This window comes from Carcharhinus amblyrhynchos, chromosome 23, assembly GCF_965287045.1.
Source record: "Carcharhinus amblyrhynchos chromosome 23, sCarAmb.v2.hapA, whole genome shotgun sequence".
In the NCBI taxonomy this organism is placed as follows: Eukaryota; Metazoa; Chordata; class Chondrichthyes; order Carcharhiniformes; family Carcharhinidae; genus Carcharhinus; species Carcharhinus amblyrhynchos.
Genome location: NC_137346.1, coordinates 24,364,200 through 24,490,378, shown reverse-complemented (window position 1 = coordinate 24,490,378; position 126,179 = coordinate 24,364,200). Strand labels below are relative to the sequence as shown.

Here is a 126,179-nt window from a genome sequence, read left to right as displayed (position 1 = left end):
ATAGGGTTTGAATTTTTACTGGCATTGAACCATCTACCTACTCAGTTGTGCAATTAAAAATCAATTCTGCAAGCTTCCTTTCAATACTTCCAACAGGAAAATATTGTGCTTCTCAGGCTTCTTTCATAGAACCATTACTGTTGGACTCTGTATGGATATTCCCATGTGTCCTTTAAAATAAAGGTAAAAGAGGAAATGAGGGATGCACACACGATAGGATAGGAGATGTTGACTAGCAAGCGATTGTCTTTCAGCGAAGTCGATAAACAACACGACCCCCTTAGTGATGCTTAAGACAGCAACTGTTGAAAGAATTCTGCTTCCAAATGCAAACTGACCTCCAAACATGAAAAAACTGATACATATTGGACTTATTGCTAGTTTTACATGAATATAAATAATTATGGCAAGTGTCTATTATTTGTTCCTTTGAAACTTAACTCTAACCTGGTGCTGTATCGAGTTGATATCTCAGCTAGAGTGCTGTGGTATCAGCCTCTTGGCATTGTAATGATTTCTCCTGGTGCCTGCTTGCTTGTGAGTGCCTGGTCATCTAGGTTTTCAATTCTGACACCTCATGATGTGTGAAGGCATCTGATGGGATCATGAACTATCACCAGATGATGGCATCATAAGGTTAATGCTCAAAGCATCCACTGATCTGTAGGTCTCTGCTGGGGTGAGACTGATGTAGATGTCAGTCATGTGACTATTCTAGCTAGAATTTCCTGATATTTCAGATTTACTTGCAAATAAAAGTAACTGGAAATTAGAACTAGTATCTGAGGCCCAGATATCTTCAGCTGCTTTATCAATGACATTCCCTCTAAAATAAGACCAGAGGCAGAGACGTTTGCTAATGATTGCAGCGTTTAGTACAATTTGTGACTAGTCATATTGAAGCAGTCTATAAGTCCATATGCAGCAAGTCCTGGACAACATTCAGGCTTGGGATTATAAATGGCAAGTAGCATATATGCTACACTGTTGCCAGGTAATAGCTATCTCTAACGAGAATTTAAGCCTCTGTACGGTAGTGGCAATTAGTGAAACTCTCACTGTCAGTATTTTTGGTGTTGGGATTAATGAGACATTTAACTGATCTAGCCATGTAACTATTGTCAGAGCCTATGAATTCTATGGTGAGTAACTCACCTGACTCCTCAAAGTCTGTCCATCATCTATAAGTACAAACCTATGATATTATTCAATGTAAAATATCTGCTGCAGCTGGAGACTGCAGAAAAATAATGAACTTTGTTGAGCGAAGTGCTTATGACAGGTGTCAGATTGAGAAAACAGTTGAGAACCAAGAGAACTTCAGAAGGGAGGTGAAAACATTAGAGAAGCAAAGAGGGATAATGAGGTAGGACTGGCAACCAGCATCAAGGGGAATCCCAAAGTCTTCTATAGCCATGTAAATAATAAAAGGATGATAATAGGGCCTATTCGGGATCTAAAAAGGAATTCACATATGGAGACAAGTGGGGCACGGCAGAGGTATTAAATTAATACCTTGCATCTGTCTTTACCAAGGAGGTGGATTCTATTAATTAATAAAATTATGGAAAATTAATATTAAGGAAGTGTTGAATGGGCTGTTGATACTTGACAAATTAACATAGCACTGGGACTGGATGAGATTAACATGATGCTGAGAATGGATTGAAGAATGTGAGAGTGGAAATTTTGGAGGCCCTTGTCATAATTGGTAAGTTTTCATTGTATTTAAGGGAGGTAACAGAGGACTGGGGAATCGCAACTGTTGCATTGTTGATGCTGTGGCTTAGTTGGTTAAAGTGCCTCTCTAGAAAACAGGAGATCTTGAGTTCAAATCTCAGTGGTACCTTGACCCAATTTATTCTGTACACAGGATGAATTTCATCTGTTACCAAACACAAACTCCTGGTTGAATTAATTTCTAAGAGGGGAGAAAGCTTTCTGCTTCTTTGTTCTTTTCCCCAAAAGGGTAGGGGATTTTAGTTCAGCTGGGCAGCATGGTCGGTGCACGGTTGGAGGGCCAAAGGTCCTGTTCCTGTTCTGTAATTTTCTTTGTTCTTTACTACATCCTTCTTCAAAAGAAAGTTATAAGGATAAGATGAGCAATTACAGACCAGTCAGATTAACTTCAGTGGTGAGGGAACTTCTAGAAACAATTGTTTGGGACAGAATTCATAGTCACGTGGAAGATGTAGGTTGATTAGGAAGAGCCAGCATTGATATCTAAATGGGAAATTGACTTAAGTTGGAGTTATTTGAAGAGTTAACAGAAAAGATCGATGTAGGTAATACAGTTGGTGTGTACATGGACTTTCAAAGATATTTGATACAGCACCACACAACAGATGCGAGACAAGTTATAGCTCGTGGAATGAAAGGAACAGTAGCAGTGTGGATATAAAGTTGGTTGAATAATAGAAGCAGATAATATTGGTCAATAGATACTTCTTGGACCGGAGAAAGGTTTTTAGTGATTTTCCTCAGGTCGCTTTTGGGACCCGTGCTTTCCCGATGTACGTAAATGATCTAAATCCAGCTGGGCAGGGGGCAGTTTCAAAGTTTGCAGATGATATGAGTCTTGGAAGTATCAACAAACTGTAAGAAGGACAGTGTAGAACTTCAAAAGGATTTAGGTAAGTTGGTAGAATGAGCAGATAGGTGTCAGATGCAAAGAAATGTGAGGTGATGCATTTTGGTAAGAAGAACATGGACAAAAGAAAATAAGGGGTATGATTCTTAAGATGCTAGAGCGGAGGGACCTGGATATATATGTGCATCCATCATTGAGGGTGTCAGGACAGATGGAGAGAGCAGTTAAAGCTTATGGTATCCATTAATAGAGGCATAGTGTACAAAAACAAGGAGGTTATGCTGAACTTATATGAGACACTAGTTAGGCCTCAGCTGGAATATTGTGTACAGTGCTGTGTGCCAAAGTTTGGAGAGATTGTAGAAGGGGTTTACAAGAATGGTTCCAGGGATAAAAAAAATTTAGTTATGAAGATAGATTAGAGAGGTTGGGACTGTTCTCCTTGGCGAGAAGAAGGCTTAAGAGGAGATTTAATAGGAATGCTCAAAATCATGAGGGCTGGACAGAGTAGAAGAGAAAAACTTTCTATTCATAAAAGGATCAAGGAAGAGGCAGTACAGACTTAAAGTGATTTGCAGAAGAAGAAAATGTGATATAAGAAAAAACTTCAACAGTGCAAATAATTCAGATCTGAAATACATTGCCTGGAACTGTAGTGGAGGCAGGTTCAATTGGGGCATTCATGAGAGCGTTAATGATTATTTGAACAGAAACAACGTGCAGAGGTACGGGGAAAAGGCACTGGAATGACTAAGAAGTGGTGCAGATAAAATGGGCTGAATGGCCTTCTGCATTGTAATAACATGGGAAGCATTACCACTTTTTTTTCCACTTCATATTTTTAGCATTATATTCCTAAATTTCCTTCGGTGATAACACATCAAATTTTCCCCCTCATGTCCTAGTAAGCTCCAACCAATCCTCTTCTAAAACACTGCTTCAGACAACCAAATAGGTTCAACTATTCCACATGTATCTATTGTCCACACCTCCGCCACTGTCCCCCAGCAAATCTAATTCCAAGTTTGTCTTCTCAGTGAAAAATGCATCTGTTCACCTTATCTTTGCAGCCTTCTTCAGTTCTTCTTTCCAAATGGCATCCAATCATCCTCTCAGCCTAGAATCCATTCAGTTCCACAAACTCAACAATAAAACAGGGAGGTATGGGAGTAGTGTTTTGAAAAGAAAAGAGTGGAATAAGTTCAAGTCTTAACAATCTGCCTTTATCCCAGTCCCACAGCTGTTGAAACATGTCCTCATACGAGTATTTATTATTCTGAATCAATTTCACCAGTGCCCTTCTGGTATTCACCCTCCACAAACACCAAATCATTTGAAACATGAAGATCAAAGCAAATTACTCCAGATGCTGGGATCTGAAGCAAAGAACAAAATGCTGGAAAATCTCAGCAGGTCTGACTGCATCTGTGAAGAGGGAATAGAACTAATGACCCTTTGTTACAGCAGAAGACGATAGGAAATAGGATAAGATTTCTACTGTCAATCTTTCCCTTGTCCCCACCTATTGCTGGCCCTTTATCCTGCCCCCCACACCCCATCCCTCACCACAACTGTGTAAATCTCATCCTATTTCCAATTATCTTCAGCTCTGATGGAGAGTCATCCAGACTCGAAATGTTAGCTTTCTTCTATCTCCACAGATACTGTCTGACCTTTTTGTGTCATTTAAAATGTACTGCTTGTACCTTATCTTGCACTCACGTCTGCTGGCTCAGCATTCACAGGAGCAGAAGTAGGAGGAAATAACAACGGACACTCATCCTGTGTTGTAAATGTTTAGAAAGAGCTCTTTAAATGGAAGGCTGACCAATATAAAAACTATTTACTGGCAGTAAGTTGATCTTTTTTACTTTTTATGTATTTTAAGTAGTTTAATTCATTTGTTAATTTATAAAGCCTATGAGGGGTCAGTTGAACCTATCTGAAAAGAAAATCCACATACCTGCTACATGATAAAAACAGGAATAAGCAAACATAATGATATGGAGAGAAATATGAAACAACACAACTGAAAATATGAGACAGATAAATGGCGAAAACAACTCAATGCAAAACAATGTAGCCAATAGATAAATTAGCAAAAATATTGTAATATCAGAGGCACGATGCATTGCCCCATAATCGAGCTAATGGAATGTCGACCCTTATTTCAAGGGAGTTGGAGTATAAGAGTAGGGAAGTCTTGCTGCAATTGTACAAGGTACTGGGGAGACAACAATGGGAGTATTGTGAGCCGTTTTGGTCCCCTTATTTAAGGAAAGATTATTTCATTGAAGGCAGTTCAGAGAAGGCTCAACGAGATAATCCCTGGAATGGAGGGATTGTCTTATGAGAAAAGGTTAAACAGGTTGGACTCATTGGAATTTAGAAGAATGAGAGATGATTTCATTGAAACAGGCAGGAATCTTAAACTGCTTGACAGGGTAAATGCTGAGAGGCTGTTTCCCCTCATGGGAAGAGTCTAGGACTAGAGGCCATAGTCTCGGAATAAAGGGGCACCAATATAAGACTGAGATGAGGATCAATTTCTTCTCTCAGGAGTTGTGAGTTTTTGGAACTTCTTGGTACAGGAACCTATGTTACGGAGTCTTTGCGGATATTTAAGGTTGAGATTGAGTTTTGATAAGTAAGGGAATCAACAGTTATGGGGAAGGGCAGAAAAGTGGATGTGAGAAATCTTGGATCAACCATGATCCTATTGATGGAACAGCAGACTCAAGGAGCCGAATGACTTACTCCTGTTCTTATTCCTTATGGTTTTATGGATGAATGGAGGTATAAAGACTAAAACAGTAATGACAAATATAAGGTTTATAATAGTTGAGAAGTTGAATATAGAAGGTTACAAGGAAATCTAAGAGTGATTAAGTGGGACTAAGAAAGATTGAGAATAGATTGGCAGCTAACATAAAGCCACATAAATTCTAAAAACTTGTCAAAGGAAGGGTAGAGGCAGGTTTAAGGACTGTTAGGAAGAAAAAGGACCTAAACAGTCATTCAGTTCTTTGGCCCACTTGGGAGATCAGACAAAGCTTTCCGAAGTTATAAAACATCCTTTATTCAAGCTAAAGCAAGGGAACCAGCTTTCCACCATGTGGCCTGCCAATTCCCTGAACAAAGGATTATTGTGGCAATTATACCTTTAGGCTCAGTTACAAATGACATACATATACCAATCAAAAACCAACACTTAAATTTACTATTACCTATTACAATCAATATTCCCACTTATACACTTGGCATAGGTGATTTCAGTTAACCAATTACTGCATCAACATACTTGATTAATTACAATATATGAGTACTAACAAGGCATGCCTGCATTATATACTACCCAACTGCTAATGAAGGATATATTCAAAGTCCTTGATGGTCTGTAACTGTTAACTAGAGCACTGGCTTGAGACTCCCTTGTGGTTACCAAAGTTACCATGTTTGTCCATTATTCTGCTTTATGTGCGGTCACAGCTGCTTCACAGAAATTCTTGCAGCATGTATCCAATCAGGGACCAAAGGAAATACATTCATGGGGAAAAGAAACAGAAAATGCTGGAAGAACTCAAAATCTGGGAGAGAGAAACAAGACAAGATGATGCTGCCAATGTAGCAGTAGTGGGTAGGGCAAAATCAACAAAGATGTTTCTTTAGTTGCTTGATTACTATCTCTTTTTGTCTTTCACTATCATCGTTTTTTTATCATTTAAGCTCTCCTGCCTTTCAAACTGTCATAGGTCATCCAGTTTGTCCTTCCCTTCCCTTCCCTTCCCCCTTTCCCTACGTGGCTTAAAAACTGTCCATTTCTAAGCAGCCGGAGCTCTGGTGAAAGAGGGCCATTGACCTGAAATGTGAACATTATTTATTCCTCCATAGATGCTGCCAGACCTGCTGAGTATTTTCAGTCCTTTCTATTCTTTTAATGGCTGTATAAATCGAGGAGTAGAGCAAGAAAGCAAGGAGGTTGGGCTGAACATTATAATTCGCTGGTTAGGCTGCAGCTGGAGTATTATGTTTAATTCTGGACAGTGCACTTTAGGAATGATGTGAAGGCCTTGGAGAATGTGCAGAAAAGATTTATGAGGATGGTTCCAGGGATTTCAATTATGTGGCAATATTGGGGAAACTGAGCTTGTTCTCTTTAAAGCAGAGAAGATTAAACATAGAAACATAGAAAGTAGGAGCAGAAGTGGGCCATTCAGCCCACTGACCCTGCTCTACCATTCAATGTGATCATGGCTGATCAGAGAAATATATAAAATAAGAGCAGGAGTAGGCCATTCAGCCCTTCGAGCCTACTCCACCATTCATTTTGACCATGATTGATTATCCAACTCAATAGCCTGATCCCACCTTTCCCCTACATCCTTTGATTCCCCTTTGCCCCAAGAGCTATACCTAACTCCTTCTTGAAAACATTCACTGTTCTGGCTTCAACTGCTTTCTGTGATAGCAAATTCTACAGGTTTATCACTCTCTGGGTGAATAAATTTCTCCTCATCCCAGTCCTAAAAGGTTTACCCTGCATTCTTAGATTGTGACCCCTGGCCTGGACACCCATATCATCAGGAACATCTTTCCTGCATCTACCCTGTCTAGTCCTGTTAGAAGTTTATAGGCTTCTATGAGATCCTCCCTCATTCTTCTAAACTCCAGTGAATATAATCCTGACTGACTCAACCTCTTCTCATACATCAGTCCTACCATCCCAGGAATCAGTGTGGTAAACATTCACTGCACTCCCTCTACAGCAAGAACATCCTTCCTCAGATAAGGAGACCAAAACTGCACACAATTTTCCAGGTGTAGCCTGACCAAGGGCCTGTATAATCTATCTCAATGCCATACTCCCACCCTCTTCCCAAATCGCTTGATGCTTTCAGTATCTAGATATCTATTTATTAAGAGGAGATTTGATAGACACGTTCCAAATCATGAATGGCTCTGATGGTGTAAATAAGGCAATAGTTTCCAGAGGCAGAACGGTTGGAAACCAATGGGATTTAAGGTGACTGGCAAAAGAAAGAGAGGTTGCATGAGGAACACATGTTTTTAACAGAGCAAGTTGTTAAGATGTGCAATGTACTACGGTAAAGTTGGTGGGAGCAGATTTAGTAGTGACATTCAAAAGGGAATTGGGTAAATAATTGCAAGGAAGGTAAATTGAATAGATCCATCTATAAGCTTGCAAATACACTGCGTGCCAAACGGCCTCTTGTTAGGCTGTATCATCCTATGGATTCTAAGCATGCCACTGGGATTGAACTCCATTCCTGTTTTTATTTATTTCAAAAATATTCCTTGTTCATTAAAAAAAACTTACAAATAAACCATTGCAAAATGACATATCTAAAAATTACAAACGGTGCAAAAAAAGTCATTTTTACAGTACTATACGATGCTTATTTACATGGTATTACATTCATTACATTTCAGTACTTGAAACTATACATATACATCAGATTTTACTGTGTGCTGTTGTTTTTCAGATTAGCACACAGTTATGTAGGCTGAGGGTGTTCTACAGTTACAGGGCCCTCGGTCTGCCTCGGTTGAAAGGCTTTACAAGTAGCCTTTCACCATTATGCCTTTGGACCGATTGCCCCAAACTTGAACGCTTCCCTCAGCACATAGTTCTGAACCTTGGAATGTGCCAGTCTGCAACACTCGGTCAAGGACAAATCTTTCAACTGGAAGATCAGCAAGTTTCAGGCGGACCAAAGTGCATCCTTCACCTAGTTGATGACCCTCCAGCAGCAGTTGATATTTGTCCTGGTGTGCGACCTGGAAACAGCCTGTAGATCACAGAATCCTGTGTCACGGAGCTGCTCGGAATGAACCTCGACAAATACCACTGCATCTCACTCCAGACCTTCTTTGCAAAGGCACATTCCACAAGGAGGTGTGTGCCTGTCTCATCACCCCCGCAGCTGCTTGGAGGGCAGCCTGCGGTGATGTTGAGACCTCGAGCATACATAAAGCACCTGGCAGGGAGTGCCCTTCTCATTACCAGCCAAGCCACATCTTGGTGCTTGTTTGTGAATTCTGGTGATGAGGCATTCTTCGGCATTCTGCCAGATGACACTGACAGTCTACTTAGGAAATGATCCCACAGGAGCCGCCATCTCTTTTTCTCTCAGGCCTCCATTCCTGTTAATACAGACAAAGAGGCTGCATGCTTTTTAAATCACCTGTTCTGGCATCTTGAAAAGTTAGTGTACATACAGCTCCAGGTCGCTAGGTTTTGCACCCCTATCAAAATGGTGCCATTTATTTTACGCTGCATCTTCCAGATGCTGCCAGGAATGGATAATTTTAACTACGAATTGGATAGTTAGGGCTATTTTCCTTTGGAATGGAGGCAATTGAGATGAGATTTAATTGAGATGTATAAAATTATGAGGGAGGGGGGGTGGTCTGTGTTGCGTGGTTGGTAATGACCCAATTCAGTCAGTAGAAGGGCTGTAACCAGGGTGCATAGATTTAAAGTAATTGTCGGAAGGATCGAATGGAACTGAAGGAGACTTTTTCCCACTCAGGGGATAGTGTTGAGTCTGAAACTCGCCGCCTGATAGGGTAATACAGGCAGAAACCTTCGTCATTTGGAAATGTGTTTAAGGCGCTTCAGTGTGTGTTAATAGAGCTGTGATCCCAAGCTGGGAAATGGGATGATTCTTCATTGTTACTTTTTTGGGCGAATGGTTTCCGATCTCTGTATCAATATTCGGATAATTGAAGATTTCCACCATCGCTCAGTTTAGTTCTGGTACCTTTTCCTTGCAGTATTTGGTGAGCAGATTAACTCATTTATGAACAAAAAAAAGTCAAAATGTGTGAATATCGAATTTTATTTGTGGTGCAAGTCCTGAGTCAAAAGGACACATTTCTTCGAAAAATCCCAGACTTGAAAATGACAGAATCTTATTCATTATTGGATTATTTTAGGTGTGGTAGCAATTGGCGCCGTGGCTTAGTTGGTTAAAGCGCCTGTCTAGTAAACAGGAGATCCTGAGTTCGAATCTCAGCGGTGCCTTGGCCGGTAAGGTCTTTTAATGGAACTTACTTCCTTCTGCATGTAGGGTGATTTTCGAGTGTCGCCAAGCACAAAATCCCGGTGGAATTAATTTCTGAGAAGGGTGAATGCGTTCTCCTTCTTGCCGAACAATCAGAAGTAGGTTTATTGGTAATAATGCGTTACTGAGTTTCATGAACAGCACACTAATACAGTTCTTTTACTGAGAATCGCACTTGCTACCGATTCCTGTAAAGCACGTTTCTTCGCAGAAAAAGAATGTTACCAGATGCTTGTGTTATATTTTTTGGGACTTGCAGTGTGGGGGCGTGAGAGGTAGTGAAGGAATTGCATTAAAAGAGCAACTTCTAAGGCACCGCTGAGATTCGAACTCAGGATCTCCTGTTTACTAGACAGGCGCTTTAACCAACTAAGCCACGGCGCCAGATGCAGCGAAGTTTTTCTAATGGAGAATGAAATAAACCTATCAATTTTTCTTTTTGCGCTTGTATTCACTTTTACCGACTTCTTTAAAGTTTAAAATAGTGTCACAAGTAACATTCAATGAAGTACTGTGAAAAACTTTAATAGTTTCAAATATGTAGCTATTATTACATATATAAAGGTAGGAAATGTTGGGAAAACTCAATTAGGTCTTGCAGTATTTTGCTTTAGTTCCAAATATCACTGATTGCTGAAGAAGGAACAGAACATGTTTTTTTCTCAACAAGTTAATTCCACAAGAAGTTTATGACATTTTGGCAGAGTAAACATTGGCGACACAATAATTTTTGCTTCACAGGAAGCAACAGGGCACGGTGTCACGAACAAGAAAGATGTTATGCTTTATCCCATTAGTAATGTGGGGAATTAAATTAAAAAGGCCACTTTCGGGAAGGCACCGCTGAGATTCGAACTCAGGATCTCCTGTTTACTAGACAGGCGCTTTAACCAACTAAGCCACGGCGCCGACTGGTGCAAAGACAGCTTTGAGTGATCTTTAATAAGAAAGATACGCTGAGCTTTGCGCCTCTTATGAGAGGATTGAAAGATGAAGTTAAAATGAAGAAATGCAACAATCAAAGAGAGCTGGAAACTGACAGGGATTAATCTCCTCCTTTGCACTGGGTGGTCCGATGAACTTGCTTGACCTATCTGCAATTTTTGCTCGGGAGCATTTTGTTGGTGGATCTCAGGGATCCGCCAACAAAAAATGTTCTGAACTTCAGTCATTATGTTCCCAGCATTTTCGAACTTTCCCACAGCCAAAGGAGGAATATGTGTCTCACCACAATAAAGAACCTCCATACCGCACACTTTGGGAGAGGGTTAATTTGCAAGTCCCAAACAGTGCTTTGGTACAACTTCACTTTTCGAGGATCTTTCTACATATCAGGATGAGATAATGCGGGTGGCGGGGGGAGGATCAGAGAATGCTTCGCAATAACTTCATTGCAGTGTTAATGTAAGCCTATTTGTGACACTAATAAATAAACTTTAAGAATCACTAGAGTGCTGAAGGAGGTCATTCGGCCCATCGAATCTGCACCAACCGACGTGTCTTCAAGGTGCTTTCTATCAGTTTTACAATCAATACTATGAGCGGAATAAAATCCCGCTCGAGACCAACGGAGAATTCCGTTCTGCGAGCCTCCCCCGCTCCAATTCCAGGGTGGGTGAGGCAGTAAAATTCCGGCTAGGTGTTGGCATGGTTCTTTGAATAATGTCAGAGTTCAATAAACAGACACGTACATTAAAAAAAATTAATTGTTAGTGTGATTGTTGCAACCTCGAGAAGACTTGTGCTGTTGTGAAGCCCATTGCGTTCACCCTTTTGGCAAAGATCAAGTCCAGACTGAAGCCTTATCTTGTCAGCTTGGATCTTGTTTGATTTTGATTTGATTTGATTTATTATTGTCACATGTATTAACAAGCATACTGTTCATTGAGAAGGAAAGGAGAGAGCGCAGAATGTAGTGTTACAGTCATAGCTAGGGTGCAGATAAAGATCAACTTAATGTAAGGTAAATCCATTCAAAAGCTTGACAGCAGGAGAGAAGAAGCTATTCTTGAGTTTTGTGGGGAACCTGAATTGGCTTCAATTGGAATTTGAATTTGGTTTTTGGAGCAAGCTAGAAATGGATTTGGGTTTGCCCAGTCCATTCTGAGTATTGGCTTTGTAATGTTAAGGATGGAGTAAAATATATTTTTTAAAAAGCACATCGAGTTCGCAATAAAGAAGGAAATAAACTCTGGGATTTAACAAGAAACGCCTTTCCAGCCCTCCAGTTCAAAAGCGTTGTACAGTCGAAAAAGTACTTTTGAAATGTGATCACTGTTGCAAAGTGAGGAACGTAAGTAACAATATTAATACACCTTTTAAATATAGATCTCCTGTAGTTTAATCAGCAGACACCTGCATCTCGATCTACCTCTGCTGCTGGGCTAATCTATTTATTTTGTTAACTATCATAATACACATAGCAAGTCGGTTTTTTTCTTTTTTTTCTGCTTTCCTGACAAGAAAGATCCATTTTAATCACTCAGATGTTTTCTTGCTATTTTTATTTAACAATAATGTTATCAAAGTAAAACTTGTGGCAATTACTGATATGAGGGAACTGAATCAACACGCGTGTTTGTTAGTTGCGATATCAGTTTAACTTGCTTAGGCTTTCCTAACGCTCCAAATCAATATATACTCAAGACAATTCCCAGCGACGGAAATTTGGTGCGGTCGGGACCACCCAGGAAACCCAGGTAAGTACTTTACATGTCCCGTGAATGAATAAGTATAAAATGTTCAGGGAATGCATCTGAGCTTGCGCTGGGAAAAAAGGAGTAAGAGAGCTCGCTGTGAAGACCCAGATATATTTGTGCCAGTTTGAATTGGAATACATAGGAAGAAAAGAGCAACAGCCTGAAGAATGATGGCAGTTGTAATATGAAATGGAAAATAAGTGACAGCTTGAATTGGTTAGAGGAGTTGAATGCCAGGCTGAACTGAGGGGAGGAGGGCTGAACAGCTGAGGGTGGGGAGGGAAATGGAAGAACAGAATCAAGTTGAATTGAGGGGAAGGGGAAACAGCACCATAGAAAGCATACCTTCTGGTTGTATCACAGCTTGGTATGGCTCCTGCTCTGCCCAAGACTGCAAGAAACTACAAAGGATTGTGAATGCAGCCCAATCCATCATGCAAACCAGCCTTCCATCCACTGACGCTGTCTATACTTCTCAAAGCTTTGGCAAAGCAGCCAGCATAATTAAGCACCCCACGCGCCCTGGACATTCTCTCTTCCACCTTCTTCCTTCGGAAAAAAGATACAAAAGATTTTAAAAAAAGGTGGCATGGACAAGTTGGGCTGAAGGGCCTGTTTCCATGCTGTAAACCTTTATGACTATACGACTCTAAGTCTGAGGTCACCCAAGACTCAAGAACAGTTTCTTCCCTGCTGCCGTCAGATTTTTGAATGGACCTACCTTGCATTAAGTTGATCTTTTTCTACACCCGAGTTATGACTGTAACACTACATTCTGCGCTCTCTTGTTTCCTTCTCTATGAATGGTATGCTTTGTCTATATAGCACACAAGAAACAATACTTTTCATTGTACATTAATACGTGACAATAATAAATCAAATCAAAAATCAAAATCATTACACTGAATTAAAGTGAGAAGAGAAAGAAGGCTGCCAAAATAAAATTAAAGTGTTGGAGGGAAAAAGAGTGCAGTTATGAAGACTTGGAGAGATGGGTGAGATAAAGTGCTGTTGTGAACTGTGCCAGGAGTCTCTATGTGGACCAGTAGCTGTTGTTCCACCTTTAGTGAAGTGTGATTCTGGATGGTCTGTTAAAATTTCAAATGCCACTTTGCTATCACTTTATTAAGATTAAACATACATTAACAGTGAAATATGTAAGTGTGTTTAAAATTAAAGCCAAATGCCTCACCTTAAATATAAACATGGAAATGTTATGGAGCACAGTCTCATGTCTCTCCTAAAGGTTGTGTGTCTTCAACATATGTTTATCTTCTTTCAGATTTTAATCTGTTTCTGTTTTCCCCTCTTGAATACAAAGGAATGTTGGACAGATTATATTACAAAGTTCTTGCAAATTCTTGTTTTTGCATGTATTATGACTTCTTTCAGAGGGTTGTGAGTTTTTGGAACTCTGTTCCTGAAAAGGTGGTGGAAGCAGAGTCTTTGAATCTTTTTAAGATAGAGGTGGATAGATTCTTGGTAAGCAAGGGGGTGGGAGCAGTCATAGGTTATAGGTGATAGGGGTTATTAGGCAGGAGGCAGATTTGAGATTGTCATCAGATCAGTCATGATCTTATTAAATGGTGGAGCAGGCTCAAGGGGCTGAATGGCCTACTCCCACTCCTTGCTTCTATCTGATATTTAGGGTCATTCCTCAGCTGATAGTTTTGTTTGGAGCTTTGTGTGTTTCCAAGTTTTCTGGTTTGCCGTACATGAACCTTTTAATTTTCTCTCCCTTTAATTGTTGTTATTGTTGAAGCTTTTCAGGAGCTTCCTATGGGACACTCCTGCAGTTACCATCTGCAGGGGTAACAACAAATTGTATTTTTATGGCACTGTTAACAGAGTAAAAGTGTCCCAAGATGCTTCACATGGGTTATCACACAAAATGTTACAATGAATCTTAGAAAAAATGTAATAGGGCAAACCAACTAAAGCTAGATGAAGGTTGTAGGTTTTAAAAAATTACTTAAGTGAGTGAGGTGGAGAGGCGGAGGTGTTAAAGGAAGGGAATTCCAGAGACTAGAGCCTGATCTGCGTGTTTCTCTATGTGCTCCGGTTTCCTCCCACGGACTGAAAGACGTCCTGGTTAGGTGCATTGACCCAATCAGGTGCCAGAGTTGGCGACTAGGGGAAATTCACAGTAACTTCATTACAGTGTTAATGTAAACCTTACTTGTGACTAATAAATAAACTTTAAAACTTTGTTCAATTGCAGGAGATTCCAGGGCAATGGGTGGAGGAATTGACACATCTTTGACACACAAGAGGAAAGTTCCCAGTCCCGGAAACGCAATTGCACTATCGCCCTTTTCACTATCACTGCCTGCTGATTGGACCAGATCACCCCGACACGTGATTGTTTGAGGTGCACGTGACAATCAGACCCAGAGCAAGAAAAAGGGAAACAGCAGCGCCCTGTATAAAAGGCTGGCCGGGGGTGAGTGACTGGCTGCAGCGGGAAAACATCGTTCCTGCAAGTCCTTCCTTCCCAATGGGGGCTGGCCGTGCCGATTGATCCGTCCATTGACAGAACATCCATCCCATCTCCGGGCCACGTTCCATCCCAGGCTACATTCTATTACCGGGCTACGTTCTATTCCCAGGCTACATTCCATCCCCGATTCACGTTCCATTCATCTAATCTCCCACCCGCCAGCATGGACACTGAAAGCTCTCTCGCCTGCCTGGACAAAGCCGCCGTCAACCTCGGGGTGAACGACGTGTACGAGATCGCCAAGCTAATCGGCGCCGAGCTGGAGAAGCTGATTGACAGCCACGGCAAGAAAGTGGTGGAAGGCTTGATCCCCAAAATTGTCCGCGTCTTGGAAATGCTGGAAAGTTTCGTGACCAGGAACGGGAACACCGAGCAGGAGTTGATCCGAGCCTTCGTGATGTTACAGGACGGAGAGAAAAGCACGGGCCACTACAAGGTTCGTCCTCCGCACCGCCCCCACCCCATGACAGTGCTGGCTTTAGATTCTGTTTTTAAATATGACACTCCTACATAATAACTGCACGGCAGATAATCCTACACACCCTCATCAGATTGCTATAAACTGCGTGCTTGCTGTGTAATCATGGGTGCAAAGTGGTTTTAGGTCCATGGCAGTGGAAATGTGGCAGTATAACTGAGAGGAGATTACTGGTTACACTGTCAACACTCATACTTATGTCCTGTTTTGTTTGGGTTGCAGGAGAATGACGTTCCTCTGTTCCAAAGGGAACTGATTTTCTTAGACTAGCGTTGGAGACTGTGTTTACTCTGTCATCAGATTACAGCACTGTAAGGGTCATTGGACCCAAACTGGTCTATGCTGGTTTTAATGTCTCCATAAGCTTGTTTTGATCGATCTTTAACCATATCCGCAAATCCTGTCTACCCTGTATGTTTTTATAGCTTACTCTTAAATGCATAATGCAATCTGGAGTATTTTTGAATGGGATTTTCACAGTAACTTCATAGCAGTGCTAACGTAAGCCTACTAATAGATAAACTTAACCTTTAAACCAGGGCTGTGATCTTTACTGGCTGTTCCTGTCCTGCTACAGCCTACAAGTGAGGTCAGAGAATTTGGTGCTCAGCGAGATCTCCTTTCACAGCAATGGGACCAGAAAATCCTGCTGGTCGGAGAGCTGTTTGAACTATACAATTAAAAATGGGGAGACGGTAACTCCAACCCTAACAACAGTCTTCTGTCACCTGTCCCATAATCTTGAATGTTTGAGGATAGCCTCTGGAACCCATTTGGAATTGTATCTGTTGACAAAACCAACTTGGGTCACCCTTTAGACGAGTAAGAATTGACTTTGGTGCAATACTTCTGTCTGCCAGTTGATGGGTGCAAACTAAAATCAGGTAAAGCTGCAACAATAGAATTCCTTTTTGTTTTGTTTAATACACATTCCCTACCCCCAGTGGGATACATCATAATTACCAGCGAACTTGGTGCTGTTCATGTTCATGGCTCTGGCTGACCTGGGGATGATGCGAGAATGCCAGGCGGTGTACTCCACTGCGTCCTCCGCCAGGATCAACTGGGCCAAGTGTTCTGGACTTTTGGTCAGTCCTTGGGAGAACAGACCCCCTTCCGGAGAAGTGCAGGCCTTTCACCTGGAGCAGGACCAATCTCCTGTACTTGGGGCCCAACTCTGCCCAGCTGAGGAATCCTGGCCGGCGAACTGGCGGGAGCTGGAGGCCAGAGTCATGCCCACCTGGGTTGCTGGACAGGACTGCTGAGTGTTGTCCTACAGAGTGTGCGTTCTCGTCATAAACCAGCTGGTTGCCTCCATGTTTTGGTATTGGCTGGTCCCTTTGACCCCTCCCCCTGGCTTTGTCACCAATATCCAGAGAACCCGCCTACATTTCTTCTGGGACAACCGACTGCACTGGGTCCCTGCCGCGGTTCTGCATCTCCCACTTGAGGAGGACGGTCAAGGTCTGGTGTGTGTACGCACTCAGTTAGTGACCTTCCACCTCCAGACCCTGCAGAGATACTTTTACGTTGAGCCCCCTCCACGATGGTGTGCCCTGGTGATGTATTTTTTCCGCCAGCGGCGCAGCCTCAATTATGATGTGCTGCTCCTGTATATCAGTCTGGGGTGCGTTTTGACCTCCTTGCAGGAGTTTCCTGTCTTTTACCAGGATCTCCTCACTGTCTGGAGTAGCGGCTCTCATGCGAGAGCGGCTGCTCAGGAATCCATTCCTCCAGTCGTATAACTTCAGGTGGCTGATGGAGAGGGAGACTGCGGATGCCCGGGTGACCAGAATCAGGGACATGCTGGATGGCGGCAGAGCAGGCTGGATGAGCCCTCACGTGCTGGCTGAGCACCCGGGGGTGTCCGTCCGGCACGCAGCCAAAGCCATCCAAGACCTTAGGACGGTCATGCTTGGCCCTGAGTGCGCACGCGTGCAGTGGGTTCCTGTCCAAGTGTTCCCCTGTTCGGACGGAATTTCACATTGGCCCAAAGCCTCAGCCCCCACTCCTCGGGTCAGCTGCCCCACAGCATGAGCCGTCTTGTGGAAATGTCCTCTGCCTTTTTCCAGCACGCAGAGGTGTTTCCTGTACGGGCTGCTGCTGCACACCTTCTGCTACTGCATCCTTGCTTGTCGCCCGGATACACTTTGGCAGACCTTGTTGTCATCAGGCAGCGGAGGTCTCTTTATGGAGGGATCTCCCCCAGTTACATTGGGGACCTGGAATGGAGGGTGATGCATGCAGCGGTTCCGCACAATCATAGGGTTCACGGGTTCCGAAGCTTGCCCCTTCTGTGGCCTTGTGGAGTCTGTGGACCATGTCCATGTTTCGTGTCTTAGGTTGCACTCCCTTTTTGTTTTTCTGAAGAACCTTTTTATTGATGTTTTGTTTGCACTTTAGTCCCTCGCTCCTGATCTAAGGACGCCTGGTGCGGAGAGGGGAGGGTTGGGATGGCGACCTCCTCATTAACCTGCTCCTGGGCCTGGCAAAACGTTCCATTTACAGGTCCATCGGCCGGGGGGGGGAGGGGCTGTCCATCCAGACTGTCTGCCCCTCTACCGCAGCTATGTTCATGGCCAGGTGTCCCTGGAGATAGAGCATGTGGTGCCCGCGGGTGCAGTTGATGCCTTCTGCGCCTGTTGGGCACCGCAGGGGCTGGGGTGCATTATTGACCCTAATAATCACATTTTAATTTGACATTTTAAATTTCCTTTGTACTTTGTTTTTGGGCTGCTCTCCTTCCTTTTGGGGAGCTGCCCCTTATACTTTGTCCTAATTTAATTTGAGTTTGTTTACTTGATTTGACTTTAAGAGGACCAGAGAACTTGGGTGCAGGTTGGCAACAGCTAAAAGATTCACCAGTTTCCAAGTGTATATAGTGTTGTTGCTGGAATCTATCAACCTGGTGCTGTTTGCCCAGCTATGACCATACTATCCATAACTGCTTTGGTTTGAGCAAGGCTATCAAAAGTGCAAGCAGAGCAAAACACATCTCCGAATGACTGATCAGTCACCAACTGGATGTGCTCTGGTGTACTGAGGGAGTAGCTTTAAGTTTCTACACTCAGATAATCAGTTCCCTACACTAAGCTTCCCCTTCTGAGCTCACACAGTGGGGATTTATCTGTGATCTACAAGTGTCTGTTTTCATGTTTGTGGCTGGACAACAGCTTTCCCTGAGCAGACCTTGCTCCCAGCAACTTCCTCTTAAGACCAAGCTAACTTCTTTTCAGCAGCATCTTCTGCAATCTCCAGGCTCTCAATTAGTATTTTTGGGACTCAGCTCCCAATTGTACCTTCCTCATTGTAGACTGATAGAGCAAGCACTCAAAATGACGAATATATTCTTTCATACCTCACTTGGACAGATTTTAGATTCATTTTTGGTATCTTGAGATATAAGAAGTGGGTGGGGTAGAAGATAAACTATGATTATATTGAATAGCAGAGCAAGCTTGATAGGCCAAACAGTCTACTCCTTTCGCCTGATTCTTATGTTTGCATCAGTCATATCTTTTGCGATCCACTTGCCCCCGCTCCTGCCTCTCAGGTTCACAATTGTAGGACATAGCACATTACCAAGAGGCCTTTGTAGAAATCTAAGCCCTCTTCAGATGCTCATCTTGTTCAATGATTGCTTCACACATCCATGAGCTGGCTCCACTAAACCTCTGCTATGAGCAGTGCCTGTTTTTTCTCTTTCTTGTCACCACTACCCCCAACTTTCACTTTCTAGTGTAATTTGGGAAACTTGAGGTCAGTCATTGAGAGCTCTTTAACCACCTCCTGTTTATCCGTTCCTGCCACTTTGTCATGAGCTTCTGGAATTTCTTGAACATGTTGTGCAGTCACATTTTATCAGCATTGAATTCTCCTACGGTGGAGCTCAGAAGTAACTTCAGCCTTTCCTTTGCATTATCCAGGATGATAATCATCAAAGATGTGTGGTACTTCTGAGGATGGCAGTAAAGCTGTTAGTTATTGTCCACTTCTGACGAGGTCACTATGAGCATGCTCATAAAACACCAAGCTCTCAAATCACTTGAGACCAGATTAATTGACTTTTGTTAGGTCATTTTTTTCACTTGTTTCCTTTTCCTTGTACAATGGAGAAACATCAAACTCAAGATCCTTTCTCCAGCATTCCATTTCCTTCATAGAATCATTACAGCCCATTCAGCCCATCAAGCCTGCACTGACCATAACACCACACTTATCCTGCTAATCCCCCTGAAACTACAGTTAATTTACTATGGCCAATCAACCTAATCTGCATATCTTTAAAGTATGGGAGGAAACCCAAGCAGGCATGTGAAAAATGTGTAAACTCCGCACAGACAGTGACCCAATTCAGGTGCCTGGTACTGTGAAGCAGCAGTGCTAACCACTGTGCCATCACACTGCCCCAAAAAATATTCTCCCCACTTGGAAATTAATTCTACCAGGAGTTTGTGCTTGGTAACAGATGAAATTCACCCTGCACACAAGGAAATAAGTTCCATTAAAAAAACCTCTTGGGCCAAGGCACCACTGAGATTTGAACTCAGGTTCTCCTATTTACTAGGCAGCTGCTTTAACCAACTAAGCCACAATACCATCTCATTTTTCTGATAGTAGAAGGACTGGCTCATTGATTGGAATGTGTTCTTGTTACTAATCTAACAGTAAGTGTGCTGGGTTCACAGTTGTAGGAGATAGCTCATCACCAATAGGTCATGAAAATCTAAACCCTCTTTCTGCAGATGCCCATGAGACTGCGTCACAGCCCTCCACTCTGATTTTTGAAAAAAAGGTTTTTGGGCAGGGGGGGGGGGGGGGGTGCAGTAAGAGAGGAGTACGTACTGGATCACAAACCACTCAGAAAAAACTAATTTTCTGAATGTACAAACCTACAGCCTCTTTTCCTAAGTGTAATCCTGAGAAGTGCTTGACTTTAGCTCAGTGTAATATTTACAGAGTAGCCATTAATCTGCTTAATCCTGGAAGTTTCCTGTGAATGCTCTTTTTGTAGGGGCAAGTCAGATTATTTCACACGTGGGAAAGATTAGTGCTTTAAAAATGGACACACAACTCAAGTGCTTCTCTACAGTGGCTGTGTTTATTTGTAAAGACTGCTAATGCAAATCATGCATCCTTTATTCTAAGGCACACAGGTTAATGTGCCTCATCAAGGAGCTTCTTCAGCACAATGTTTATACTGTTTTAGGAAATGTTAGTTTTTGAGTGGTTCCAGTAGACTCCTTCAGTGGAAACAGCCCCAGTGTCTGCCTTGTTCAACCCCATCAGAATCTTGTATGTCCAATGCAGTCACCCCTTATTCTTAACTTCATTGACTTTAGACCCAATTTACTCAACCCCTCACAGCATAACCCTCTCATTCCAGGGACCAATCTAGTAACTTTCAATATGCTCCCTCCAAGGCAAATATATATCCTTCCTTAAATTAGAAACAAACATTGCACACAGTAATCCAGGTGTGGTCTATCCAAAGCTCCTGTATAATTTGTAACAAGCCTTCCTTACCCTTGTATTCACCTCTGAACTCTACACTCTTTGTTCTTATTAATGCACTGTATAATTGCATTCATATAAAACAGTAAGAGTAACTTTTTATGTGAGCAGGCAAAGAGTGTCTTTGGAGCATTGCTGAGACAGGTTCAGTCTGGAGTCTGTAGTATATTATGAAGTATACGAGAGTAAGAATAAGATTCTGATTTTTTTTTATATATAGGACACAAGGAAGGGACTAGCCTTAAAGTTTGGCATTGTGATGTATTATTCTGTCGTAAAATTCAATGTAAATGAGATGTATGATGATCTGACCACAAAAACATTTCGGTCTCCATTGGGCTGCATCCATTCAGGGGCTCCATCTATAGAGAGAACAATGAGTTCTAAAATGTAAAGAATTGTGTTTTAATTCATTTGTGGGAAATGAGCGTTGCTGGTTGGTCAGCATTTATTACCCATCCCTTGTTTAGAGGACAGTTGAGAGTCAACCACATTGCTATGGCTTTGGAGTCACATGTAGGCAAACCAGCTAAGGACAGCAAACTTCCTTCCCTAAAGAAAATTAGTGAACTTCCTCTGCTGAGTCTAGTTTTGACTTTCATTGGTAGCACATGGAGTGTTAAAACCACTGAACACTTCCCGATTAAAAATATATTTACCAAACATGCAGAGGGTCTGGTTAGTTTTCAGATTGGGGTGCACTGTAACTTTTAATGGAGGAAAACCTGGGCCATAGTTCAAATTTCATTTGATTATATCTGGTTACTGTGGTAAATGTTATTTCAATTGGGTCACTGCTTTTCTCCACTTCTTTTCACATTGGTACCAATGCTGAAAATCTAAATGCATACTGAAGGCAGCTTATACACAAACTCTAAACTTGCTGGAAGCTGGTTAAAACAACCCAGTACAGCAAGTTTCTGTACACAATGACAAAGTTCATTAATCATGTATTGATGCATTCATTGACTGGTTCCATCAGCCAATGTACTACTCAAGCATTACTGATTGGCCTGCCATGGGCTTTAACCAATGTTTATTTTGAATGTTGCAATCCTTTTATTGTCAGTTTTCCATCTTCGTCAGGTAGTTATTTCCACCTTTGGTTTGTGAGACAGCAATGCTAACCTCTGTGCCACCCTCTGACTGACTGGATTAAAATCCAGCCCCTATAGCTGAAAGGGCAGTCTGCTAAATCCATTACATCAAGTGGTGGACACGATTAACTGGGGGGGAAAAAAATTCAACAGAGGATGCAAATACTGTCCCACTAATTGCAAAGGAGAGATAAGGTTTGTGAATGTTACAGGTAATTGCCCCTTTTGTGCTTGGATGTGTTTAGACCCATCATTTTTCCAGTTCCTATATACAATACATCACTTTGTAGCTTGGCCCATGTCAAGTCACTGATTCCTTTGCCACACCCAACGAGCCTCCTTTTTAATGTTCTGTTTGTGATTCTTTTTCTTTCTCCAGCATGAGAGGGGAGGGGGTTTTACTTTCACAGTGCTGGTTAGAAAGCTAGTTGCAGCACCCATTGTACTTGGTGCAGCAATTGGTCCAATATTCCGATTCCACAAACCCAGCTGAAATGTGCCGTGATTGCTGGCTCAAGTCATTGTTTTTGTGTAGATCTATCAGAGGTCCCAAATCTATGGATGAGCAGCAGTAAAATTGGCAGTTCCATCTTGTGCTGTCTGCTATGCCTCAGATAGTTTGTACTAGTTATAGCTGATATAAGTATACATACACAAATTTCACATGAAGGATTTTGGTTGTAAGACAGCATAGCAAAGAATGGAAATTGTATATTCATGATTTGCTGCTCTATGTCCATTAGGTAGAACACAGGTAAGGTCTTAAAACTAGAAGTATTCTTTTAAGGTGTTCAGACAATTTAGATTTGTGAATAATATTATAGGATGCTTTTCACAACCTCATAATACCCCAAAACACTTTCTTACAGAATTTTAAGTGTTATCACTGCTGTGATATAGGAAAATAACTGCAGTTGATTTCTCCCTTGTTCTGAAGATGATTCTGTTACAGAGCTCGGCAAAATGGATAATTTACTGACTGAGTGCTTGTATATTTTGTAAAGTTTCCACAGTTTAATCCCTATTTGAGACCAGGTGCTATACCAGGTTTAAGAATTGTATGCAGCATTTGAATTTATATACTCTTACTTGAATAGATTGTGCAATCCAGTCATTTAAATATAGCTGCCAGTTTACAGACTGAGTCTTATTTGCTTCTGGTAATTTTCTTTAGAATTGTGTGTTTGTTTATCCCACTCCACATGTTTCCAACTATACAGTTTGGGCTTTCTTCCCAATGTTCTTCTTTGGTGTCTCCTCAGAGCCCAAGGCAAACCAAGAGCCAGAGGTTTTCTTTGGCACATGGTATTAAAAATCCTTCAGACTATAGGGTGAACAATAAACCATTTTGCTACTGGGACATGCACTGGAAACAGCATAGCCTGCCCAGTGAGATCCCCAAACTTCTTGAAGGAGCGAAAAACATCAAGTTTTTCTTCAATAAATCTGAAAAGTTTTTTTTGTTTTAAAAAGTAAAATCAAAAAGTAGCAAAATTTGAACCAGCAAATACACATAATACAGTATCTTGGCCTTTCCAAAGCAGAATGAAACATAAACTAATAAGTTCTCTCCAGTTACTTTTGACTGATGCCACTATTGAAAAATAGGTGATATGTCAGATAAACATCCTGAACTTCTAAGTTACTACCTGTATCATAGCACAGTTGAATCTGAAAAATAAAATGCATCAGACTCCAGACTGAAGATTTGTCTGCTCTTTGATGTCCAGGTTAACAGAAAGGAAGATTTATCTTTTAATGTTCTTTCAATCTTTGGTCTGTCTGAAGGAGATAATTCTGAGATGGTAGAACTTCAAATGTGATTAACATCAATTAACATTGAAGCTTGCCAGGCAAGGGGTGAGTGAGTTCTCCACCCTGTGCCTGAACTATGTCGCTCTTGCTTTTTAAATGTATATAAGTTGATTGGGCAGGAGGTGAGCTCTTTGCCCAAGCACCTCTAGAAAGTGGGAGCTACCTGCCTGGTGCTAATAGACCATAGAACCCTACAGTGCAGAAAGAGGCCCTTCAGCCCATTGAGTCTGCATTGCCCACAATCCCACCCAGGCCCTATCCCTAATCCCTCTAACCTAAGCATCCTAGTACATTAAGGGGCAATTTAATATGGCGAATCAACCTAACCTGCACATCTTTGGACTGTGGAGGAAACCCACGCAGACACAAGGAGAATGTGCAAACTCCACACAGACAGTGACTCGAGCCGGGAATTGCTAATGGCAAAGGCATGCAGCAGCTGCTGCAGTGACAGGACCAGGAGGCTAAAGACAACGTAAAGTGGCTGTGGCCACAAACCACGGCATGGTATTTGACCTGGCTCCAGTTTAATCCTCACATTTAACCAAAAAATAGAGAATGGAAGTGAACTTCTTTTTTTGCCCTTGGTGACCCCAACAACTGTGCATTAATGTGCACCAACTATTTGGCATTGTCTGTGAGAGATTGCACATAACATTATATACTGACTAGAATCCTTAAGGGGTCATTAATTGGTAGTGAACAGGATTTCTGTTCTCCCTTTGGCCCGTCTGGTTGCTAACTATCCTGGAGAAAGTGGGAACCTGACAGTGCTGCTCTCCAGAATGCAATTTTCAAATTGTGCTCCTACCCATTCCTGTTTCTTTTCCTCCTCCCTTCCTTCCTCATGACTTCCTCATGACTCTGAAATTTCAGGATTTTTAAGAACAGGAGGGTTGGGAGTATTTTGGATTACTTACTAAATTGTTCCCAAACAAAGATGTCAAATGCTTTCCCACAGCTCTCTGGTTAAGACCCAAAAGCTTTTAGTAATCCCAACCTGTTTCTTTCCCTATTCTGTGCCTGGGCCAAGCTACAAAGTGATGTATTATGTATAGGAACTGGAAAAATGATGGGTCTAAACACATCCAAGCACAAAAGGGGCAATTACCTGTAACATTCACAAACATTTTCTCTCCTTTGCTATTAGTGGGACAGTATTTGCATTCCCTGTTGAATTTTCCCCCCAGTTAATTGTGTTTACCACTTGATGTAATGGATTTAGCAGACTGCCCTTTCAGCTATAGCAGCTGGATTTTAATCCAGTCAGAGGGTGGCACAGAGGTTAGCATTGCTGTCTCTCAGCACCAGGGACCTAGGTTCGATTCCTGGCTTGGATGACTGTCTGTCTGGGGGAGTCTAATGTTATCCTCATATGTGTGGATTTTCTCCAAGTGCTCCAGTTTCCTCCCACAGTCCAAAAGACATCCTGGTTAGGTACATTGACCATGCTAAATTCTTCCTCGGTGTAACTGAACAGCTGCTGGCATATGACAACCAGGGGATTTTTCTCAGTAACTTCATTGCAGTGTTAACGTCAGCCTACTTTTGACACTAATAAAAACTTTAAAAATCCAGACTAACAAATGGGTCACTTCCCAGAAAGGTATTTCTGTTTAATATTCTTTTCAACTTTTGACCTGTTAATGACGTGTTCTCTTTGCTGTAAGCCTTGTTTCTGACCTCATGATCTCCCAAGACTTGAAGTTTTGTTTTAGTGTGGTTTTTTGTAGTTGAAACCAGGCTTTGTTTTCACAATTGGTGTTATGTCTTGTGATCCTCAGACAGCCCGTTGTGTCTGCATCAGCCATCAAGCACCTATTTATTCTAACCCTGTTTAACAGCACTTAATCGGTAGCCTTGTATGTTATGGCCTTTCAAGTGCTCACTCAATGCTTAAATATAATGAAGGTCTTTGCTTCCACCAGCCTTCCAGGCAACGTTCCAGATTCCCACCATTCTCTGGGAGAAAATGTTTCTCCTCAAATCCCCTCTAAATCTCCTGCCCCTTGCCTTAAAGCTATGCCGCCTCCCCCACTCCACCAGTTATTGGTGCTGTGTTTCATGTTCCAACTAGGAACAACAAGGGTGCTTTAAGGGATTGATCATGTGACATCCTGATGCCACCATAAGCCATTTACACAGGCAAACAGGCAGTCTATCCTAACAGCCTGTAGAATAAGCACCTTTCCAATCAAGCCTTCATTGTTCGTAGCTTCAAGATCTGCAAGCCTATCATTTTAAAAAAAAAGCACAATTGACCCAATGGGAAAAGCTTCCTCTGATCTACCCTCTCCATATCCCTCAATTTTATGTACCTCAATCAGATTCCTTCTCTGCTTTAAGGAAAATAACTCCAGCCTCTCTTCATAGCTGAAACACTCCAATTCAGGCAACATCCTGGTGAATCTTCTCTGCACACTCTCTCTAGTGCAGTCATGTGTGGTGATCAGAACTGCTTGCCACTCTAGCTGTGGCCTAACAAACATTTTATACAGCTCCCTCCCTCCTCCTGTAATCTATGCTTCTGCTGATAAGGTGAGCATTCCATATACCTTCTAACCATGTCTACCTGTCCTGCTGCCTTCAGGGATCTTTGGACATGCACCCCAAGGTTCCTCTGGCCCTCTGTACTTTCTAGGGGTCTGATTGTTCATTGTATATTCCCTTGCCTTGTCAGTCCTCCCAAAATGCACAACCTTTGCACTTTTCAGGGTTAAATTCCATTTTGCCACTGTTCTGTCCACCTGACCAGTCCATCTATATCATCCTGAAGTCTAAAGCTTTCTCCCCCTGCTCTTTAGTGCACCAACAATTTTCATGTCACCGGTGAACTCACTGATCATACCTCCCACATTCATATATTGATCATTAATGTACACTACAAACAACAAGAGATCCAGCACTGATCCCTGTGGAACACCACTGCGCAAAAGCTTCCAGTCACAAAAACAATCTTCAAGTGTCGCCCTGAGCCTCCTGCTTTCCACTAAGCCAGTTTTGGATTCGATTTGCCCTGGATCTCATGTCTCTTACCTACTCAGTCAAGGTCTCCTATTTGGGACCTTGCTGAAAGCCTTACTGAAGACTAGGTAGACCACATCAGCTGCGCTGTCCTCATCTATACACCTAGTCACCTTACTCAAAGTTCAATCAAATTTGTTAGGCACGATCTCCATGACAACCATTCCACTTGCAAGAATAGAATACATTGATCTGTGTTGTATTGCATTGCTCCTGTTATTGATAGGAAAATATAATAGCTGGGACCTGGATGTACCTTTTTTTTATAAGAACAACATATTTTCCAACTTGTCATTTTAGATAGCCTCCAGAAATCCATGGTTTATCTAGGTATTTTTTTTGAGGCAGTATCTTTATTCAGAACTCTTTCTCTAGACAATAGAATATAAAGTTTACAGCAAAAAATTCTGTATTACACTAATATATAACATGCACATATTGTGTGCATGTGCATAAATGATATTCATTCTTTGGGCCAAGATTCAAACCAACCCAAGGGTTCGGTACTGCTGTTGCTTTACTTGGTTAAAGTCCAACAGGTTTATTTGAAAGTAAACACCACAAGCTTTCAGAACATGCTGTTCCTCTGTCAGGTGAGTGGAGAGTTCTGTTCAGAAAAAGAGCATATAAAGGCACACACAGTTTACAGAATACTGATTAGAATGCAAGTCTTTACAGCTAATCTGCTATTCAAGTCTTAAAGGTGCAAACAATGTGAGTGGAGACAGCGTTAAGCATAGGTTAAGGATGTGTATCATCTCCAGACAAGACAGTAAGTGAGATGTTGCAAGTTCAGGCAGGTCATGGGGGTTACAGATAGTGTGACATGAACCCAAGATCCCAGTTGAGGCTGTCTTCGTGTGCAGAGCTTGGCTATCAATTTCTTCTGCTCAGCGACTCTGCTGTCGTGTGTTGTGAAGGCCACCTTGGAGAACGTTTGCCCAAGATCAGAGGCCAAATGCCCGTGACCGCTGAAGTGTTCGCCAACAGGAAGGGAACAGTCTTGTCTGGTGATTGTCGAGTGGTGTTCGTTCATCCATTGTCATAGCGTCTGTATGGTCTCCCCAATCTACCATGCTTTGGAACATCCTTTCCTGCAGCATATTAGGTAGACAACATTGGCCAAGTTGCAAGAATTTGTGCCATATACCTGGTGGATGGTGTTATCACGTGAGATGATGGCATCCATGTTGATGATCCAGCGTGTCTTGCAGGGATTGCTGTGGCAGGGTTGCGTGGTGTTATGGTCACTGTTCTCCTGAAGGCTGGATAGTTTGCTGCAGACAGTGGTCTGTTTTGAGGTTGTGCGGTTGTTTGAAGGCAAGAAGTGAGGTGTGGGGATGGTCTTGGCAAGATGTTTGCCTTCATCAATGACATGTTGAAGACTCCAGAGAAGATGTCATAACTTCTCCACTCTGGAGAAGTAGTACTCTGTCCACCGTCTCCTGTGTTACTCTTCTGAGGTTGATGTGCCACAGTGAAAAACCGCATTGGAATTGTCAGTTGAGTTGAGTGCCATATCCTGTTCTTGTGAGGGCATCTTTCAGCATCTGGAGGTGTCTGTTGTGATCCTCCTCGTCTGAGCAGATCCTCTGTATACGGAGGGCTTGTCTGTAGGGGATGGCTTTTTTAACGTGTTTAGGGTGGAAGCTGGAGAAGTGGAGCATTGAGGTTATCTGTGGGCTTGTGGTACAGGTGAGGTGCTAAGGTGACCATCCTTGATGGAGATGCATGTGTCCAAGAATGTAACTGATTCCAGAGAATAGTCCATGGTGATTCTGATGGTGGGATGGAACTTGTTGATGTGGTCATATAGTTGTTTCTGTGAATGTTCACCATGAATCCAAAGGAAGAAAATGTCAATGATGTATCTAGTGTATAGCATCGGTTGAAGGTCCTGTGTAGTGAAGAAGTCTAGTTCGAGTCTGCATGAAGATGTTGGCATATTGAGGTGCAAATTTGGTCCCCATGGCTGCTCCATGTGTCTGGATGAAGAACTGGTTGTTGAAGGCGAAGACATTGTGTGGTCCAGGGTGAAGCAGATAAGTTGTAAAATTGCATCTGAAAACTGGCAGTTGTCGGCATTGTGTACTGAGGCAATTGTAGCAATGCCATCGTCCTGGGGGATGCTGGTGTAGAGTGCCGAGACATCCATTGTGACGGAGTGCCCCTGGTTCAACTGCTCCATGTGTGCTGACTTCCTGTAGGAAGTCCGTAGTGTCGCAACAAAAGCTGGGGGTTCTTTGTACAATGGGTTTCAGGATGCCCTCTATGTAGCTGGAGAAGTTCTTAAAGGGTCCCATTGCCCGATTATGATGGGATGACCAGGTGCGTTTGCCTTGCCATCATCGACATGGATGCCATCATCTCATGAGAACACCATCCAGCAGGACCACAGCACATTCTTGCAACTCAATATCTACCTAATACACTGCAGGAAAGGATGTCCTGAAGCATGGTTCATTGGGGATACCATGCAGATGCTACAACAACAGATTAATGAACACCATTCAACAATCACCAGCCAAGACTTTTCCTGTCCTGTTGGCGAACACTTCAGCAGTCACAGGCATTTAACCTCTGATCTTCGGGTAAACATTCTCCAAGGTGGCCTTCACAACCCACAGTGCAGAGTCGCTGAGCAGAAACTGTAGCCAAGTTCCGCATACATGAGGACAGCCTCAACAGGGATCTTGGGTTCATGTCACACTATCTGTAACTCCCATGACTTGCCTGAACTTGCAACATCTCACTTACTGCCCTGTCTGGAGACAATACACATCCCTTTTAACCTATGCTTAATGCTATCTCCATTTGCTTTGTCTGCACCTTTTTAAGACTTGAATAGCAGATTAGCTGTAAAGACTTGCATTCTAATCAGTATTCTGTAAATTGTGTGCCTTTATGCTCTTTTTCTGAACAGAACTCTCCACTCACCTGACAAAGGAACAGTGTGTTCTGAAAGCTAGTGGTGTTTACTTTCAAATAAACCTGTTGGACTTTAACCTGATGTTGTGAGACTTGTTACTCTGTTTACCCCAGTCCAACACCAGCATCTCCACATCATTGCTTTGCTTGTCAGCCCATAACTAGCAAACTCGTGCTTCAAACATGACAGCAGTTTGTGCAATGCTGTTAATCAGGTTGGAAAGTCAGTGCTTCAGCAATAAAAGTGTGTGTTCTGCAGCTTCTGACTTGGAAACTCCCTGTGCTGTTCCCAGGCACCCCTCCACTATCCAGTTTTCGGCAGTGCCTTTAGCAGAAGTGTGAAAGACCTATGCATGCATTCCTCTTTCTTTCCTTTTCTTTTTTCTCTTTTCCTCCCTCTTTTTCTCCTCCGTCTTTTTTCCTCCTCTCTTTTTTTTCCTCTCGTGTGCTGTCACTTGCTCTTGAAGCAAATCCAGTCTAACTCTTGTTTGGTAACTACCTATTGCAGGAGCTTTGGCTGGGTATTTGATTTTTCTTCACTGCAGTATTTCTGTATGATTTCCAGTCATGCAAATATTTTGCCTGGTGATATGATGGTTATCAACTTGACATTGAAAATATTGCTACCAGTGGCATAAATAGGATTTGGGGATCTCCACATCATAGGTAGGTTTTGATAGTTGCTGCACTAGTTTCTCAGTTCAACTACTAGATTTAGTGATTCAGCTACAAGAGTCTAAAATAAGTCTGACATTGTTCCTTCAGTTCATGATAACACATTAATAGACTTGCCATCACTCCTAAAATCCAGGTTTTCCCCCTTTTCAAAGTGAAACATGTTTTGGAAGGAAATTAACTGAATTGAAAGTTTCAATGTCTAATTTTAATCTGCTTTTCAAAGGATGTGGCATGGGATAGACCATTTTAAACTTGGCACTAAACAGCTTTTCAATTTAAACCATCCCCTTTGCATCCCTAGAGACCTTTAGAATCTACGTGCACAGGTCTTTGAAGGTGGCAGGACATATTGAGAGTGGTTAGCAAAGCATTTGGGATCTTGGGCTTCAAATCTTTGGATTGATTTATTATTGTCACATGAGGTGGGATGCAGTGAAAATATTTTCTTGTGCACTATACAAACAAAGCATACCATTCATAGAGTCCATGGGGGAGAAGGAATATAGGGTGCAGAATATTGTGTTACAGTCATAGCTAGGATATAACATTTAAGAGTACAGTTAAGAGCATAGGATAAGTGAAAATATTGAATTAGGGAATATGCTGGGGAAAGCTTGCAAGATGTCCCCTCACTCAGCACCATGTTTGGATATGTATGAAGATATGGGAAGCAGGGAAGTTGTGCTAAATCTTGGTTATGTCAGCAGTTCTGGTCACCACACTTCAAGAAAGATGCGGGAGATCTTTGAGAGGTTGCAGATTGAATTTTAATAACAATCTTAGGTTAGAGAAGCTAGGTTTATCCTCCTCGGAACAAAGGAAGTTGAAGTGAGAAAGATAGATGTGTGCAATATTATGAACTCCAGCTTGGGTAAACACAAAAGCTAAACCCATTAGTTGGTGGTACAAGGAGAAGGGGGATACAAATTTTAAGATTTTGGGCAAGAGAGGATATGATTTTTTTTTAATGCAGTAAGTGGTAACCAATCTGAAACTTGCTGTCTGAGGGTGGTGACAGCAAAGGCAGTTAATGATTTCAAAAGGAAATTGGCTAGGCTCTTGAGAGATCTGCAGATCCAAAGTTACCGAGTGGGAAATGAGATTGACTGAATTGCTGTGAGGGAGTTGGCATAAACTCAATGGGTGAAAGGCCTCCTGTGTTAGGATTCTGACAAAGGTCCAGAGTAGTGTGCTATCTTCCAAAAGGTCAAGTGATTAAGGATAGAACTGGAGCCAATCTACACTTTTTGTAAGCTTTATTTACAGCAATCCACATTAAAAACATTCACTGAATAATAATCCAACAACCACAGTTTAATTATTTTCCAGTTGCAGGAACAGAGGTGGATACCCAGTTACTGTGCACCACCTGAACAAATTAAGTACAATTGACATGAAGGATGTACAGGCTAATTTAACATCATGAATGCTCTGTCCATCATTATATCCCAGCTGAGAGGGTGATTAGACCTTTGTAGTAGGAAGGTTTTATTACACAAAAGGCCATTTGGCCCTACCAGTCTAGGCTGTTGGTTATGCTGCTTCTATCATCCTACCCTGTTCCATATAACTTGGCAGAGTGCGCTTGTATTCTTTTCTCCCTTGTGTGCTTATCTAGCCTCACCAAAAATACATTTCTTATTTGCCTCATGTGGACTGTTAACCTCAATCTTTTTGAGGATTGAGTGGCACCTGCACTTGTGTTCTCCAGGTACAAGAATCATACTGTAATAACTCCAGAGGCGAAGGTCCCATCACCAAGGTTTCTTGCTCTCAGTTGCTTCCTACTTCAGCAGGCAGAGAGACTGACACACCTACTTTTAAATTGGGAACATGAGACTCCCTGATTGGACCATCAATTAGGACTCATCAGGGAGTTCATACCCCAGCAGGCCAATCTCATTAGCCTGACTGAAGTCACCACACATACAGAATGTTGATAATGGGTAGAATTTGGAGTCTGAGCTCCAGTCTCCACTCGGCCTGCTTAGAGTGGGGCTTGAATCTTGCTCCTTCAGATTGGGTACCACTAGGCCAGAGGCTTGTGCACAATAACGTGCCAATGATGAACCCAGAAGAAAAAACCAACAGTTCAGATCAATATTCTTATTTTCCCTTTTTTTTTTCCCTTCTGGGAACTCAGCATTACATTTTATTGCCCTATTGTGAGCATGTTTCCCATTTCCTGTTGAATTTTATTTTCTGGCCTCTGACAGATTGCCCATGATTTTGGGGAGACTGGCAGGTGTATTTCAACCTGGAGGTGAGTTTTACTAATCTTTATAGGTGGGCAATGCTGGCATATCAACATCTATTGTTGCCTTTATCTTGAACTGTTGCAGTCCTTGTTGATGAAGATGCTCCCATAATATTGCGTTGGGGACGTTAATGATAAAATGAACAGAGGCACATGCCCAAATCATGATGTGTGGCTTGGAGAGGGGCCCCAAAATCAAGGCGTTTCCACAAGATTGCCCTCGAAAGCCAGCAGAGAAGAGGGGACTTGTATCTGGGATTTGCTTTGTTTGTAAGTCCCAGGATGGAGTTAGAATTCCAATCTGCTGTTCCCTGTCTCCGGTGATTAGTGTACTACGTCTATTTGTTTTATTTCCTGCTGTGTATTTCAGGATCTGGAACATAAAACCAACCTGTGGCACAAACCTATCCAGGAACTGCAGAAGCAGATTTCACAGCTGACAGTTGAAAACCAGCATCTTGTTAACCAGTTGGTTGAGATTCAGTCCCAGGAAGGTAAATCCAATCTCTGCTTACATTTAATTCCTTTATCTGTAGTTGCTGTCATCTTCTATCCTAGTTATCAGTAACAGACCTGATATGGCATCTATGTTTGCAAAAGATTTTTCCAGAATATAAACCATAAATTGAAGATCAGTAAAGGTTATTTGATCATGTAAAGTGCATTTTGCAAACTCCCTAGGCTGTAGAATTCTATTCCATCATGCTATAGAAGCCAGAATTCAAAATAGCAAGGCTGGCACTTCCACAGGACGTGGCTGATCTGATAGTGATTTTAACTCCCTGTTGAGTGTTTGGGTTCACATGTTCCAGCTAGCTGGCCCCTTTTAAAGGAAGCGACTACTGTTTCTGCAGAAATTGATATGAAGAGAAGCACCACAAAAATTGGAACAGGAGGGAAGAGATCTGGCTTTCAGGTTCTCCCATATAGTGTTACTGGCCTAAGACCAGGAGGTTGGCAAGAGCAAAGAAGTTTCATTCCTTCTGGGTGTGCATTAGTGTGTATTTTACACATTAAATTTTATATTCTGTAATCTGCCTGATGTCTTGAAGTAGTTTTAAAACTTTACATACCGAGATGAGGTTGCTGTATGAACCTTGTTGGCTTTGGATCATAGAGTTTAACCCTCCCTAATCATGTAGCTCATCCCATTTATCCCTGCAATAAAGTAAAGTTTATTTATTAGTCACAAGTGAGGCTTACATTAACGCTGCAATGAAGTTAATGTGAAATTCCCCTAGTCATCACACTCCGGCGCCTGTTCGAGTCAATGCATCTAACCAGCATGTCTTTTTAGACTGTGGAAGGAAACCCACACATACATGGGGAGCACATGTAAATCCACACAGTGACCCAAGCTGGGAACCGAATCTGGGTCCCTGGCGCTGTGAGGCAGCACTGCCAGCCACTGTGTGCAATAACATGAACGGCCTCTGAAGATCAGTGACCAGAATTGTGCAAAGTGAGCTCTGAACAGTGCTCCACAAAGATGGGTACTGCTGTTTTCTGGTTGTGTTGTCTTATTTATTTGTCTTTTAGGCTCTCCACATTGTTTTTCTTCTGTTAGATGCTGATTGCATGGTCAGGCAGAAAAGCTATTTCTTGACCATTGACCATAAAGCTTGAATTGAGAGAATGGTTTCAGGGTTGAGTCTTTACATTAGTTTCTTGTTTTTTTTGGTGAATTGCTCTTGCTGTGTTCAGGGACCCTGCATTTGGCAAATCGGAACACATTCTGAGCATCTGGCCCCATAATGAGTAATGAACTTGGGTGATGCAGACATGCCTGTCTCCCTCCAATTCTGCTTTGCTTCCTCCTGTAGCAGGCCACCTTGTCCTGTAAAAGAGAGAATGTCACTGATTTATATTAAGCTCTGTTCAGTCCATGTTACACTGCACAAGAATATGTGACTTTAGGTTTGAGGAAATTCATCAAGGCGTAACACAATTTGGGTGTGAAAATTCAGATTTATCCCCTCCCACAACCACCACCACTACTAACAGACTAAAAGATAGTGCTTCGGTGATGGGGTGAATGCTATCGGTACTGTTTTTAATTTGTTTGTGTTAGGAAGTGTCCTTGAGCTGTGACGGAAGTCTTGCGTCTTCCCAATTGGCAGAAATTGACCAGAAAAGCCCAATCGTGAGGCGCTGGAATTCAAACTCTGATCTCCCAGCTTTTGAGATGAAAACTAAAACATTGTGACCACTGTCCCTGATAACACACATTCCTGATGCAGTTTATTGTGTTGAATGTTGTTACAGTGAAGGGCAGAGAGGCAAACAGGCTGGACTGTTGAATTGGAGTCGTGACTATTGGCATGATTCTTTACTGTGGTGCATGTTATAATCTTGGGTTGAATTTAATAGCACTTGAAGAAAAATTTGCTCAGATATGGCTTGCCTTCACACAGTGGGAATTGAGGCAAACTTAAGCATTGCAAATTGCAAGTAATATTGATACTATATCTGCCTTCAATCTTATCTACCTATCCTGTCAGGGCTTGGTTGGGATTAGATCTGACTCATGCATTCTAAGATTTGAACTACAGTTTTACAAACCCTACAGGATCTTACTTGGAGTAAGTTGATCAGAGCTATGTCATGTTTTTGAAGGAAGGACTGACATGCTGACATCTGTCTTTCTTTTATTAGACAGCCTATCCAAGAAGGAACGAGAAGTAATGCTAAAGTTAAAAGAAGTCGTTGACCAACAACGAGATGAGATTCGAGCCAAAGGTCATGAGATCTATTGTAAGAACGAAGATGTAGACGCAGTAAGTGACAGACCTCACTGCTTTGTGACTCATTTTTGTTTTGTTACTTTCTGTTTCAGTTTGCCCAATCTGAGGAATTGGAAACAAAGTTAAAATTTAACCACAGGGGATGTTTGTTTGTTGTTTTTCAAAACTTATCTTCTGAAGCATTTTAATAAATAAATAATCCTAGTAACATTTATTGAATTTTCATTTTGTATCAGAATCATTTGTCACATTTTAAAAGGGCACATCATTTTTGTTCAGCAACAATGGAAACAACTTGCATTTGTATAGCACCTTAATTAATATGGGAGGAAAATAGGACCCTGAGAAAAGGTTGGGAAGAAAACCAGAAACTTGGATGGATGCAGATTGTATGGAAGTTTTTGACAGAGGAGAGAGTGAAGAAGCACTGGAGCTATAGAGTCAGTTTACAATATGGAAAAAAGCCCTTTGGCCCAACCTGTCCATGTCGGCTCTTTTTTAACCCCTAAGCTAGTCCCAATTGCCCACATTTGGCCCATATCCTTCTGTAGTTATTCAGAAAGGCACTGTTGCCCATCCAGTGTGTGGAACTGAGCCAGCTGAAGCATCACTTTTTTTTTGCCCCAGGCTTAACATCTTTTTTCCACTGTTTGCGTTCTTCTTCCTTCTCATCCAATCTGTGAAATGTTTCCAAATGGAGGATGAAGAGATGATCTGCTTGTAGGTTTTTTGGCTTTTAATTAGTGCAAGGAGCTGTGCTGGGGTGTGTTTTTAAACTCTAAATTCTTTGGAGAAATTTGTTGTCGAATGATGAAGTGTGCCTGGGACTTTGTACTCCATTGTTAGTGTGTAACTAAACAGACCTTCTTTTTGGAGTTTTAATTAAAATCTTTTGGGTCAGCTAAATTAATATTCAAACAGGCCTTCAGAAGCTGAAGTCTAGAACTATTTACACCCAAGCTCCACTGAAAAAACTTCAATTTGCATTCCACAGATAATTTAGTTTTAATTTTGAACCAGTTAGTTCACCCGCCATAGATGGGGATAGATGAGGTCAAATGACCAATATCAGCTCCCTGAATCAATGGTACCTTCTAGAATAATTATTACATCACGTCTTAAATGTAACTGAAAATTGCATTACTTTTTTATTTTGGGTAATTGGAGAAGCCAGAAGGGCCTCAGATTTAAAAGGATGTGTTCCTGTTGAGCTAATACCAGATATTTAGTGCATGGATAGTTGGTGCTCTTTTGCATTTGTTTTGAACATGTCCAGTTTCTTTGTTGCTACGCCTCAGTTTCCCTATATGATCTGATTGAATGGTACAGAGCAGGCTCGAAGGACTGACTTTACCTACTTGGGCTCCTAATTCCTATGTTCCCATGTTTATAGCACTCATTTCGTGTTTCAATGGCAAATAGATCTTCTCACTGAACTTCAGCATGGTCCCTCCCCCACCCCACAATACTTGTGCTCCAAAGGTTTAGTGACTCACGCATAGTAATGAGGTTTTGGGCACACCATGGTGCCAAGAAGTGAGCACGCTGTAATTTTGACCTACCCTACAGCCATAAATAGTAAATCTACAGAACACCACAGAAAATACCCCACTGGGAGTTAATAACATGCGGGTACATGGCTGTCTGTGATCATTGAGAATCACATTGACAGTGTCTGTCCCCCTATATTATTATAGAATACTAAGGCAATTTAGGATTACTGCATCATGCCTCAGTCTTGTTATGGTGAATGATGTGGTTTTGCTGCTCAAAAGGCTACCTAGAATTTGGGTACACCCATGAGCCTATAGGCAACAGTGATTGAAAAGCTCAGCTATTTGTCCTTGATGCAATTTATTAATGAATACAGCTAGCTGCTGAGAGATCAAAAATACTTTGAAAAAAATCACACATTAATTGGAGTGAAAGGGGGTATAAAAGTCAAGGTGACTCTGATGCGAGTGAAACATTGTGACATTAAATGTCTTTGGGACTCTACAATTACTTAAAATGAGGTAGGCACAAATTATTGTGTAGAAATCTCAAGAGTACCAACTAGCCATGCACTAAATGTCTGGTATTAGCTCAACAGGAACACCCTTTTAAATCCGAAGCCCTTTTGACTTTTCCAATTGCCCAAAATATAAAGTAATGCAATTTTCAGTTACATTTTTTTAAGACGTGATGTAACAATTATTCTAGAAGGGACCATGATTCAGGGAGCTGATGTTGGTCATTTGACCTCATCTATCCCCATCTGTGGAAGCCGAACTAACTGGTTCAGAATTAAAACTAGATTATCTGTGGAATGCAAATTGAAGTTCTCTTTCAGTGGAGCTTGGGTGTAAATAGTTCGAGACTTCAGCTTCTGAAGGCCTGTTTGAATATTAATTCAGCTGACCAAAAGATCTTAATCAAAACCCCACCAAAAAAAAGGCTGTTCAGTTACACACTAGCAGTGCAGTACAAAGTGTTAATGATCAAGTTGATCTCTCAGGCTAGGGTAAAATCAATCATTAGGTTTAACTGAGGCATTGTCTGATGGTTTTCCAAAGTGAGATCTTGGCCTTTCATCTAAGATGAAGCTTTAGGTCAAGCCCAGGATGGGGTGTAATGCCTCACCTTGTCAGCTTGGATCTTTTTTGTCCCCCTCATGGGGACGATGAATTTGAAATTGGTTTGAAATTGGATGGAATAAAAGATACCCAGAGCGAACATATTCTAACCAAACACATTTCAGTTTTTCTCAATGTTTTGCATTGCGTGTGATACCCCTCAGCGCAACCCATGAAGATTTGCATTTGTATAGCACCTTTCATGATGTTGAAGTATCTTTTTTGAAGTGTGGAGAAATGAAGCAGCCAGTTAGTTCAGAGCAAGCTCCCACAAACAGCCATGTTACTCCAACTGGATTTTAGGGGTTGAGGGATACCTATTGGCCAGGATACTCGAACTGCACTGCTCTTGAAAATGGGTACTTTGGGAAGGAACATTGTTTGGAGGCGGAATGTCATGTGATAAAATGTCCAGGAATACATCCTGAGGGGTGGGCTGGGGCAGGTTGGAGAACATTAATAAATACTGCCTTATGTTGTAATTACTTATTGACGCTGCGAGCCTCTGCAAAATGTATTAACAAACAAAAGTGCAACCTGTTCTGACTGTTACAGATTATTTTGTTCCAGCTTCAGCAGCAGTTGGATCGACTTCTTAAGGTTAACAATGATCTGCGGCATAAAATAAATGTGGTTCAAACCCAGCTGAGAAATGTGCTGGAGAAGAAAGCAGAACTGGAAGTCACGGTGCAGGAAAAGGACAAAGAAATTGACAGACTGCAGTCCAACCTGGCTGATGTCAAGGCAGAAAAAGGCACTGACAACAAGGTATTTTAAACGTGGATGGGGGACAGTTTGCAGTTTCTGCCTCTGCAGTCAGAAGGTCTGGGTTCCAGTTCCTACTTCAAGAATCGGTGTAAAATATCTCTGCAAATAACTATTGTGTTACAATTCCTTAGGCAAAGAGGGAACACACTTGGGCTGCAAGTGTTGAATTTACTGAAAGAAATGAAATGGGCAGAACAATAGTTTGCCCCAGTTGGTGCACTAAGGAAGACTTTTTTTTGGTCTGTTTCCATTGCTTGTAATTTCTGGACCACGTCACTTTGTCACCAGAGTCTGATAGCTTGAGGGGCACCATTCCACATCAAATGATCAGGAGTCTCCCCTGCTCTTACTGCCAGCCATTGGAAGGACTTGCAGGCTGAAACACTCAACCTGGTTTGACCATGTCATGAACGCGCCTCCCTTGGCCGTCAAGCTCTGGGGTGGAACTCAAATCTGGAGCTTCTGGTTCAGAGGCTGGGACCTTATTCATTACACCACAAGAACTCCTACAACAATAGTACAGACATATTTACTTGCACAATTGGAAAAGGCAGAACATGACACACCCAGATTAGATTAGTATCTAAGCATTCATTTTTAAAAAATTTCAGAGGGGAAAGATAAAAGTGGTCAATCCAGAACCTAACCAATCAGGCATCTAAATGGACCCAATGCATATTAATTTGGTTCCTATATTATAATCTCTGAGAAGGAGTTGAAAGGCTCTCTCCTTTTCCCCCTCGTTTGACTGCAACAGGTTTTTGAACACTACCAACTTAGTGAGAAGTGATCTGTTTATGATGCATTGTGATGAAAGAACAAATTGGACAGGTTTTGCTTAACTTTAGCAAAGAGAGAGATTAATTTTATTAGGCTTAAACTGATTTAAATAAAATAACATACATTCTGACCTACTTCCCCTCTCTCATGCATGCAAATGCGTGCAGGTTACAGGGTGAGGAACAATGGGTTAGTCAAACTAGAGTCTATAAAAATAAAAGAAATCTACAGATGTAGTTTGACTCTGCTGGCTTCAATCTGGATTTGGTGACCTTGCCAATTTCCTTTTGATGGTCCCAATGCTTCCATTTAAAGACATAGACAGTGACTCCAGGAGAATAATCAAATCAATAGTGTTGGGTTGAATTATATTACTTCTGTCTGCTGCAGGGACAGGACATCCCTGGATAGCCATGGTCAGCAAACAGGGTTCAAGATTGTAAGGTGAGTTGGAGAGAGAGAGGAAGATGGGACCCCACTTGGGTGTCCTGTGATCAGTGTCACAACTGCCTGTTCTCCTCTTGCAGAGAAAGCAGAAGTTTAAACAAAACAATGGTAGGCTTGTCACGTGAATGTCACAATGATTCAAACATGCTTATGACTAGTGTATTTTCCCTTGTAATGGCTAGTGTACTCTCCCCTTTTTAACTTGAGTTCATATCAGGGAACTTGTTCTTAAATATCCCAGGCAGTTGTCCCTATCAGCAAGACATCAAGGCACAGCATAGATGAGTCACTCATATTCTGCTGAGGCCATGGTCTATGATGGAGCTTTTCTGACGCAGTGGGGTAAATTTTCCTGCACAGCCCATCATGGGAATCGTAGTGGACAAGAGGCAAACCATGGAAAGGTCCATTGACCTCGGGTGAGATTTTTTCAGTTTCAGAGCGAGTGGGCTGGAAAATCCCACCCAGTATCTTAATCACTATACCTTCCACATTGCAAGCAACTAGATGATGTTAGGGTAGCACCCTTTGTTGCAAGCTCCAGTCATCTTTTTAGTCTGTTTTAAATAATCTCTGAAAGTTCAAGCTGGTTTTCCAGCAGGTGGATTAGAAATCACTATGGCATAGTGCCTGATTTCTTGAGGCACTGTTAAGAAGATAAAAATTAAGAGGAAGAGGCAGCTGCCACAGCTGAAATCGGAATTAAATTGAAAGAACATTTAGCATGTTTTCTTTGAGGTTTTGTTGTACTTGGATAATTGTGTTGTTTGAATGTCCTTAACCCTTTCTTCTCTTTAAAGAGCACAGACTCACCAACAATCGACATGGCGGACAAAATCATAATCGATGTGAAAGACCCAAACCGGCCCTTTTTCACAAAGCAAGAAATGCGCCAGATTCTGCAAGAGCGCAACGAACTAAAGGCTAACTTGTTCTTGGTGCAGGAGGAACTGGCTTACTATCAGAGGTGAGCATATATCGAGTGGCATATAAAGTTCAGATGGCAGTGTGCTTTTGTTTATTCATTCATAGGACATGGGCTTTGCTGGCTGGCCAGCGTTTTATTGCCCATCCCTAGTTGTCCTTGAAGGTGCCCTTGAGCTGCCGTCTTGAATCGCTGCAGTCCACGTGCTGTGGGCTGACCCTCAATGCCGTTAGAGAAGGAATTCCAGGACTTTGACCCAGCAACTGCGAAGGAACAGCGATATGTTTCCAAGTCAGGATGATGGGTGGCTTGGAGGGGAATTTGCAGTTGGTGGTATTTCCCATGTATCTGTTGGCTACGTCCTTCTCGATGGAAGTGGTTGTGGGTTTGGAAGCTGCTTTCTAAGGAACCTTGGTGAATTGCTGCAGTGCATCTTGTAGATCTTGCACATTGTTGCTATGTGATGCCAGTGCTCCTCATTTGAGCTCCTCAAGCTCAAACGTATAGATGAATTGCAGAATGATCCTACCTCTAATCAGACAATTGCAATCTAAAATGCATATTCAGCACTCCTTACAGTTTGTAAGCATTAATGCTGTTTCACTCTCGATACTTGAAGTGCAGAACACTGAAATGAAGTGTAAAGTGCAATAGACACTTAGCAGGTCTGTTTTCCTGTTGCAGGGAGATTCTCAATGATGAGAAGTGCCCAGTGATTTTCATGGAAGCGATCAAGACTGCGATTAAGAAGCAGAGGAAGAAAGTGAAGGCGAAAATGTTGGGCATACAAGAGAACATGTGCAGCAGGTGAGCACCTTTTTTTAAAAAGATCTTCAGGAGAGAGACAGATGTGAAACTCTGCACCTACTCTGCTTCCATTTTTACTTTTCAAATCTCATCTTGTGACCACATTTTCTCCATTTTTATATCCAAGGCCAGTTTCTTTTCTTTCAATTGTGATCATCTTGATCTCTTTTCCACCCTGCAGCACGGTTTTCCTTAAAAGGTGACAGCTGGATAGTGTAGGCTAAAAGTTCTTGCAAGAAATGAGAACCATATACCCCTCACTCTCTATATAACTCATTCAGATTGACCTTTTCTTAAAGTAGGTATGGCTATTTTTTACATTTTAACTGAAGAGGTAAAGTTTATTCTTTGTGTGTGGCCTCATGTGAGTGTTCACCACTTGATATTTTGTTGGGCAGCACAGTTAGCACTGCTACCTCACAGTGACAGGAACCTGGGTTCAATTCCCAGCTTGGGTTACTGTCTGTGTGGAGTTTGCATGTTCCCCCTTCATCTGAATGGGTTTCCTCCATGTGCTCCAGTTTCCTCCCACACAAGTTGTGTGGGTTAGGTGGATTGGCCATGCTAATTGTCCCTTAATGTCAAAGGGACCTAGCTAGGATAAATGTATAGCGTTATGAGCAAAGGGCCTGGGTGGGATTGTGGTCAGTGCAGACTCAATGGACCAAATGGCCCCCTTCTGCACTGTAGGGTTCTAGGAGAGATTTGCTACTGAAACTTCAATCAACATACTTCTGGTCCAGCCCTGAAACTGGTACTTGCTGCCATGATAGTTTGCCACTCATCTTCTTATTCAAATTTTTGTTTTCATTTTCTTTAATCTAACTGCTTACTCCAGAGGACACAATGATCAGCCCTGGGAAGATTGGGTTAGCATTCCACACACTCGCATGAACAATAAGATCTGCCAACACTATACTAATGAGGCCAAGACAATTATTAAAAATGGGGCATAGCACTTTAGAGAAAACGTCTTTGAAACTTCAAGTGTAAATTTGATGTCAGTGACATTCACCAAATTACACGGAACTTCATAATATTTTAAAGCCATGGAAACTGGACATTATGCTGGTGTTCATGCTCTGCACAGGCCTCCATTTACTTCATCCCACCTATAACTACATCCTTCTCTTCCTTTTTCTCGTTTTGTTCTTTGTCTGGGCATGTTGACCACTCTCTCTTTCACTTGCACTTATCTACCTTCCCCTTTACACCTGGCATGCCAACCACTCCCTGTGGTAGTGAGTTCCACATTTCCACCACGCAAAATAAAGAAGTTTGGCCTGAATTTCTTACTGTGGTTTTTTTAATTTAAGAATTATCTTATGTTAGTGGTCCCTAATTTTGGATTTCCTGTAAGGGGAATTCCATTTGGAGTTGTTGATGATGTAAGTTTCATGTTTTGTTTCGGATTTGGCAAAAGTGACACCCTCTCAGCAATGCAGGAAGAGCTGAAATAAGCACCAGTTTTAATTCTCCATTATTAGTACTTGCTGGAGAGATGTGCCATCTGGTGGCTCAGTTGAAGAAAATTGAGGCAACCTACCCAGCAAAACTGCAGCTCTCTGTATTGCAGGTGGGGAAAATTTGTTGTGACTGTGTTTTTCATATTTGAATACAAATTAAAGAATGTCAGTTTGTAACAGGTTAATTATCTTTACGTAGTGACTCTTTGTGAATGTGAAAGAGTTACAATCATCGCTGTGCATTTTCAGAAATGTTATAATAATACGGCAAATCTCTTGGCTCCTCCTTTTGTATGTGTGGCTTTTGGATGTTTTACGTTGCAGAAGTTTAAGTTGAGTTCTCAAAGCAGCAAGATTGTGCCAGATTTGACCTGGAGCTCTTTCACGATATTTATCCACTGAAACAAAGGGCAAAATGTGGCTGCTTCGGGAGGGTCCAATAACACAATGACCGGGGGGTTTGTCTTTAGGTGCAGTGGGTAATCTGGGTGAAAACTGCCAGGTTTTGAATTTCTTTGCTCAATTTTCTGTTCAAACGAATTGACATTTTGGTAACTTAAATTTCTTCATAAACCACAGGTGGCACGGTAGCATAGTGGTCAGCACTGCTGCTTCACAGCTCCCAGGACTGGGCTTCGATTCCCAGCTTGGGTCACTGTGTGGAGGTTGCACATTCTCATCGTGTCAGCATGGGTTTCCTCCAGGTGCTCCGGTTTCCTCCAGGTGCTCCAGTTTCCTCCCACAGTCGAAAAGATGTGCTGGTTAGGTTGATTGACCATGCTAAAATTGTCCCTTAGTGTGTCCTGACATGCTTAGGTTAGAGGGATTAGCAGATAAAATATGTAGGGATATGGGGGTAGGGTCTGGGTGGGATTGTGGTCAGTGCAGACTAGATGGGCCGAAGGGCCTCTTTCTGCACTGTAGGGTTCTATGATTCTATGAAACTAGAGTAATCAGGCAATGTTTTAGAACATATCTTGAGGAATTAGTTTTATTTATTGATTTACACTTTGAGTGGCAACCTAGTACAGTTTGACTGAACCTATTTTCACCTGCACTAATCAGCCCAGTGAGATTTTCAAAGCCATAAAGAATTGTTTATAGGTTGCAATGGTGTTAAAGTTAAATCATTGACTAATATTTGAATGCTTTGAAAATATACCTATTAATGTCCTTGCACCAAAAAAATCTTAGCTCGAGTCCTTTCGAATGAGCAGAAACGTGCAATAGTATTTATTGTCCCTGAGAAAGTAGTGCTGACTACTGCAGATACACCCACAATGCTGTCAAAGAATTTCTGGGATATTTATGATAATGGCTTGGTGACAGTGAAGGAATAGCAATTAAATTTCCAAGTCACTAAATTGATTCCAGAGATGAGGGTTTGTTTTATGAAGAGTTTGGGCAGTTTAGGCCTATACTTGATTGATTAGTGTCACAAGTAGGCTTACATTAACATTGCAATGAAATTACTGTGAAAATCCACTAGTCACCACACTCTGGTGCCTGTTTGGGTACATTGAGGGAGAATTTAGCATGGCCAAAGCACCTATCCAGCATATCTTTTGGACTGTGGGAGGAAACCCATGCAGATACAGGGAGAACGTGCAGACTCCACATAGACAATGACCCAAGAATTAAACCTGGTTCCCTGGCGCTGAAAGGTGCAGAGCTAACCACTGCCATCATGCTGCCCACTTCTGAGAGTTTGGAAGAAAGAGGAGATCCAATTGCGGTGTACTTGATTCAGAGGATTGACAAAGTGGGGAGGATGTTTCCTCTTGTAGGGTAAACTGGATCATGAGATTATAGTTTTAGGATAAGGGATGACAGATTTAAAACAAGTGAGGAGAAGTTATTTCTGAGTTGCGAGTCTGTGGAATTCACTACCCCAGAGTGCAATGGATGCTGGAATGTTGAGTAAATTTAAGGAAGAGGTGGACAGATTTTTAATTAGTAATGGGTTGAAGGTCTTATTTGAATAGAATAAGAACAGGCAGGAAAGTGGAGCTGAAGCCAAGACGAGATCAGCCATGATCGTGCTGAATGGTGGAGCAGGCTTGAGGGGCTGGATTGCCTACTCCTGCTTCTAGTACTTATGTAAGTCAGGCTGGTATGTCTCTTTGAGAGGAACATGTGGCCAGTGGGGTTCCCACTGTGTCCATTACCCTTGTGCTGCTAGGGCGATGGTGGTCCCGAGTATTGAAGATGCTGTGGAAGCAACCTTAGTGAGTGGCTGCAGCACATTTTGTAGATGATGCACTAGTGTTACTGTTTAATCTCTAGGCAGCCCATAATGAAAATTACCATGACTGGAATCCATCTGCAGTTTTAACAGATTTTTGAGGAATGTGGGCTGAAACATCCACATTACCGATTGCAATTCGCACATTAAAACTTTGTTAAATATGCTTCCTTCCAGTGATGAAGAAAACACAGAAACCCTTTCCCTTCCCTGCCTCTCACAAGATGAAGTGGATGCCAAGCCTTCAGAGTCGAGAATCAAATCCATGTGAGTTCTGTCAGTTCAGTCTCTCGGATAAATTCCTTATTGTCTGTCTTATTTTGAATTTCCTCATTTTCATTGTATTTTTATTGGCCGACTCCATTTCCTGGAATAGGTGGGTGTCTGAAACTATGAGGAGCATTTTTATGATGGCAGTTTCTTATTCATACTGTGCGTGCCCACACAGTCACCCAACACATTCCAGTAAACCCTGGGTCGTCCTCTTCCCAACTGGTGTTTTGCAGATAATGTGTGGAGTGTTTTAGAAGAATGTGACTCCTAGTGAAATGGGATGATGAACAAGTGTCCCAGTTAAAACAGTGAGTTGCTATATGGGGCATCACAGGCACGTAGATTATTCTGCATTTGCCAGATGTCGATATCTGGATTCATATTGCACTTGTCAATGGAGTCCCGATTCACGAGGAAGCTGTAAAGTCTGAGGAAAAACAAATTCAAAAGAAGCAATTGGATAAATTTGAGTCCGTTTATTTTTATTAGAGATGATTCAAGTTATGAAGAGGAGCAGCAGTGTGGATTGAAACATTCCAGTGATTTGAAGGGTGTGAAACGTGGGATTGGAAGTCCAAAATTCATTGCAAAGAACAGTGGATGCTTTTTTAATTATGTGAACTCTTGTAGAGGACTAGAATTCATGATCGAAACAAGGTGGTTTAAGGAAAGGAAGATGGAGATGTGGGAATGGAAGCAGGCACATGGGATTAGGACTGCTGCTCATGAGGTGATGAATGCTTGCACAGACTGGCTGAGCAAATGGCCTTTTCAATGCTGTACCTTTTGTATGTACCTGACTGGTTGGCTGTAGCTTGATGTTACAACCTGGAAATGATTTGTGTTGATATTTGGGAGCCTATGAGGCTTCACACCTCATTCACATATGATAAAACAGCAATGAGTACAGGAAGTTCTGGCTGCTACGAGCACAAAAGTAAATGATGGACTTGGAGGTGGAGGATAGCTGGTTGAATGGGATCCTGGTGAGACAGGAGATCCTTGCAAATGGAGCAGTAGTGACCAGAAGAATGGTGTATAGATAAAAAAGCTTTCTGCAGGCAATCTGTAAGGTTGGTTTCTGACGCAATCCAGATAGCAGAAAGCCTTTTGTAGCATGGACTTCGAGCAGTTCTTCTGTCATTGTTGAATTGTTTCTGTTACACCCATTTTATCCAAATCTCATTCTAGGGCATAAAAGAACTAGGTGCAGCAGTAGACAATTCAACCCCTCAAACCATTCAATTCAATCGTGGCTGATCTTGTGTCCCCCTCTTGTCCCCTCTCCATAACCTTTCATCTCTCTGCTAATTAAAAACCTATCTATCTCAAATTTATTTGTTGTTCCACACAGCGTCCACTGCACTCTGAGGTGGAGAGTTCTGCAGATTCACGACATTTGAAGTAATTCCTCTTTTCTGTTTTAAATCTGCCACCTGTTAGCCTAAAACTATGGCCTCTTGTTCTAGAATGTCCTTGTAGGAGAAACATCTGCCCTAAGTCTACCTTGTCAGTCCCCTTTTGCTGAACAGAGGATCAAACATATATAAATAGTTGGGTGAACATCAGCTTCAGATGTGGGTAAAGGGAATCAATTGTTTGTCCTTGTCCAGTTTTCCAGTCAGGAATGCCCTTGTACTTCCTGCATGTCACTTTGGGAATTTGGGAGGCCCTGTTGAGACTGAAACAACATGAGCAATTGCACGACCAGGTTTCAGACCAAAGTTCAATGTCAACTATCTCCAAGGTTTCATCTTGTGTCTTGTGCTTACATATTGTAGATGATACTTGATTTCCATGTTGGACAAGCAGGATTGAGCTTGTTTTGGACTGTCTTGTTTTTTTTGATTACTGGGAGTCATGTAATGGAAGCCACCTCCCATTGCAAATTGCTCACTAACCTGCAAAAAACATTTCAACAAGGAAACCTGAATCATGATATGCACCCTGCCATTTTCTGTGGGCAGCTATATTTTTAAAACACTGTTTGGAGTTAAGTGTACACTTTTGACTCCTGAAAGGCTTAAACATTTGAAGGAGAGAATTTTGTGGATCATAGTATCCTACATTGCAGAAGGAGGCCATTTGACCCATCAAGCCTCCACTGACAACAATCCCACCCAGGCCTGATCTTGTAACCCCATGTATTTATCCTGCTAATCCCACTAAGTGGCAATTTAGCACAGCCAATCAACCTAACAGTGGACCAAGTGGGAAAGCCTGTTCACTTTAGTTCCCAGTGGGTGGACTTCCTGAGCAATCAGATGATTGATTGAACATGGGCTGCAGCTAAACAACTTTTAGGGGGAGCAGAATGCAGCCATAATACACTGAGCATTCTGCAATGACCCCTTTCCCTTTGAGACTTGCCCTGACTTTCCTATTGACACCATTTTGCAGAAAAGTTGCTTACGTTTTTTACAAATTTCACTTGATTCTGAAGCACAGGCAAGTGTGAGATCTGGAGTTCTTGCAGAACACACATTTCAATGGAATGAATGACTGGCAATTAAAAAAAAAATACTGTCAGCGAGGAAGGAATTGGGGGTGAGGGGAGGGTGCAGTCAGAGTTCAATGTGGTGGAAATTGTTTAAATTGCAGGATTTTCTTTTGAAATTACAAATACAGGCTTTTTGCTGCAGCAGCAATTGGGCCTGAACTGTCCATTAGGCCACGTCTACCAATAAATAAAACCACAAGGGTTTAAAGCGGCCTCGTGGCTGTTAGTATTCAGTCTGAGTGCCATGACAGCAATTGCTGGCCAGCAGCCTGTGACCCAAAATCTCATGGGTTTGTTAAGCTCTGGGTTAAGGCACTTAGAGGGCTTGGTGCACAGTGTTGCCTTCTGTGGGGAAAATATGTATGCTTTTTTGATAATTGAGATACTTTTTTAAACCCACTGAAAACAAAAGACTTGCCAAATACCTTTCCATGAGCACATGATGTATTTAAGGTGGGAAAGTTGATGCCTTGAGGTTAAATTTGCACCATAGCCTTGGCTTTTGGGATGGAGGTCGTGGGTTCAAGTCCCACTCTAGAGACTTGCGCACAGAATTGAGGCTGAAACTCAAATCTTGTCTGAGATGCTGTCTTCTGAATGAAATGTCAGGGTGCGATCTGTACTCAGTTGTGTATATAAAAAGATTTCATTATACTATGAAGAAAAGTAGGAGAATTCACGCTGTCTTCATCTTTATCCCTCAAACTAACATTAAAATAGATTGTCCAATCCTTCATCTGATTTGCTGTTTATGGGATCCTGCTCATGCAATTTGATGCTGTGTCTTTATTCATTCATCAGATGTTGGCTTTATTGGTTGGACCAGCATTTATTGCCCACCCTTAATTGCTCTAATTCCTGACCCTACAACAATGACTACATTTCAAGTACTGTGTAATTTATTACCTGTGATGCAATTTGGGATATCTCAAATTTGTGTCCATGCTGCTTTAGCTACTTCTGTTACTGTTGAATAGTCTCAAATACACCCATTTTGTCCAAATCCCCCTCTCTCAGCCTGATAGTGCCTATAAGCTGAATTGAGGGCCCTCGACTGAGGGTGGTTCTGTTCAGTGTTCTCATCTCCTGTGTGCATGAACTCCTAAGCTTATCGCTTCAAAGTATTCCTGCACTTGTTTCTACTGAAGGTGAGGCAATGGTGACTTTGGCAAACAGCTAGGACCTGCACAAGTAACCAATGACCCTGTCATTTCCACTTTGTTTCTGCCTGGTACCTTTTTTTGCAATGGCTATAATTGAAATTAGTAACTTGCCACTTAAAGAATTTTAGACACTGATTTGTGCGACATTACCCCATGCCGTAGCAGGCAACCTAAGTCAGCACTGTTGTGCTGTTTGGTTGGCACATTCTTGAAATAAGGAGATTAAAACAGTTTTTCTATATACTGCAGTCTCATCTGTCAGTGTTTGCAACATAAACCTGATATCTAAGAAGTAATTCTCCAGTATTCCCATGATAAGATTTTGTGCTTTCTGTCTGATCTGTTCTTAAGTTAATGAGGCATTGGGTAGGCTCTGCAAATTGGTGTTTCCAGTGCAAAGATTCTTGTACGATGAAAAATCCTAGGAATTTTAAATGTTATTTTGCAATCCTAGACATCATAAAATCCCTTCAGTGCAGAAGCGGACCATTCGCCCCATCGTGTCTGCACTGACACTTTGACAGAGCATCCCACCCAGATCCTATCCATGCAAACCCAGATATTTACCTTGCTAATCCCCCTAATTTTCACATCTTGGGCCTTAAGGGGCAATGTAGCATGGCCTAACCCACACATCTTTCCCCTGTGGGAGGGAACCAGAGCACCCAGAGGAAACCCACACAGACATAGGTGGAACAAGCTCCACACAGTCACCTAATGCTGGTATTGAACCCAGGTCCCTGGTGCTGAGAGGCAGCAGTGCTAACTTGGGAAATGGCCATAAAATGAAATGTGGAATTCTGTGTTCATTAATGAACAAGTTTACTGGAATAACTTCACTTTAGCACCATAACATGCATAAGTGTATGTAATAGAATTGAAACAAATATATTGTTGTTTATGCATAATGTTTCTGCATTTACTTTCCAGAAATCCACCTTCAGAAAGTAGAACTACTTTGCAAAGTATTGTCTCCCATGAAATCCAGATCTGGATTTTGGAACTGCTTTGCAAAGTACTGTCTGCCAGGTAAATGTGAGAATTATTTTTATGGATATAAACTTAGAGGAAGAGTTATATTAGCATAGAACATATTCATATATAGATTTTCAAACATTGCTGCTGTTTTGTGAAAATTAATAGAGGGAAAAGTACCAGAGAACAGAGCAACCATAACCTCTTATGATACTAGCACTACACTGTATTTAAATCTTTTTGAAAAAGATAGATGTGTGAATGTTGGGGATCTATTCTTGTCACTAATTAGGATCCAAGTGACATTCTCACTTCAGACCAAGAAGCATTTCTTCAAATAATGAAAATATTTTCTTTTCTCTAACAGTATTTGATCAATTTTGTTGATTTATCCTAAGAATTAATAGTTGCTTGTGGGTCATAGAATCCCTGTGGTGCAGAAAGAGGCCATTTGGCCATTGCACCTGTTTCTTCTCTGTTCAATCAGTCTGTGCATTTTTACATGTAGGTCAAGGTGATAAATTGGGAAGCTAGAGGGCAAAATGAGCAAAGTCACTGTTGTGCACTATCACTGAAATTAACAATTTGAATCAATCTGCAGTGAAAAGAATAGCATAACATCCATACTAGCATCAAACCCACACTTGACTATTGTTACTCAGTTTGTTTCTGCTGTCCCCCAGTTTTCTACAACTTGTAACGAGAGAGTCCTGTCACACCAAGTTCTTTGATAGCACCATGCAGCTGCTCACAGAATGTGCCTCTCATATAATGATCCTCCCTTTTTACAAAGGCATGCAGTGACCATGCTTATCTGACCTTGCTGCTGCTCCATTGGAGACTGTGGCAATCTCTTTTACACATACTCTGGGTGTGAGCAGCACAGCTTGGTGTCCACACTGTTTTGACCCTTGAGGTGAACAGTTCAAGGAAGGGGCTTTTAATCCCGCTTTGCTTGAGGATATTGGCTGCGGCTGACTTTGCTGTCCAATCCAAATAAAGCAAGTGGCAAAGATGTCAAAAATGCCACCTTACTTTGACCATCCTCACTCCCTACCATTTGAGCCTTTCAGCAAAGCTATGTTCTTGTCTATTGGGCAAAGTCACAGAATCTGAATAGTATGGCACTGATCACGAGCCTTTTTTAACCATTATCAATTATTTGATGCTGTCTGACCTAATGGTGAGTTTTTTTAATGGGTTATGACTTGAGTTCCTGTTTATTGTATACCAGGTTAACTTGCAAGAAAACAGTACATGGAGCAGTATCAGTGGTAGATTCCACCCTATTCTTTACATGAAGCCATTTTAAAATATGTTCTCTGTAAATGATTGTAGTTAGGACGTAAATCATATCACATCATTGTCCATTATTGCAAAACCACTTTCCCTACTTCCTTTCTGTCACTGTGTGGTACTGTGGCATCTTGTGTTGCTGTTTAACACACCCATCCACATAGTGCAATTGACTTCTTTGTGGAGATGACTTTCTTGTGCATCTATTTGTGGCAGGTTGCCATCCAGTGTGCTTTATTGCCTTTCTTAGCAGTTTTCTTTGGGTTGACCCCCTTTCAAATCTCTTTTTTTCAAGATCTTCTCCCATTGTTTTTTGTGTGGGGAGGGAGCAGACCATTCAACTCTTCCCTCTCGGGCTATCCTTCTTGTTCCACTCAAGTTGCATTTCCAGCACCTTGCTGGTGAATCTTGCTTTCTTCTGTCTGGGATGCTCCATTGAGAGAATAGTTGAGTAATTAAAACCTCTAAGGCTTCCTTGGCTAATTCAGGGATTTAAATAGCCCCTATTTATTGCTGGAAACAAATGCTAGTCATTAGACGATTAAAGGCCATTTTTTCACATGCTCAAAAATAATATTTAAGTTATTGATTAAAAATCTTAATTCATCCTTGACAGTTTAGGGCACTCAATCACTTCTAGGTTTATTATTTTGCACTTTTTTTGTAACAGGTTTTTGTTCTTTAATGCCAGTTATTTGCTTTACAAAATAGGCAAAATTGTAAGTTTTTTTATGTATTTGAATTTACCTCAATATCTCTGCTAAATGGATCACAAATGGATTAATAACAGAAAAGCTCTCTGCAGAATCACTAATACACCAATGGGACCAACAGAACTGATTTATGCACCATTGCAGAGGGAGCCCTGTGAAAAGACAGTGCCATAACACTGGGCTTCAACCTATAGAAATCTCTAGTTACGCCACTGCTAATTTCCACCAATAAGTTGCTGTTTTTCTTTTTTTGTATCCGGAGATATCACTTTTATTTAGCGTCAACTCCTAAGTCTAATCTTCCATCTTTCATACGTCATGATCAGATTACATGCTGTTTTTGATTAAATTCTCCTGTCCTGAACTAATCTTTTCATGTTTCCATTTAAAAATAAATGCCCTTTTCATCACTGCAATACAATTTAACGTTTATCCAAACCAATTGTCTTTTGGGTAAGTTGTGATCAGACACAAGCCTCCCTTAGCCCTCCATGCCATTTAGGCTTATAAAAAAAAAAAATCCTTCTACTTGCAATCCCTCTTTGATTTCTTCCCCCTGGATCAAATGGTTCATTTGTATCTGCCCAATCGAGGTAACTTGCTAAAGCCTAAACATTGCCCAAGCCAGAGCCTAATCACTGTAACCTGTTCACTTTCACGGTCAAAGCTGGTGGGACAATATAGGTGTCTAAGGGTCACTGGTGGTATATGGTTCTGTAAGGGCTGATGCTGTCTGTGATGCTGTTTGCCAGGTGCTCTCTGGAAATGCAGCTCACAGTAACAGCCTAATCACATGCTAGCTCTCTCAGCCAGTGGGCTCCTGCTGCTGTCCACTGCACCCCCCAGCTGGGAGTAGAACCTCTCTCATTGCCTCCTCTTTCTGCGTGTGCCAAATAAGGTTCAGTGGCTAACAACCCTGCCTCTAAGTAGGATGACTGCAGACTTAGGTTCCACTCCAAGATCCTGAGCATGTAATCTGTGCTGAGGCTCCACTGCCTGAGGTACTAACACCAGATGGAGGTGACAAATATAAGTCATGTGCACCCTCCTACATGGATGCAATTGATTGTGGTTTTTATTGGCCAAAACATTACCAATTTGTATATTTCTTATAGTCAATGAAATCCCTTAAGAGTTGTTTAGCTTTCAATGAAAAATATTTTTTCTGGTACTTGTCTATGTAATTGCAATGAAATAGTTTCCAGTGTTTTCCATTCACTATGTACTGCTACCTTTACAGGTCACCCTTTACCACACATCCCCCTCCAGCTGGGAGGGTGAGATCGTCTGGATCTCAGACTCTCCCACGACAGGCATCAGTGTCCCTCCACGACCAGCTGTCACGTGCAATTCAGGTGGGTTCTGCAGGACAGTGGCCCTTCTGAATTTGTCCAGCTGGTAGGAAATAAATTAATTCACAATTGCCTCGCACACCACTAAAATCATAGACATTGCCCATCTGTGGAAACCTTCAACTTTTCTCAGTTGGGTGACTGTCTGAATGAAGGAGTAAAATGTTCAAGCTTAAGACAATGTAGAAACCAAAACTATATCAAATTAGGTGTGTTCTCTGGCATGCTACCTTATTACTTTTCATAAGCCCTCTTGAATTTTAGATCAGTGAGCTTTTTAGAAGTTTGTAAAGTTTAATTGTTAGTGTCACAAGTGGGCATACATGAAATTATTGTGAAAATCACTTAGTTGTCACACCCTGTTCAGCCACACTGAGGGAGAATTTAGCATAGCCAATGCACCTAACCAGCACATTTTTTGGACTGTGGGGGGGAAACCAGAGCACCCAGAGGAAACCCACAGACACAGGCAGAACGTAGAGGACTCCACACAGACAGTGACCTGAGCTGGAAATTGAACCCGGGCCCTGGTGCTGTGATAACCACTGCTTTGTTACAAGCTGGAGATTATCAACCTGGAATGTTAACCCCTGTCTCATGCTCTCCACAAATTCAGCAAGTGCTGAGTATTAGTTGCACTTTCTTTTATTTCAAATTCTAGCATCTGCTGTATTCTACATTTTATTGGTCATTCTGTGATCGAGTGAAGCAGTGGAATGTTCTTGATTCTTTATTTTGAAATGTCCAGTTTATTTCTGACAACACCTATTCTTTATTGTCAAAGTGGCAACATGTAACAGATGTAGGATGGTTTATATTGTAGTCCAGTCTATGGAACCTAGTTGAGGCTGCAGTGAGTTAATTGGCAGAAAGCAGATTGTGGAGACTGTGTTTATCCCCCTTTCTTTTTCTCACCTGCGAGTGCGGGTGCAGTATATGCAGGGGAATGAATAAGGGGAGCAGTACTAATTGGATAGGTCCTTCAAAGAGCTAGCACAATGGACTGAATGGTCTCCTTCGGTGTTGGAGGATTCTGTGATTTTTACAATCATCAGGAATAAGGGAGATGTTTCCACTCCCTAGTCTGGCTGTAACATAGTCACTTTTACCTTCTTGAAATCAGGTAAATGTTGAATCTGATGACTGAATACCATGTGTGCTGAGTTCACCAGAGGAGATAGGAAGAACTTCTTATGCAAACCTACCCTGAGGAAAGCAAAGTGCCAAAGTTATGGCTCATCATGCATAAGATATTAGAACTGCAACCTCTAGTTGAGAGACATTTTGGTCACTGTCATTTAGTGTGATACATGACATTAATGTTTTCTTAATTGTAAAATACAGATGGGCTGAAGTGAAAATTTGTCTAAAGCGCAAGTTGGAAATTTATTTCCTCCTCCCAGAATTCTGTCATTCAATTGTATCTCTGATGTGCACAGTTTGAGACACGACTGTATAGTTCAACAGGCTATGCAGATTTTTGAGCAATGGTAATAAAGAACAACTAATTTTTTTTACCCTCATGTTTTTCTATAACTTTTGTCATGAAATTTCTCCATGACCAATGTGGTCTTCCTGTTCTTCACTTAACAGTTGGCAAAGGCTGAGAATGTAGTCTGTTGCTTTGATGGAGAGCTGGGTTTTTTTTTGCTGCTGAGAGCTGTTAGCTGTGCCATACTGCTTATTACTTTCTGGATGCCACTGGTCTATTTGTATCTAGATTAAAGGGTTGGAAGGCTAAGACAAGGTGACTTCTTATCTATTTAAAACTGATTTTCTGCTGTATGTTGTTCTATTCTTTTATTCCCACAGGTTTGGATTTCTTTATCGCGCTAACAGTGCCAAAACACCACCAGCAACCAAAACCTCAGCCGAAGCCTGGGAAGTCATTGACCCCCAAGGAAGCGAAATTGTATGAGGAATGTTCACAAACCAAAGAATAAAACTGAGGGAAAATATGTGTATATACATATTATTTTACTATATTTAACTTGTTACTTTAAGCACAGAATTTAGTTTTAATTTCATAAATATTAACAGGAATGGACATTTAAATGATTTGTGTAATAATTATAAAGAATTAAAGATTTCTAAATTATTTTTAAATAAAAGCTTTATTTTAAAAAAGCCTCGAGTATTCCTGAAGCAAAGTCTTATTACACTCAGGCCTTCCAGTCTCCTCCTACTGTGTTCTCAATATGATGCACAAATTGATTACAACACTGGGCCAGAGATGACAATTTTGGGTGATTTTACCATTTTGGAAAATCAAATCAGTGGGGTGATTTTTCAGTGTTGGAGGGGACATTATTGGCATAAATTCACCTGTTTTCTTGGGACTGCTGCAGCAGTTTGGGTGATTGCTGGGGCAGAAATTTACATTTTTATAATGGGTTCAGTGTAGGGTGTTGCTTTGGATTAATTAATGTTTGGTTGTACAAGGATGGTAAACTAGTGGATTTGATATTGAATTAATTCAAATCCTACCATGGGAAGTTATGAAGTATGAATTTTAAAAATTGGAATTTCTTCTGAATCAGGATGTTATACAAGAAGTGGCTGTGTAGTCCACTGCTAATGTGCCTAGTGCCATTCAGTATGATCATAGCTGAGCCTGGGCTTCAACTCCATTTTCCCCACCCACACCCCACAACCCTAATTCCCTGACAGATCAAAAATCTGTCTTAAATCTATCAATAGAACATCCACAACCCCCTGGGGTAAGGGATGCCAGAGACTCCAAGTGAAGAAATTTCTCCTTTAATCCTAAATGATCAGCCCCTCCTGAGACTGTCTGTCTGTTTCAGATTCCCAGATCAATGGAAGCAATCAAGCTCCTTCAGAGTTGTGTAGGTTTCAATGAGATTGCCTCTTATCCTTATAAACTCCAGAGAATATAAACCCAATTTACTCAGCCTTGCTCTGCTTGGAATTGTGATAAGAACATAAGAAATAGGAGCAGGAGTAGGCCATCTAGCCCCTCGAGGCTGCCCCACCATTCAATAAGATCATGGCTGATGTGTTGTGTCTCAGTTCCACATTCCCACCCTCTCCCAAATTTACTGGAGTTCTATGAGGATGTGTCTAGGGTGGTGGATAGAGGAGAGCCAGTGGATGTGGTCTTTCTGGATTTTTCAGGTGTTTGACAAGGTACCTCACAAGAGGTTATTGCAGAAGGTCAGGGGACATGGAGTTGGGGGTAGGGTGTTAGCATGGATAGAGGATTGGTTGTCAAATAGGAGGCAGAGAGTGGGGGTCAATGGGTGCTATTCGGATTGGCGAATGGTGACTAGTGGAGTGCCCCAGGGGTCCGTGCTGGGGCCTCAGCTATTTACCATTTATATAGATGATCTGGAGGAGGGAACCGAGTGTAGGGTGTCGAAATTTGCTGATGACACCAAGATTGGTGGAACGGCAAATTGTGCGGAGGGTGTGGAGAGTCTACAGAAGGATCTAGATAGGCTGGGCGAATGGGCCAGGAAATGGCAAATGGAATTTAATGTTGGCAAGTGCGAGGTGGCCCACTTTGGTAGGAATAATGGTAGGAAGGATTATTACTTACGTGGTGAAAAACTGCAGCAGGCGACGGTGCAGAGGGACCTTGGGGTCCTTGTGCATGAGTCGCAAAAACACAGCTTGCAGGTGGTCAGGAACGCAAAGGGGATGCTGGCCTTCATAGCGAGGGGGATTGAATATAAAAGTAGGGAGGTCTTGCTGCGGCTGTATAGGGCATTGGTGAGGCCGCATCTGGAGTACTGTGTGCAGTTTTGGGCGCCGTACTTACACAAGGATATTTTGGCCTTGGAGGGAGTGCAGAGGAGGTTTACTAGGCTGATACCGGAGTTGAGGGGGTTGAGCTATGAGGAGAGGCTGAATAAACTAGGCTTGTACTCGTTAGAGTTTAGAAGAATGAGGGGAGATCTCATTGAGACGTATAAGATGATGAATGGGATGGATAGGATGGAGGTGGAGAGACTCTTCCTGCTCAAAGGATAGTAGGACTAGGGGGCACAGCCTCAAGATAAAGGGGGGGCGGTTTAGAACAGAGTTGAGGAGGAACTTCTTCACTCAAAGGGTGGTGAATCTCTGGAATTCTCTGCCCGTTGAAGTGGTGGAGGCTACCTCGCTAAATATTTTTAAGACGCGGGTTGATGGGTTTTTGATAAGAGAGGGGATTAAGGGTTATGGGGAGAGGGCGGGAATGTGGAACTGAGCCATGAAAGATCAGCCATGATCTTACTGAATGACAGGGCAGGCTCGAAGGGCTAGATGGCCTACTCCTGCTCCTATTTCTTATGTTCTTATGTTCTCCCCATAACCCTTAATCCCCTTGCCTATCAAAAACCTATCAACCCACGTCTTAAATATATTTAGCGAGGCAGCCTCCACCACTTCAACGGGCAGAGAATTCCAGAGATTCACCACCCTTTGAGTGACGTTCCTCCTCAACTCTGTTCTAAACCGCTCCCCCCCCCTTGAGGCTGTGCATTCTCTCCTTGCCTTCTCTATGAACAGTATACCTTGACTGTATCGTGTGCAAGAAACAATACTTTTCACTGTATACTGATACATGTGACAATACTAAATCAAGTTTCAAAAAGAAGCCATTCTTTCTCAGATACAGAAGTCTGACGTCACATACCAACCAGCTCAAGGACAACTTCTTCCTTGCTGTCAGGCGTTTGAAAGGTTCTACTGTATATTAAGCTGATCTTTCTCTACATCCTGTGACTATTACACTGCATTCTGCACCCTATCCATTTTCCCTATGTACTTCATGCTATGTCACAAGAAACAATACTTTTCACTGTACACTAATACATGTGACAATAATAAATCAAACCAAACACAGCTCTGAATATATATAATTTTTCCAGCCCCCCCCCCGGTACATTAATTTTCATACTGAAAACCCCTCGGATAGAAGAGGGGCATTTGCACTGGGAGGTTCAAACAACATCAATACCTAACATATGATACAAAACATAGAATGAGGCCATTTGGCCCATCACAGTAGTGCCAGCCCTTTGACAGCCTATCCAGTTGAGCTGTAGGTGTCCCCATTTCCCAAATTGTGTGTTTTTTAAAAAAAAATTACCATCCAATCTGCCTCCATCCCCCTTTTCAGGCAAATCATATCAATTCTGCAGCATTTAAGTCCAAGAATTACCTTCCCCTCTGGCTGTAAATTTGGATACGATTAGTTTTGTCCCCGATTTATTCCATCCAAACCTGTTCAAGGAGAGCTCCAGCTTCCTCCACAGAGCTGCATGGCCATTCTGCTTTAAAGCTGCTGCCAGCCTGAGTCAAGCTTCCCCACCTCGGACTCAACAAACAGCCGGGGAGAGCCCGAGGCCTCCCTCACAGGCCTCCCTGCCCATCCTCCCTCCACCTCCTGAAGCCTTCTCCCCAGGAAGGCACAACATCCCCTTCCCCCGATCCCTCATCGGCCGATTCTTTAACCGCTCCCCCTGGCTAATATCGGCAGGTAGAGATGGCCGGGGGAGTTACGGATGGGCCTGCACCGCCGTTGGGAACCGTGGCGGTCGGTTAGTGAGTGGATGGAAGCGGATTATCCGCCCCGGCCCGGCATTGTGGTGGCCATTACAGAGACTTGGATATCTCAGGGACAGGACTGGATACTTCAGGTGCTGGGTTTCAGAAGGGACAGGGAGGGAGGCAAAAGAGATGGGGGAGTGGCACCGTTGATCAGGGATAGTGTCACGGCTGTAAAGAACGTGGACACCGTGGAGGGTTTGTCTACGGAGTCTCTGTGGGTGGGACTTCAGAACAGAAAGGGGTCAATAACTTTACTGGGTGTTTTCTATTGGCCACCCAATAGTAACACGGATGTTGAGGAGCAGATAGGGAAACCGATCCTGGAGAGGTGTTGTAATAACAAAGTTGTCGTAAGGGGAGACTTTAATTTCCCAAACATCGATTGGAATATCCCTAGGGTAAGGGGTTTGGATGGGGAGGAGTTTATTAGGTGCGTTCAGGAGGATTTCCTGACACAGTATGTGGATAAGCCTACAAGAGGAGAGGCTGTACTCGATCTGGTATTGGCTAATGAACCTGAACAGGTGTCAGATATCTCAGTGGGAGAGCATCTTGGGGATAGTGATCATAACTCTATCTTCTTTACACTAGCATTGGAAAGAGATAGGATCAGGCAAGCTAGGAAAGTGTTCATCTGGAATAAGGAGAAATATGAAGCCATCAGGTAGGAAATTAGATGAGTAAATTGGAAGGAGGTATTCTCGGGGAAAAGTACCGAAGTAGCAGATTTTCAAGGAACGTTTGTCGAGTTCTGCACAACAACGTTCCGATGAGACAGGGAGGTTTTGGTAGGTTACAGGAACCGTGGGGCACGAAAGTTGTAACAAACCTAGTCAAAAAGAAAAAAGCGTACTCTAGGTTCAGACAGCAAGGTGATGTTAGGGATCTAGAGGAGTGTATGGCTTGTAGGAAGGACCTTAAGGAGGAAATTAGGAGAGCCAGAAGGGATCATGAGAAGGCCTTGGCAGGTAAGATTAAGGAGAACCTTAAGGCGTTCTACAAATATGTGAAGAGTAAAAGGATGAGATGTGAAGGAATAGGACCTATAAAATGTGAAAGTGGGAAAGTTTGTACAGAACCAGTAGAAATAGCAGAGGTGCTTAATGAGTACTTTACCTTGGTATTCAGAGTGGTAAAAGATCTGGGTGGTTACACTGCAGGCTTGCGGCGGAATGAAATGATTGAGTATGTGGGCATTAAGAAAGAGGATGTGTTGGAACTTTTGAATAGCATCAAGATAGCTAAGTCGCCAGGACTGGATGGGATGTACCCCAGGTTACTGTGGGAGGCGAGGGAAGAGATTGCAGAGCCTCTGGCGACGATCTTTGCGTCATCGATGGAGTATTGTGGACGTGGTTCCTATATTCAAGAAAGGGAATAGGGATAGCCCAGGAAATTACTGACCAGTGAGTCTAACCTCAGTGGTTGGTGAGTTGATGGAGAAGATTCTGAGGGATAGAATTTATGAACATTTAGGGAAGTTTAGTATGCTCAAAAGTAGTCAGCATGGCTTTGTCAAAGGCAGATTGTGCCTTATGAGCCTGGTTGAGTTCTTTGAAAATGTGACTAAACACATTGACGAAGAGTGGTAGATGTGGTTTACATGGACTTTAGCAAGGCGTTCGATAATGTGCTCCATGTAAGACTTCTTGAGAAAGTGAGAGGGAATGGGATCCAAGAGTCTGTTGCCTTGTGGATCCAGAACTGGCTTGCCCGCAGAAGGTGAAGAGTGGTTGTAGATGGGTCTTTTTCTGCATGGAGGTCGGTCACCAGTGCAGTGCCCCAGGATCTGCTCTGGGACCCTTGCTATTTGTAACTTTCATAAATGACCTGGATGAGGAAGTGGAGGGATGGGTTGGTAAGTTTGCCAATGACACAAAGGTTCGTGGTGTTGTACATAGTTTGGCAGGAAGTCAGAAGTTGCAGCGTGACATAGATAGGATGCAAGACTGGGTGGAGAGAAGTGGCAGATGGACTTCAACCCAGATAAATATGTAGTGGTCCATTTTGGCAGGTCAAATGGAATGAAGGAGTATAATATCAAGGGCAAGACTCTTAGTAGTGTAGAGGATCAGAAGGACTTGGGGTCTGGATCCATAGGACTCTTAAATCAGCCTCGCAGGTAGAGGATGTGGTTAAGAAGGCATAAAGTGTACTGGCCTTCATCAATCAAGGGATTGAGTTTAGGAGTCAGGATATAAAGCTGCAGCATTATAAGACTCTAGTCAGACCCCACTTGGAGGACTGTGCTCAGTTCTGGTCACCTCATTACAGGAGGGATGTGGAAGCTATTGAAAGGGTGCACAGGAGATTTACAAGGATGTTGCCTGGATTGGGTGGCATGCCTTATGAGGATAGGTTGAGGAAGCTGAGTCTTTTCTCCTTAGAGAGACAAAGGAGAAGAGGTGACCTGATAGAAGTGTATAAGATGTTGAGAGGTATTGATTGGGTGGATTCTCAGAGGCTTTTTCCCCAGGGCTGAAATGGTTGCTACGCAGAGACACAGGTTTAAGGTGATGGGGAGTAGGTAAGAAGAGATGTCAGAAGTAAGTTTTTCCACTCAGAGGGTGGTGGGTGAGTGAAATCGGCTGCCATTGGTGATGGTGGAGGCAAAAATTGATAGGGTCTTTTAAGAGACTTCTGGATGAGTACATGGGACTTAATAGGATTGAGGGTTATAGGCAAGCCTGGAAGGTAGCAATATGATCAGCACAACTTGTGGGCCAAAGGGCCTGTTTGTGCTGTACTTTTTCACTGTACTCTCATGGACAACCACCACATCCCAGGCATTAATTTAGTGGCTCTTCACTGTACTGACTCCAATACAAGTACAGCCTTTTTCCTGAAAGCATGGATACTAAAACTGCACAAGTACTCCAGACATGGTCTCACCAAAACCCTGTCCAGCTGTTGCAGGATTTTATTTTGACCTCCAATCCCCTTGCAATAAAGGCCAACATGCCACTGACCTCCCAAATTATTTGCTGCATCTGCATTTTTTTTTGTATTCCTTGTGTAAGTAAAGCCTGTTTGACCATCACTTTAAAATTTTTGGTTCTTATGCCAAAAGTGAATAGCTTGACATTTCCTTTTATTATACTTCCATTTTTTTGCCTACTTGCCCAGTCTATCTAAATCTCTTTGCGGCCTGTGTCATCTACAAAGCTTACTCTTACATCCATTTTGGCATCGCAAACTTTGATGCATTACATTAAATCTATAATACTCTAAGTACTATTCCTCAGATCTTTCCCATCAACAAGATATAGATTTGGGTGTATGTTTCACCATCCATCTTCAATGGCCAGAAACCTTATCAGAACAGGCTATGACAGCCTACCATACTGAATTTTGTAGCCTCTTTCAAACCAAATAAACTCAAATTAAATCAGGGTAAAGTAAAAGGGGCAGCTCACCAAAAAGGAGGGGGAACAGCCCAAATAAAATCAAAGTACAAAGGAAACTTGAAAACATTAAATCAAAACATGGCTATTAGGGTTGATAACGCACCCCAGTCCCTGCAGTGCCCAACAGGCACAGAAGGTGTCAACTGCACCCACAGAAACCACATGCTCCCTCTCCAGGGACATGTGGCCACAAACATAGCCACAGTAGAGGGGCAGACAGTCAGGATGGACAGCCCCCTCAATCACCCACTGCCTGGATCTGAAAAATGGTACACTTTGCCAGGCCCAGGTTCACCAGGAGGTTGCCATCCCAACCCATCACTCTCTGCACCAATTTTGCTGCAAGGTTGTCAACTCCAATTAGTGCAGGTAAAGTACTAATTAGCCCTCAAATCAAATCTATGTTAAAGATAGAACCTAGAGAAAATATGCTGCAAGTGTTTGTTTCTGGGAATCAGAATTGTAATGTTTTGAATAAAGTGTTTTGGGTACAGAACTATCCACTGAGAATCTTCAGTGATAGCTTTTGAAAAAAATACAATTCAACGTAATGCTATTTTAGATTTATATTTTTATTAATTGAAACAGTTCAATTCTGAAAATTATTCAGAATAGAAAATGACAATTTGCAACAGTAATTATCCAAATATTACAATTCTTTAATATACCAGCCTGCAGAATATAAAATTTTAAGGCATGATTAAGGAAATCAAGAATTTCTGATTCATTCCCAGGACAGCATACTTTAAACAGAATTACATATTCACTTTTCCCCTGTGAACAATTGGAGGACCATTTTAAAGCACAACAATATCCTTACCATCTGAAAATGCCCTCAGTCCTGGGGAAGGAGTGCCAATTAGGTTTATATCGGCATAATTGACAGTATTATTGACAATTTGAGTTAAATTAGAAAAGGAGATAATTCAGTTTGTTTTTTTGTATCTTTGCCATATCTGTTTTAGTGGAAAACAATTTTGAATATAAAGCCAGGTGCATTCTATTGGCTTTGAAGACTATTTGTTGCACTAAGCAGGTTTCAGTCTTCTGCGAACAGCATTTCTATAAGCTCTGGCTTAAATAGCTCCCCTTCGACCAGCTTCTGGGGCTGAAACAAGAATAAAATTGGAAAGAGAAATGTCTCAGGTTTGTATTGACACTACCTTATGTAATAAAGCTAACAGAAGCAATTCCAATATTTTCATACACCACATTATACTTAATTTTTTGCACAGAGATAAAATTATTGCTGTTTATGGTTAAAGGTTCAAGTAGTTACAGCCTCAAAACGTAGGACAGCTCAGTTTCTAATTGGAACATGCTACTGAAATCATATTTGCCCGTCTTGCATTGCTCCTTTTCAATTAATTATCCAAATTATTTAAGTGATGTTACTAAATTTTTTTTCAAACTTTAATCTGTTGTTTGTGAAAATGTGCAGCATTCACCTTTCAAAATTGAGAACATCTATTTCATTCCAAATTTCAAAGTTTTCAAAATGAAAATTCAAACAAAAAAATGAGGCCACCTGTCAAAAAGATTAGAACTGGAATAAAATTGAGTTCATTCCACATGCAAAAACAAGGCAAACTAATCCAAAGAGTGCAATAATGATCACATTTGTGATCTTTATCAGTTGTATTGATCTTTACATCTCTCTCCATAACAGTTTCACAGTTTCCAACTGCACCTTAGAAACAAATCAATTCCTGCCTCAGACTGCCTGGATCCACTACAGTTTGCCTACCATCACAACAGGCACCATCTCCCTAGCCCTCCACTGAACCCTGGAACACTTACGTCAAACTCCTATTCAGTGTTACAGGCTGAGCTGTAGTCTGTTATTCTTATGAGACTCATCTCCAAACTTCATGGCCTGGGGGTGAGGGGGCACAGCTCCTCCCTCTGCAACTGGATCCTAGACTTCCTAACCCACAGATTGCAGACAGTAAGGATAGGTAACAACATCTCCACAATCATCCTCAACACCAGTGCTTCCAAGGTTTTCTTCTCAGCCCTTTGTACTCCTCATATAGCTTTGACTATATGGCCAAACTTGATTTTCAAATTTGCCGATGACACCATTGAGGGTCAGGTCTTAAACAATGATGAGACACAGTACAGGAAAGAGATAAAGAATCTTGTGAAACGACAATAATCTCTACCTCAAAACAAAGGAGATAGTCATCGAATTCAGGAAGCATAGTGGAGGGGCATGCCCTGTCTTAAATGGGGACAATGTAGCAATGATTGAGAGCTTTAAGTTTTTAAGTGTCCAGATCACCAACCTGTTCTGGTTCCTCCATGCAGACACTATAGTTAAGAAATTCCACCAGTGCCTCTACTTTCTCAGGAGACTAAGGAAATTTGGCATGTCTACCACAACTCTTACCAACTTCTACAGATGCACCATAAAAAGCATTCTTTCTGGTTGCATCACAGCTTGGTACAGCTCCTGCTCTGTCCAAGACCACAAGAAATGACAAAGGATCATGAATGAAGCCCAGTCCATCACTCAAACCAACCTCCCATCCATTGATACTATCTACACTTCCTGGTACCTCAGCAAAGCAGCCAACATAATCAAGCACTGGACATAATCGACTTTCTTCTGTCAGGAAAAAGATACAGAAGTCTGAGATCATGAACCAACCAACTTAAACAGCTTTTTCCCTGCTGTCAAACTTTTGAATTGACCTACTTCACATTAAGTTGATCTTTCTCTATACACTAGCTATGACTAACATTACATTCTCCATTCCCCTTTCCTTCTATATAACGGTATGCTTTGTCTGTATAGTGTGCAAGAAACAATACTTTTCATTGTATGTCAATACATGTGACAATAAATCAAATCAAAACTCAGGTGTCAGGCTAATTGATACGTGAATCACACTTTAGAAATTCACATGCCCAGGGCCAATTAATACATAATTACAAAGGGGAAGGAATGGCCTTGAGGATTGGACTCTACTTACTGTGCCATATTTCATGAGAGTTGGAACAGCAGTCACATTCAGTTTTGTTCGAAAGTCATTTCCAAGATCCTTCCAGCTGGTCAGAGATAAAGATAAAACAGGCATGTTAGTTAAACGTCGACACAGACATCAAAAGTTTCACTTATTACCACCTTCTGCAGGTTTCTGACTGGCTATTCATGATTGCTGAAGCGATTTGTTTGATTAACTCCGATATTGATTTTGTACAAGCAGTGCACTGGAATTTGGCTGTCTGGAATCATTTTACATTTAAGAGCTTACTGGGTAATGGTTTTTGTGCAGTAAAGTTCTAGTTTCAATAATCACTTATGCTATCATTAATAGAATTTAATATAATTTAATCTTAGGGTAATATAAAAATTACAAACAAAAGTCCTCCCCACTACATCCCAACAAGTTCAGAACAATCAATCAATTTATTTTAAGAGTTTAATATCCCCCACTAATATAGCAACACTAAAAAGTGTTCTGTAAAGGAAAATAATTTTCTTCCAGCTTTATTTTTAATAACAGAATTTTGCCATTAGAAAGCTATCCAACAGGAATGGTTACTGTCTAATTTGGATAATTATGTCTTTACTATTCAAATAATTGAAAAAATCCATTGATAATTTATCTATTTATTCCTACTCAATTCAAATTGAGTATCTTGTCCAGGAATCCATGCCTTACATCTTTCTTAAAATTAGTGCTAATATAATCCTGATTCGCCATTCAGATCACAATATAAAAGTTTAGTTATTCTAGTATTATTCCAGAATAACTACATGATCTCTAAGATATTGTATACTTTTAAGTGCTACATAATTGGGTACAAGGTGAGCACATGCTTGTACCTGGAGAAAAATTATAATTTAAAGCTTTAAAAACAGACAAATAACTTACTATTTACGGTCACCAGTCTGACAATGGACGAAGACAGATCCGTCAGGCAGTTTATCCAGTTGTCCATGGACTACTGGTTCAGCTGGAGAATTAAGAAGAAATTTACTGGATTCCAACACTTTGGTACAATGGCTATTTCATTTTCATTTCAATCAATCTGATATACCTTTCAGAATACTGACCAAGAACTAGAATACAAAAATACAATGACAATGGATAGGAGGATGAAACCAAGTTTGAAGTATTTGCTGAATACAATGTCTTATGAATTTAACTTAAAAATATTAAAAAATGTAATTTCATTGTCTGGGTTCAGTATCTATAAAGAATTTGTACAATGATATAAAATAGCTTGCTGATCTTTCTTCAGTCATGGGGCAGCATGGTGACACAGTGGTTAGCACTGATGTCTCAGCATCAGGAACCAGGGTTCAAATCTGGCCTCGGGTCACTGTCCACGTAAAGTTTGCATATTCTCCCTGTGTCTGCATGGGTTTCCTCCCATGGTCCAAAAAAAGTGTGCAGGTTAGGTTGATTGGCCATGCACAATTGTTCCTTAGTGACAGGGGGATTAGGAAGGTAAATACATGGGGTTATGGAAATAGGGTGTGGGTGGGATTGTTGTCAGTGCAAGCTCAATGGGCTGAATGGCTTCCTTCTGTCCTGTAGGGAAGCTATGATTCTAACTCTTATTTTCTGTTGTATTCTGTGGCTACATTAATAGCTTGAAGATTATGCACATATTTTAATTCACAAATTAGGTTGCATTTTTAGTCCAAAGTCCCATTATCCCCCACAAGCCATTCATCAACTGAAACAATTGGCACTTTTGAGGTTGCCTTGTTGCTTAATTGTTGCCTGACCCTTGGCATAGATCCGTGAGGGGAGACTTTGTCATGAGTGAGACAGAGGTTGAGTGAGTCTATTTGAGAATTTGGTTTGAAGGGGAAATTTGACTGCTAAATCTTTTTTCAAGTTAAATTTGAGTAAGAGTAATTTTCTGACTTAAGTAAGGATTAACAGTCTTGGTGTGGGGGTTAATGGGAATAAATGACAAAAGGTTAGTGTACAAGTTCAGCAGGTAACAGAAGGCAAATGGAATGTTGGCCTTTGTTTCAAAGAGAACAAATGGAAGAAAATAGGAAAATCTTGCTCAAACTACATAAAGCACTAGTTAGATCACAAAAACAAAATGCTGGAAAATCTCAGCAGGTCTGACAGCATCCGTGGAGCAAGAATAGAGCCAACATTTCAAGTCAGAATGAAGGGTCACTTGACTCAAAACGTTGGCTGTATTCTCTCTCCGCAGATGCTGTCAGACCTGCTGAGATTTTCCAACATTCTGTTTTTGTTTCAGATTCATAAGAACATAAGTAGGAGCAGGAGTAGGCCATCTAGCCCTTCAAGCCTGCCCCGCCATTCAATAAGATCATGGCTGATCTGACGTGGCTCAGTTCTACTTTCCCGCTTTCTCCCCATAACCCTCAATTCCCTTGCCTACCAAAAACCTATCTACCTGTGTCTTAAATATATTTAGCGAGGTAGCCTCCACCACTTCAACAGGGAGAGAATTCCAGAGATTCACCACTCTGAGTGAAGAAGTTCCTCCTCAACTCCGTTCTAAACTGTTCTTCTCCCCCCCATCTTTATCTTGAGGCTGTGTCCTCTAGTCCTGTTGTCCTTTCTGAGCGGGAAGAATCTCTACCCCAATTCCAGCATCCAGCATCATCAGCATTTTGCTTATGTTGGTTAGGCCACACCAGAAATACTGTGAACAGTTTTGGTCCCCTTATCTAAGGAAATGTAAACTAGCACTGGAGGCAGTCCAAAGAAGGTTCACGAAGTTGATCCTGGGAATGGAAGAATTTTCTTATGAGGAGAAGCTCTGTAGGTTGGGCTTGTATTCATTGACACTTAGAAGAATGAGAAGTGACCTTATTGAGATATATCAGGGGGCCTGAGAGGGTACATGCTGATAGACCCTCCCACAAGGGAAAACAACCTATGGCTATATTCTCAGAGTAAGGGATTTAAGACTGACAAGGAGGAATTTCTTCCTTCAGTAGGTAGTGAATCTGTGAATTCTTTACCATTGAGAATGTTCAAGGTTGAGATATAAGATTTTTAATCAGTAAGGGAATCAAAGTTTATGGGGTCAAGGCAGCAGGAACGTGGAGTTGAGGATTATATCAGATGTTTGATCTCATTGGACGGTGGAGCAGACATGACTTGATGGGTTGAATGGCTGACTTGTGCTTTTATGTCTGATGGTCTTATGGAAGCTAAGTTAGAGAGTGACTCATCACATTTGAAAGATACTTTTTAAAGTGCATGATCAGCAAGGGAAGACTTCATCCTGAATGAGACAGACTGTATTGGAGAATCTGGTTCAAAGTGGGAATTCAGTGCATAGGATGGAAAAGGTGCTTAAGCTCTTTTACTTTTTAACATTCTCAGCCTTCAGGGAATGTCTTATTCTGTTACAGGAGAAGCTACTTATTTGATGAGTATCTGTTAAGTGATTGTGTTTATTTTTTTCCCAAGTTTCAAAATAGTTGAGCAACTGGTGGCAAGGTTAAAAATGTAGAAAAACAGAAGTAAAATATAAATGTAATATAATTAAATTGTTAGTTGGAACATGACAGGACAGGTGAATGTGTTATAGCTGCATAATGTGGGAGCTCCTGGTTACCAGTTTGATCCTAGGCAAATAGATCTGCAAGTGTTTGAAGTTCAGGCAACTTCAGCTCAAAGTTGATGAGCTAGAGACACTGTGACACATCAGGGAGTGGAATGTTATTTGGATACTTTATACCAGAAAGCAGTCACATCTCTTCGGACTGAATGTTCCGATTTGGTCAAGGACAAGAGTGCAACTGCTAGGGAGGCTGTTAAGGAGACTCAAGAAGGCAGGAGCAGAGGAGCTTCAGCCTTTACAATTGCCAAACAGGTTGGAGGTTTTTTCAGCTGGTATGGATGAGAGTGGTGCTGCACAATGGATGAACTAACTGACCATGTTACAGGAAGCCATTCAATTGTGGGAGTAAAAAGTGATATAGTGGTAGTATGGGATGGTATAGTCAGTGCAGAGAATAGGTTGATCGGTCTGTCTAGGCAGTTGTGTTACCAGGTTCAGGACATCTGTATGAGGTTGGATAGGATCCAGCCATTGTGGTCCATGTGGGTACCAATGACATAAGTAGGAAAAAGGAGTTGTTCTACATAGTATGGGACCTAGGCACCAAATTAACAAGCAGAACTTCAAAAGTAATCATTTATGGGTTATTACTGGAGCCATGTGCAATTTGGAAAGGACAAAACAGATTAAAGAGATTAATGTGTGGCTCAAAGATTGGTGTGGGAGGAGTGGGCTCCAGTTTGTGGGGCAGTGGCACCAGTATGCAGAACATGAAATATGTACCATTGGGGCAGCCTACATCCAAACCATGCTGGAAGCAATGTTCTTGCAAGTTACATAACTAGGGAGGGTTTTGAACTACACAGCAGAGGCAAGGGATCAAATTCAGGAAGATGTGGTAAATCAAAAAGCAGAGAAAACAGCATGTTCTGGAGAGAACACTACACAAAACCTGGTTTTGTGCAATGAGCTGGGAGTAATCAGTAATCTCATTCATAATAAAAGGTACCCACCTCTAGGAGTAGTGCTCATAAAGTAACACAGTAGGATATTCACTTGACTGGACCTTGGTCTCTGAATCCAGAGACCAAGGATAATATTCTGGGGGCCTGCACCAGCACAGCAGGTGACTGCAAAACCTTTGTTGTTGAAACCCATCTGGTTCATTGGGGTAAGCCATTGTACAGTTAAAGTTTACTTTAGAAAAACAGACTTGCACAAAGAATTGTCACTTGAAGTGTGTCCTAAATTTTAGGATCTTATGACTAAATTCCAGCACAACATCAAAAAGTTAGAAACGTAAGAAAACTAAAAAGGATTTGAAAAATAAAACGCATCAAATCTTGTAGTGTTAACTGTTTATCCTATCATATTCTTTTGAACATTTCTAACAGTATTTTATAGAATTTATATAATTGAACAGTATTGAAAGCTACAATTTCTGAATGCTCCTGCCCCTGATAATGATTTGTGTTAATTATTGCTGAGCCTGGGAATTTGTACCCTCAGCAGACTGCAGGTTCATTTGCAGATAGCAGGATAGTCAGTCCCTGCACGTTGAGTAGTTTAACTCTCTTACCCGTTACACAATCTGGGCACCAGCTCACGCCCTGGGCATCCTTCGCGCCGGTGAAATACGCAAAAATCACCTTGTCCTTGTTGGCGTCTACCACCTTCATGAACTCAACGAAACCGGACACTTCCACTACGACCATCTCAACTTCAGGACGCTCCCAAGCGATCAGACAATGAGCCTTGAATGTGAAGATCGTCCCCTGGCAGGAAGGGAGCGCATGCGCAGTTCTTTATGGGAAGGGAGGAAGAGCATGCGTTGTGTTTCCATTGGCGGGGCGAAGAAGCGCATGCGCAATTCTTCCGTCGGCGGGGTTCCAGGAGCGAACATTTAGGACCTGCGCACGCGCAGTTCCGGGCGCGGTGAGGCGGTTGGGTCCGGAGGGTCCGCGCCTGCGTAGCTGGGGGCCGGAGCTGACAGCGGCGCGCAGATTTTTAAACGGGACTACGAGCAGCCCATGCGCACAGCGATCCGGGTGACGCCGGCTACTTACAGGATTCTGTTGTCTAGCAACCGGGTGCCTGGCAACAGCCGGTGCTTCGGGCCTGTGACGCCATCTGGCCGACAGCCTGGGCTGGGGAGCGGATATAGTTGAAAGGGGGTGGTCGTCGTGTTCAAATTATCAGGTAAAGAAGTGCCACTAAACCGGGAGAGCTTCTGTGGTTCGACAATTAACTCAAGTCAGGTTAACCTACAGGATTTGCCTTTAACAGATCTGTGCTGATTTTCATTTATTACCAACACTTCTCCAAATGCCAGTTAATTTTATTGCAGATCATTGCCCCGGAAGTTCTCCCCTCGTGATATACGACTGACTGGCATTTAGCTGCTGATTTTTATCCCTCTATCCCACTTAGCGTTATAAATTACTTTTATACTATGGCCCTATTTTCAGCCTTTCTATTTTAAGTTAGAACCATAGAATCCGTACAGTTCAGAAGGAAGCTATTTGGCCCATCAAGTCTCACCGACTGTGCAAAAGAGCATCCCACCCAGGCCCTTCTCCCCATCCTATTCCTGTAACCCTGTGAATTTATCATGGCTGATTCACCTCCCTAACTTGTACCTCTCTGGACACCAAGGAGCAATTTAGCATGGCCAGTCCACCTAACCAGCCCATCTTTGGACTCTGGGAGGACACCAGGAGGAAATCCATGCAGATACAGGGAGTCTGTACAGTCAACTAAGGCTTGAATTGAACTTTGGGTCCCTGGTACTGTGAAGCAGCAGTGCTAACCACTATGTCACTGTGATGCCCTTAAAGAGAGACTGAAAAATTGAAATCCGCATGTTTAATTCTTCAGCCATAGTCAAACTGGGTGAGTCTCAGATCAAATCCTCTCCTCTGAAATGCATAGGGTCGACTGTGGTTTACTGTTACAGAGACAGTGAAATGTTCCTCAGTGCAAACACAGAGTATGAGGTACAACGTGAATTAGTTGCAGGTGCAGATTAAATTTAGAGTTTGACATTGTAGCCATTAGATATGGCTGCAAGATAGTCGGGACTGACAATGAAACATACCTGGCTTTAAAATTGGTGGGAAAGATACAGTAAGTGAAAGATGAAATTGAGATGCTATGCCTTGTCCATAACCACCTGCTGTTTCACCATCTAGGGCCCTGATTAAATGTTCAAAGTGAATCAAAGAGTTGCTTGTACTTTTTTCAATTTACAAACAATAATCACTACTTGCAATCTCTTCTCTTCATCAGGGAATCTAATGGTAGAGTGGGAGCAGATTCTTTCATTCGGTCAGCGTAAATTCTTGTTCCCAGCCTCCTGTCATTTTAATTCTAGTTTGTGCTCTCACTCTGGATGAAACTCGGTCTAACCTTGAAGACCAAAGGCTCATCTTTCAAATTGGTTATTGCAACTTCAGGAATTAACATCCAATTTAACAATTTTACGTCACTACCACTGCCTCGTGTTTGTTTTGTTTGATTTTGTCCAACAATTGTTGTTGACGATTCTCCAGCCCCCATTGCCACGTTCTAAAGGCCATCTTTCCTTTTTATCACCCATTACCTCCACTCCACAATTCATATCATCCCATCCCCCATCAACGCTTCCAAGTCCCCATTATTCCTTTTCTGAATGTTCTCTCTTGTCTTCATCGTCCCTTTTCCCATTGATTCTCCGTCTCCATCATTCCTTGTTTCTTTTTTTAAAAATCTCCCTTTTTTTGTTTTAATTATCCTTTTTGGGTTTTAAATCCAGTTTTAAAGAATTATCTGCACACTTTTATGTTCCCTTTTTATAGAGTTTGTATATTTTAATTGTATCAATTTGATCAATACAGATGATGATGGCCACAAAGATTCAGCATCACCACACACACATTGTGAACCCACCTCAGCCTTTCGGGGCTTTGGTGCCTTCCATACCAGCTGGACAAGATGTTGGAATGAGTGAACAGAGCAGGCCACAATTTTACAGGAATCAGGTATATAGTTATATTACCCCTTTGGTTACTATGTCAACTATACATCAACTAACAATATGTGGCACTCAGTTGAAAAGAATGCAACAAAAATAATTGAAAGAATATTAAAGAAGGCATAAAATATTTTAGTTAAAAATTTACTATTGACAGGAAACTCCCAATTTTGAACAACTTTATATTTCAATATTTTTATTTTCCATTTGCAGCAGCACCTACCTGCTTTTGTGGAACAATAAATGATTTTTTCTGTAATTAATGAGTACTTTAATGGAATGAGTCTTTGTGCAAAAAGAGAAAATCTGTGTTGAATATTGCTACTTGATTGATTGAAGACAGGTAATTTGCTCCGAAGTGGTGTCATACATTTGTGGAAGAAAGCAATGTGGGCCACAGATGTTAATTCCTCTAATTTTTCCCAATAAAATTTCTATATCCTGTGGCACTTATCATAAGAAGACAATGAATTGATGATCATAGCTTTACTTGTGTTGAAGGAGAGAATAGGATGACAAGTTATTCAGACTGTCCTGGTACAACTTTTGGTTATTTACAACATAATTTTGTGGAATCACTGTGTCTGCGTGGGTTTCCTCCGGGTGCCCCGGTTTCTTCCCACACTCCAAAGATGTGCGGGTTAGGTTGATTGGCCATGGTACATTGCCCCTTAGTGTCCTGGGCTGTGTAGGTTAGAGGGATTAGTGGGGTAAATGTATGGGGTAAGGGGGGTTAGGCCAAGGTGGGATTGTTATCGGTGCAGACTCAATGGAACTTCTGCATGTAGGGTTTCTCTGGTTCTAATCAAATTTCTACTCCAATTACTAGATGGTGGAACAAAAAAAAATTTGTGTATTCCTTAATTTTAAATGAAAAGTGTCTGCAGTGAGAATAACAAACTCAAATGGCTAAAGCTTTTCTTAATTTTGTTTTAGTTAAAATTCAATAAAGATGCACTGAGTACTGTTTCCAACATGGCTGCAACAGTCATGGATCCTCGTCCAATTGTAATTGAAAAGCTACACCCACCTTGCGAGCCACATGTTCTAGATGATTCCCAGAGTAGCCACAGCTCCATGCAATTTTCTACTGTATCTGAAGAGAGGCTGAATATGGCTGTTAGGATGGCAAAGCGTGATCTGAAAAAAAGACATCTGGAAGAGCAGGTAAAGGATTACTTGTGTAAGCTTGAGCAAGATCAATCTGAAACATCAAAATACATTAATCGAGTGAAGGGGAAACCTACTGAGAATCCTACATGCATCAGGAATCGGCCAAAAATAGACAGCCTTGCAAAACTGAGACACCAAAGGAACCAAGCTGCAAAAGAGGGATTTACAAAGTCTGGTGCCAAGGTCTATATTTACACTTCTCTCCAAGGCCAAGTTAGGCCTCCCCGTTCTGATTCACCACCAACTCATGACCCAGGCCCAGACCTGAATCGCCAGGGCAGTAAAACTGCTGAAGAGATCCGTAGGTTGAGAACAGAGCTCAGCAAGTACTTTCAGAAAATTGAGGAACTTTCCAAGAAAGGTATAGTATCTTTTCTATAATACCAATTTAGTTACGAAATTGCTGATGTTGCCTAACATAAAGCACTGGTGTAAACTGGAAATAATGTTTCAACTTCTATACATTTTGCAAGTCAAAGCAAGCTTTTTGGAGTGGTTAATCATATTCTTGGAACAAATGGTGGCTCAAGGGCTACATTTACATCCCAAGCTTTGACAAGCCGTCCTGCATATTTCTTGTTTGCTAGCTTGCGCTGTTTTGATATTGTGGCATGAATCTTTGAAAAAAGCTGGTTTTTCAACTTGGATGATTTCTAAATCAGAACGTGTTAACTTTCAGCATCTTGAGACCTTTTGAATTTAAATCCATGTATTCATTCATTCAATGAGGCCCCGTTATATTTCATTATAATGAATCCTTGACCCCTTTTTGATTCCCCCTCTGGCTTTTCTACTTAATTTTCAATCATTTGAGCTGCTTTAATCAACTAATTGCATTGTGTTAGCATTTACACTAATTAATCAGGTTCCCCATGTGATACTGAAAATGTATGCAGCAGCAAAATCATAAATTAAGAATTGTTTATTAACCTTTGGACAGCATTGGAACATTGATCTTATCTAGCAATTCCTAGGTCCATCTATTTTGCCTTCAATCACCCTTGTATTTGCATGATGAGCAACGACATTGAGTCATTACACGTCTCGATTCTGGAATACAACATATTAGAATATTTTCTGAAGGAAACCCTTCAATTTGCATTGAAATAAATTAATGTTATCTCCTACCTAAGACAGTTGTTCTGAAAACAGCGTGCAAGTAATCGGCAGATAGGGTTAATTGACAAAATACGTAAGAGATTTCAAACGTGGTTGACTCTTAATTTCCCTCTGAGCTGACCTAGCAAGCCATTTGGGGATGGACAACAAGTGTTGGCCTTGCCAGTGACACCCACATCTCATGAAATAATTAAAAAAAAGCTCCGTTATGTCGCAGTCACATTAATAGCTTGCTGAATATATGATTGAATATGTTTGCTGTTGAGACTAATGTCTAAGATTGATGTAAAATTATCAGCCACAGTGATAGATGTATGTGTACTAGCTTCCATAGACCGCTATTCCCTTGACCCCGGAGAAACTCTTGCATCTAAATGATAAACTCATACCTGTCTGCGTATTTCCAGCGGAGCCATACAATCTTAACTTGTGTACGTGTGATGGAGGACTGCATTCCCTTTCAGGATGAATCAGATTGAACATAGAAGGATCAGAGGAGAAGCAAGAAGGGAACTTGAAAAGAGATGAACAGCTAACATAAAAGAGTATCCCCAAGATCTTCAATAAATATGTTCATAATAAGAGTGGTAAAAGAAAGAGTAGGTCTGATTAGGGATAAAAAAACATGGAGGCTTACATGTGGAGACAAGAGAAGCAGTGGAAGTACTAAATGAATACTAGCATCTGTCTTTACAAAGAAAGAAGAGGCCGAAGTGAGAGAGGAGGTAATGAACACTTAAGGAATTTACAATTGAGAAGGAAGAAGTATCAGGCTTCCTTTATTTAAATTGATAAGGCATCGGGACTGGATGAGATGCACCCAAGGATGCAGAGGGAGGTGAGAGTGGAAATTTCAGAGACACTGGTGATAATCTTCTAGTCTTCCTCTGGTACTGAGGAATGGAGAATTGTGAATGTTACATCTTTGTACAAAAATGTGTGCAAAGTAATTCCAGCAACTACAGACCAATCAGTTTGACTTCAGTGATAGGGATACTTCTGGAAACTATAGTTTGGGACAAAATCATTAGACAGGCTCAGGATAATTAAGGAAAGTCAGCTGTGGACAATTGTATTAAACTTGCTGCAGTTTTTTGAGGTGATAATGACGAAGATTGAGGGCAATGTTGCTGATATGATGCATAAGGATTGGAAGTGTTGTCAACTGCATTGAAGTTCAATGTAGAGAAGTGTGAAGTGATTAATTTTGGCAGGAAGAATGTGGAGAGGAAGCAAAAGGAGAAATTCTTAATGAGATCCAGAAACAAAAGGATCTCAGTGTATATGCACAGAAGACATTGTAAGTTGCAAGGCATGTTGAGACAGCAGTTAAAGTGTATGATATCCTAGGATATATTAATAGGGACATTGAGTACAAGTGTAAGGAAGTCAGGTTGAACTTGTATAAGACACGCGTGAGGCTTCTTCTGAATTAGTGCGACTAGTTATGGGTGCCGTACTTAAATGATGTGAAAGCATTGGAGACAGCACAGAGTATATTCGCAAGAATGATTCCAGGGATAAATAACTAGCTATGACGATAGATTGGAGAGGTTGGATGTGGTTTTCTTAGAGAAAAGAAGACTGAGAGGAGACTTGAAAGAGGTATCCGAGATCCTAAGAGGTATGGACAGGATACACCGTGAGAAATGGTTCCCTCTCAAGTACATCAAAAACTGATGGGCACTGATACAAAATAATGGACAAGAGGAATAAAAGTGATGGAGGAAATCTCTTTTACCTGAGGCTGGGTTAAGTCTGAAACAAACTTTGAGAGGGTGGTGGTGGTAGGGTGTGATCAAGGTATTTCATTCGATTGCTATTTTAAAGAGAGAGAATGTGCAAGGTTATGAGGATAAGATAGGAGAGTGGGAATAGGTAGAATGCTACTTCACCAAGCCAATGCAGTCAGATGGGCTGAATGGTCATTTTCTGCATCCATTGATAAGCTCCAACTCACAAATGTGCCATATCATTTGTTTACTCATTTAGGACCTCACACAGCCTCAGAAAACATAGCACATCATTAATCTCTCTGTTCTCTCCACTTCTCTGTCTTCCTTTGGTGGCTTGTCTTTTGCCTCTGATTAAGAAATGTATTTTTTTAGTGGAAGATTTCGTGGTTAGAGCATAAAGAAGAGTAGGAGTAGGCAATATAGTCTCTGAATCCTGCTCATCATTCAATAAGATCTCAGCCTTGAATATACTGAAAGTCTGCACATCTGTAGCCCCCTCAGCCTGAGTACTGACTTAATTTTTAGAACACGTTTAAGGTAATTTTTGGATCAAAGAGGAGGATTCACAATGCCAAGATCAGTGAGGTAACTATTGTGATATTGTAGGCCACTTGCTAGATTTCCAAGGAACCTGGCCAAGATCTGGGATGATGGCAGATGTGTGATTGAGAGTGAACTGAGAGGCCTTTTAAGAATTTCTGAAATAGCAAATCATGTCCACGTGAACATGCTATTCTACGTGAGGTTGTGTTTGAATAAATGTATGAACATTTTGTACAAATTTATAGCCTGCTCTTACCTTGATTTAGATTTTCAGGAGTTTCACTTTTTTTCTTAAGTCTGCAATAATCTTTAATTTTTCAAGAATAATGTCAACCAGTAGCCTACCAAATGGGGGGAAAATTAACAACTCTCGTGGGCAAAAATAGATGTTTTGTGCCTGTCGTAGATCTCTGAAAGGAAATATTTCCTTCCACTGGGTCAGAGGTGTGGAAGGCTTGGTGTGGGAAAATGGAAGTGAAGGCTGTGGGGAAGCAAATCTGGATGGAGGCAGCAAATTAATCCTTATTCAAAAAGAGAGGGAGGTAGAAAGTAGAAAACTATAGACTAGTTAGTTTAATGTTGTTGTTGGGAAATTGTTAGAATCCATTATTAAGGAAGCAATAGCAGGACATTTGGATAGTCAAAAGACAATCCATCAAAGTCAGCATGGTTTTATGAAGGGTAAGTTGTGTTTGACTAACTTGCTAGAGTTCTTCAAATATTTAACAAGCCAAGTGGATAATAGAGACCCTGTTGATGTAGTAAATCTGGAAGGCATTTGATAAGTTGCCGCACAGGAGATTAATACACAAGGTAAGATCACGCGGGGTTGGCGGTATTTTATTGGCTTGAAGTGAGAACAGGGCAACTGATAGAAGGTATGGAGTTGGAATAAATGAGTCTTTTTTCTGGTTGGCAAGATATAATTAATGGAGTGTCACAGGATTCGCTCTGGGTGGGGAGGGGGAGGGGGGGGTGCCCTCAAACTATTTATAATCTATATTAATGACTTGCATCTAGTGATAGAAGGTACTATACCTAAATTTTCACATGACACTAAAATAGATGGGGTAGTAAGTTGTAATGAGGAAATAATAAACCTACAAATGGATATATATAGGTTAGGTGAGTCTGCCAAAAAGAAGCAGATGGAGTTTAATGTGGATAAGTGTGAAGTTATCTATTTTGGTCAGAATAATGGAAAGGCAACTTACTATCTTTCTGGAAAGGACTTTGGGGTGTGCTGATGCAGAGGGATCTGGGTGTCTTTGTGCATAAGTTGCAGAAAACTGGTATGCAGGTACAAATAATAAAGAAAGCAAATGGAACTTTATAGCTAAAGAAATAGAGTATAAAAGTAAGGAAGTGTTGCTGCAACTATTTAAGGCATTGGTGAGACCACACTTTGAGTACTGAGTACAGTTTTGGTCTCCTTATTTTGAGGAAGGATGTAATGGCATTCAAAGCTGTTCAGTGGAGGTTCACTGGATTGATTCCAGAGATGAGGGGTTTGCCTTGAAAGATTGAGCAGTTTAGGCCTATATTCTCTAGAGTTTAGAAGAATGAAAGGAGATCTAATTGAAGTATGTAAGATGATAAAAGGTATTGACAACGTAGATGTAGAGCAGATGTTTACTATGGGGCAATCTAGAACAAAAGGTCATAGTTTTAGCATAAGGGATAGCAGATTTAAGAGATGAGGAGAAACTACTCTCAAAGTGTTGTGCGTCTATGGAATTTGCTAACTTTGAGTACAGTGGATGCCATGATGTTGAATAAATTTGAGGAGATAAATCTGTCTACCAGTTATGGAGAACTGGCAGGAAAGTGGAGTTGAAGCAGAGATGAGATCAGCCATGATTGTATTGAATGGTGGACCAGGCTCAAGGGGCTGGATTGCCTACTCCTGCTTCTAGTTCTTATCCAGGGAGTTTGGAAAGCTTCTCTGGTGGGTTGCGCTAGATGGAAAAGGTATGGACAGGTAGGATTTGGTCCATGGTGGTAATGATGTTAGTGTAATTCCTATAGACAGTCAAATTGCTTGAAGGCCGGGTCAATTGGATAGCCAGAAGAATAGAATTAGGAACAAACTGCTGGAAGTTGCAGCGTTAACATTTTAGATTGTGTTCTCTCATCAGAACAGCTGACATATTGGCCATCACCAGATTACTATACATAGTTGCTGCAGGATATATTGTAACTAGTAGTCACTTGAAAATCAGTATTTCAAAGCAGATCTGACAATTGTCTTATCCAGTTAAAATTCTGCTCTAATTTTTTTAAATGCTTTCAGTGTTGATGGTATAAAATTGAATAATTACTGTGGTTAGAATTTAAAATAAAATGTGATGTTTTACATTTTAAGTATCACTTCCCTGGCCTTTTATGAGGCAAAATCAATAAATCAATTTCTTTTGGATTACTGTTCTAATTTTGAGTTTTAAAGCAGTTTTCTGTGACTGTTTTTACATGAGAACAAATTTGCTCAAGTGGTTTACTCTATTAGAGTTGTGTTGCAAATGTGTATCGCTCTATGAAATGACTTGCATGTATTTGAAACTTTGAGTACTTATTTCTGCCTTATGAAACTTGGATCTGTATTGACTAATTTTAATGTGGAAATAATGGTGAGGTTAATGTCACAATTGTTATTAAAGTGTAATTCGGACAGCAGCTTCCAGTGACTGCACATGCAGATAAAAGCAGAAATCGGGAAGTTGTTGTCTGAATTACCCTGGCCCTTCAGAAACTGTTACATATTTAGAGATTCTGTATTGCAACATAGAGTATGGTGTAAATTCCTGCACTTGTGTAATATATACCCACTAAATTTGCCAAAAAAAAAGGGTCTTGTCCATTTCAATGGAAGTAAATTTTTAACATGCAATAAGTCTTGATCCCTGCCAAACAAACTTTCTGGTACTGAAAATAAACTTCCATGAACATGGAATTGTTGAAGAATTTAAAAAATATACATCTTTGCTCCTCTTTTTCTCACTGTCTCAATCCCATCTTTTTTCTCTTCCCTCTATTTTGCCTTCAATATCTGATTTGTCTGAGATTCCTTGCACACACTGAAATATCTTTCTAATTATAGTAAATTCTGGTGCAAAATCCAATGGAAGGTCTGTATGCTAATACAACCAATAGCCAGCATCATCAGAGACTAAATAGACTGGGACTGGGTCTGTACTCGTTGGAGTTGAGAAGGATGAGGGGGAATCTTATAGAGACATATAAGATAATGAAAGGGATGGATAGGGTAGAAGTAGAGAGATTCTTCCCGCTTAGAAAGGATAGCAGGGCTAGAGGGCACAGCCTCAAGATAAGGGGGGGGGGAGCAGTTTAGATCGGAGTTGAGGAGGAACTTCTTCACTCAAAGGGTGGTGAATCTCTGGAATTCTCTGCCCGTTGAAGTGGTGGAGGCTACCTTGCTAAATATATTTAAGTCACGGGTAGATAGGTTTTTGACAGACAAGGGAATTAAGGGTTATGGGGAGAAAGCGGGAAAGTGGAACTGGTCCACTTCAGATCAGCCACGATCTTATTGAATGGAGGGGCAGGCTCGAAGGGCTAGATGGCCTACTCCTGCTGCTATTTCTTATTCATTGGCTGCCAGTCTAGCTCATTAGTTACTGTTAACCAATGTTCACAGCATGCAGATTGATTCTTCCATCTTTCTCTCATCTGGCATATTTCCAGAAATGTAGCATTTGTCATGAAAATCATTTTGCTGTTTGTAAATTGCCTTGATAATGTATTATACATCATTGTTTTATTTTGTTAGAGAAAAATGTGGATGTCCTGGACCCTGATGAAGAACGCAGAATGCAGATAAAAAGACAAGAACAGGCCACCCGCTCGGCGAGGATGCTATACGTTTTGCAGCAGCAAGTGAGTACTGAGATTGAATGTTACTAAGTGTCTAGTTAATTGTGGTCAGATTTTCCATTACAGATCAAGTCTGGCCGATACAATTATTTGTATACTTACTAATGTGGAGAATGAGAAGTCTACAAGGAGCATGAATTTTCTGCTTGTAAAACAGAAATGACTGGATAATGCATGTTCTTTTATTTGGTTAGTCTGCAGCTCATAGAATCAGAGAATCCCTGCAGTGTAGAAGGAGGCTATTTGGCCCATCAAGTCTGCATTGACCACAATCCCTATCCCTGTAACCCCATGTGTTTACCCCTCTGAAACCCCTAACCTGCACATCTTTGGACATTAAGCGGGCAATTTAGCATGGCTAATCTACCTAACCTGCATGTCTTTGGAGTGTGGGAAGAAACTGGAACATTCAGAGGAAATCCACGCAGACATGGGAAGAATGTGCAAACTCCACACAAACAGTGACCCGAAGTTGGAATCGACCTTGGTGCTGTGAGGCAGCAGTGCTAATCACTGTGCCGCCCACATTGTTCCACCATTGTAGTTGATGAATTGGCTGCTGACCTTCAAATCTTAACCAACACCCCATGAAGACATGTAATAGTAGCATTTGAGTTTTTCCTTCCATTAAATCTTGCATGTTGATTGTAGAAACTTTATTATTGACACTGGAAGTTCCATAATTTTTATTCCGTAAATATATGCCATGGCTCCTTTTTTATAAAATAAATAATGTTCGGACTTACAGAACTTTACAGAAATTGCTGCTTCTGCTTGCTGAAAAAAGATGGATTGCATGGTAAATCCTAATGTTGTGTAAATGAATTTGAAGTAGAAGCTTTGTTACGTAATGCTTTTACATCTCTTTGATAGTCCATAAGCAATATATCTCAATGGATAGATTTCAGTGAAAATTGATATACAGATAAGGTAGAGCCCAAGGAAGAACTGATTAGTTTTTGATGAAGATGCTGATCTGAATACTGGAATATTTTAAAGGATCTTTTAACTGGGAGATAGGAGAATTTTTGTTTTAAAGTATGATTATTTTAGTGGTGGAATTTGTTACAGCTGTCAGAATGTGAGCAGGGTTTTCAGAGTAGTTTATTAGATGTGGATTAGCCTGTAGATGAAAACTCTTAATAAAAAGATTCCTCTTTTTAGTTTTGTAGTTAAGAGCATTAGCCAGATAGGGAAAAGCCTCAAGGAAGAGCTGATTCATTGTAATAACATTGAATTAAAACAGCATGGAGGAGGTATGCGCTACACTGAGTACCTACTTCTCTTATTTTAGAAACTGTGATGTGTAGCCTGCTGGAACAGGAACATAATGAATGCACTGGATAGGATAGTGTTCATATAAATCAAAAAACAGGTTTCAAAATGCAATCATTTGGACAAAGCATTTTAAATATTTCATGAAGATCTAGCAGCTGGTTGTTCTGTATCCAAATTGTCTTTGAATATTGTAGGAATGCTGTGCTGGTAATGAAACGAGATTTTTTTAATATATCTGATCAAAGCAGTTGTTTGTCTTGACTTGTGCATGTTTTTATTGTTTAATTCAGGTAAATGAAATACAGGAAGAGATAGAGAAACAAAGCCCACATAAAATAAAACATACCAAAAAGGTGAGAAAGTTAGATATTTTGTTTTAAGTATCTTAGTGCAAGTGGATATTTTTCTTTTTGAGAACTACAACAAAATAAGTTAATCTTTAAGAGAGAAATTTTGCTGAGGTAGTTTTTTTTCATTTCTTCAGTATTATAGTCAACTTTTAGATTTTACTAAATTATTGCTTGGATTCAACAGGTAGATTATACTGTTCCCGATTTGTCCCATCAAAATAAGTTGGGTTAATGGTGCTCACCATTTATACGCGTGCAAATGATATAGCAAATTTGTGAGAAGGGACAGAGGTGCTGTTAAACCCAAATAACCAAAAGTGACGTCCAAGTTGTACTACTCCATTGTTAACTTTGCAAAAAACAGCACTCTGCAGCCTGCCTCACGTTGAATACATTGGCACAAGGTGATTGTATTTGCTTGGTAGTTTGGAAGTAAACATGCCATAAAGATTAAATCTTGACTATTATAGCCTAAGTACTTTTAACAATTTATTAATCATTAGCAATCAAATTCTCTAGCACTAAACATTTATTATTACAAGCAAGGCGTCTGGGATCACATTCGTTTGGGTTTTAATTGTTGGAGGCTTTAAAATATGAAAAAATTAAAACTTGTTGTCATTGGCCCCCTTTTATTTCTTCCTATACCTGGGTTGACATGTGAAATAGCAACAGTAGGCCATTCTGCCCCTCTAGCCTGCTCTGCCATTCAATCAGGTTATGGTTGACCTGTTTGAGTTCCACATTCCCCATCAATCCCCATAACTTTGCCTAACAAGAATTTATCTACCTTCTGGGACAGAGTCCCAAAGTCACACAATCCTCTGCGAGAAAAGAATTCTCCTCATCTGTATCCTAATTTTAAAACCCTGTCCAATAGTTCTGGATCGCCAGCAAGAGGAAGAATCCTTTCAACACCCACCTTGTCAATACTGTTCTGGATCTTATACTTCAATTAAGACAACACTCCCGTCTTCAAACTCTAATGGAAACAAGCCCAACCTTTTCAACCTATTCTCCTACTTATTCCGGGTATCAGTTTAGTAAACCTCCAATGAACCGCCTCCAATGTTTCCATTTTAATTTATACTTTCTTTTCACCCTTGCTGTATTTGTTCTGCAATGCTTCAACCTGATTGGCAAATTTCCTTCCCTAAAGGACATTAATCAATCTTACCTCATCTGGCCTACATGTGACTCCAGAGCCACAGCAATGTGGTTGACTCTTAACTGCCCTCAGGCAACTCAGGGTGGGTAATAAATGCTGGCCCAGCCAGTGATGCCCATGCCCCACAAATACATTTTTAAAAAAAGAAAATATGTAGTTGCTTGACCTGTTCACTTTGGTCCCAAATGCCTTGTTTTTTCTCATTGTGATGTTTTCAGCTTGCATTTGCTTTTCCTGTGCAGCAAGTTGTTTTAATTTCTTGGATGATGTTTTAGTTTTCATTAACTCTTCTTTATCACAAACACAGGTTAATAAACAATGATTCTACTTATGATGAAATTTGAATCAGTTTTAATATGAATGTTGCTGAAATGGCTGTCTATTGCAATTTTTACGTGTTTCAGTCTCGAGCCATGACTCGGTTAGCAGCTGCGCATAGAGGAGCTGTGCGGGCATTACAAATGTTTGTTGGTCAGCTTTCTGGACAATCTGAGCAGCAGATTCCTACCTACTACAAGGAGCTGGGTCAATTGATTCGACAGCTTTCCCTTTGCTCTGCCAGAATGGAAAGTGATATGGACTCTTCTATATCAGAAACCATTATTAATATTCTTCAGCAAGTTGAGGTAAGTCTTTGTAAAAAAAAAATTAAGAAATAATAAGGTGTAATATTACAGTTTGGCTGAGGTTTGAATTTAGAAGTGCCTCTGTAATATGGGCACATTTAGCAGTATTTGCAAACCCAAAACAGACATCCAATGGATTACCATTTTTTTTCCCTTCCTGGTCACGAGGCTGATTTTGGCAGCAGAATGGGGCAGGTTACATCGAGAGGAGAAAAACTGGACATGAGCCCGATTTTTCCACATCCTGCCTGATCTTGCGGGTTGGCCATGACCAATTGCCTGGCATGACAAGCCAGTGAGATCGCCCCCTGTCTAAGAAGAAAAGGGAACGACGTAACATGCGGCAGATAAAATTTAGCATGGAGAGGTCTAAAGTGATACATTTTGGTAGGAAGAGCAAAGAGAGGCAATACAAAATATAGGGTACAATTCTAAAGGAGATGCAGGAACATGGAGACCTGGGGGTATACTCTGGGTATAACAACTAATCTAATTAACAATTTGCCAACACCTTGAGAGCATTGTAATTAAAAACAAAAACTACAGCAGAAACTTACCAACTTTAAGTTAAAATGGCCTTTCTGGAACTGTTGATGCAGATTGAGAAAGTGGTTAATATGTGCTGCAACTATTTGAAGTTTCTGTGTGGCCTAATGATCATTTTGTACGTTCGCCAGAGAGATTCATATGTGATGAATCGATGCAGCACACTCCACACTTCCTGTGCAGTGCATCTCATCATGGGCTGTCAGTCAGCTGTATCGGGGAAAACTGCAATTGGCAAAAGGTTAGCACCAAGGTGCAACTGAAACCTTAAGTACAGTGGCTATTTCAGACAGTTCAGTAAGTTTTTTTTCCCTGATAAGTACCCCCACCAACTGAGGGAGGCTTATAATAACATAAGAAATAGGAGCAGGAATAGGCCATCTAGCCCTTTGAGCCTGCCCCACCATTCAGTAAGACCATGGCTGATCTGATATTGTTTGATCTTCACTGCATCTGATGGAGAAATAGCATTAAGAATAATATAAATGGTAGGGATGGTTTACATCATGTTTTCTCACTTGTCAACGTGACATGAAGAATATTTTTGTGCATGATAAGCAAGGGATATTGTTGTTAACAATAATAACTATATTGGCGCTGAAATGGACCAAAACAGAATAAAATGGCACTGATAATGGAAGATCTAAGTATGGAAGTCAATAAGTGGAACAGCTAAGTGCTTTGAACTCCCACATGCTGCTTCATGGACTATTAGACAATATATTTACTCAAGACTCCTCATAATTTGTGCAACTCCGGTTCAGAGAGGTGCTCCACTTCCTACTTAATATAAAGAATCATTAAAGCTATCGATGTGCACTTCCTAGTGTCTCAAAAAGCAGAAATCTGCACGCAGGTCAGCTGCTCACTCAAACAAGGGATTGACTCTAGTTTGGGGAAACCTTGAATGAAAGAAAGGGAGAAAAAATATCCCTGAATGAATATAAAGTCTTGCTTCAGGAACTAAAAATGTTTTATTTTGTGAATTTATCAGGACTTGGATTCACTGCTTGGGAAGCAACTTCCTCAAAAGAAATCCAACCAATTGCCACAGAGAGCACGAAGTGTTTCCCCACCAAGTAGAAAAGGATCTCTACCTAGACACAGAAGTCGTTCTGCTGAAAGGGCACAAAAACCATCCATCACAAAGAATACTGTTCCAGTTGCACTGAAACAATTGCCTCCTTTAAAGACAGTGCATATTGGTAAGTCATTTCATTTCTTAAAAAAAGTCCCTCTTAAATCTGATGCAGTACTAGTATTGCAGAAAGGGGAAGATTTAATGTGGTATTGTAATGTGGACCATTGCTCGTTACAGATTAGCAAATCACCTCTTTTGAAATGGCATTTGAGTGAAATGTGAATGCAAACTTTCACCTACCTGTTGTCTGTGACATATTTTATACAGACACTTTGACCGGTTTATTACACATTTACTGAAGTGCTTTTACTTTGAGATGGACAAAGGACTGTGGTTCAAACTTAGCTTTATAGTAAACACTCAGGTTAAAGAAACAATTCTTACACAATAAATAACTTTCCCTAAACTAGGCTAATTGCTTGAGAATTAGATATTACCTGATCTGGCGAAATTGATTCGGCTGCTGGGTTCAATTCCCTGAGCTCACGGCAACAGATGATCTAAGGGTCCTCTTAGCATGAAGGTGGACCTCGCAAACCCTGTTGCGTCATTCCAGGTCACAGCAGTCACGATTGGTGGAGTCTTTGCTGGAGTTTGACTCGAAAAATGGCTGTTTTATCTCCCATCCCTTCAAATATTCCTTGATTTTCAGCCAATGGGGTAACATGGCGGAGGTCAACACCCAGTAAGGTTAGGCCAGGTCATCCATAGAATCCCTACAGTGCAGAAGGATGCCATTTGGCCCATTGAGTTTGCACTGACCACAATCCCACCCAGACCCTATTCCTGTAATGCCATCTATTTACCCTTCTAATCCCCCTGACGCTAGGGCCAATGTATCGTGGCCACTCAACCTAACCCATACATCTTTGGACTGTGGGAGGAAACCCACGCAGACACAGGGAGAATGTGCAAACCTCACACAGACTGTGACTGACCTGAGGCAGGAATTGAACCTGGGTCCCTGGTGCTGTGAGGCAGCAGTATTAACCACTGTGTCATCATGTCACCCCAATTGCACATCTCTCTTTTCGGGATGTCGTTGATAGCACCAAAACATAATATCTTCTGGATGAGTACCTCGTAATGGGTTTCAAGCAATAACAACACTTCCATTGTAAAACTTGAACCTTTCTATTCGATATGTAAAAGTCTGGGTTCTAGTTTTGAGCCATGATGATTCCCTCTTGTTCAAGTGGAGTACTCCTGTTTGAAACGCAAGACAGTTCTGGTATGTGCCCTTGTTGTCTTTGACCTGTGATATCCTTAAAAAGGCAGTTTTAAGCAGTATTTAAAATGTCCATTTTTATGTTGGGCCTAATTTTTCAGGCCTTGCCCATTTAACCACATACCATTAGCAGAAATAAATTATTTTATTTTGACTTTCAACCATTCATTTTAATGGATGGGATTTTCCCATCACACCCGCTGGGGGGAATAGTAGCGGGTGGGACAGAAAATTTGGTGGACCATTTAAAGGTTTGTTGAATTCAGGCAGGAATTTTTGATCTTGGGTCGTGCATGGCTGAAAATTCCTGCCCAATGAATCTTAATTGTTACCAAACTTCTCCTGGTGTGGTCTAACTGCAATGTTATGCAGTTTAGTCATGATTCCCTATATTTTGCTTTTTTTTAATATTTCAATAGTCTGTTGACTGGGTTTACTGCTCTGCATTAATTTCACACAATGAGAGTCAAATTTACTGAAACTCAGGTTTCTTTCACCTTCTTCAGCTGTTTTAATAACAGTCATGAAGTATGGGCACTTCCAATTTTTCTTGCTGTCTGTAGTATTTTACATTTCAATTTTTTTCTGCCATTGATCTGATGTACAAATTTTATCTAATGCATTCTACAGTGTCAGAATTAATGTACTATATTGCTAATTGTGAGAGCTGCGTCACTTGGTTTGTTTGTCCCAACTGTGCATGTAGCTTTTCAGAATGCAACTGATATGAGACTACTTGAAAGATGACAAATGTTCTTTCACGTGCACAATTTGGTTAGGAAACAAGTATTTAATTGGTCTGTGTGGAAATGCTCTTGCATTATTTGACTGCAAAACAAAAAGGTAAAATATTCTTGGATTAGTGCACCTGTCAATAAAATATGCCTTTTTAAAATATGTTTTTTGCACAGATGAAAGCTTGCATGTTGCTGAATCCCCCAGAGCCCAGCATTGTGGTAAAGAGTGTCTGCCTCTCCATGAGGAGCAACAACAGGAGGAAGGCCCTCCAACTCCTGATAGGAATGCTGTGTTGAAGGCTGGATTAGATGCCTTGCAGCGTGTTGCAGCCTTGAAAAAATCTGTTCCGGAAAGAAAGGCAACTAAGAAAGGAGTGCTGCTGCCTAACAGGTCATGTGTAAGTCTGCACAGTGATTGTAAGAACATAAGAACATAAGAAAAAGGAGCAGGAGTAGGCCAACTAGCCCTTCGAGCCTGCCCCGCCATTCAATAAGATCATGGCTGATCTGTCTTGGCTCAGTTCCACATTCCCGCCCTCTCCCCATAACCCTTAATCCCCTCTCTTATCAAAAACCCATCAACCCGCGTCTTAAAAATATTTAGCGAGGTAGCCTCCACCACTTCAACGGGCAGAGAATTCCAGAGATTCACCACCCTTTGAGTGAAGAAGTTACTCCTCAACTCCGTTCTAAACCGCCCCCCCCCCTTTATCTTGAGGCTGTGCCCCCTAGTCCTACTATCCTTCCTGAGCGGGAAGAGTCTCTCCACCTCTATCCTATCCATCCCATTCATCATCTTATACGTCTCAATGATTGTATTAGGGTATTCTGTTATAAGGGTGGCTAATGCTGTAGCTGTCTTTCACAATTAAAACCATAGACATGCTCAGTATTAATCCCATGGCCTGGATTTTGCTGTACTAATAAAAGTAATACTATTAGCACTCACAGTTATGACAGAGTAAAACTGACAGTGACATCTGACTTCACGTTGCATTAAAAGTAGAAATCCAGAAGTTGTTTTTGGTGATGTCCTGTTCCTCCATGGGGTGCGGTCTGTTGCAGAAAAAAATCTATGCACAGCGGTTACTGTAACGGTGTAAACTTGGGATCATTACCTAATTAAGCATGAGTCTAGTATTAAAGACAGATGAAGTGTTAAAGCCTGTGCAGTCAAAAGTTGTACAGAAGGAACAGTGCAACTCCACGTTGCCAGTTTTAGATCCTCGTAAGTGGGTATTGGTTTCAGACCAGTGCATCGCAACTAGAGGTTAATGTGAATGACTGCAAGGTATATTGCTTGCTCTGATCATCTGTCTTTTCACTACATTTTTAGAATTCTTCATTGAATTTTATAGATTATATTGAGACGTGAAGTAATTCAGTCCATTATCATTTTTCCTTATTTTTCTTACATTATGGACAGCAAAGAGGACAGAGCACTCTTACAATGCAAGCTTGCTTTCAGAAAGCTACATTATCTTCAGAACTAAAGAAAAATCAGGGACCACTTAAAGAAAGCAGGCCTCCATGGATTCCAGGATATCCCATCTCCCCTGCTGCAACTTCTAAACGGCAAGTAGTCTGTGCAATAATTTGCAAATACCCTGTACTTTATTGTGATGTATCAGTGGTATGCCAGAACATGTGCATCTCATTCTTCTGCATACTTTTAAGTTGTTTTGTTTGCGAATAAAAAGAACAAAAATTAAATCTTTGTTATTTGAAAGATTATTATAAACTTAACACAGTATTTTGTTAAAATATGGTTGCTTTTGTTCTGGTTACAATGTGTGAAATGTAAATTTGTCCTGTGCTGCTATAGTGTGTGACTGGAATTTTTTTTTAATGATTGTTAGAGTTCCATGGAAGAAACAGAAACTAAAATTGGAATGTCAGAAATCTAAATTTACAGACAAAAGTCAAACTAACTTGCTAAAGGAAATGGAACAAGAAAGGCAAGAAACTGCTAGGATTGAAGCAATCAGGTAAAGCTGCTAGTTTCAATGGGGATTGATTACCAAATAATTGCAAATGAGAGAGACTATTTGGCCCATTTTCATTCATTCAAGGAAATTTTAACATTTTCAATTGCAACATTCCATTTTTTGTCAAATAATTCTGGAGATTTCTGGGGTATATCTTGAAAGCTTCTTCAAAGATTTTTTGTTTTGGAAATTATTATAGATTCGGACCAGTTTATTTGAAAAATGTAGTGGCTTGATATTTTTTCTTCAACTTGGTTTAAGTTTAATCTTTGGAAGTATCTTGGCAATATTTCTATTTGAAATTCGTTTGTGCAGTCTCAATACAGTACATCAACTCGTAGCACAGAACTATCCCTAATTTGACAGTCAAAGGACTACTGGTGCGGGAGAATAATGCACTGCTATTTTCTAGGCTGAGATGGTACAGATAAATTATTTTATCCTAGCCATTTTTCCCCTGGCCTGAGAGTGCTTGATGTTATTCTGTTCTCCAACTGAGATCACGTACCAACCGACTAAAGAGCAGCTTCTTCCCTGGTGCCATCAAACTTTTAAATGGATCTACCATATATTACACTGATCTTTTTCTATAACCTAGCTGTGAATGTAACACTACTGTGCACTCTCTCCTTTCCTTCTCCCCAGTGTACTCTATGAATGATATGTTTTGTCTGTATAGTGGCAAGAAACAATACTTTTCACTGTATCCCAATATATATGACAACATTAAATCAAAACACTATTCCAAAGATTGAAGATTGTTTGTGCTTTTTTAAAAATAGGACAGAAGCTGAAATGCCTGCATGTTCTGCACGAATTTTCTTTTCAACGCTACAATAATCTTCTACAGAAAATTCCTAAATAATTTTCTTATTATCAGCAGTTTGTGCTTATAAAGCCAGCAAGTGGTCCAGTCTGTTGTATTCCCAACCAGTTGCATCAAATGGTAGAAACCATTTGCTACTGAAAGACTTGTTCTGTGGAAGCCAAAATATCATTTCACTCCAAGGGCATATATTGGCGAACTCATCAGTTTCTGCTCTTGGAGGAGAGACTACTATTAAATGCTGTTTTAATATCATGAAAAATTAATGTCGCTCATGTTTTTAAAAACTAATTTTAGGTTGTCTTGGCTTGATTCTGAGACTGCCCGTAGGTTGAGGGAGCTCAATGAACTCTGCATACAAGAAATGGACAGAATTAAGAAAATGAGGTAATATATCTGTAATTTGCAGTTTTTACATCCAGTTTTAATAAACTGGATCGGAGGCTATCTCTTAATCATTGTTTTTTAAAAATATTTTCTTCTTTCTTGGGTTTTTTTTAAAATATCAATTCAATCCAATCAAAGTCTCAATAAGTGAGACATTCCAGATCCAAGCTGACAAGACAAGCTCACCACTTGCTGTTTTGGGCTTGATCTACATGATCCATACTGATTTGGAGCAGGTGTTGCACCCCGTCCAACGCTTGATTTCATTTGCATCTTAACTAAAAAGCCTGGATGCCACTTTAAAAAATTCTTCAAATGAAGCCTCAGTGTAACCTCTTGACTTCAACCAAGTGCAGGCCAGCAAAACTGCACTTGATCTTAGTCAATGTGGGCAATGCTGGCAAGGCCAGCATATGTTGCCAATCCCCAGTTGTCCCTGAACAATATCTTGCTTGAGAGTTGACCACATTATAGTGCATCTGGATCACATGTAGGCCAGACCAGGTAAAGATGGCAGATTTCCTTCCCTAAAAGACATAAATGAAGTAGATTTTTTTTTTACAATTGCCAAATGGTTTCATGGTCATCGTTAGACTTTTATTTCTGGATTTTTATGGAATTAAAATTCTACCATCTGTTATATTTGTATTTGAACCCAGGTCCCTGCAGCATTACCCTGGGTTGCTGGATTATTAGTCATTATTATTACACCCCATGCCATCATTTACCAGTACCTGTACCAGGGGCCTAATTTTAAAAGGGAGATGATTAATTTTATTTATATATTCATCGCTTCCCAGCTACAGATCCTATGATCATAAAATGAGACCATGGACGATATAAAAATGTTTACTTAAATGTTCTTCAGATCTGAAGCTGACTCCCCCAACAAATGGATTGTAAAAGCAGAGGAGGAAATTCGGGAGAAGCTTCAGCCGTTGCTGGACAAAGCACAGGTATCAAATATTTAATACTTTAATTGGCTTGGTTCTAACTCCCTGAACAATCAGACATTTTTTTTTTAGTAATGTGAATTTACGTCCACCTTGGTCTTTTGGAAATGCTTCAATGGTCTCAGATCTCTTAAACCCTACAGGTGAACCCAGCTCCGATTTATCTGCCAATTCCATCAGCTTAGCACATTTTTCAATTTTGCCACAATTATTTACGCACTTCCAAATAAGTCTGGACTAGAATGAGAGCCATTCTTCCGCAGTTTTTACTTTGAATAACAAGTTCTGACTTGTATTCCATGTTTCTCACATTCATTACCTTTTTCAAAAGTCTAATTCTCTATACTAAAATAATTATGCTTTTTAAAATATCCTGGACAAGCCCTCAATTTTCGGTTTCCTCCCACGGTCTGAAAGACATGCTGGTTAGGTGCATCAGCCATGCAAAATTCTCCCCAAACAGGTGCCGGAGTGTGGCAACTTGGGGATTTGCACAGTAACTCCTTTGCAGTGTTAATGTAAGCCTATCTGTGACACTAATATATCAAATGAAACTTAAATTTTATGTTAGGAAACCCTGCTGATGTTATGCGGTAGAGTGTTTCAGCCTAAAACACAGATTTCATCTGGTTTGTTTTTGGATATTAGCAAGAAACGTTTGCAGAACCAATGAGAACTCTTGACATCTCTTTCTTTTTTAAACAAATAAAAATATTTATTGAAGTGGCAAATTAACAGTACTTAGTCCCTCAAAAACTGAAAACTCAAAGCTATCTGTTTCTTCTGTACCTAGACTCTTCTGAGACCCCATTCCCAAATGACAACCAGAAACCTATTGGTCAAATCTAGCCAGTGATCATCATACCATACAGCTTATTTGACCAGGAATTGGGAATGGTCTTTGGTTTAGCGAAGAAAACAATCTTTTGCACAAACTGGCTTGCCTTTGGCACTTCAACTCTGACTGAGCTGTTTCCTGAGGATGTCTGCCTCTCTCTCTTGCTGCTGCTGCTTCTTTAACACCTCATCTGTGTCTAAACTGCTTTCTGGCTCTCAGCACTCCAATTATCAATTGTAAAGAACACCCTGTTCCCTATTTCCTTTCTCAAGTGCTGTCTAGGCAGGGTTTACAAAATACATGGCAGTTTGATTTTACTTTTTGCAAAAAAAAATCATTTTAATAGCATTCTACCATTTCATAACACAAGCAAATGGGATCTGACCCAGTTTATAAATTGCTTGTGTTTTGAAGATTAATTTTCAACTAAACTAATCTTGATATTCTCTAGAATAATGACTTTGATCCTGCAAATTACATTTTTAAAAAAACTGCTTCTCCTGCCGATCAGACAGTTAAGTTCAGCGTGTTATTGATTTCAGAAAACTGCTTTCAATCAGTTAAGAATTCCACATTTTTCTTTTACTTGAATTGAGAGTTTCTGGATAGGCTTGCTGAAGTTGTAGCGCTCTCTTTTGCCTTTGCCCCTCATCTGATAGTAAAAACAAAGGGTTACGTTTTGTTGCAGTAGTGCTCACAACTATGTTTGCTGTTCATTAGGTTTGAAAATTTTTGTATGACAAATTGTTAAAAGTGAGAGATGATCAATTCCGTTTGAGATAAACTGGGAACTTGCTTGTCTTGTTCACTGGGATACCAACAGTGAATTACCTTAACCAACCAAATTGATTGAACGTGAAATCGACCGCACAAGGACAGAGAAGGTAGTGAATGAATTTGTCGTTGAATTGGGTACAGATAGAGATGTAGAGAGTCAGAAAAAGTAGGAATAAAAGAGAAAAAGACAAAGGAAGAGTAACTTCTAACATTTTTAGACTCCATGCTTGCAGTAGTTAATTGTCAGAGATTGACAGTAATAAATGCTTGTCCTGTCTGGTCCAAGTACTCTAAAAATGACAAGATTTGACTTTGTATAGTGAGATTAGTTTGTATCTCCTGTGTAAGTGCAGTAATGTGAATGGAATTCAATGCAATCCAATGGTGAAGCAGAATCCTAATGACAGTGTGGTGCATCTTGGACATCAGGTTTTGGTTGTTTTGAGCTTAACCTTGGTTTGTTGTTTGTCTGAAATTGGTGTACCATTTGTGCATGAAAAGTAGCAAGCACCATTAGTTTCATGGCTACTTGGATAGAAAAGTATGAGCCATATTTGCTTTTTGAACTTCAAACATATACGGGTGAAACGTGAGCCGCATTAATGATGTGTGCCTTACTGAAATGTAAATGCACCAGGACATACTGGTGTGAGCTATTCCTTTAGTTTCCACAGTATAATTTGTTGAGATATATTTGCCTTTCAACTGACGTGCTCATTAAGTTGCTCATCTGCAGTCAAAGATTTCAAATTTCGTGATTCTAAGCCTGTTCTTGTGCTAGATCCACTTAGATTATCTGCAGCAGTAGTTTGAAGTCTTTTTTGATGGGTGTTATGACTCTCAGATGATTGTTAGCCCAGGAAACCACTGCAGGACGGAAAAAATATCTGCCTAAAATAGTTGCAACGTTTACCTGGATTCCAAAGTGACTGTATTTGAAAAGTATTACATAGATTGTAAAGTACCTTGAGTGAGCCTGAGGATCTGATGAGATACCATGTGAATGTAGATTCTTTCTACTCAATAGGTTATAAGTGATTCTTGGGAGAAGAGAACTCAAATCAAAGAGTCTTCACTACAACATCAGCTATCATTACAAGTTGCTGAAAAGGTAAATTTATAAACAAATGATATTGATCCACATCCAAGTTGGTGTTAATTAAAGTAGAATTTAAACTTGTTTCTAGCTCGGATGCACCCCCAGTTCTGTTATGATGTTAAAAACAAATTAGTGCGGATGCTGGAATCTGAAACTAAAAGATAAAATGCTGGAAAATCTCAGCAGGTCTAGCACCAGCTGTGAGGAGAGAAAAGAGCTGACGTTTTAAGTCCAGATGACCCTTTGTCAAAGCCCTGAGATTTTCCAGCATTTTTCTTTTGATTTCTGTTGTTTGAGACCTGTTATCATTCAAAATCCCAGCAGTGCACTGAAAGAATAAAATGATAAGATTCCATGGTTTAAAGCAAAACTTTTTTGCTATACGATCAAAGCAAAAGCCACATACTATCTTGGGTGATCAACATGTTAAACATGAACTATGAATTACACATTCGTTTGCAGATATAACTAAGAGAGATCTTGTGAATTGATTCGCCAGTCCATTCAGTCTATATGTGGTCAATCTCAAACAATTTCTTTCAAAACCCTTGTCTTCCTCAAAACCTTTTAGCCCTTCTTCTAGGAGCTAAGCACTGCTGCCTACAGTGCCAGGGACCTGTCTGTGTGGAGTTTGCACCTTCTCCCCATGTGTTTGTCGGTTTCTTCCCACAGTCCAAAGATATACAGGTTAGGTTGATTGGCCATGCTAAAGTGCCACTTAGCGTTCAAAGATGTGTAGATTAAGGGGATTAGCAGGAAAAATACACTGGGTTGGGGGATTGAGCCTGGGTTTGGTGCTCTGTCGGATAGTTGGTGCAGACTTGATGTGCTAAGTAGCCTCCTTCTGCACAGTAGGGACTTTATGAATTCTTTGAAAAAAAATAAAGAATTGTTACTTCCTTACAGACTGCAGCGAGTGCAGACATCCTTGGTGAAAAACTATTAGATGAGCTGTTGGAGGACACAGCACAAGAGTTATTGAGTCTGGAGCTAAATGGAAAAGCTCATTCAGAAGCTTTGGCGTTGCAAGATGGTTCTACGCTAGAGAATATGCTACAGAGAATAGAGGAGATGGAAGTAAGTATGTGTGATGGCCTGGAGTTTATATTCTGCAGTAGGGTGCTGGCGCTTGCGGCTAACTTCAAAGAAAGCTACCCATGGAGATCTAACAATTTCTCTGACGTGGATTTTCTCTTTCCTGATCTTAATTAGATTGTTCATTGTTCATTATTTTGGCGGTCTAAGCAGCTCGTCACATTGAAGAATTTCAACATAGCAAATCAGGAACTAAAATCCACAAATTATGCTTCATGCTTTAGCTATTTTGAAATAGAGATCAGATTTACCTGTGGGTTTAAAGAGAAACAGACATCATCATTATTATAGTTTTTTACAATCAACATTCCTTTGGTTTCTAATATAAGGAAATTTTACACTGTATATGTATAAAACAAAGACTTTCAGAGGTAGCTCAGCAATAATTATAACTTGGTTAACCCAAATATACCTCACTCAACAATCCTACTTCTTTGGGGGAGTTTAAACAATGAGGTTGGAGAAGAACAAAGAGTTCACATCAATCAAGTAATTTCGAAAGGTTTTCATTTGTGGGAATTTGTTCCTTTTAAAGCTGTAGAATAAGCATCACATGACCTGTGGAACCAATCAGGGTGCCGGATAGGCGAATCGTCTGAGTAAGCAGGGGTTTCTGTTCCAGAACCTTCTCGGAAGTTGATTGGCAGCTATGAGGCTCCAAGCTCTATTATAATTATTTGTTAAATAAATGTTGAAGTTGTTATTTACCTAATTGGTGAACAGGAACTATTAATTTGGCAATGAGGATAAAAGATAAAAAGCAGTCCCAAGTTCGTGAGCATAAAGTCAGATTGAAGTTCAGTTCAAGTTATGAAATAAAAGAGCATTTTTATATATGCACCTATTCAGATGGACCGATCCTTTTAGAATATAAGAGAAAGGAACAAGAGTAGGCCATTTGGCCCTGTCGAGCCTGTTCCGCCATTCAGTAAGATCATGTCTGATCCGTTCCTCATATCCACTTTCCTGCCCTTTCCCTGTATCCCTTGATTCCCATAATGATCAAGAATCTATCATCTATCTATCTATCTAAATATACACAAGGACTCTGCCTCCACAGCACTCTGTGGAAAGCGGTTCCAAAGACATACAACCCTCTGAGAGAAGTTCCTCCTGTTCTCAGTTTTAAATTGGCGTACTCTGATTCTGCAACCATGTTGATCCTCTGTGTAAGATTATAAACAACACATTGAACGTTTGGGCTAAAATTTTTAGGCCAATGCAATAGAAGAGGAGGGGAAGAGAACAGTAATCCTTCTGAGAGTGTGTGGTACCTGGGCCAACAATTTAATATGCAGCCTCACATCCCCTGACTCCAGGTCATTCACTGAGATAGCTGAATTGGTGAAAACACACTGCCAAACTAAGCAAGTAATATTGGAACAATTTAAGTTTAACTCAACTGGAAGAGCACCTGGAGAAACTATTGCAACTTGTATTAGAAAGCTGGGACAGATCTCAGAACACTGAGACTTTGGAGCCTCTCTTAATGATCTGCTGCAGGACTGTTTAGTCTGCAGAATAAATTTTAAGAAGGTGCTGGAGATAGTGTTGAGGAGGGTACTCAGAAGCTTCAGAGCATGTAAAGTAGTGTGGTTCACCAGTTAGGGCAGAAAGCTGTAGTCAGCAGTGGTGCCAAAAATGAGGATGTAATTTTAAAACGGAAGCAAATGCAGCCACTAATAGAGCAAGACAATTTAAGAGGCAAACATTCGGCTAGGATTGAAATAGTGTGTTACTGGTCCAGGGGTAACTACTCCCCTGAAGCTTGCAAGAATAAAGAGACTGAATTTGTTTTATCACAGAAAAGGTCACTTGAGGCACTGATTGTAAAAAGTTATACATTGCAAGTGCATAATATGGAAGAATCCAGTACTAAAGATTTAGTGTTCACTCATTCTTCAACGTGAAAGTGGTAAGGGCAGCCGCCATCACTGTGATGCTTTTGGTAAACAATAGGTGCTTAAAGATGGAAGCTGATATGGGAGCCTCTGCCACAGTGATAGTAGAACATATATTTCAATATTTACAAGGAGGAGTCCAGCCATTGAGTTTGAAGGTGTAACGCAGCAGAACTAACACAGAAAATCCATAAAGATAAAGAGTGCTACCACAATACCTGTAAGCCACTGGCAGCAGTCAACTCAGCTTCCAGTAATAATGGTGTCAGGCCAAGAGCCAAGTCTTTTGGGCTGTGATTGGCTCAAGGTAATCCAGTTAAACAGGAAGAGGGACTGACTTGAGTTAATGACGTTAATAATAAAAGTATGAGAATAAAAATAAAGGGCCTCCAAACAAAGATCTATATACCTCTAAAGGCAACCTGGATCCGCTTTTTTTTAAGAACAAGGTCAGTACCATATGCCTTATGCAAGAAACGTTAAAGATTGGAAGAACTGCATAGTATCCAGCCAATTGCGGAGTGGGCTGCACCCGTAATGCTTATGATAAAGCCTGACAAGATCACCTGCATCTGCAAAGGCTACAGATTAACAGTTAATCAGCCTATCAAATCAGATAAGTATCCAGTCCTGAAGATTGAAGACTTGTATGCAAAGCTGGCCAGAAGTCAGTCTAACGCAAAATTGGATATGAACCACACACATCAGCAACTTGAGTTAGACGTTGCTTCCCAAGATTATGTTACGATAAATATGCACAAAGGTTTGTTTCAGCATAGGCACCTGCTCTTTGGTGTGCTGCTGGCATTTGCTGTTTTCCAAAGAACAAGGGAAAGTTTATTGCAAAGACTGCCATGAGTTGTGGTATACCAGGACGATGTTTTGATAACTGGATTGGCAAACTGAGCACCTAACTAACTTAGAGGAGATGCGAAAGAGATTTCAAGAGGCTGGAGTTCCCCCCGACCTGCATACTGAAGAGTGCTTGACTGACAGTCTACCTTTGAACCTGTGCTTGGCCGTCTCTTCACTCCCATTGTCTGTACCTTTTAAGACTTTTTTTTATCTATAAAGACTTGCATTTCAATCATTATTTTGTAAATTGAGTTTGTGTCTTTATATGCCCTGTTTGTGAACAGAATTCCCACTTACTGATGAAGGGCAGCGCTCCAAGGCTAGTGGCTTGTACTAACAAATAGGCCTGTTGGACTTTAACCTGGTGTTGTAAGACTTATTGTGTTTATCCCCATCCAATGCCGGCATCTCCACATCATGGTACCTGAATTTGTCATGTTAATTTTACAAGTTGTTCTTAATATTAGTGTGTTTTTGATATCATATATTCTTATTTTTGCTGTTTTGTTTCAATAAATTACTAGAGATACCAAGAGGCAGTTTGCAGAAGAATTTGCCAGATTGAATACGCTGATCCTGACTTTTGGGCTGAGGGAGAGAAACAAGGTAATTTACCAGGGAGTTGTGAATCCGGTATGCCTTTGAGTAGTTTGGGATCTGGTGTGTAGTTGCAATTTTCAGTTTCTAACTTGGTCAGTTACTTCTCCAGCCTTGCTGGATTTGGGGATGGCGGGGGGCTACATTGTTACTACTTTTCACTTGAGAGTCCAAGGAACAAGATCATAAGAATGTCCCTAATAACTGAAAACTTAACACACTGGTTTGGCAGGGGGAGGGGACCCAGACTGTTAGCAGAATAGGGATACAGTGCAACAGAAAAGCAGTCGGGTCAGAATGAATACAGTAGTAGCAAGTTTCAAGTGAGTAAGACCAGGCTGGAGGGACTCTACTTTAATGCCAGGAGTATTAATGGTAAAATGGATGCGTTAAGGGTGAGGATTGACACATGTAATTATTATACAATAGCCATCATGGAGACATGGTTGCGTGAAGGGCAGAATTGGAAGCTCAACATCCCAGAGTATAGAATCTTCTTCAAGTGAGACAGAGGAGAAGGTTAAAGAGGAGGAGGTATTGCATTATTAGCTAAGGAGACAGTTACTGCAATAAAGAGAGATGCTATCTTGGAGGGACATCAAATGAAGCTTTGTGGGTAGAGCTTAAAAACAAAAAGGTACAGCTATGTTGCTAGGTATTTATTATAGGCACCCAGATAGTCAGCAAGAAATTGAAGAGTAAATATGCACACAATTCACAGAGGGGTGTAAAAATAGGAGGGTAATTTCAACTTTCCGATCATTAATTGGGATAGCCATCATGTTAAGGGCTCAGATGGAGTAGAGTCCTTAAAATGTATACAGAAAAGATTCTTGAGTCAATATGTGGACGATCCAACAAAGAAAGGAGCTGTGTGACCTAATTCTGGAAAATGAAGCGAGCCAGGTGGTTGGTGTTGGTGGAGAGCATTTTGGTGATAGTGACCACAATATATTTTAATTCAAATTTGTTATGGACAAAGAAATTTACAGTTGCAGAAAAAGGTTTTGGATTGGGGGAAAATAGATTCTAACAAAATTAGGCGGGATCTGGCCAAGGTACTGGCCAGGAACTGGCAAATGGAATTTAATGTTGGCAAGTGCGAGGTGGTCCACTTTGGTAGGAATAATGGTAGGAAGGACTATTACTTACGTGGCGAAAAACTGCAGCAGGGGACGGTGCAGAGGGACATCGGGGTCCTTGTGCATGAGTCGCAAAAACCCAGCCTGCAGGTGCAGCAGGTGGCCAGGAAGGCAAATGGGATGCTGGCCTTCATAGCGAGGGGGATTGAATATAAAAGTAGGGAGGTCTTGCTGCAGCTGTATAGGGCACTGGTGAGGCTGCAGCTGGAGTACTGTGTGCAGTTTTGGTCGCCGCACTTACGCAAGGATATTTTGGCCTTGGAGGGAGTGCAGAGGAGGTTTACTAGGCTGATGCCGGAGTTGAGGGGGTTGAGCTATGAGGAGAGGCTGAATAAACTAGGCTTGTACTCGTTAGAGTTTAGAAGAATGAGGGGAGATCTCATTGAGACATATAAGATGATGAATGGGGTGGATAGGATAGAGGTGGAGAGACTCTTCCCGCTCGGAAAGGACAGTAGGACTAGGGGGCACAGCCTCAAGATAAAGGGGGGGGGGGGCAGTTTAGAACGGAGTTGAGGAGGAACTTCTTCACTCAAAGGGTGGTGAATCTCTGGAATTCTCTGCCCGTTGAAGTGGTGGAGGCTACCTCGCTAAATATTTTTAAGATGTGGGTTGATGGGTTTTTGATAAGCGAGGGGATTAAGGGTTATGGGGAGAGGGCGGGAAAGTGGAACTGAGCCACGACAGATCAGCCATGATCTTATTGAATGGCGGGGCAGGCTCGAAGGGCTAGATGGCCTACTCCTGCTCCTATTTCTTATGTTCTTACGTTCAAGGTAGACTGGAACAAGTTAACTTTTGGGGGAATCTATGGAAGAGCAGTGGTGGATGTTCAAAGGTAAAATGGGGAGGGTACAGGCTCAACATGTTTCCTTGAGGGTAATAAGAAGGTGTAACAAATCCAGAGAACCTTGAATGACCAGAGACATTCAAGATACAATGAGAAGGAAAAAAGAGGCTTTTAACAAGTATAATGGGAGTAGGTCTGTGGAATCCAGAAAGTGCAGAATGAAGCTTAAGAAATCAATTCAGAGAGCAAAGAGGGGAGATGAGAAAGTTCTGGCTGGTAAAAGTAGGGAAAATCCTCAGACAGTTTATAAGTATATCAATGGGAAGAGGATAACCAGGGAAAGAGTAGTGCCCATTAAGGATCAAGGGGGAAATCTGTGGGTGGAGGCAGAGGACGTTGGTAGGGTGTTAAACAAATATTTCACATCTGTCTTCATGAGAATGAGGAAGTAGTTATGGAACTTGTGAAGAGAGACTGTGAGCCTCTACTAAAGATTATCATAGGAGTGACAAGTATTGGAGGTATTTGTGGGCTTAAAAGTGGACAGATCTCCAGGTCCAGATGAATTCTGTCCCAGGCTGTTGCAGGAGGCAAGGGAGGAAATTGCAGGGGCTCTGACCCAAATTTTTAATTCCTCCCTGGCCACCGAGAGGTGTCAGAAGACTGGAGAACAGCAAATGTGGTCCCACTATTTAAAAAAGGTTGTCGAGATAAGCCAGGGAGCTACAGACCAGTGAGTCTCACATCTGTAGTTGGGAAACTACTGGAGAAGATACTGAAGGAGAGAGTCTATCTCCATTTGGAGAGGCAGGGATCAGGAATAGTCAGCATGGTTTTGTCAAATTTGATTGAATTTTTTGAGCATGTAACCAAGTTTGTGGATGAGGGTAGTGCGGTTGATGTAGTTTACATGGATTTCAGCAAAGCCTTTGACATAGTCCCACATGGAAGACTTATTAAGAAGGCTACTGCACGTGACAAGATGAATTCATAATTGGCTTAGTGGTAGGAGACGGAGGATGGTGACAGACAGCTGCTTTAGTGACTGGAGGCCAGTGACCAGAGGTGCACCACAGGAATCTGTGCTGAGTCCCCTTTTGTTTGTCATTTATATAAATTACATGACTACATGGGGGGAAGGATCACTAAGATTGTCAATGACACAAAGATTGGCCGGGTGATTAACAGTGCGGTTGAGTGCCTTGCATTACAAGAAGACATAGACGAAATGGTCAAATGGGTGGATAAAAAACAAATGGAATTTAACATTGAAAAGTGTGAGGTGATGCACTTTGGGGAGAGAGAGTAATTTGACAAGGAAGTATACTATGAACAGTCTGACACTGGGAAGTCCTGAAGAACAAAGGGACCTTGGCATGTTTATCCATAGATCTCTGAAGGCGGAAAGGCAGGTTAATAGGGTGGTGAAAAAGGCATATGGCACACTTGTTTTTATCAATTGGGGTATAGATTACAAAAGCAGAGAGGTCATGATAGAGTTGTATAGAACTTTGGTGAGGCTACAGCTGGAGTACTGTGTGCAGTTCTAGTCGCCTCATGATTGGAAGGACGTCAACGCACTGGAGGGAGTCAGAAGAGATTCACCAGGATGTTGCCAGGGTTGGAACATTTAAGTTATGAAGAGAGGTGCATAGGCCTGGGTTGTTTTTGTTGGAGCAGAGAAGACTGAGGGATGACCTGATAGAGGTCTTCCAAGATTATGAGGAGCAGGGACAGGGTGGATAGGAAACAGCTGTTCCCCTTAGTTGAAGGGTCAATTATGAGGGGACACAAGTTAAAAGTGGGGGGTGGGAGGCCTAGGGGAGATTTGAGGAAAAACCTTTTTGCCCAGAGGGTGGTGATGGGCTGGAATGCACTGCCTGGGAGGGTGGTGGAGGTGGCATGCCTCACATCCTTTAAAAAGTACTGGATGAATACTTAGCACACCATAACATTCAAGGCTATGGGCCAAGTGCTGGGCAGGTCAGGGCAGGGCATTTTGTGCATTGGTGCAGACTCGATGGGCTGAAGGGCCTCTTCTGTGCTGTAGTATTCTGAGATTCAGTGATTCTGAAATAGGAAAAGGAGTAGGCCATTCAGCCCTTTGAGCCTGCTGCACCATTTAATAAGATCAGGATCTAGCATTCTCCAAGTCTTTCCTATCTGTCTCCAAAAATTAAGACCTATCGATCTCAGCCTTGAAAATGTTCACAGACTCGGCCTCCCACAGTAAAGAATTCCAGAGATTTACGACTGTTTGAGAAAAGCAAGTCTTCCCCAAATCCATCTTAATGAGCATCCCCTTATTCTACAATCATGCCGTCTGACCGTAAACACTCCCATGAATGGAAACATCCTCCCCCAACATTTACCCTGTCTAACCCTCTAAGAATCTTTGAGTGGGACTTTTCCAGTCAAGGAGTGAGGTGAGAAGTTGGGTTCGCGCTTGAGAAGGGCACGAGGCTGATTTAAATATTAGTGATCCTGGCCCTATTTTGTCACTCCTTTACTGTAGCTGGGTTAAAACCTGGAACTTATTTCCTAACAGTACTGTGGGTGTATCTGCACAACACAAACTGCAGTATTTCAAGAAGTTGGCTCACCATCACCTATTTAAGGGCAATGAAGGATGGGCAACCAATGCTGGCCTTACCAGTGATACCCACAATCCACAAAATAAAACACAAGCTGGTACCAATACCCTCACAGTAACTATCAGCATGGGGGAAGAATTTGAAATAACACAGCAGTGTGGGGAAGGAAACAGCAGAAAACAAATAGAGAATAGGTTATCAGGGAGAAAAAAAACATTAAAAATTAAAGGTGAAGGTGGCTGATATTTTTAATTTTTTTTTTCCTTTCCTGAGTTCTAGCACTATCTTCTTGTCTATTCAAATGCCTTTGTTGAAATATATATATACACCATAACGATCACATTACCTTCATCAACCGTCTGCTGCCTCATCAGAAGCTCAATCAATTTAATCAAACATTATCTCCCTTTTAACAGATCCATCCTGGCTTTTGTGTCTTAACAGTTACTTGGACAAGTGTGGATTATCTTTCTCTCAAATTACATTTTAAAAAGATTTTCCACCACTGCAGTTAAATAAACTGGTCTGTAGCTGCTGAGTTCGGTCTCACACCCTTTGTTTGAAAAGGGTGTAACGTTTGCAAATCTCCAATCCCCTGGCAACACCCCTGTATTGAGGGATGATGGAAAATTATGGTCAGTATACAGTACAAAAGTAAGGAAGATATGTTGAATCTTTATAAAACGTTTATTCAGTCTCATTTCATCCAATTCTGGGTACTTAATTTTAAGAAAGACGTGACAGCTCTAGAGAGGGTGCAGAAAAGATTCACAGAAATGGTTCCAAGGATGAGGGATCTGCATATATGTGGAAAGTCTGATGAAAATAAGTTTATTCTCCTTAAGTGAAGAATAAGTTGAAAGGAGGTTTGTTATTGTGAGGGGTTTAGATATGGATGGAGAGGAAGTGTTGCTGTTGGACGAAGGGTCAACCAGACTTGAAACATTAGCAATGTTCTCTCTCCACAAATGCTGTCAGACGTGTTGAGATTTCCTGATTCTGTTTCAGATTCCAGCATCTGCAGTAATTTGCTTTTATCATTTTTAAGGTGATTGGCAAAAGAAACAGTGATTAACATGAGGAATAGCTTATTTATACAGCATGTGAATAACTTACGTACACAGCACGTGATTAGGTTAACTCCAATTGTAACTTTCAAAAGGGAACCTGAGAAGACAAACATTTGCAGGACTTGCAGAGAAAGGCAGTAGATTGTGACTATTCAAATTGCAATTGCCAAGAGCTGATACAGACACAATTAATTAAATGGTCAGTGCAGTAATCACTACATCTCTCTTTTTAAAAAAAAATTATAATCCAATATTTCTAGTTTGTACTTGAATTTTCAGTTTGCTACCATGTTTCTGTTAAATCCGTATCTTCTTGCCATAATTGTTTCACATTCTGCATCTTGCTACATCAGAAAATGTAATCAGTTTTGTAAAATAGTAGTTCCATTTAACAAATCTGATGTCTTTCTTATTTGTCAGTGCTTATAAAGTGGCCATCATTTTTTAAACTGAATTGTTATTGGGAAATGATTTCCAAGCTCCAATGTTGCTAGGTTAGCCTCTTCCTTTTGTGAACAAGGATGTAACATTTAAAATCCTCCAGTCCTTTTCATTCATCCTGGTGGTAGATATGATTTTCTTCCTTTAGTCTCGCTCTTCCTCCCCCTTCCACTCTTTCTTTAATGCACAATTTATTTATTTGCATATATACCTCCTTTCTACTTTCTTAACTTGCTTTTTTGATGTCTGTTCCCTGACCCTTTCCTTCCCACTTTCAATGGACTCTTTTTCATTATTCAGCTTACAAGTTCATTACAGTAGTTCTTTGCTTAAAGTTGTAGTTGTGTTCCTGAAAATTGGGACTTTAAGTGAAACATATGTTAAGCCAGAGTTAAGTTTCCTCTGGCATTTCTTGCCGGGGGATAAAAAACGTACTAGTTGAAATAATGTATCACACGTGCAGCACGGTGCATTCCTAGCTGAAATAACTTGAAACATAAAATGCATCACAAATATAAAAGAAATACAATATACAAATTAAATATTTTAAAACATTGCAATATTCACCCTACTTTAGAATCTGAAGTTTAGGTTGACTAGGCTCTATCTATTGGCAGAAGTTGATTGGTGCAGTTGGCAGCTGAAGTCCGGACTACTTGCACTGACCAATTTTACCAGTAGATGGAGCCCAGGACTTAATGCAGTTCAGGAGCAGGAGCCAGTGAGGAACAGACCCCTGAGAGTTCACCTAAAAAGAGTGGCCAGGAGACAGGGTTCTGGGTGTAGTCGCCCAAGTTGGCAGTCGGAGGAAGAGGGAATGAGGGCAAGAATGAAAGGACTGTGGGAAAAGTCATGTGAGTAGACAGGCCATAGATGAAAGAGTCTGTGCCAAATGACAAGATGTTAAATAGGTACACTGACACCATTTATTATCAGTGTTCAGGTGAAGCCATGTTAAGTGGGTTGGCGTTAAATGAGGATTTGCTGCAGTTTCTGTACTATTCCGATGTATCCTTTATATGCCAGAACGCTCCCAAGAATGTGCTAAGGAACAAAAGACTTATTTCTAATATTATCCAGTGTGACACTTCAGTTCAAAATCCTAATTGGAGGCTTTTCAGCCTATACCATTCAGAGATTGAGAGTTTAAACTGAAACCTTCTAGAATGGATGCAAAGATCTTATTGTATTACTTTGAAGGAGAATGGGTTTTCTGTAACTCTTGGCTAATATTTATCTCTCAACCAAAATCTCATAAGTAGAAGATTTGGATGTTACCTAGGTATCTTCCTGTGTTGAAGTTAACTGCCAAATTTACAACAATGATGCTGATGACACTGTGAACTAACTGGTCTCTCTGGAATCTGTCTTCCACACAAGTGTTTCCAAACTCCACTCTTGAAAAAAATTTTCTCCCAAGCTTTCACCAAAAATCCATTTCCAGGATTTCAATCTCTCCTTTCAGTATTCTTCTCCCTTGGATTACTAAATGCATTCAAGCCTCCACACAATCTCTTGGGTACCCAGCCATTCTCACAGAACAACACAGCTTCTCAGGCTGTAAAATGCTGTCACCAATCTTAGGATTACTTCAGATATTGACTTCTGACTAGCCAACTTTGTCTTTAACTTGGAGATCCTCCCTTCCCTTTTTAACTTCAGTAAACAATACCTTGTTCAGATTCCAGTTCTTTGTCCCTTTAACTTCAGTCTTCCTGGGACTCCTCTTTTCATCCCCTGGTTTTTAGAACTATGTTCTTTAACTTCTGGAACTTTCTACCCCTTTAACCATTGTCCTGCCTCTCTATTGGCAGTTTCTTTGGGAGCTGCTTTCTTCTCTGGTACTTGGTTCCATCTGATAAATGTATATGATTTTCAGTCTGAGTCCCCATTTGCTAAACAATAGCTTAGTTGTTCATTAAACCCTGTTTGTTTTCATGTTATCAATCCTTTTAATTACAATGCAGGTACAGTTTACTGTGATCAAAACCCATCTTTGTTTAACATGAAGCTCACTATGTTTTCAACTCGTTCTTATACAGAAACTACTTAAAGCTAAATTTTATTGCTAGTACCAAAATACGAATATAGTTTATAGTACACTACTTTTGTTTCCTGACACAATTCTAAATCATAGTGAAAATGTTTTAAAGCATGATAGCAATGAAATTTAAATGGAGAAATTACTAGTTACCTTGCATAATAAACTTTATGCAGCCGGAATGATTTATTTAAACAATAATATTGTCCTAGAATTTGTGGTTTATGAATACTTCTATCTTTATATACTACAATCATCAAAATTAAACTGAATTGTAGAATCTCTGATGATATCCACATTTTGAATTGCAGGAAGCAAACCTGCTGTTGTGATAATTTGATGTTTTGGAAAGAAATCATACATTTGATTAATGTACTGCTATTTCTATTCTCACAGAAAGGGAGTTTGTCCTAATTGACACACAGCCACATACCCCACAACCAATCAAGATCACCCGAACTGTTGAACAAAGTGATCCAACCATGGATACAATAATTCAGAAGTCTTCAGAAGTTGAGTAAGTTGTGAATATTTCAGTGCTTCAGTTTATTAACACATTTTGATCTCTGTCCCTCTTGCTGTCCCTGGGACTTGCAGGGGCCCTCAGGGACCCTTGGTCTGGCGGGGTCTCCCTTGCCCCGGCTTCCCTCGCTTCAGCCTTTCCTCTCTGAAGCATTCTAGTTTTTATTGTGATGACAAAGAATGACCATTTATCTGAATATCACACAGATATCATCTTAGTACACCATTACAATCACCTGTACGTGGTTTCAAGAAAAAATGAATCTTTCTCTCTAAAGGAAGCAGTCTGAAATAGACTTTTTTTAAAAATTGAAACCTGTAAATATTTAATCTAATAATTTAGAAACCAGCAAAATATGCAGCACTTACTACTTCCTCCAGCTCCTTTCTTATTGTTCCTTTTTAGGGTTTGGATCTGTCGTTAAGATGGCAGAGCCGATTCTGTCAGCTCGCTGTGCTGCTCTAGCCGCGAGACATCAGTGGAGACTATTTAGCAGGCTCCCAACTGGGCACCATGACCTCTGTGTGTTTCTGGGGCCCGGATTCTTGCCCCCACAGCCCAGCCCAGGAGTGGCCACTAATGGGGAACTGTTGGTCGACCCCCGCTGGAGTGAATGGAGGCGTCCCCCTCAGGAAGTTGCAGGGAGGTGCCTCCCTGGGCAGTGTCAGCCTGGTCCCCTGGCACTGTATAAGAGGCAAAGTGACAACACACAAAGGACACCTTGGCACTGTCTACTGGTGGTGGTGGGGAGTCCCACTGCCACTCTTCATTTGAGATGAGTGAAAGAGGGAGGGTAGAGACGGTTCAGGTCGGGGTCATCTGGGATGGCCCAGAGATGTCCGGGAGGCCAGCGATCGGCTGTTGGAATGGGGGGTTCCACGGCCAGCGATGGGGCGGGATTGCTGTGCTGCCTTGTGGTCGGGAGGCTGGCAGTACAGGGCCTACTGCACATGTGCCGATCTGTGCTGTGACAGATCAGCGCATGCGCAGTGGCCTGATCAGCGCTATGCTGCCACCCTATTCTGTGGGAATAGGCCTACCTCAGGATTTTTAGTGTGAATCTCCCTGAAGCGCTTGAATGTGAAGGGTTCATTTTGAAAAAAACGGTGCGAGTTATTCAAGCTTTTATTCAAATTTGGCACTTCAGATTTTTTTGGGTGAATCCTGACATTTAATCTAGCTGGACTTGATTGTGTTAAGAAAAGGGGGTTGTGTTTAAAAAGAACACACAATTGGCAAGGTAGTTAGTTATTTCCAGTATCCTACCCTCCAGATCATCTTGTGCAGAATCTGTCCCATAGTGTGTTAAACTGTATCATTATCAGCCTGGCGCCATGTCATTTGAGCACCCGAGACTGAGCTTAAGGTAGGATTAGTGGAGGAAGGATATATTCATCTTTAAATGGGACTAAATTTTGTACTAAAAGATTGTTAATTGCTTTGAATTTTCAAGAAATATCTTTTTGATGTACAGTATAGACCTTTGTAAGATCAACAATTGGATTTGTTCTGCGCACTTCAGGAGCGAAATTGTGAGCAGGTCTGACATGATTTCAAATTACATTTGCATCAGTTTAAAAGTGGCAGATAACTGCAGCCCAAGTCCTTAATAAGTATAACTGTATAGTGAAATGGTCTTTTTAAACCACATTGGATAAATCTGGCTCAAACACCAATTCAAACTGGCTTAAAGTTTATTAGTCACAAGTAAGGCTTACATTAACATTGCAATGAAGTTATTGTGAAATTACCTCGTTGCCACACTCCGGCACCTATTCGGGTCAATGCACCTAACCGGCACGAGTTTCAAACTGGGAGGAAACCGGAGCACCTGGAGGAAACCCACGCAGACAGGGGAAGAATGTGCACAGCTCGTGACCCAAGCCAGGAACTCAACCCTGGTGCCGCGATGCAGCAGTGCTAACCATTGTGCCACAGTGCTGCCACTGTGCTGCCGTGTCACCAATGGCTTTTTACAGCCATTGTCAGTACGACATGCAAAACACTTCAGAGGTGTAATAACAAACAAAGTTTGACACTTAGCTATGCAAGATGATATTAGCAAAGATGAGCACGAGCTTGTCAATGAGGTAGGCTTTAAGGAGCTGCTTAGGGAGAGATGAAAAGATTCAGGGAAGGTATTCCTGAGCCAAGAACCTATCAGCTGTAGGCATGGCTGCTAATGGGACGTTATTAAAATGTGGAGATGTACAAAGACCTTGGAGGTTTCTAAGCTTTAATGAGGTTTTGAGGGGTGAGGCCATAGGTAGATTTAAAAACCAGGATAGACATTTAAAAATCTAGACATTGACCTACAATTGGTCCCTAATTTGACAGTGAACACAGGGTGGTGGATGGATAGATTGGAACATGCTGACTTAGTATATGAGTAATGGAGAGTTCATGGGGGGGTGAATAATGAGTCCCCAGCCAGGGAAGCACTAGTGGGATTACGAGTAATAAGACTGTAAGGCATAGGAGCAGAATTAGGCCATTTGGTCCATCGAGTCTACTCTGCCATTCAATCATGGCTGATTTTTTACCCCAATCCCTTTGTTAATCAAGATGAATCTATTGCAATGCAAAATCCTTTGAATATATAACTTTTTGTCCAGTTATATGTTATGGTCCAGATCTTGTTTAAGGTTGCATTAATGGAAATAAATGTGTTACGGTCTTAACTTTTGTTTCAATTTAGCCCTGTTGAGGACCTGGAATGGAGTGGAAAGCCAGAGCCTGCCTCACTATTGGAACCTTTGACCCAGAAATTATCCAGGAAAAAGCAGAAGGGGATAGCACTTCCAGTACCACAGAAAATGGTTCAAAGTATACTTGGCTACCGTGAGAGCTTTGAGCAACATCTAAAAATGATTTCACATGAGGTTGTAGGGAGCTTTAACCCATGGTTAATTACTGAAAGGTAATTAATAAAGCATATCATTGGGCAAGTAAATCTCACCATATACTGTCCTTATTGGTTTGTTTAGTTCATACTACGTTATATATCTTGCGTATGTCAGTTTTAAATATCTCATTATAGATTTGCAAATTCAATTGATTTTGTGCCACATTTCATCACTCTTTTTCATTAAGTTAAACCAAAGCATTACTCTCGTTTCATTTATCTACCATTTAGTGTTTAATTGAAAAATAATCAGTGGAAATGAGAAAGGGAATTGAAGTGGCAAGCAACAAGTCAAACTATTGCAAACAGAATGGAGGTATTCAGCAAAAAAAAATCCATCCTGTGGTTGGTATTCTGACTTCAGAGAGAACTATGCTGTAGGCAATGAACCTTGTGATCAGAACAGAAAACACTGGAATGGGTTCTGTGGACAGAGCAAACACATTTACATTCTGAGTACAGATCTTTATTCAAAGAATGTGCTCAAAACAAAATGGGTCTGTTTTCTTCACAGCAGCTTACTGTTCTGGTGGGCATTTTCAGATTTCCAGGGTCTACAGTTTTTTCTTTTTCTTGCTTTTCAGTGAAGGCTCTACTTGAGATTGGAAGAAATAATTGTCAGTAGGTATCTGTCGGAGGGGGGGGGGGGGGGGGCGGCCGGGGCGGGGGGGGGGGGGGCGGCCGGGGCGGGGGGGGGGGGGCGGCCGGGGCGGGGGGGGGGGGGCGGCCGGGGCGGGGGGGGGGGGGCGGCCGGGCGGGCGGGGGGGGGGGGGCGGGCGGGCGGGGGGGGGGGGGGGGCGGGCGGGGGGGGGGGGGGGGGGCGGCGGGGGGGGGGGGGGGGGCGGCCGGGGCGGGGGGGGGGGGGGGGGCGGGCGGGGCGGCCGGGGGGGGGGGGCGGGGGGGGGCGGGATCAGATCATTTTCTGGTGGTGGGTTGGGAGGAGGAGGCGGGTCAGATGTATCCCTGGTTGGGAGGGGGGAGGAAGGAGGTCCAGTCATTCACTCTAGTAAGAGGGAGACCAGATGATTCTATGGGAGGAGGAGGGAGGTCAGATCATTCACTGATAGGAGAGGAGAAGGAGGGAAGCCCGATTGTTCTCTGTTCTCTGGTGGGGAGCTGGAGGTGGGCAGGAGTGGGGGGTGGAACGTCCGCTGCCACTCTGTAGGTGATCGTTGCGGTGGGGGGTAGGAGGAGGAGAAGGGGACATGGAATTGTGATGAGTGGATAAGGGGGACAATTATGTTGTGGGGGTGGGGTGATATCTGTGGGGGCCATTGCTCCTGGGCCGCTTTATCCATTTTTTTTTGTGGGCTGGAAGCAATGTGACAGGGAGCGTTCTGCAAATTTTTTTCCACTGCACGTGTGCAGTTGAAGCCTTCGATCGGAGCAGCAATGTTTTGGGCATGATAAGCCCCACCCACAGTGCGATTCAGACTTTCGACTTTTTTTCAGGCTAAGTGCGTATGGGGGTGCCTGAGAGCAGGGCTCCAAGTTGAATCTGAATTACGTCCAGATTCAGCACTTAGAATCAAAATGATAAAAAACCCCCCTGTGTGTTGACGTGACTGGACAGGTATTAAACTAGCTACAGGACTGGAAAGTTGCAAAGAACAGGACATGGAATAAGAATCGTAACATAGATCAGATTATGTTGTACTTTAGGAAATTGTATCTTTTTAGGAAAGGAGGGAAAAGGATGCTTTAGTTTATTTATTAGTGCCAAAAGTAGGCTTACATTAACACTGCAATGAAGTTGCTATGAAAATCTCCTAGTCACCACGCTCTGGCACCTATTCAGATATACTGAGAAAGAATTTAACATGGTTGATGCACCTAACCAGCATTTCCTTCAGATGATATATTTAAGAGTGGAATGTTTCCGGCAGGTTGGGTTTTGTTAGCATTTCTAGCATTAGTGAAGTTTATTTTACTTCCTTGGAGAAAAATGTAGTTTTATTGACAAAAGTCTCAAAGGAATCAAGTGAAAATTGCATTGTTTTGAGATTAGACTTTTTGGGTGTTGTCAGCTTATCTTTTATATAGCAATTTGAGATTTTGTTTTAATTTTGAACTACAGATAGTATTAATTGCCTGGAGAAAGAAACCATGTTAATGTTCTGAAGGAGCATCATATCAGACTCAATGTTAACTCAGTTTCTCTCTTCACAGATGCTGCCAGAGCTGCTGAGTTTATCCAGCATTTTCTGTTATTACTCTAGATATTCAGCATCTGCAATATTTTGCTTTTAGTTTGGGTATTAATTTGCTACACTTCCTTTGACATTTGCATCTTTAAAAATAGAAAATGTTCCAAAAATGAAGGTAGCACCAGAATGCTTTATATATAACTTAATAAATAGATGCAACTCTAGTTAGACAATTATTGCATGGTAGATTAAGTATCCAATGTAGATTTAATTTGATTTGGCTTGTCTGCAATTAATGTTCATAATGATATTGCCTGTGTTGTGTCTTGTCAGTTCATTCTAAAAATATCCTGTCTAATTTTACTGAGTATCATTTCCTTAGACAGTTAGTTAAATAAATTTGTCCCTCTGCTTAAAGATTCTGCGAAGATTAATAAATTATCTTGAGTGAAACATTTTGTTTTAGAACATCTGAAGCCATTAAGAGATAGATGTTTTTGTAAAATGAAGCCACCCTGAAAGGATACTAGACTGAACTAACCAGACTGAAATGTTAAATTTGAACAAGCTATGGCACTTAACCATTGCAGGATTTTACAGACTGTAGACATCTGATGGATTTACTAATGAAGACCAGGGCTTTACTTCAGGAACTTTAAGCTCAATAAAAAAAACAGAAGGAATATTGATTAACTGGTTCTTAGGGGTACAGCTTAATTAGGTTCTTAAATATATAGAACTTTTAAAATTGGAATGGATTTAGAGAGCTTATAAAGATGTGATATAGTCCTATTCAAGAACTTGTATTACAGCACTTTGAGTTGCCAAATGCAGAGTGATATTTGGAGAAGGAAAGTGTATAAATATACTTACTATTCCTCAAATAGAAACAGTCATGAGTATATTTTCCTTCAAGTGCTAATGGGAGCAAAATTTTCTAGGTGTAAAAAATTGGGTTTCCAGTTTGTATTGTAGTATTTTCGTTGCATTATAGATTGCAGGAAAATGTGGTCTGCATTAGTAGGTGCTGTGACCTAAAACGTTCTCAATTTAACAAATAAAACTTGAGAATGAAATATAAACACGTCTGGCTAGTTTGCATCTTAAATTATATGTAGGTGTTGCATTTTGGCAAGGATTTAATAACCTGGATGTAATAGTTTTCTCAAATTGGTAATTTACTATCATAGTGTAAGCATAACAGTATACATGTTCCTAGCTGCAATTTTTCCTGTTGCAAATTTCAATCTGCTGAGGTGGAAGAAGAGTGAATCAAAATAATTTCTTTTGCATGAAGTCTTGCAACTTCAATTGGCAGAAATCTCAAATGTACCTGACTATCCTCTAAACCGATTGTGCACCAAGCACTCCTCAATAATGGCATACAAAGGGGGTCAATCCTGAGCCCATGCTCGCTGTCCGTGCAAATGCTGGCAGGGACTCGCGATCTTGGATCTTCCCTGCGTCTCGCCAGTGAATCCATCAGATTCATCCCCATAACTGGTGTAAACCTGTTTTGCACGAATTTCAATATATTTTCATCTCACAAATCCGCCCGCTCAGCAGATATTGACAGTGCGTCGAAGTGACGTCACACTGGTGTGGTTTACAACAGGTTCACCTAGTCATGAACCTGTGGTGGGAATCTCCCCTGGGGTGCAGAAGTAAGTATAGTCCCTGGGAAAGAGGGTCACAGCCAGGCAGTGCCTGGGAATGCCCCCTGGCACTGCCACTTGGCACAGTCATGGGTTGGGGGGAGTGGGGGGGGTTCATTTAGATGTGATGATGGCCAGGAGCAGGTGAAGGAGCAGGGAATGCTAGTGAGTGGGGAGGTGGGGGTGGTTTCTCCAGAGAGAAGCTTGTCGGACCAATTTTTTTGGTAAGATTTTGTCCATCAACACTGTTGCTCTTTACATGAAAAATGTTTACAACCTCAAATGCCCCATTCATCTGAAGTTAGTGTGACACAATGCATTTATGTGCTTTGCAAAATTGTTCAAATTATGATTTATTTGTAGTGTAGTGCAATTTCCTAGTGCTTCTGAGAATTAATAGTTAAGTAATAACAGCAATAGTTCTGCTGGTGAGGGGTTTATAACATGTTGATTGATGAAAAGATGTACTTGTTAAGCATACTTAATGAAAATGTGGTTCTCACAATAAAGTTAAAGGCTGGAGATTACGTAGATCAGTGTGATTAAACTTCACGTGCCACGCTTGATAGGACAGTGTTATCCAAAAGACCTCTTTTGTTAAATGACTATGATATTTACTTAATGCACCTGTCTTTATATGAAGCATTTCTCTTGGTTTGATATTGGATGCTAAATGGTGCTTTATTTATTTTTTTCTGAGGAAACCTTAAGCATTGAAATATTGAAAAAATATGCAAGAATATTATTGCATGATGATGAGATATATTTTCATAGTCCAAGGCTACCATTTAGTCTTTGAGCATGCTAATTGTTGTAGTGTAGTTGATTTTGATTTATACAAGCTCACTTGACAGACAGGGTAACTTTGCTGATATGTCCTGTTATCTATTTCTTTTCTAGCTTGGCTGAAGAGCTAATGGAAGAAGGTCTAAATGATGTATCAGCTGAACTGCAAAATGTATGTGAGGAGTATGCAGAAGCTTTGTTCACTTCTGAGTTTGTGCAGCCTGCAGAGTAAAAAAAAAAGTGCCTCTATGTTAGTGGAAAAAGGATATTGAATGTGAATCCTGAGTTCGTCAAAAAAGATACATCAACTGTCACCTGAAACTATGGCACCAAGCATAACTTGTACGCTGTACACGAAATGCTCATCACAAATTCACTTGAATTGAATTATAAGATTTTTTTTACATTCCATTTAATGTATAGCAGTACCTTTTTATTTTGCCTTTTTAGTCTTGATCGACATTTTAACCATTTGAAAGTTGCTGTATTTTTATTAAATTTGCATTTCTCAAATTATACTTTCAAAGCCATGTAGAACTTGCCTACTTTCACAGACCTCCATCATTTTATTCCAAAGCCTGAACTGTTTTCACTCCTTTAGATTATACTGATTTGTGGTTTAAAGTTGATGCTCTAAGTGGATGTCTTGCCGTGAAAGACATTATCCAGCATAATTTGAAGGATTCGGTATTAAGTATGCTGTGAATAGACCATGTTTTCAATGTAATGTAATATCAACATGTTTACCTGTTGCCATGAATACCGAGCACCTACTAATCTCAGCATCACTGGAGTTCAGGATATTTATGTGACTGAAATATAATTTATTTTTCTCCTTGACAGTTAACAATTGATCGCAAGCTCATTGCATTTTCATAGTTTAGCTTTTATTGTTTCATTTAGGAGTTAAGTGTTTTCCTGTGTGCTTATGTGCTTCTTATAATCTTTCAGTCAAGATTTATGATGAGGATAACAATAGTCTATGAGGACGGTGCAGACCTGATCTCTGATGGCTCCATACAGGTGTAACTGAACCTTTGGGAAGCAGAGATAAATTGTTTCGATTGTGTCTAACAAGTAACACATTCTGGAGTTTTAATCTGGAGTAATTGATTACCAGTGGAGCAGCACACTTGCAGTCAAAATGGGAGGGTTTAAATATCAAGTTTCAGGACAGATGCGAGGAAATGTTGCTTAGGTAAAAAGTATTTGGTAATTGGAATAGATTGTCAGAGAAAACTTCAGGATACTGAAGTTGCTATAGTGGAAAGATTCTAGTGTTGGTATTCTAGAAAGATGAAGTACAATGTACCAAAAATTTATATTTATCTAATTAATCCCATGATCTTGCCAAAATAAAGCACAAATTCATTGCAAACCAAAATAAATCCCTATTAGTTACTAGCCCACATTCACGCACAGCAAGTTTACTCGTCTTTATAATGCATCGATGCATTAATAAAGGACGAATTGGCTATGAGGTCAGAAACTCCCTCAAATTAACCATTGTGATCAAAATGGATTAAAGTTCCTGCAGTCCATCCAATTGATTCTTTGAGTTCTAGATACAGTTGGGAATTGAGTAAGCCCCAGACAGAGTGATTTACATCTAGTTGATTCTCCATTTATATTTAGCTGATAGTGGTCTGAAAATAAAGCAGCTGCTAATCCCACTTATTTTCTGCTACCTTTGTGTGGCCTATTTTTCAGGCTGTTATGAATCATAGCTAAAACAGGTTTAAATCACGTGAGCGTGGGGTCAAGTGATTTTCTTTAGTTCCCAGCAATGTTTTCTACCCTTGCTGCCAATTGTTGTCTGTGCAAGACTTCAAGATGGTTTAGACAAGTTGAGTAAGTGGGCAAATGCCTGGCAGAAGCAGTATAATGCTGATGAAGTTATCCAAGTTGGGCAGAGAAACGAAAAGACAGAGTACTTTTTAAATGGAGATTGATTGGGAAGTATTGATATACACAGGGAACTGGGTATCTTCGTACACTAGTCACTGAAAGCAAGTATGCAGGTACAGCAAGCAGTTAGGAAGACAAATGGTTGGCCTTCATTGCAAGAGGACTTGAGTACAGAAGCAAGGATATCTTGCTGCAGCTTTTCAGGGCCTTAATACCTGGAGTATTGTGTGTAGTTTTTAATCTCCTTATCTAAGAAAGGATATACTTGCCACAGCGTTAGTGAAGCAACGGTTCACCAGACTGATCCCTGGAATACCAGGATTGTCATACGAGGAGAGATTGGATTGGCTAGACTTTTATTCACTGGAGTTTAAATGAATGAGAAGGGATTTCATTGAAAGGTATAACATTCTGACGGCTAGACAGACTGAATGCAGGGATGATGTTTCCTCTGGGTGGGGAATGAGGATCTCGAACAAGGGGTCACCAGTCTTAGGATATGGGGTGGGCCATTTAGAACTGAGGTGAAGAAAAATTTCTTCACTCAAGAGGGTGGTGAACCTGTGAAATTCTCTACCACATATTGCTGTGGACTAAGTCACTAAATGTATATATTTAAGAAGGAAATAGTTTACTAACTGTTAACAGTGTCAATGGTGTAGGGAGGAGCAAAAGTATAGTGTTGAGTTAGAGAGAATCAGTCAGCAACCACGCATTGTACATTAGGAAATGGCCGTTTGGAAAAATATTGAAAATGTTTTCCATCTTGCTCTTGGATAAAGTGGCCTAGAGTTTTGGAAAGCTTATTTTTGGAAAAGCTTGTGGCTGCTGTCTTAACTACAGTGATCTGAATGTGCTTGAGTTGCTGCTGTAGGTGCTGAACCGATGAGGCTTGTTGCTTCAAAATGTTGCTTTCTACTTTTCCAAACAAAATAGGTACCCAACCCCATGCTAAGTTGCAACTGCAGGCCATCTGATTTTTCAGCACTAAATTTTCAAGTTTCCTACATGGAGAGTACTTTGTATTCGCAACTTGCTTACTATTAATTACACTTACACAACTGGCTTTTTCTATCCACTCTCCGCCCATTTACCATATGCGCATGAAAATCATTCATAAGGAGTATAAGCTACAGGAGTATCCTTACAGTGCAGAAGGAGCCACTTGGCCCATTAGGACTGCATTGACCCTCGAGAGCATCCCACCCCTGTCCCATTCCCACAACTCAGCACATCCATCATAGCTAATCCACCTAACTTGCACATGAGGGGCAATTTAGCGTAGCCAATCCACTTAATCTGCACACCTTTGGGCTGTGGGAAGAAACTGGAGCACCCAAAGGAAACCCATACAGCCATGGAGAAAGTGCAAACTCTACACAGACAGTCACCCAGGTCCCTGGTGCTGTGAGGCAGCAGTGCTAATCATTGTGCCACCATGCCACTCCATAAGAAATTAAGATGTTTGGGATATTTCTGAAATGCAATAGATTGATGTAAATAACATGTTTATGTAAGGAAATTATGTAGATTTGAGTTGTAATTACAAAGGCTTATTGACTTTCAAGAACTATTGACACTTAGTCATAAGACTAATCTACTAAAGTGGCAATGCCAAAGTCTCCACTTGTGAGCATTGGCAGTTACTAATGGCGCAGTCATTAATTTACCCTCCTAATTTGCCATTTGAGGCTAGGCTCGTTGATCATCGGTTATCATTTGGGAAATTGGTGTTGGTATTCCAGTTACAATTATGGACAATTCATCCTTTTGTTAGGAGTGTGGCAGAAACATTAACTTGGCCTAAATACCTGCATTACTTCCAAGTTGATGAAGTTTTCACAGGAACCATTTTGTTGTCCATTAAATGTCTTCATCCTGGTCCAGTTACTTGATGGGGAGAAAAATGTCAAACACTTTACATCTTCATAATGCCACATGATAAATTGTTTTTGCTTTGCTTTGCTCTTTGCTATTGGAAATTGTAATGATTCAGGAAGCCCGACTGAAAAGGAACATAGCTTATTACAAAATGCAAAGTAAAGGCACTACCTTGTACACACACTAGTCCCTGCCTGAGACAACCATTTAGCAGGCCCAGTCCTGGGCCTGCTTTATAAAAGGCTCAGGTAATGCGTTCCAGCGGGGCAGTCCTCTGCCTGTTATCAGGGGAACTCGTACTCAAAGAACCCCACAAGGAGGCCAATCAATGTTTTCCCTGGACCTCATGGGGATTTCACAGAAATTTACTGTGGCGCTGTATATTGTTCTTGAAATGGGTGAGATTAAATGCTCAGCCACTTCTGAGGAACTGTGCTCATGTTTTGTCTAAATTTTCAAATAAATTTGCCAACTGGATAAGTAATTAAGCAGCAATTGAATATTGCAGCGCCAAACCTATTTGCCTAATTAGTTACAGAAAATGCGTTCTGGCATAACAGTTTATTCTTCAATAAAACAGCAGCACATTTAAAAATTAAAGATGTTCATAGATTTGAACATTTGAAATTATGTTCCATACCAACACTTCCCAAAGGATGACAGAAGCTGCAGACGCACAATATTCAAGCCATATTTAAATAAATTGACTGAATTAGACAATGTTATAAATGTTTTAGTTTGGCTGGTAGAAAGAGTAATCTCCCCACAACTTAATGTAACATAAGTGGGAATCCTTGAGCCGATGTAATGAATGTTGCAGTTGGCATGGCACGTGCTGTTCAGTGTAATTGGACAAGCAAAAGTTCATATTGTTGTTAAGAGGAACAGGCGTGAAGATGAGTACAGCCACATTGAGGGACGTGTCAATTAAACGTCAAGAATTTGGTGCATCATCATTCTGGCAACAACTCACCACACATATATATTGGTGGTATGCTGCTAATCTTATCCAACTACTTGGATGTAACTGATTAATTGGTAAGAAGCTGAGATGGAGAAAGTTTGGCAATGCAAATTACAGTTATACGACCATTTAAAATTAAGTAATAGTTAATGAGAAATCTTTTACTGCTAGAAAATGAGTTTTTTTTAATAACCTTATCTGACTTTTGTAGTTTAGCATTTAATTGAAGGTAAAAAAGTAATGGGGGTATTGGCACAAGTAACTGATTTCTGATTGTTCTTGATACTCCTGTGGTTCTTTTTGTTTAACAAATATGAACATAATAAAGGAATTTGGACCTACAGAAGCAGGAAATTTGGACCTTTTGAACCTGCTCACTCATTAAAGGATTATGGCTGATCTTCTGCCTCAACTCCACCTTTCCCGTACGATCCTCTATCCCTTAATTTCCTTAATCTCGCTGAGTACCCGCAGTTCTTTGGAGTACAGAATTCCAACCTTCTGAGTGAAAAAATATCTCCTTATTTCAGTCTAAAATGGCAGATCCCTAATTTTGAAACAGTGACCCCAATTCTAAACTCTCTAAGCTGGTGGAACATCTACCAAGATCTACCCTGTCTCGCCCCCATTCAATTTGGTCACCTCTGTTGTAAGAAAAACAGGTAATGTTGGCCTAGTCCATTTAGTTTCTTGAAAAAGATAACCCTGGAAAATGTATGCCTTGACTGTTTCTCTTTGTGAGTTTTTGAAAATACATATCTATGGTTCTTCAAAAATGAATGAATAAAATACGAAGTTAATTATAATAGAAATCAAATGTATTTTAAATGACTAAAAACATAATCTCCAATCTATAGGAGCACACAACTTTAATGGCTTGATTTTGAGCTATTGTAAATTTGTAATTATTTGCTTAGAATTGGCAGATCCAAGATTTATGTATTTTGAAGCTGGCACATTAATTAGAAATATTTTGCTTTGATCAGAAGCTAAAACCCTAAATTGACATGGTATAGCACAAGGTTTGCATGCTTTGCCCATCAGTGGGAGGGGGTAAATTGGCATGATGTCAGGATTGTTTCCAAACCTCGGAAAATGAAAACAAACTGCTGTGAATTCATTTGCCAATTATTAAGTTTACCTTTGAGTCTGTTGACAATGCTTGCAGCCCAGTTTTATACCAAGCACAAAGGGAAACAGATGGCTATTTTTAAAAATCCTGACACAGCTGTCATCTATTATTTATGATTGCAAAGTACAATTGAACTTTCTTTGCATAAAGGGTCAGACTTTCAGTTTATACTTTTTGTATGCTTGTCTGAAGCTAATTATTTAATTGCACAGTTTAAAAATTGTTATTGGAACTTCTGCAATTTTGTATTAATATTTTGAAACATTCAATACTTAGAACATGTTTTAGCAATCATAAAATTACAAATATTTAACTGGAGAATATGTTTACATATTTTGTAAAATGATTTTTTGTAAAATGATTTTTTGAAAGGATATGTTAAGAGTGAACATTTTGTGAGGAATTGCTCTATTTATGAAATAAAACACTTAAAGTTGCTTGCTGTTACTTATTGCAGTTTGGAGGAATTTATTGGTTCAGTAAATTTATGTGTTTCAAGATCCACACAATTTCTGGAAGTGAAATACTTTATCTTCCTGAAGACCTGTGGTCGAGGAAGTAACTCAAGATTAACAGGTTGTATAAGAAATTCCATTAGTTGAGATACCACTATCAATAGTGGAATCAAAATAAATCACAGCCAAACCTGATCTCATCCTTGCTTGCTGCCCAGCTATCAGAAATTAAACCTGAGCTGAATTATCCTCTCTCTAACCCAGAGTACTACTGCTCTAGCTAAACTAGTAAACTCAGCACAGATGAGGTTCAAATGTGAGATTTTGCTGATCTGTTTGGTTCAACTACTTATTTGGCTAAAGCAGCCGAAAGAAAATAATTGTGAATGGGATTGGCTTTGCATTTTGCCCCTTTCTGTGTTAAGAACAAAGAAAATTACAGCACAGGAACAGGTTCTTCAGCCCTCCAAGCTTGCACCGACCATGTTACCGGACAACTAAAATCCCCTACTCTTCTGGGGACTGTATCCCTCTATTCCCATCCTATTCATGTATTTGTCAAGATGGCCCTTAAAAGTCACTTTTGTATCTGCTTCCAGTATCTCCCTCAGCAGCGAGTTCCAGGCACCCACCATCTCTGTTTTTTAAAAAAACTTGCCTCGTACATCTCCTTTAAACCTTGCCCTCGCACCTTTAAACCTATGCCCCCTAGTAATTGACTCTTCTACCCTGGGAGAAAGCTTCTGACTATACATTCTGTCCATGCCCACTCAAATTTCAGTACAGTCTAATATAACACATAGAGTGCAAGTTGTCCCCAAGAAACTTGCCCAGATATTTGTACGACTTGTTTTAAGCTAAGCTAAATGGGGTTAGTCCAACATTATATTCCCTCAAAAAGAAACTGTTATTTACATATCCACATATGGTTCATCCATGTGTTTATTTTAACAAGTATTGTGCATGGGAAGCTGTACCTTCCTACATATGCAGAGATGTGTAATTCATGTTTCAGCCCCCCTCGGTCAGTTGGCAGAGCAGATGGAATTTGTGGTGCTTGCTCAGTGTGTTCTAGAGTTGCTGCTGTAGTAGTTCCCTTGTCATCCAAGTTTTTTTTAAAGAGTAAAATGATTTGAATTTTCCAAGCAGTATACCCAATCTTGATTGAAAACCATTTGGTAACCTTTACCAAGATGGTGTGCCTATCATTATGTACCAGCACATCAAGAAACATTTTGTATGAATGTCAGGTCAAATGCCACATCTATTATAGAAGTAATCTCCTGAATAATTTGCTCAGCAGTTTTGTTTTAGAAATCCATGCTGTATCTGTAGAAAATAACCTCAGGAGCTGAAAGGATCAGCTCTGTGAAGGGGATTCAATCATTGTACCTGTGGTACCACAAGGCTTGTCACTTGGAATATTTAATGGAACACTGCAATCGCCTGATAATATGGGACAAATTGGCACAGCTTAAGAATTAGGAGCAGGAGTAGGCCATACTGCTCCTGAAGTCTGCTTTGGCATTTAATAAGATCAATGCTGATCATCCACCTTAACTCCACTTTCCTGCCTGCTCCCCATATCCCTTGATTCACTGAGAATTAAAAATATGCCTATCTCAATTGTATTAGAATCATAGAACCCTACAGCAGAGAAAGAGGCCATTTGGCCCATCGAGTCTGCACTGACCACAATCCCACACAGGCCCTACCCCCATATCCTTACATATTTACCCACTAATTCTTCTAACCTACGCATCTCAGGACACCAAGGACAATTTTAGCATAGCCAATCAACCTAACCCACACATCTTTGGACTGTGGGAGGAAACTGGAGCACCCGGAGGAAACCCACACAGACACAAGGAGAACGTGCAAACTCCACACAGTTACCGAAGCTGGGAATTGAACCCAGGTCCCTGTGGCTGTGTGCTGCCCATATTAACGGTGGAGCATGCACAACCCTCGGAGAAATCCAAATTCTTAACTGAGCAATGCAGCATTGCTCCATTTCTCAATCCTAAATGATTGACTGGTAATCCTGCAACACTGTTCAAGATTCTTCAGTCAGGGGAACACCTTAGCAAACGCCTGTAGAATGCCACAGTGTGATCATTTTCTGATTCAGTTTACTCAACCTCTCGTCATGGGACAATCCCAGCATTCCATAAACCAATCTAACGAAATTTTACTGTACATTTTTTAGATACGGTGATGAAAAGTGCGCAGTTCTCGGTGTTGCCTCAAAACCCTACATAATAGTAGCAAGGTTTCTTTATTTGTCTACTTCCATCCCTTTGTTATAAAGGTCATTGTGTTATTTGCCTTCCTCATCATTTGCCATACCTGAAAGCTAATTTTATGTTCCGTGTGCAAGCACATTAAAGTATCTCTGAACATCAACGTTTAAGATTTTTATGCCTTTTTTAAAAAAATTGTTATACTTACGACCAAAATGAATCACCTCGCACTTCCCCACATTATTCTCCATGTCTGTCATCTTGTTTCTCGCTTCATCTTCTTTGCAGCCTTTGTTTTCCCCTCTCAAATTAATTCCCATCTAGCTTTTCATCATCAGAAAAATTAAATATGTTATTCTCTGCCCCCATCCAAGTCATTAATATAGTTTGTAAATGGCTGAGGTCCCAGCAACGATCCTTGCGTCACTGAGTTACATCCAGCCAACATGAAAATGTCCTGTTAATCTCAAATGATTCCTGTCAACCAATCCTTCATCTAGGCTAATGTATTACCTCCACCCCATGAGCCCTTATCTTGCATTTTAATCTTTTGTTTGGCACCTTGTCACATGCCTTGGGCGTGTTAGCTCCCTTTTATATATCCTATTAGTTAGTGTCAAAGAACTAATGCTTTTCAAACATTTCCCTTTCGTAGAACCATGTTGATTTTGACCATTTTCTGGGTGTATTATTAAAATTTCTTTAACTGATTCCAATAGTTTCCTGACTAATCACGTTGGGCTAATTGGCCTGTAGTTGTCTGTTTTTCCTTTCCCCTCCTTTCTTGAATAGTGACGTGATGTTTGTTAACTTTAAACCTGGGGCCATTCTAGAATCTGGGGGGCTGGGGGAGGATTTCAGAAAATCATAATCAGTACATCTACTTTCTAGATCCTAGGGATTTGCCTGCTTTTGGTTTCTTAATTTTCTCTAATAGTATTTACTGGAAGCTTCGACTTGTATTGGCTCCTTGATTGCCCTCCATTTCTAATATGCAATTTGTGTTTTCTAATGTGATTTCAGACACAAAATATTTGTTCAGCATCTCTGTCATTCCCTGATAGTGGCTATGTCGGCTAATATGCTTTTTTTGCAAACAGGATGGTGGATTTTAATGGAATTCTCACTCACTGTGGTGCCAAAGTAATTGAATGGTTAAGAAAAGAGCCCATAAGTACTAATTGTGCTGAGAAGAGGAATTATGATATCCATATTCATGCACAGACAGATTTATACAACAATGAGTGGTTGAATCCACATGTGCTTTCAGTTAGTCCTATAATGAGTTGTTCAGGTCCTCATCTTCAGAGTAAATAAAACGCAACTTTCTTAATTGGCATGCTATTTTAAATCTGCAAAAATGTGAACGAATAAGTGCTAAAAGGTCAAGGCCCTGATTCAGCATATTGTGTG

General features: G+C 40.9%; 3 protein-coding genes and 3 non-coding genes across 10 annotated transcripts; 3 read left to right on the top strand and 3 right to left on the bottom strand.

Annotated features, from left to right (window-relative positions):
* Positions 1-9,564: 9,564 nt before the first annotated feature.
* trnat-agu (transfer RNA threonine (anticodon AGU)) lies at positions 9,565-9,638 on the top strand. The gene has a single exon. It is a non-coding gene; the product is annotated as a tRNA-Thr (tRNA).
* A 350-nt stretch (positions 9,639-9,988) lies between these two features.
* trnat-agu (transfer RNA threonine (anticodon AGU)) lies at positions 9,989-10,062 on the bottom strand. The gene has a single exon. It is a non-coding gene; the product is annotated as a tRNA-Thr (tRNA).
* A 451-nt stretch (positions 10,063-10,513) lies between these two features.
* Positions 10,514-10,587, bottom strand: trnat-agu (transfer RNA threonine (anticodon AGU)). The gene has a single exon. It is a non-coding gene; the product is annotated as a tRNA-Thr (tRNA).
* A 4,047-nt stretch (positions 10,588-14,634) lies between these two features.
* rilp (Rab interacting lysosomal protein) lies at positions 14,635-55,821 on the top strand. 5 transcript variants are annotated; one of them, XM_080210510.1, is made up of 10 exons: positions 14,635-15,313; positions 33,039-33,162; positions 35,324-35,445; positions 38,583-38,795; positions 40,823-40,989; positions 41,632-41,754; positions 45,643-45,732; positions 50,332-50,430; positions 53,626-53,740; positions 55,550-55,821. In XM_080210510.1, exons 1-10 carry the CDS (start codon positions 15,041-15,043, stop codon positions 55,571-55,573), a joined length of 1,350 nt encoding a protein of 449 aa, XP_080066636.1. In that variant the 5' UTR covers positions 14,635-15,040; the 3' UTR covers positions 55,574-55,821. The 5 variants fall into 5 exon arrangements, with proteins under 5 accessions (XP_080066636.1, XP_080066638.1, XP_080066637.1 ...); XM_080210511.1 differs by having other exon boundaries at positions 14,641-15,313; positions 38,598-38,795; positions 55,550-55,819; XM_080210512.1 differs by lacking the exon at positions 50,332-50,430 and having other exon boundaries at positions 14,640-15,313; positions 55,550-55,820.
* A 7,435-nt stretch (positions 55,822-63,256) lies between these two features.
* Positions 63,257-71,033, bottom strand: txndc17 (thioredoxin domain containing 17). Its single transcript, XM_080210362.1, has 4 exons — positions 70,805-71,033; positions 66,588-66,669; positions 65,682-65,757; positions 63,257-63,811 (listed from the first exon to the last, which is right to left on the bottom strand). Exons 1-4 carry the CDS (start codon positions 70,938-70,940, stop codon positions 63,743-63,745), a joined length of 363 nt encoding a protein of 120 aa, XP_080066488.1. The 5' UTR covers positions 70,941-71,033; the 3' UTR covers positions 63,257-63,742.
* A 164-nt stretch (positions 71,034-71,197) lies between these two features.
* kiaa0753 (KIAA0753 ortholog) lies at positions 71,198-122,437 on the top strand. Its single transcript, XM_080210361.1, has 18 exons — positions 71,198-71,424; positions 73,101-73,244; positions 74,174-74,771; positions 81,596-81,702; positions 83,268-83,330; positions 84,900-85,121; positions 86,662-86,872; positions 88,948-89,171; positions 90,200-90,348; positions 90,633-90,761; positions 91,885-91,974; positions 92,843-92,930; positions 95,570-95,653; positions 96,548-96,718; positions 100,017-100,098; positions 108,564-108,684; positions 111,389-111,610; positions 116,298-122,437. The coding sequence occupies exons 2-18, from the start codon at positions 73,101-73,103 to the stop codon at positions 116,413-116,415; spliced, it is 2,823 nt and encodes a 940-aa protein (XP_080066487.1). The 5' UTR covers positions 71,198-71,424; the 3' UTR covers positions 116,416-122,437.
* Positions 122,438-126,179: the final 3,742 nt, after the last annotated feature.

Coding starts and splice junctions, on each gene's coding strand:
- txndc17 (XM_080210362.1), bottom strand. CDS start 70,940: ATGGTCGTAGTGGAAGTGTCCGGTTTCGTTGAGTTCATGAAGGTGGTA. Junction 66,670..70,804: donor GTGCCCAGATTGTGTAACGG/GTAAGAGAGTTA, acceptor TTAATTCTCCAG/CTGAACCAGTAGTCCATGGA. Junction 63,812..65,681: donor CTCTCATGAAATATGGCACA/GTAAGTAGAGTC, acceptor TTCTTGTTTCAG/CCCCAGAAGCTGGTCGAAGG.
- kiaa0753 (XM_080210361.1), top strand. CDS start 73,101: ATGATGATGGCCACAAAGATTCAGCATCACCACACACACATTGTGAAC. Junction 83,331..84,899: donor AAATAAAACATACCAAAAAG/GTGAGAAAGTTA, acceptor TACGTGTTTCAG/TCTCGAGCCATGACTCGGTT. Junction 95,654..96,547: donor CATTACAAGTTGCTGAAAAG/GTAAATTTATAA, acceptor ACTTCCTTACAG/ACTGCAGCGAGTGCAGACAT.
- rilp (XM_080210510.1), top strand. CDS start 15,041: ATGGACACTGAAAGCTCTCTCGCCTGCCTGGACAAAGCCGCCGTCAAC. Junction 15,314..33,038: donor AAAGCACGGGCCACTACAAG/GTTCGTCCTCCG, acceptor TGTGTATTTCAG/GATCTGGAACATAAAACCAA. Junction 33,163..35,323: donor TGAGATTCAGTCCCAGGAAG/GTAAATCCAATC, acceptor TTCTTTTATTAG/ACAGCCTATCCAAGAAGGAA.